The sequence below is a fragment of the Phyllostomus hastatus genome, unplaced genomic scaffold, assembly GCF_019186645.2.
Source record: "Phyllostomus hastatus isolate PE091 unplaced genomic scaffold, TTU_PhHast_1.1 phas_contig_137, whole genome shotgun sequence".
Taxonomy (NCBI): Eukaryota; Metazoa; Chordata; class Mammalia; order Chiroptera; family Phyllostomidae; genus Phyllostomus; species Phyllostomus hastatus.
The window spans coordinates 5,659,956-5,804,134 of record NW_025333583.1 but is presented as its reverse complement, the minus strand read 5'-3'; the positions used below and the strand labels follow the sequence as shown (position 1 = coordinate 5,804,134).

At 44.0% G+C, this 144,179-nt stretch overlaps 1 protein-coding gene and 1 pseudogene across 3 annotated transcripts; both read right to left on the bottom strand.

Moving 5' to 3' along the window:
- Positions 1–32,119: 32,119 nt before the first annotated feature.
- Positions 32,120–32,290, bottom strand: LOC123830035 (annotated as a pseudogene).
- Positions 32,291–40,376: 8,086 nt separating this feature from the next.
- On the bottom strand, positions 40,377–131,477 carry PAX3 (paired box 3). Of its 3 annotated transcripts, XM_045854904.1 has the most exons (10): positions 131,393–131,477; positions 129,897–130,132; positions 128,408–128,537; positions 127,099–127,233; positions 68,405–68,610; positions 59,113–59,278; positions 58,076–58,290; positions 41,111–41,357; positions 40,597–40,627; positions 40,377–40,443 (listed from the first exon to the last, which is right to left on the bottom strand). In XM_045854904.1, the coding sequence occupies exons 1-10, from the start codon at positions 131,475–131,477 to the stop codon at positions 40,377–40,379; spliced, it is 1,518 nt and encodes a 505-aa protein (XP_045710860.1). The 3 variants fall into 3 exon arrangements, with proteins under 3 accessions (XP_045710860.1, XP_045710869.1, XP_045710876.1); XM_045854913.1 differs by lacking the exon at positions 40,377–40,443 and having other exon boundaries at positions 40,593–40,627; positions 68,405–68,604; XM_045854920.1 differs by lacking the exon at positions 40,377–40,443 and having other exon boundaries at positions 40,593–40,627; positions 128,408–128,534.
- Between the last annotated feature and the right edge of the window lie 12,702 nt (positions 131,478–144,179).

Genomic DNA, 144,179 nt, shown 5'->3' with positions numbered 1-144,179 from the left:
GTGCCTTCATGAAGAGACAGAATCGTACGTGGCATGGTGTCTAACGTATACATCACTGTTTGTGCAGTAATAATGATGACTGCAGGAGAACAGAGCAAAGAACAGTCAATACAAGATCATGAAATAGCTTGAGATCATTGAGACAGTGTCAAACTACTAGACATAAGGATTATTGATTGTGCAAAATAAATGACACAGAGAGAGAGACAGATCGATAGATTCAATGAAGACACAGCGCTTCTGGGGCACTTGCCATGTTATTTTCTTGACCTGGATTACAAAAGTACTCATTGTAAATTAATCTCGTTAAGCTATTCCTAATATTTTATGCACTTTTTGTGTGGTTATTATAGTACAAAACAGGAACGTTTTCTTAAGGTTATATGTGAAACCACAAGAGAGCCAGGCTCAGTTGTTAGCGTTGACTGAAAAGCTGAATGATTATATTCTTCAAAAGAAGTTGTAATATCATCACACTGTATTATCTATTTTTAACTTTAAATAAAAATGGAAGAGAGCTCTTTTGATAAGTGGTTTTCATATATATTATCTTCTTATGACTTTGGGGAATAGGCATAATTATTCACCTCCATTTTGCAAATGGAAAAACTGAGGCTTGAAAGGGTCAATGACTTGTCCAAGGTCGTATACTGCAAAGAACTGGTGGCTAAAGCAGAAAGATGAGAAAACCTACATGTCTGATGTCATGGTTGTATCCTATAAGCCAAACTCTAAAATCTCCTACTTCCAAACCTCTTAAGTGGATAACAAATTCCCCTATCATTTGAGACAGTTTGATTTTGATCTTGCTATGAACTGCAGCTGAAAGATTTACTACTAATACACTAAGCAGTGAACTGATCATTTTCTTGCATTATCATGTTTCATTTTCATTAGAAATCCTCTGAGACAGACATTAACTTTTGCTGCTTTTCAGAAGAGAACTTAAAGCTTAATAAAGCATTAGTAATTCATGCCAGTTTATGACGTCATAACTAGGATGCAGACCTATTCAGCCCAACTCCAGACATGTCATGTAATAAACTCTGCAATAGAAGCTTCTTCAAAAGATGGTCACTCTGTCACATGGGATCATGAAAAGTTATTTTGCTGCCATCATTTCAGTTGTGGCTATAGTGAGAATCAATGTCTTTTTCTCTTTTCTCCAATCCTCAGACAGAGCCCTTCAGGGCAAAATTCTTGCCTCCTGCTACTCTGCAAACCATAAAGGTTTCTTAAAAGCAAAGGGAAGACAACTATTCCTCATTCTGAGGAAGTGCTTCCTAACAGTAAGATGATTACCCCAAAATGAATGAACCGTCTCAGGAAGGAGTGAGTTTCCTGTCACAAGGCTTTAAAACAGATGCCGGGTGGCCATCTAGTGAAGATGTGGCAGGTGGCTGGGCAAAATAATCTATTCTTAATCTTCAGTGATAAGGTTTCCTGCAGCTTTTCTATCGAATAACTTATCTGTGCCTATTCTATTTGTCATCTTTCCCTTTTACTTCTTCATTTCTCAAAAGATGGATGGGGTAAAAACCTTAAATAACCTCTAACTTCTCTAGGGAAAGCTATTCTTTACATTGTTGTCCTATTTCAGTGGTCCTCAAAAAATTAAAAATGGGACTACCTTTTGATTCAGTGATTCCACTGCTGGGATTATACCTTAAGAAGCTGAAACACCAATTCAAAAGAATCTATGCACACCTATGTTCACAGCATAGCTTAGTGCTGGAAACAGCCTAAGTGCCCATCAGTACATGAGGGAAAGCTTTTTCAAAGGGTATGTGGTGAATATGGGTATTTTATAGCCTCTCATTCCTTTCAACCTGCAAGTACTATTTCTGCTGTGTGCATAGCTCTTTACTAGACATTTTCTAAATATTAAAAAGAAAGTATGCATAAAAGTACATCCCTTCTCTTGAAGAATCTGCAACAATGTCTTGCTCAGATGTATGCACATAAAAAGTTAAAAAACACAAAGCAAGAGGTGCTATTTGACAGAATAATGGGCAAGGCAAAAGTAGGTTTACAGTTGTTTGTATGGAAAATAATACAGTAATTAATATATAAGAATATAAGGATAAACTTTGTGTTTCTCATATTTACAACTGTAAGCCTACTTTAGCCACAAGCTGTATAATTATAGACAAAATGGGATAAACCTTAGTGATCTGGGTCCTTAAAGGAGAGGTGTCTTTCTTCTTGAACTTTTAAAGAAACAACCTCAAACCAAACAAATAAGCTATTTGCCAATTGTTGGTTTTCTGCTTTTTATATCCTTGAAGTCAATGTCATGTCATAAACACCACTCACCTACCAAGATGGCCAAACTATTAAGCTAAATCTTGACCAAGGTCAAGCCCATTGAACAGTGTACTGGTAGCCATGAGCTTACATTTTAAATTTCGAACAGGGTTCCAAACATGGGTCCGCAATCCTGAAGGGGTTCTTCAATAGATGTCAGGGAGGCCTGTGAAGTTGAATGGGAAGAAAATATATCTTCAGAGGCATTAACCTCAAACTAAAATCTAGCTTTCTTTCCACAAACTGCAGTATTATTAGCAGGTTCTATGACACTGACACCAATAGGAATCACAGATATTTTCTTATCACATTATAACTGCAGATATCTCAATCTATCATTTATGCCCATGCCTAGTTCGGAATGACAGTTGTCATGAGCCCTCTTGCTAACATGATATTCAATGCATTAATAAAAACACAAGTACTACTAGGTCACAAAGTTGCTGTTTTTTAAAGATTTGGATCAATATTTTATCTCAATCTAATTGGTGTTCTTTGCAGTCCTGTGCCTTGTGTTTTATGGCATTTAAAAACAATACTCTGACACAGGGTCCATTTACCTGATTGCTAAAGCATCCGTGGCACAGAAAAAGGGTGAGATCCTCTAGATCAGGTATCTTCACCTTCTTCTGGAATTTCAAGGGCTGTCTTGCTATTGGTCTAGCGGATATTCATCCATGCTCTGTGTTTCTGTGTTTATCCCACATTGTGGTTTTTGGTTTGTAATGTTTAAAGGGTTGAATTAATAAAAGGAGATCGCTAGTGGTAAACAAAACAGAATTTAATTTTTTAAAATTCGTCTCTCACATATACTTTTGACATCCTCTCCAGTAAATGAAAGGAAGCTGGTCCCAAATTTCTCTCCAGCAGGAGTGGAGCGTCCAGACAGGATGCATGAACTTATCAAATCTTGGATCTGGAACATATTTTATGGGTTTCAGGGGTTTCTACCCTGGAAATGAGCTTCTTCCTGCCATAAGGAGAGGTATAATCTCCTTTTTTTCTTTTTTACCTTCAACTCTCTGAACACAATTTAACCTCAATGAACTCAGTTCTTGAGGATCAGAGGCTCGGTCTTTGAGGAGTCTGCATTCCTTCTATATACAAAGCAAGTTAATTCATATCACATAAACACTTTTTAAATGTACATGTTACAACTTCCTTGTCGAGACTTGCAAATTTGCTTTATTTCTTTAGACTACGTTTGCTCTGAAATTCAATTTGAGGTTCATTTATTTCAAAGAGATAAACATAAAAAAATGACTTTTGGCCATTTAAACTCAGATGGCCAAGTTATATTCCTGTTCTTGTGATGTTACCTATTGTGTAAAGACCAGTAAAAATGAAACATAACATAGACTGTTGGAGAAAGTGGCTCTTGCGCTTTCTTATTTTGTGGGAATTTAGGATAAGAATTTTTAAGTGACACACTGAGAAAGGCTTTGGTATGTGTGGGGTGTTTTGAATTTATAAATTTCTTAAAATCCTCCCATTACAAACAGCCTCGGGGCATAAGTACACACTGAGGAAAGAAAAACAAGAAACTGGCCATGAGGAGCAGGCCCATAGGAAGTCATGGTCCAACCATGACATTTCAGGCCAGAGCCGTGGTCCGCAGGCTGCTAATTTCCATGGAATTCCCAATCCAAATGTAACCGTTTCTGCTTGTTGATTTGCCTCTCTCGTCTGAAAACATGTCCTTTCAGAACTACTCGGGGAAGTGGGGGCTCCCCCACAAAACTCATCTCTACCCTTTCGGCTCTTCATGTGATAAGTCACATGAATCTTAAGGCAGGGAAAACAGCGCTTCGCCAAGTACTTAACTCTTTAAAATAAATGAGAGCGGTTTCAGCCTCAAGCAACTTTCACAGAAGACACGCTCTTAAAACAGTTGCTCCAGTGAGACGTATTTCTCACTCAACAGTTGCATACCTATAATTAGATAACTTGCTTTCTTTCTCAAAGAACCATACTTGCCTCCACTAACATGTTTTCTGAGTTTTAGGGACAGGTCCCATGACCTAAGTTTTCAAGATACACTCATGACACTAGTTTGGATATCTCCCTTAGGTTTTCAAACACATGTACACAATAAAAGCGAGTTAATTCCCATTTTAAAACCCTACGGAACCTACTGGGGAGGTTATAAACTTGTTTATAATGGCTTAGAGTTTCATCTAAATACACACACACGCACACAAACGGGTTTGCTTTGACAGTGCCTAGGCCTCCGCAGAGGTGTGTCTCTCCGGATTAAGGAAGATTTGACACCCGATATGCGGATGTTGCACCACACAATGGAAGGTGCCGAATGAGTGGTGCGTCAGGGTGGCAGTTAATTGATATGGAATGTGGCTGCGGTTATTACCATGGAATGCTCCAAGGGCGAGTAATTTCCTCAGCGACTTTCTTAAAGTTTATAGATGACTTCCCACTTTGAGGCGGTGGGGAAGGATGGAGAAGAGGCGTAGGTTCTTTTTTTCAAAATAAGAAGCTATTTCTATTAAGGAAAATGGAGATGAAGGACAGACTTTTGAAAGACAAAAAGACAAATTGTTTCTATGAGACTCTTGTGACACTAGAAATAATCTTATTAATAAAAGCTAGCGCTCAGAAGCTGAGAAATTCTTTACGCTCGGATTTGGAATATCCAACTAAACGTGTTCTGACCTGGAGAAGCCAGGATAAAATGCCGCCCAGTGTCCCAGCTTTGGGATTGCTTCCCTGCAGGTCTGTGGAGTCACCACTTGATTTACATATTACTGTAAGGATGAATTTTTAGTTTTCTCACACCATGATGATCCTTACTATATAACCAAGACCGATTTCGAAACATTTCCTAAGAAAGATTAAATGATGTGTTTTCACAGGGATGTGAGGTTTCCAGTGACGGCGTCAGGCCAGATAGAATGTAGGTAGCTGGCGGAAGCTGCGGCATTGCACCTTGGTCCACACGCAAAGATAATTTTAAAAGATATTTTAAAACAATAAATCCCAAAAAGACTTATGCTGTTAGAAAAACACAGACTTGCAAAACGTTTTTAAAAGTTTTACTAGTTTATCCTCTCCCCAGACTTTTAAGTCATCTCACGGTGAGTCACACTCTAAAAGCACAAGCTGTGAAAAGAGGTAAATCAATATTAAAACCCCAAAGCTGAAACTTCATCAGTGTGACTTTGAGGGAGCTACTTAATTCTTTGAAGCCTCAGTTGTGCTGTACCTAACTTGTGGAGTTGTGTGAGAAATGTGTCTATTAAGTACTTAGCCAAATGCCTAGCACTCAATATCACAGAGAGATACCTGTAATTATAATAATATAAATCACCTTACTACTGTTCAATTTAAATCAGCTTACAAATATACATGAAATACACAAGTAAATCAGTGCAAAGGGAAAACAAAAATAAGAAAATAGTAAGAGGCCAGGAAAGAGGTAAATACTTATCTGCGTATTCTTTCATTCATTCAATCAACAAACATTCACCAAATGCCTACCCTGCACTCATCTCTGTGCAGTGGTACAGTGCAGCAACAAGACACACGACCCTGCATGCAGAGAACATGCAGTCCTGCATATTTGGGAAAGATGAGGGATGTATAATATAAACTACCATCACTATTAAGGCATCAACAGTCATCTCTGAATTTTTGATGTGTTGTCTTCAAATCACAGATAGGTCAATATACATTCTTAGGATGCATTTTCTCACTTGGGCAGATTATCTATGATAATCTGCTGCATTGTAAGAAGTGGAGAATGCAGTGTTCCCTCTGCCCACGTGATTAGGATGAGGGAAGCACACACACGCAGAGCTCATGGGAGTGAGTGCAGCGTGCCCGGTGCTGTGTATCTCAGCGTACACACAGCCCCAGAAATGGGTCTAGAGGGCCAGAGTCAGACACCTGCATCCCAGTCAGACAAGCAGCATCCCAGTGATCCTCTACAGCTGTGCTCTCTAAAGAGTGCAGAGAGGACACACCACAGGGAATGCTCAAAGCAACTACTGGAGTGGAGGAAGACAATTTCAGACACTCTACTTCCATTTTATTTTTTTTAAAGATTTTATTTCTGTATTTTTAGAGAGGGAAGGAAGGGAGATAGAGAGAGAGAGAGAGAGAGAGAAACATCAATGTAGAGTTGCTGGGGGCCGTGGCCTGCAACCCAGGCATGTGCCCTGACTGGGAATTGAATCTGTGACACTTTGGTTCACAGCTCGTGCTCAGTCCACTGAGCTACGCCAGCCAGGGCTACTTCCATTTTATAATAGTAAAAAGATAAATCATGCTTTCTCAATATTTAATGCACAGGTTGGCACTAGTGCCTTCATTTGGCCTCTCTGTCACCTGTTTCTTGGTCCCTGGGGTGACCGGAGTGAGGAGCAGAAGCTTCCTCACACAGTGGGGCTTGACAGAGACGCCTGCTCTCCTGCCTTCACGGACAGCACTCTAGAACATTCTGCAGCTTATAAGTGCCAGGCTAAATGGTTTTAGAAGTGGTATTATCTGCTTGTAACTGAACTAAGTAACAAAATGGACAAATGAAGTAAAACAAGTCTGGAAAAAATGCATTGAAGATAATACGTATAATGAAAGTACAAGCAAACAATTTACAAAAAAAAAAAGGTAGAGTTGAGACTTCACGCCCTAACACAAGCTCTTTGGAGTCATGCAAGTAAAGAAAAATGACAATCTAATCAAATGTGACAAAAGAACGACCAGCAAAATTAGACATTATCAAAACCCCTTGAAGTATGACCTCACCCTAAGTATGTGTATGATGCAACCCGAGATATTATGTAAGGAATGGTTTCAGTCATTGTGATGAGTAAGGCACTTAAATCCTCAGCCTCGCCCTGGCTGGTGTGGCTCAGTGGATTAAGCACCGGTCTGCGAACCTGTCACAGGTTCTGTTCCCAGGGCACATGCCTGGGTTGCGGGCCAAGTCCCCAGTGGGGGGTGCTCAAGAGGCAACCACACATTAATGTTTCTGTCCCTATCTCCCTCCCTTCCTCTCTCTAAAAATAAATAAATAAAATTTTAAAAAAATATATCAGCCTCAAAGACATGAAATCCAAACTGTGATATTTTCAGGAATTTTTAAAGTCATGTAATAGGGCTGGACAAAATTTCTCTGAAAATTGATGAAAGATGTTTTGTAGTCACTTGTGAGGTTTCTTGCATAATAATGAGAGACCAAAACATGTTTGTGTGGCACGAACAAACCATCCCAGGCTGAGATTACAGACATATTATCCCACTTGAAACTCACGCCCTGCCCCACTCAGGGCTGGTGCTACGAAGGGATAGCCAGAAAGGCTCAGAGTTCTGAGGAGGCCCCCGACACGACAACGGAATGTTCACCCAGCTTTGCCGTGAGACGGCGTAATCATGAAAATCCCGGGTACCGCAGCGGTTCCCCGGTTATCTCTCAGCAACGTAGTTGTGTGTTTCCCAAAAAAAAGAGTTACGGATTTTTCTTGGACTGTAACACAAACGTTCCAAATTTGCCAACGTTTCCATGGTGACTGGTCGTTCTCATGATGTTTCAGTCGTTCCCGTGATGACTAGTCTGCTAGCTGACCCATCCATGTCATATACATCAGCATGCTTATCTATGTATTTAAATTTCATCTATTCCTTCCATATAAAGGTGGAAGTTTAATAATAACTGAAAAAATGGTATTGCTTTTAGAGAATTTAAGCTATGAGTTTCAGGCATTTCAAAATGGAAGTTTAGAAACATTTTCACTATTATATGACTCGGGGAAGGAAAAAATGTAGGTCACTATAAAAATTTAGACCTGCACACTCAAACCTGGAAAAGAACTTTCAAACCTGTTTTGAAATTTTCCAAATAAGGAATTTTAGGAGTTCTTTTAATTAATATAAAAATTTAGCATATTCTGATTAATTTGAAAAATAAAAAAAACTAAATGGCATCAGAGAATACAGAAATTTACCAGCCAAATTTCAGTAAATATGTTGCATGATTGATGAATAGAATTTTAAAAGGAGTACCATAGCTTAAAAAGCTCAGCCATAGCCCTGGCTGGCGTAGCTCAGTGGATTCAGCGTGGGATGCAAACCAAAGTGTCGCAGGTTCGATTCCCAGTCAGGGTACATGCCTGGGCTGCAGGCTGTGGCCCCCAGCAACCTCACATTGATGTTTCTCTCTCTCTCTTTCTCCTTCCCTTCCCTCTCTAAAAAAATAAATAAATAAAATCTTTAAAATATATATATATATACTTTTTTAAAAAAGCCCAGCCACGGATGCGGGTCTTTTATATGAATCTATGCATCTTTGAAAGGTATTTTTTTCAGCCATAAAATCTGCTATAACAAAACATCAAAAAATAGACTGAACTTTGAGACAGATCTTTATGTAACTGCTACATAATATATTTAACCCATATTTTCAAAATAATGAGGCATGGTTGTTCACACAGCTGTTATTGCAACATAATTAGTAATAGCAAAGAGTTACATATATTAATACTCTAGTGAGAACAAAAGAATATATGCAATAATGAATAAAACAAAGTTTTAATATTTAAAAACTATTATGTGTTTCTTCTTGAAAGCATTCTAAAATGTTTAGCTTTCATTCTTACATATGTTTTACAATGCACAGAATATGTGTGTGTATATAAAAAAATTAGATTAGCATGCAATTTATAAATAAATAAATGTTAGGGCTGGGTGTGCAAGCATCTCCTGCTAGTGGTTACAGGTGAAAACATATACGTGAAAGGTGGGTAACTCCACTCCAGATGAGTAGTTTTTAAAATGTGGTCCGTGAACTGTGTGCCTCTGGGTCTCCTGGGGTGCTTGTTAAAAAGGAGAATTCACCCAGAACTACTGCTTCAGAATCTCTGGAGGTGTAGCCAAGGGTTTTACATTGTTAGCAAGCTCTTCAGGTGACTCCTCTGCGTGCTGCTGTTTGCCAGCCAGGGCCTCTCACCCAGAAAGTCATGGTTAACTCTGAGTCCTCATATGTGCTCTGTGTTCCCGGAGGCCATAAAACTGAGCACAAAGCATCCACCCCCTCGGCTGACAAGGATAAGTCCACGAGCCCATTCTCAGACTTACTAAGAACAATTGCGGAGGGAAGTAGCAGTTAAATACCCAGAAAAACAACACAGTGCACATTCCTTCCTGTAAGGGGAAAGAATTATATTTATTAAGAATTTTGTGCCCTGGCTGGCATAGCTCAGTGGATTGAGCACGGGCCGAGAACCAAAGTGTCGCAGGTTCGATTCCCAGCGAGGGTACGTGCCTGGGTTGCAGGCCATGACTCCCAGCAACCGCACATTGATGTTTCTCTCTCTCTCTTTCTCTCTCTCTCTCTCCCCCCTCTCTAAAAATAAAAAAATAAAAAGAATTTTGTTAGCTTTTTTAGGACTTTTCATTCCTAGAGGCCATGATAATATGTGGATGTTAACTTCTTAACCAAACAGACCACTATGAGATTGTCAGGAGACCTGACTTTGAAATTGGGAATGTAAAACAAAATATCTAAAAGATAATACAGTGAAGGAATATACACATCTAAATAGGCTTTTTTTAAAAAAAATAAATACTAGTTTATCTCCAAGTAAAATTACATGAACAAAAAGTGTCTTTTATATCAAAATTTCTGAGAACCTATAAATACATGTCCACCCTCCTTCATCTTAAAGATAAATAAAACTTCGCTTCAGTAACTCAGAACCAAGCTTAGCAATTCCAGTACTTCCTGAGGCCCTCCCTGGCCTTACAACCACAAAGTCATATGCTTTTGGGGATCTAACCTTACAATTTAAAGGGACATCTCAGCTTTCCTCGTCAAGTGAAACCTTTCTGCATTTTCTTAGTCCTGCTCTGTGTCATCTGCCTGTCAAGAAAGCAGTTGCTTGTTTGATTGTTAATTGCCCTTGTTTTTTATTATAGAATGCATTCGAATTTTGGTAAGTAACATGTTCTTCTTTGTAATTAGATATAGTAGTTAAAACGTCTTTCAATTCACCATGGCGTTCCCCTTTAATCAGCACGTCAGGCTTTCTGATGATGGAACCATATCTGCATTTGTACCACAGCAGACCTGCTCAAAGAAAATTGTGCAGCCAATACACATTGTAATTGGAATGAGATTCAGAGGTAGGAGTGCTTTTATTTTGCAGGCCTGAAATGCGCAAGCTAGATGAAAGTAAATGTGGATACCTCAATCATTTGTATCGTTCAACGGTTTTCTATGGGCCTCAGACCCTCTGTAGCTGTAGTTACCTATTGACTGTGTATGAAGGGCCTTTAGAAAGTGTATCGATTGGAGGACAGATGGTCAGGCCGGAATCTCAGGCAGGATTCCTATGTTGCAGCCTGGAGGTCCAATTTCTTCTTTGGGGGACCTCAGTTTTTGTTCTCAAGGCCTTCAGCTGATTGGAAGAAGCCCACCCACAGTATCAAGGGTGATCTCCTTGACTTTAAAGTCAACGGGGAACAGATGTGAGCCACGTCTAGGAATCCCTTCACATCTCATGCCAGCATCTGGACTAATGTCTGATTAACTCACGGTGCCATAGCCTAGCCAAGCTAACCCAGAAAACTGAGCATCACAGAGGACAAGAACATTTGAAACACGTTCTCGTTAAGTTTCCTTCCAGGGGAGTTTTAATTAGCTCCATTTTACAGATGAGCACATTGAGGATTAGAGATGTTGTGATTTACCTAACATCAGTGAGGAAATAAGTAGGTCAACCAAACCTCCCTGATTCAAGTTCATTATCCACGGAGCATACCCATCCTGAGTGACTCCCACTCCTCTGTCCATTGGGAAACGGTGTAGAGCAGGGTGCTGTCCTCCCAGGTCCCCGCGTTTATCAGCTGGTGAATGAGCGCCGCTTCCCTCCTTCACCTTGGAACCAACTCACTCGTGAATGAGGACTCCATCCCAATGACAATCCCAAAAGATGGGGACTGTTGGGTACAGGCAGTAAATTAAAAAGGTCCTGGAGTCAGACTCCTGAAGTTCAAATCTGTTTTGCCATCTACTCCCCGTGAGACCTTTCTTGGGCAAGTAACAATGTTTCAAAGATCCAAAAAGCATAATGTTAAGTGCCTGGGTGCTGGAGGGCAGGCTGCTCGGGTGCTGATCCCAGCTCCACCTCTTACCGGACATCTCTTTACCTTGTCATGCCTCAGGGTTCACATCTGTAAAGCGAGGACAAGGGTACCAGCTGAACTAGAGTTGAAGTTAGATGAGACAATTCATGTAAAGCACTCAGAGCCGAGTCTGGCACATAGCAAGTATGTACCCAGTTATCATTGGCTATTACCCTAAATTCTACTTCCCATCTGTAAATGAGGATGCAGACAGGACATCAAGGGGTTGTTGTGTAAGCTAAATACGGTCAGTGCGGAGCGCTTAGCCTGCTCATGGCTCACTGGTAGTGGTAGATGTCTAGCAAATGACAACTGTCCAATGATCCACTCAGAGGCAAGTTCCTAACGGTAGAACCTGTCACTCCTCCTCACCACTGTAAACCCATCACCTGACATGTGCTAGATAATTTTAAACTTTAAGAAATACACAACAGTGCATCTAGCCAAAGGTCATGCCTAGTAGGATGGCGTCTTGGGATTGACCCACTCACTGGAAAAGAAGGGGCTAAAATTGATCACTATGAACATATGCAGAGAGCGCCATAGTTCTGGATTATTTTTTAAAGGTGGACACAAACTACAATTTTTGCTTCATACGGAAGTATTCTTAAACACACACAGTATGCTTCCTCAAGCAGCAGAAATAAACACCAGACACAGCACCCAGAGAGGGGTGCTCGGTATGGGTGCTCTTAGCATGTGGCCAGTGGGCCAAATCCAGAATACCACCTGTTTGCGTGGGGCCCACCAGCTAAGCATGGCTTTTACAGATGAACATATACAATTGGTTTGATGATGGACAACTAACTTTGAATCTCAATTAAGTGAAACATTACGCCCCCCCCAAAAAAAAACATTTTTCTCCTGAGCTCTTCATTGCAAAAATTGCACACAATGATTATCTTTTTATTATATTTTAATCTTTTCAATAAAAATTTGCAGAAAATGTTTTCTCTCTAGTTATATAAGAAATTACCTAATATCTTCAGTTTTGCCTCTTAGCCTGCAAAACTTAAAGTGTTTATCATCTGGCCCTTCACGGAAAATCACTTGCCATTTCCCGTCTTGCAGAATCTAACTCGTGACTTTCCTTGCCGGCAGCTGGCTACTATGAACTACAAGCTCTCCGCTTTGAGAAGGACTATATCGGTGTCTGAGAACACTGCGTCAACCACAGGAGAAAACCAGTTTTATGCCTTGTCAGTTTTAAACTACGAACCTTGTGCCCACCCAGTTCCAGTCCCACACACTTAGCCGTGAAATATATTTATGAAGCCATGTGATCGGAAACATTGGGTAGTGTTTTCTGGTCGTGGGAAACAGGGTCATCTCATTGCCTCAATGGATCCATTCTTTGGGAAGACGTTATCTCATGTCCCATGATCTGAAGTTAATGTCTTGGTTCTGGAAGCTACCATCTTCTAATTCATTTCACTTTGTTTGTTGAAAATGTCACCTTTTCCCAAAGGCCCTTCAAAGTACACATCCTACCTCAGTTTCATGCTGGATTAAGACATTTTGGGCTGATGGCATTTCTTAAATGACGACAGCTTATAATGTCAACTAGCTTCAAACACAAAAAGTCTATTAAACATGAGCTGATCTTTAATTAGGGGATCATAGCTCTTGCCCAATAGCCAGAAAGTGAAAACCCTGGATCCCTAAAGCCTGGAGGGAAAAGAAATTCTAGAGACAATGCCCTTTATGGAGATTTCAAACAGGGGTCTTGCAGGAAATTCAAAAATCAGGATCTGTGTCCAATCGCAAAAAAAAAAAAAGAAAGAAAAAGGAAACCTCCCACACACCAAAATGAACTAGAAATTTTCAGCAGTCTTCAGTGAAGGGATATATATATATATATATATATATATATATATATATATATATACGCATATACAAAATATCCTAAACCATGTGTGAATGTGACACAAACAGGAATGCAGAAGCACAGAAAAAGAACATCACTACCAGATAGACCTCGCCTGTGTCTGGTCCCCAGAAAGCACGCAGGAAAATGAGGCCGGAGGCCAACCCCGACACCTCCTGCTGTCAGATCTGCAGGGAACCAGGGAACGCCACAAACACGGCTCTCTCAAAATAGAAACTCTTCACTTATAGAAGCCAGAGGTCAGTGACCTCCTGGATGCGGCCTCCTTATGGAGCACCCATTTCTAAAATTACCATCACTTCTGCCTTCGGGGTCTGCAATGGGGAAGGAAACAAAGGGGTTTTGACAATTCTTAAAACGTAGAATACCAGAGAAGAAATGCCGTTGCGTGTTCTTCTCTTTTCACCCATTTGGATAGAAAACATGGGATTCCTTCCATACGCTGCAAGTTACAGATAATTAATAAATACACACAAGTATTAAAACAGTTCTGGGGCGTCTTCAGATGTCACGAGGTCCCATACAACATCCCATTAGAAAGACAAATAGCTGTGATCTCTAACCACAAAAATTTGAAATACACATTTGAACCAAATAATGTGAACTGTCAAAAGACCTTCAATGGTACTTTTTATGGACTTGAAGGTCTCATAAAAAGGTCCATATAACTCTCATATTTATAGAACAAGTTTTACTGCAAAAAGAAAAAATCAAAGAGGAATCACAGAACTGCAGATCCTAAAGATGAAGTTGACCTTGAGACATTAATTGCTCCATCACTCAGCTGCTCCTGCCACCTCTACACTTACCCCACACCACAACCCAAGGAGTGGCTCTCATTTTAAGCCTCAAAATATGAGGCACCACAAATTTCCAAAACAAACAATTGCCTTTCAGAGAACGTTTGACTTAGAAGTGACTTATGCGCCTAAAGAGCTACTTCCTGCCCCTTTTGATTCTTCACTTAGGGCCCAGGGCTATCCCTTCATAAGGCACCCCGGCCTCCTTGGCCTTCCTGGGAAGATCCCCACCTTACCATCCATCCCAGCCATAAATATACCCGTTGTCATAGGGGCATCTTCCTAGTAGAAGTCACAGGGGTCCCCAGACACCATATCCAGTAACCAAATCTCCACCTTACCCCTTATTCAAGCTGACTACCTACCTATACCACAGCTTGTCTAAATTGGCCAAAAATGGAATGGAAAAAGGACAAAAATTAAAAGGCATGTATTTATAAGCACACAGATATGCAAATGCATAATATTATACATACACTTTGTAAGTATACATATGTACATAGACGCATAGGTGTACCCCTACACCTGTACACGTGTTATGTCCACATGGAATTTATAGATACTGTAAATGCATGTGCAGGGAAGGAAAACACTTGACACACGAAGCCAGATCGTGAGTGTAGGAGACACAGCTAGTACCCACCCAGACCTCCATGACAGAACTGGCGCTCCCAGCGCCAGGCTGAGATGAGTGCTAATAGTTCACGGCTGCGCCCTTCGCCTGAGAATCATCCTTGACTAGAAGAGATGCCCCGCCCACAGACGCCAGGTTTTGAGAACGCTGCCCCAAAGGCCTGCTCCCTTTCCTCAAGGTGGGATGACTGGGGTCATTCGCGCTGCACACTTCCACGTGCGATCAGACTGAGGCTGGGCTTCAGCTACAGCCACCTTTTGCCTGGCTTCTGTCTCTCTCTGCCACTCTTACTGATGGTGTTTCCGGGAGCGCTGCCTCCTGAATCAGTTGCTCGAGAATCCCTGTCTCAGGCTCTCAGCATCTCGGGAACCCAATCCAAAGCAGGGAGCAGAGGAGGACAACAACAAATACAAAATCAGGAAAATGGGCAGGAGTTCATCTGTTACACTGAGGGTCTGTTAAAGAACGTTTCAACTGGAGAAGAATCACGCACTGAAAGATACTCCACCTGTTGTTCCCAAGAGGGAATTGGGCCTAGGGTGGTTTTGTAGAGGAAACAAGAGGATTTAGCTTGGGGGTGGGATGGTGTCAAAGCTGTGTACTTGTTTCATGTTCTTTTTTTGTATCTGTATTTTACTTTAAAGCTTAAGAAAAAAATTCCAGGTTAGAACTATGATTTCATCCAGCTGAGACAACTGTCCTTGCTAGAGTTTTGGGGATTTTTTTTTCTGCAGGAACAATGACTCAATAAATTTATTGGGAACGCTCCTTCTATTAGTATTTGGCTATTTACCCATCTTTCCCTATCTCAATTGTATCCACCTAACATATTTCCTTTTCTCCTAAATGAGCTCATCACATTTGAAAAATGAATAGTAATATTATGACATGCCAAAGATCCAACCCACTATAGCATATTGCACTCAAAGAATGAAGAACCTTTTCATGACCTAAAATGCTGCTTCTCATTAATGTGGATGATTCCACGTCTTAATTCTGTACAGCTCAAGTGCACACTAAGATTAAGCAACATTGAGTTTGGGATCATGAACAGGAGAATGACAGGGCGGAGCTGTGTTTGGTCATTCTGGCCTGTGCACAACCTACACAGTTATACCAGCGGTCGTGGGTCCCAGACACAATGCTTCTCACCTGGACCATTCCAGTAGCTTCTGCCTGGATCTCCCTGACTCTACTCCTGCCTCCCTACAGTCTGTCCTTCGCACAACAGCCAGAGCAAAACTTGAAAATAAAAAAATCAAAACCTCCCAGTGCCTTCCCTTTCTGTGTAGAACAAAAGCTAGTGATCTGACTGTGACCAGCAAGGTCCTGCATGATCTGGACCCAGCCCACTCTCCCAGACTCGGGTCCCCCAATTCCTCCCCCTCGCTCCTCCCCAGCTGAGTTTACATTCCCACATGCCATGCTCTTTCCTTTGCATTGACCTCAGACTTTCTGATCCCTCTGCCTAGAATCTTCTTGCCCCAGATCATCACATGTGTAACTCTTCCTTGCCATTCAATCCTGCACAAATACCACCTACCCAGACACCCTGGGTCTAACCTTGTTCTTAAAACATTGCTCCTAACCCTAGCCTCTTATCCCGCTTTATGTTTCTTCTTACCATTACAGCTTAACCTGGCACTTAACTCATTGTCCCTGGCTCCTAGAGTTGTATCTGTCACATAGTTGACACTCAATTAATGAATTTATAGCATAGTGACAAAAGTTGGTCACAATGCAATAATTGTGATGCTTTCACAGACAGTGGGAGCCATCCTTATTCATTAATGATGTTTGCAGTGTAACATCTGTTAATATTGATGATGTTGTTATCATCCTTATATATCATCCTTTCAAGAGTGCCACCAAAAATTGCAATATGAAAACAAAGAGCCTCTAAATCAGTTTATAATGTCAAAGAAATCATTGAGTTAGACAACCTGATAATGGTAAATAAATACACATTAAAGTCCTGGCTGGCGTAGCTCAGTGGATTGAGCGCGGGCTGCAAACCAAAGTGTCGCAAGTTCGATTCCCAGTCAGGGTACATGTCTGGGTTGCAGGCCATGACCCCCCCCCCCCCAGCAACCGCACATTGATGTTTCTCTCTCTCTCTTTCTATCTCCCTTTCTTCCTTCTCTAAGAATAAATAAATAAAATCTTAAAAAATAAATAAATAAATACACATTAAATATACGGTGCCTTTGCCTTAACTTAATTAGTATTAAAAATATATCTATTTTTCTTTTACATTCACCAAAGTAACCTGTGGAAATAAATTACTATTAATAGACACCAGTGAAAATCAGAGAAACACTACGGTTATAAAACTTACGAACATTTCCAAGTCGTGGAAAACAAAAATGTCAGCTTTCAACTCCTAGCTTTCCAGTAAAAGGATATAAAACAGCACCATAATTATGTTCTGCAGATGTTGTGCTAATAATTTTCCCATAGCATATGAACTCAATCAGGTTGGGGGGAGCAGGAAAGGAATTGATATACTTCCATATTCAGCGGTATTAGCTCATAAGCAAGGAGAAAACGTGTTCTGCTATGCCACACATACACTTGGAGTTAATGCCCAATGAAAGCAAAAACCCGTGGTCTTTCTCGCCAGATAACATCATGAGTGACAAATTCCTTGGAACTACTTACCATTTGATTCAAATGGTTATTCTTCTTTTTCTGCCCATAATTTAAAAGAACACAATCCAAAAATTCCATTACTCATGCTCCATGATAAATTAATGGCATGTGAATACCAACTTATAAGGAGAAAAAAGTTGTTATAAATTGCATTGCTTCTTGCAAGTCCTTTTGTAAATAAATCAGCATTTTAGGAAGTGGGCTTTTTCTCTTGCTTCAGGCATTATCTGAGCTTAGCAATAATTTTGGCTTATCAGGCTGGAATTAGCCGAAGGAGGTATATCTACAACCCCCGAGAGAGCGGGGCCTCTACAACTATTTAACACAGTACCCTCCTTTCAAAGAATGTGTTTGTCTTCAAAGCCACTCTTCGCCACGGTGGACGGTCACATTCTCGTCGCAGTGCTCACTGTCACTGCGCTGGTACAGATCTTTCTTTGAAAGGGCTTTCTTGGAGCAACTGTACCCCAAGAAGACGGTGAATGCCAGGAAAGAGCAAAACAACATGACAAAGGGAACGAAGAAATAGGCACTGTCATATGGTTTGGATTTGGGATTTTTTCCCTTCTGTCACATTCTTTACTTTGCTTTCCAGTAGTTGAAAAAAACACTGAAGATTTGAGAAGCCAGTTCTCTTGACTTATACTGCAGCCTTTCTCAAGAATTAAAAAGAAGTGTAGGGGGCGGGGAGGGGTAACTTCAGCTTCCGCTCAAGCCGGTGTCCTGTTCATTTCCTTCTTTGCTTCCTCCTTCATAAGAAAGCACCTTCCCTACGTGCTCAGTTCTAGCTACTGGATGGTGTTTTGCCCTAAAACCCTAAGTACCTTGAGAAGAAAACTCATTTCTAAAACAGAAACTAAAATGCACTTGCAGACTCATTATAAATGTAAATGTTCATTGCAACTTTAATTAAAACAAGTTTTAGTGTTGGGGTAAAATGCAGGCTTGACTTCTCTTTCTTAGAGGAAAAATAAAGTTGAAAAGGACACATTGGTTTAATGTGTGTTATTTTTAAATAAAAATCTAAATCATACCTCTCATTTCATTTATTTGCCCTTGAAAAAGTAAGAGATAGGAAAAGCATAATCTTACATCTTCAGAATTGACTCCAAATTTAATATTCTCATTGTAGTTCCCAAGCAAACAAAACCATGTTTTAACTTCACTGCCCGCCAAGAAAAGGAAATGCTTTCCTAAGTTTCTTAGCAAACGAAATCCTGAACGGTCCTGAGCCAGTCAGTGGCACAGGGAAATTTCAGATGTGTTTTCGGTGTAGTTTGTCCTGGCTCGGGTCCCCTTGTTTGAGACGAGTGACCCAGGCTTCTGTGGACTCAAACGTCCTATTGTGTTTTACCAGCACAGCCATCTAAAGTAAATTGTTGTTTTACAAAGTAGTGAAATCCTATCTCAGCTACAAACATGCGCAAACACACACAAACCTTCCATCTCTGGACAAACGACAATCGCAGCTGTTTCTGCCTGGGATCCGGGCTCTCAGGGCCAAGCACGCCCCCTTTGAAGTGCAGGGCACCTCTGCCGACCTGCATTTTGCAAACTTTGCGCTGTTTCTCTAAGCCTGACCCCTGAACTGATTGTCTGATGACTAATTCACATGCTAAGCTCGCGGTATATCGGTATCACGGGCTCGCCTGCGTTTGTCATTAAGGGTTTGTAGTAAAAAGAAAGATGAAAGAGAAAGGTGTAATATTAGACCAGCAGCCAAACATCTTATGAGTGTGTTTTGAAAATGTGACTTATAAGAGAAATAGGCAACTCATTTGAAATAAGTCTTTCAAGTTACATAGAAGGCCTAGAGGGTTTTGGTTTTTAACTTCGCTGATTTTGATTCCTTGCCTTCCAAACTGTCATCGGCTACTGTTTAAAGGGTGCCTTATGCAAAAACAACATCATTGCTTAAGAAAATTAAGCTTGATTCTCCAACACGCCTCTATCTGAAACTTCCCTGTTCCTCTGCCACCATCCCTGTCACCAAAGCAATCTAACAGAATTAAAGAAAAGGGTGTATGTACATGGTGCTTCTGACTGAAGAAGTTAAGTGGCTTTTTAAACCAATTACCAATGTCTCTGAGCTGTTAAGTTAACCTTTTCTCTCACACATATATGCGGAAGATGACAAGTCTGATTTTTCTAAACTTTCCATCACAAAAGCAATTTCACTGAGCATTATTTCTTGTCCCTAAGATTTATGGTCTATTAATACTATGAAAGATAGTCTGTTGGGGCATCTTGGCAAATGCTGCAACAAAACCCTTTAAAGAAGTAGTGGGGCCTCTAAATGTGGATAATGACTCTTTGAACAGACTCCAAAGACCCATTTCCATAGACTGGACCGATTCTTTTAAAGAAATACATAACGAGAAGTCAAATAAAAGGGGTGGGGCAAAATGAGAAGATTAAAAAGAGAGTAAAAGATTAAAAGAGGAAAAGAAATAAGGAAAATTGAAAAGGAAAAAAAGATCAAAAAGAGGATTAACCATGTTACTTGTTGTTCTTCAGAAATTAAAAAAGTATGGAGGATAAGGAATTTGTTTCCTTTTGGCCCAAGAAAAATGCCAATTATAGTAGCTAAACTGCCCGGATCACATATCAGCATGCTTTGGAAATGTGAGAAATGGATGGGAAATATAAACAGGGAGCAATAGCTTACAGTTATGTTATGAATTAAGCCAGAAAAATATCAAGATTTAGTCACTGAATAGGCTGCCAAGGTTAATTTTCTCTGATGAACTTGAGCAAGATCAGAATAGAAGCGATAGCACTGTAGTTGCATGTTTTCTGCAAACACCCCCACCGCGTTCTAGAATCAGATTCTTCCTTTTCTCATGGAAAGAAACCCCAGGCTAAGAGAGCATCGTCAACAATAATGAAGTCAAGAAACTGACTTTCATTTCTTGATTTTTATGTGGTCAGTGCCCTAGGTTCTGAGTGTAGGTCTCCTACAGACATAGGAAAACCATAGGTAGCCGACACTGCCACGTAGAGTCATTGAGTAATGGTCTTTGTGTGCTATTACCTTTTGGGCTTTTTTGTTGTATCACTTTGATATCAGAAATTGATCATTTAAATTTACTTTTCAGATTCTATATACTTGATAAAATTGATCTTACACATCTTAAAAAAGAATATACCGTCTATTATTGAATATGTGTATGTGTGTGTTTCAGACCATTTAGTTTATTTTATTCCTGATGAATTTATAGCGATTTTTTTTTCAATTCTTTTTTCTGGTTCACATATTTCCTTTGGGTTTGGCTTCTTTTGTTGTGGTGGTTGTACTCCAGCTAACCCAAAGCTAAACATGTTTGGGTTTCTTTTAACTATAGATGTTTTTAATTCTCAGATATTAATAGCTTAAAAACAGAAAATCAAATAAGTTAGAAGCTTTACAACACAGAGAAAGAATAAATCATGAATTAGAAGCTAGAATGGAGGGGGGAATTAAAAACTTGTTATATTACACTAGTACCAAATGAATTCTAATAAAATAAAGGTTTAAATTCTAATGCATGAGATAAAATTATATAAAATATTATTTATGGCATTTTGGTGCTCTAATGATGTATTTAATATATTCTTTCTTAAACACTCAGTATATATATATATATATATATATATATATATATATACACATATATACATACATATATATGCAATTTAATGAACCTTTGAATACATTAAGCAGCATCTCATTTTTCTCCCCCTCTTTTATAAACTATGTAAAATTTTTCCTAAATCCTAGGTGCTTTTAATTTTATTCCAATTTTTTAAAAAACAGGTAGCACAGAATACAATCCAGGAAAGTGCAAGCATTTTATATTAATTGACCCATTTGTCAGCTGTCAAGAGGAGTGGAGTGTCACTTCTGAGGAAGGTCACGAGAAACAAACATCTTAGGGCAGGAGCCACAGTGGGCACTTCACTGCCTGCGGTCTCCATCCTGTGTGCACTCTGCTGGGGTGCGTGCCATGCTGAAGCTAAGGCGAGAAGGATGACGGGTCACTGAAGCCAGTGCGAAGCTGGCTGAAATGAGAGTTGCTTACCACAGCAATCTCAATAGAAATCCATCCTATGGAAACCAAAGTGCCAGCAGGGAAAGGTTTATATAGTTTGCCCCAGTATATTTACTAGCAGAAAAAAATCTGACTGTTCATTCTTCCCTCCATCGGGAAGTAGAATCATAAATTAGGACAGATCCACCCTCTGCAATACTATGTAACAGGATGTCCATCATATCAACTATTACATGAAAAAATAAAGTGAAAAATAATGTGCTACAAACAAACCAAAAAGCAACTGCACATGTGCATTGTCCATGAACATTAGGAGTCAGGGAAAGGATACTGCTAAAACTAGGAGATTACCTGGCTGGTGTAGCTCAGTGGATTGAGCATGGGCTGCGAACCAAAGTATCGCAGGTTTGATTTCCCAGCCAGAGTACATGCCTGGGTTGCAGGCCACGGCCCTCAGCAACTGCACATTGATGTTTCTCTCTCTCTCTCTTTCTCCCTCCCTTCCCTCTCTAAAAAAATAAATAAATAAATCTTTAAAAAAAAAGATTGGGAGACTAGAGGGAGATCTGCAGACTTAAACTTTTTATTTGTACGCCTCTTTCTGGTTTGGTTATAAGAAGTATAGGATCAATTATATATAATGTATATTGATTGACTAAATTATTTCTAACATACATTAGACTATATATATATATATATATATATATATATATAGTCTAAGAAGGATTATAAAGACAAAAATATATAAGTGTTATTATAAGTGTTATAAGTGTTATTATTATATAAGTGTTATTCCCTATCCATTTTTAAAAGAAGTCTTTGTTCTGAAATCTAATTTTTTGAACCAACCTTTAGGCCTCTGAAGATGACAAAGAAGAATGAGGGAGAGTCCCCAGGTAGGTAAAGGAAACTGCAGTTGCGGACTAACTGGAGGGTGGGTGTTTCAGGAAGAATAAACACCACGTGCAAGGGCCTGGGGGTGGTAGGTGCTGGAAGTGTTAAGGAACTATGAGGAGGCCAGTGTAGACGTGGCTGTGTAAGCAGAAAGTTTGGAACAAAAGAGGCTGTAAAGGGCTCAAAGGACAGATTATAAAAGACGAGTTTTACAAAAAAATTTACTGCAACTCAAAGTAAGAAAACACTACTGCAAGCCCTGGCTGGCATAGCTCAGTGGATTGAGTGTGGGCTGCGAACCAAAGTTCGATTCCCAGTCAGGGTACGTGCCTTGGTTGCAGGCCATGACCTCCAGCAACCGCACATTGATGTTTTTCTCTCTTTCTCTTTCTCCCTCTCTTCCCTCTCTAAAAATAAATAAATAAAATCTTTTTTAAAAAGAATAAAGTTGTTATTAACCCTTTAAAAAAAGAATAAAGTTGTTGTTAACCCTTTAAAAAAACACTACTGCATTACAAACCATTACATGGGATATACATGTACACGCTCAAGTGACACACACACACACAAACCACAGTTTGAAAACCACATTGACTTTCGTTCTAAGTGTGAGAAACGTCATCAGAAGCAGAGGTGTTACAAGATGTGAACTACATTTTAAAGAATCAGTCTGGCAGCGATGTGGAAAACAGACTTGGGGATGGGTGGAAAGAGGGGGAGCAGAGAGTCCTGTGGGTAGGTGCTGAAGTAGTGGTCTGATTAGGATAGGGTGGTGGCTACACTGGAATGTTAGCAATGGCAGTAATAAGAGGTGATGGGGTTAAGGGGTAAAACATATCCATGCTTTTAATGCAAAGCTCTGTGAATGCTCTGATAATTTGGATGTACAGCATTAGAGAAAGAGAAAAATTAAAAATGACTCTCAATTTGGGGACACCATCCCCTGGGTTACTGGTGATAACATTTATTGATACTTAGTTGAAGAGCAGTAGAATAGAATCAGATGGTGACAAAGGGAATTAAGAATGTTACTTAGGACACATTAAGTTCGAGCTGTCTTTTACACACTCATTTGGAAAAGTTGAGTGGTCCCTTTGAAGTCCGAACAGCTTTGTGGCTTGTGTTGGCTAATGAAATGTAAGAAATGAATGTGTCATTCTGGCAGAGACATAAATTTAAGTGACATCACTGTCTAAACGGTTAGCTAGTACAGCATGGAACAAATAAGAGCTTTGAAGGCAGGGTTTTTCCTGCTGTGAATTTTAGCCATGAAATTAATGTAGGGGCTGTGGCCAGATTTTTTAATGAAATGAAATTAACAGAATAGGGTCGGGTAGGGTGAGATAAAACAGGATGGAATGGAGTGGGATGGGACAGCATGGGATGGGATGGGATGGGATGGGATGGGATGGGATGGGATAGAAAACACCAAAGGACAAGAACTACACATTTGTCATAAAACTACAGCCAATTATGCTGAGCTGTGTGAGACAGTTAGCAAGGAAGATGTGAAGAATGTATGTACTGGCAAACAATATTTGATCTTTGCTAACCTGCATCTCATTTACCTCTGCAGTACGCGATGGCTTAGCATAACAGGAGAGTTAATGTTGTCCTTATGTTTAGTTAGGATACTGGAAGTGAAAATAAATCGATAGAGAACATCCCCAAGTCACACAACCTAGTGCTAGACCTGGCCCTTTTCTGCCTTGTTGTCTTTCTTTATAGCAGTTTATCGCTGAGATGGGACACAAAACATCAATGGGACTGAAAGGCCCAGTCACGACCACTCCTTCCATGGTTATGTTTGCATGTGCTCAATGATCTGGATGATAGTGCCATTTTATGCATCTAGCCCCAAGCCTCTACTCACACAGGAGAATACAAAAAAGAATAAGAGAATCTCCCTGGTGACCATACATTTGAATGGTTACTAACTGATGCCTACTATTATAATAAGATTCAGTGTGAACAAATCCTTAAATTCAAGTTCAATGGCTTGAAACACTGACCCAACAAATATTTATTGAACAGCCAGTAGGCTGCAGAAAAGAACTATCTTGCTTATTTTTCACAACAACCCTGTGGAGGATGAGTGAATATTGCTGTTTTATAGCTAAGAAAACCAAGATTCATGAGGTTGAATGAGTTACCTATTCAGCTAATCAGTGGGACGTGGGATTGCAAACCAGATCTTTCTAAAGCCAAGTCACTCTGCATCTTATTACATTGCATTACAGCAACTTCACCTGAATACACTGTTTGCATTGTTGTCAAACGGATGTATTGGAAGCACCTGCTTCTTAGCCAAAAAGGGAGTGGTGAAGTGGATTGTGGTACATCCGATAATGGTCACTAAGGCATGAGAACTATATGATATATGTAGAAAGGTTTTTAATATGTATTAGGTAGAAATAAAACAATCCAACAACCAAGAAAAAACACAGGATGGTGTTTATTAAATATTCTTATTTGAATACTAAAGAAGAGAGAGACATACATATATCCATATACCTACTACATATGTATTCTGTAGACTACATATGTGTCTATGTATTCTGCGCACAATATAGCAGAGTTCTTTTAACAGTGGCTACCCCTGTAGAGAAGGACTCGGGGTCCATGGTAGAAATTCAATTACTTCTCATGATTTACCAAGTGTGCTATTAAAGCACATGGTCACCATGAGCACTATTCGGTTGGAGTAATTCGAGATCTCTTCCTTGGCACAAGAGTGGGAATGCATCTCCCCAATCCTTTTTCAGATTAGGTCACGTGGCTTCCTTTGGTCAATACAACATGAGCAGATATAAAATGAGTCATGTCTGAGTGGAGGTCTTAAGTGCCCAAAGCCCAACTCCCCTTCTGTCCCAGCCACGCTAAAAGCATGTGCAGAGATAAAACCTCCGTCAGCCAGAGTCCCTGAGTGACCACGATGAACAGGGTTCTCCTGCCAAACCACAGCTCATTCTCTCTCTCACACATGTAGAGAGAATAAGAAATACACTTTTGTTATCTTAAGCCACGAGCAGTGGAGGTTGTGTATTACGGCAGCATGGCACAGCTTATTCTGATGGAGGCAACGTACAGAAGAAATGTCGATGTATAAATGTAAACCTAGCGATTACATTCAAATGTTTTAGTATTTTTAAATACTAAAGGGGAAAAGGCCTTTTAAAATAGTAAATTGGCTCATTCATTCATTAAGCAAATATTTTTAGAGGGACAAATACGTCCCAGGCAATTATAAGCACAAGGGAGGTACCATTAAATAAGACAGACAAGATCCCAACTCTTGCAATTAACACAAATAAATGAGGAAGAAGAGATCAGGTAATGATATGGGCTGTGATGAAAACGAAAGTCACATGGTGTCACAGGAGGGACTGGGTGACAAGCCTGGGAGGACAGAGAGGACTCTGGGAAGAAATCACTTGAGCTGATGGTTGTGATTACAATGCTAGTTCTAAAACCACAAAGAAGTTTCTCTAAACTTCTCCACAGTCTCCAAATATTCTCAAGTAGGCCTGTATTTCGTTGTACACCAGAATAACACCCTGAAATAAATACCTCACAGCAGATAAAGTGATGGGGTAATAGAGTCCTCAGTGGAAAACCCAGGAGGAGGTCCTGCTTTCACCAAGAAAGTGCGGGACCAGATTTAGTTACACCTGCAGATGGAACCGATAGAATCCTAAGTGGAGACAGAAGCAAACGTTGGCACCTCTCTAAGTGGGGAGGCCTCCAGTGGAAAACGTATCCCATAAAACATCAATCAAGATAGCAGTAAAAGGGGTGAAATGCGTACACACGTAAAAACAATTGAAAACATATTTGCCTAATTATACAGACAAAGATATCAAGACCAGTGCTGAAAGGAGATGAAAACCTAGGAGATGGGAAATCTCTGCTCCAATGGAACCCAACACCAGGGCTGGTAACACGGCCTCGGGGACAAATGCCACCAATCACAACGGCATTAAAGATTCAATAAAGCCTGTGAAGTGTTTCCAAAGAGAGGAGGATCTGAAAGAAGGAAGCTACAAGCCTGCTTTTATCAGCAATTAGTCTTTTATATTTTTGTATCAAGCGAACTTTATTAAATCATTCTGCAAAGGTCAAGAGGGATGTGTCTTTCCTGATCTATTTTCATATTTCATGACACAGACTGAGTAACTGGATTATATACACTGTATTTCCAGAGACTGGAAGACATTTATGCTCTAGTGTTCATTTCCTGTGGTGTGATATTAGTCACTTAGACAATGGGGTTTTATATGATGCTTGGTATGTGTAGGAACTTGGCCAATTCCTTCTTTCTTTCTATCTTTCTTTCTTTTTTTTTTCTTTCTTTCTTTTTTTTGTGCCTGAAAAAATCTTCCAGTTACCAGCTGTCAAAAGCACAACTTAACTGGTTATCAATAGAAAAAGCAACTAGTTCCAATTCATCTGTACAGCCATAAGGAATCCTATACTCCAAGTTGCCATAAATGACACTTTATAGGAGGTATAAAATCCATTTAGCTGCCAGATAATAATGTATGAGCTACCAAATTTCTTGTAGTCAAGATATCTTCTCTTTCCAAATATTGGGGTGATGCTTGAGACTCCAAAAGGCTGATTAATCCTAAAGAGAACCCCAATATTTAAACTTTTATTGCATCATTCTGATGATCATTTTGAAAGTGACAGTAAAACCACAGTGCACTCTGTGTATCTTTCATCCAACAATTTTAAATTTTTTTCACAAATTCACAAATATTATCTCATTTTCCTTTCAGCATCTCTAACAAGTAGACACTGCCTGGTGTCATTATCCCCAATGCAAAGAGGCAGAAAAATGATCAGTAGTTGTGTTTGGGTTATGGCTCTTTAAATGAATTATTTTCTTCTCTCAATATTTTTCTGTGTTTTCTAATTTTCTTTAATGGACTATTTTTATTTTTGCCATGAAAACAGAATTTTCAACATTTGAAATAAATACTAACAATCATCATTACTCCCATAGTTGACCCCATAAGGCAAGAATTAAGGTCTTTTCTCTGTCTTATTTTCTCCGTCTTATTCTCTGTAGACCAACCCATTGGCCTCTACACAACACACTCTTCCTCATTAAGAAACAGAGAGATATGTCTTTTATCTCCATACCCAGTAGGGAGGAAAAAAATTAATATTTCTTGAAAGTTCACTATGAGCCAGAGCTGTGCTAAAACACATAAAATTAACCCAGTTAATCTCACCGTGCTATGAGCTAAGTGTTTGTCACTTAATTCTGGAAATGGCAGCTCAGAGAAGCTACCGCTTCAAGGGCATAAGTAAACTAATACCAGGAGACCGAATCAGCATCCAAACCCCACATACGACTGATTCCACAGCTGGTACTCTCTCCAGTACAGTGTACACAGGCCAAGCCTTATCATCTCCCCTCCCAGCATTTCCAGAACTGCCTCCATCCAACACATCCTCCACAGAGCGTGGAAGTGAGAGAGCATTCCTCTTGTGCGTGAAGGTCTTCAGTCACTTCCCACTGCACATAGAACCCAACCTAAGCTCCGTACTGTGGCCTACGGGTGGGCCGGCATGACCCACCCCAGGCCAGGCTCATCTTGGGCCACATTCCCCTTTCACACACCAGATGTAAGGACCTAACTTCAGTAGCTCAAACAAGCAAAGCTCTTTCTCAAATGCAGGCCATCGCATAGCATATGCCGTTCCCTCTACTCAGAAAGCCTCTCTATTCACGTCGCAAGGTTGATTTCTTATTCCCTGGCAGGCCTTCCCTCATGCCCCGTCTACGGAGGTCCCATTATTCTCTCTTTGCGTCTTATTCTTTCCCTTCCCAACACTCAGCACAATTCCCAATTATATGTGTGCTTCTTTACTCATTTATATATACCCTCCCGACCTGAGCTTCAGAAGCCAGGGACCAAGTCTCTTTGATGAGATTAGCATCAAAGATGCTAACACAATTCCTGGCTACAAGAAGGTTCTCAAAACGTGTTTACCAAGTTTACCGTATTTTGCCGTGTATAATGGGCACTTTTTTTGCCCAAATATTTGAAGGAAAAATAAGGGTGCACATTATACATGGGTATACCTTGCATCTTGCCTTTTGTAATTATTTGTTACATAAAATCTCTTGTATCATAACATGTCCAAAAATAAATTGTAAAATCCCTTTATAATACAAAAAACAAGTATCTAAATATAAATAAGTAAATAATTGAATTTAAAAAATTAAAACAAAAGATTTTTTCCCCTAAAAGTTTAGGCCAAACACGTGGGTGCACATTATACACAGCAAAATATGGTAATCATTACACCCATGTATAATGGGCACCCTTATTTTTCCCTCAAAAAATGTGGGCAAAGAAGTGTGCACCATACACAGCAAAATATGTAAATAAATTTAAAAATTAGATCTCAGGCCCCCACTTCACATTCTAATTGTTAACAACATTTTTCACTTTTACCCGAAAGGTTGTTTGGCATGACTGGCTCTGGCTCTGGCTTTGCCATCAGCCAGCATTGGCTCCATTCTCATCTTCAAGAGCGTGTCAGTGGCATCACTGGGAAGCGATTCTTCCTTCCCTCCCCACCTTTGCCCTGGGTTCCACGGGATCCATCTGACCCAATACATGGCTACCGCACAACTGACCAAAGTTGGGACTCTTTCAGCAAAGACAACGAAGGGAAATGACCCTTTGGGTAGTCAAACAATAGATCACTTCCTGCCCTGGACCATGTGATTAAAAGCCCACAGACCTGTGCCTGCAACAAGATCTGCTCACAATGTCTCCCCAAGAAAAACTAGACATGCTTCTCTCCAAGAGATGCCTGACATCCCCAGTGCCATCGTGCAGCTGTTAGGAATCAGTCCTGCAGGCAAACCTCTCCCCGTGAGTGAGCACAGGGGGTGGGGGGCTCGGGGGGGCAGGGGCCAGTGCCTCAGACTGACCCTTACTGTGCTTCCTTCGGGCCTTAGAAACAGACCTGTTTTCATGACGACAGCTGCAGTGATAAATAAGGTGCTGTCGGTGAAGATTCTTTGCAGCAGAGGTCAGCCGATTATTTTATTGTTTGTAACTTCCAGTCCCATTAGTTTTGGAACTCTTGGTGGTAAGAGGGAGTCCGTTTTAAAACTATGACCCTATATGGCAAAGGAGAGAAACTGTGAATACATCACAACATACTACGTTCACAGGAAGGAGCTGTTTTGTGACTTCCCCATCTACGGTCCTTAAAAATAATCCTTCTGTGTATGTCAACTATAATTTAAAATAAATTTAAAAACTAAATAATCCCTCCATTATTTTAGCAACAAGTTTAGATTAATGTACAAGTTTAAAAGCCAAGAAACACATTTTATAACCTGTACATTATGATTAATGAGATTAAATAGATAATAATATCAGGTTAATGAGACAATAATATCAATAACTAACATTGATTATTCATCACTTGCATTGATATTGCAAGATACATGCAACCCTCAACAGAGTCAATAAAGGCACCATAACCATATTGCTTTCTTTATAGAATTTAAAATTACTTTAGAGAAATAAGGTAACATCCAAAATCATAGAGCTAGTAAAAAATTTTCACTTGCTGATCCAGAACTTAAAACTGTGGTCTTCAGTCCCCCAACGTCTACAGCATTAGGTTACACAGCCTACCACTTTCAGAATGATGTGTCATTTTTAAGGACTTTGATACTGCAAAGGAGTAGAAGGAAGGTTGTCTCAGAAGAATGTACCCCCCGCTTTGGATTCCCATCAATTCCAGCAGCTTGGGGTTTTTTTAATTATTATTATCTTTTTAAGTTTTATTTATTTATTTTTAGAGAGGGAAGGAAGGGAGAAAGAGAGAGAGAGAGAAACAGCAATTAGCAGTTTCTGGGGGCCGTGGCCTGCAACCCAGGCATGTGCCCTGACTGGGAATCAAACCTGCGATGCTTTGGTTCGCAGCCTGTGCTCAATCCACTGAGCTACGCCAGCCAGGGCCTGCAGCTTGGGGGTTTTTGGGGGGTTTTTTTGTGTTATTTTGTTTGTTTGTTTTTTCAGCATATCCGTGGAATCCCTGGGTGGAGATGCAGTGCTCCCCATCTCGGGTACTGTCCCAGGCTCCAAAAGCAGCTCTCCAAAATGATCTTTCCAACAATGTATTGTAGGTCGTGTCCCTCCCTGCTTTGAAACCCTGGTCTAGCAGCTTCACATGCAGGTAGGAGGAAACCCTTATGATGTCCCTCGAGACAGAGGGACCTTGTCCCTCTTGTCCCTGCAAGAGCCAGCCTCTGCCATCCTTGCCAGTGGCATTTCCCCCACTCCCTCCTAGCTGGAGTTGCTACAAATCTTTCCCAAAAAGTCAGTCTAGTCTGCAGTCCACTCAGTCCCTGCTCCTGAGCTCCAAGTGGGGCTAAAGAAAATCACTCCACCCACCCTTGGGCGTTCCCAGCTGCATCACAACCTCTCTGTGTACCAAGACAGAGAGCTTACTGCTCCTCTGCAGCCATTTAAATGCCCGCCTCCTCCCAGCCACAACTGTGTGGCTCTTCTACCTGCTAACGTGTCCATGTTCTTTCCTACTGCTGTTATTTAAGTAGAAAAGGTTTAAAAGTATATTCTCTGTCCTGGATAAAGCCAGTTCCTCTAAATCCCTCTCACCACCCCCCCCCATACTCCACAAGGACTTGCTACTTTCATCAGTGACCTCTTTTCTTCTGCATCTTCAACTTCTCTACACACGTTTCCTAGGGCTGCTGTAACAACCTACTGCAAACTTGGTGGCTCATAACAGTAGAAATGTATTGTCTCACAGTTCTGGAAGCTAGAAGTTCACGGGGTCATCAGGGTTGGCTCCTCCTAAGGGCATGGAGAGCGAAGCTGTCCCTTGCCTCTCTCCCAGCTTCTGGCGGTGGCTGGCTACCCTTGTCATTCCTTGGTGTTTCTTAATGTGTAGCTGCAGCGTTTCAATCTCTGCCTGTCATCACGTGTGTCTATCTGAGGCTCTTGTCTTTTCATAAGGACTCCAGGCATATTGGACTAAAGGTCCACCCTCCTCCTCTAGGACCTCATCTTAGCTTACATAGTAATGACATCTACGAGGACTCTGTTTCCAAATGAAACCACATTCACAGGTATGAAGAGTCAAGACTTGAACGTGCATTTTGGGGAGACACAATGAAGCCCACAAGAATCTCCCATGCCATCAGCCTATTCTTCTCAGCCTATGAACGTGGTTGAATCTCTCATCCTACGAATCCCTCTCTTATTCTCAAACAATAATCTTCAGCAGATACCACTCCCTAATGGCAGGTTTATGTGTCAGTCACCTATTAGACAGCCCTCCTTGGATGCCCCTGAGACACTTCCCCATCAGTAGATTATACCCAAAAGGGAATACATGAGCTTCTCCACACCCACTCCTCTTCCTCCTGCTTTTATTATCTTGGTGCAAAGAACCACCATCAAGCCTGTCACCCAAGCAAGAATCCTGGAAATTACCCCAGATTCTCGTCTCCCCTCACCCTCCTCAATCAATCAGTCCATAAAGCTTTACATTATCAGCAAAGTATAAAGACAAAAGCACACAAGAATAGAATTTAGTATTTAAATCAATCACACAAGTGAATGTGCTGTGTTTAAGGTATAAAGAGCTAACACGTGGTGCATAATAACCAAGTGTAAATGGTAAAAAAACCATTTGATTCTATTCAATAAACATGTCAAGCAAGTTCACAATGAATAAAATAAAGTTGGAAATATAAAAATAACCAAGATGCTCTCCTTATCTTCATAAATTTAAACTATGGAGGAGACAGAAAAGTTGCAAATAGTTATGAAATTGTTTACATGGGCAAGTCTGATGTTCCAGATCTCCCGGAACTATGTTAAACTGATAAGAAGAGACACTACACTTGATCTTAGCCAAAAGGCTGAGAAGCAATTCCTCCTGGAACTATAGTAAAACACTCTGTAACTATCAAAGAGCATTCTCACTCTTAGAATGCAAACACCCACACTACTTAACCCCAAGAAGTCCAGCCCTCGGCCAGATCCCTCTCACCTGAACAGCTCTGGGAATGCTTGGTAAATGACTACATCTTGCATATAAATCTCACTTAACCGTCTCAGCCAACCAGCTGGCTTTGGAGTGGCAGGACCTGACGCCTTTTAACCTCCCCGTGTCCACCTCTCCCCAGCTGAGGCTCGGACCCTCCCTTCCTCGCTTAGGGCAATAGCTAAGGCTGACTTTCTCTGAAAAGTCAGGAATAACAGAAAGGGACTGTGAAACAGAAAGCTTAAACCTCATTACAGTCCGTGGGCCCTCTCAGACCCCTCTTGGCCCTTCCCCGCCCTGCTCTCTGCAGGAGCTACTGCACAGACCCACATGTTTGGCTCCTGTGCCTTCTGGCTTCTAACTGGGCTCAGCCCATAGGAGCCCCAGCAGGAGTTCGGAGAGTGTTCCCTTGCCTCACTCCTCTTGCAGCTGCCCCGATGACTGCGCCCCTTCAGCAGAGGTCACTGTCAGAGCCAACCGCTCTCCAGGACTCTCCCACCCACCCCATAGCCGCCCTCCTTCTCTCCTGCTCGTATAATCCCTTGCAATTCCCCTGCACCCCTCCAACGTTGTAAACACTCTCTTTCTTAAAAGACCTTCCCTGAATTTCCACATTCAAGAGTGACATCTGTTTCCTGTTGACTCTGACTGATGTAACCCATGATTGCCTGAGACCCAGACCCAAACACTCCCACCAGCCTCTTCCCCTGTGCTCCTGGGAACAGTTGACTTCCCCTAAGCAGGTCTCCACTCTTCCAAGCCCAGAAAGAAGGAACTGATTTCCTCCAGGTAAATATAATATGTAAACACAAAACACCTAGGAAGAGAGCTTTTTACATTTGTCTGCAAAGCTGCTTCATTTCTCAACATTTGTGCATACGTGTATATGTTCTTGACTCTCCCTCCTACAGTAGGATACTTGCTTTCCCTTTATATAACCAGGAACACACTAGAGTGTGTTTGGGAGGGGTGGGGTAGAGTTTGCCCCTCAGAATAATTTAAACTTGGAGCTTAAAAACAAAAAATAAGAAAGACAGTTCTTCCTATTTTTGTCCATCCAGGCTAAGCAAAGAGATCATGGGGCTAGTAACACATCTTTGGATAATTAGTAAGAATGGGTCATCCCAGTCAACCTGGAACAAAGGGCACTGCAGCATCCAGAGCTTCCCAATGATGGAAACACAGCTGGGCTACTAAGAACTGGCATGACACCCCTACCAAGCTTTTGAGGGGACAACTTAGAAAGATGACAATCATGGCAGATACGTGTTCCTTCTCCCGTGTGTTTCTTATTGGGCCCCTGAGGTGGAAAGTCTCTCAATCCACTTCTAAGGAATAAAGAAATGTCCCATTTTTTCTTAACCTCAGACCTTCTGAACCCCATAAACTGGAGATCATCGGGGTGAGGACCAAGAGACAACTTCTTCCCAGACAAAACTCCAAAGGCCAGGCAGTGGTACTGTCCCCTCTCTGAGCCCTCCCCGACACACAGCCACAGAGCTGTCACAGGTGTTGCCTCACCCTGGTGATTACCTAAGTTTCCACCCCATCCAACTTACAGGTATGATTTTTGTACAACAGGCCATGCTACTAAGACAGGGAGTTAAAGCAGCTCTACCTAATACACACAAACACACACAGGGAGGCTGCCAAAATGAGAAGACAAAGAAATATGGCCCAAATGAAAGAACAAAACAAAACAAAACTCCAGAAGAACTAAACAAAATAGAGATAAGCAATCTATTAGATGCAGAGTTCAAATCACTGGTTATTAGGGTGCTCAAGGAACTCCTTGGGTACCTCCACAGCATAAAAGAGACCCAGGAAGCAATGAAGTATACACTAAGTGAAATAAAGAAAAGTTTACAGGGAACAGTGGAGGAGATGAGGCCAAGAATCAAATCAATGATTTGGAACATAAGGAAGAAAAAAACATTCAATCAGAACAACAAAAAGAAAAAAGAGTCTGAAAAAGTGAAAATAGGCAAAGGAACCTCTGGGACATCTTCAACCATACCAATATCCAAATCATAGGGGTTCCAAAAGAGAAGAGAAAGAGCATGAAATTGAAAACTTATTTGAAAAAAAAATCCCTAATTTGGTGAAAGAAATAGACACACAAGCCCAGGAAGCACAGAGAGTCCCAAACAAGATGGACCCAAAGAGGATCACACCAAGACACATCATGATTAAAATGCCAAAAATTAAAGATAAAGAGATAATCTTAAAAGCAGCAAGAGAAAACCAGATAGTTACCTCCAAAGGAGTTCCCATAAGACCATCAGCTGATTTCTCAAAAGAGACTTTGCAGGCTAGAAGGGGCTGGCAAGAAATATTCAAAGTGATGAAAAGCAAGGACCTACAACCTAGATTACTCTATCCAGCAAAGCTATCATTTAAATGGAGGGATCGACAAAGTGCTTCCCAAATAAGGTCAAGTTAAAGGAGTTCATCAGCACCAAGCCTTATTATGTGAAATGTTAGAGACTTATTTAAGATAAAGAAGATCAAAACTATGAACAATAAAATGGCAATAAATTCACAACTATCAACAATTGAATCTAAAAAAACCCTAAGCAAACAAGCAGAACAAAAACAGAAACAGAAATATGGAGATCATGTTGAGGAAGGGGAATGGGGAGAATAAGGGAAAAGTGCAGGGATTAAGAAGTACAAATTGGCTCTGACTAGTGTAGCTCAGTAGATTTCGTGCGGGCTGTGAATTGAAGGGTCGTGGTTCGATTCCCAGTCAGGGCACATGCCTGGGTTTTGGGCCAGGTCCCCAGTGGGGGATGCTTGAGAGGCAGCCACACACTGATATTTTTCTCCCTCTCTATCTCCTTCCCTTCCCCTCTCTCTAGGGATAAATAAATAAAATCTTTAAAAAAAAGGAAGTACAAATTGGTAGGTACAAAATAGACAGGGAGAGGTTAAGAACAGTATAGAAAATGGAAAAACCAAAGAACTTACACATACGACCCACCAACATGAACTAAGGGGGGATTGCTGAAGGCAATGGGGTATTCAGGTAGAAGGGGCAAAGGGGGGAAAATTAGGACAATTGTAATAGCATAATCAACAAAATAGATCTTAAAAATGAATGAAAGTGAAAAAGAAAGAAAAAAATGAATTTTGGGGGCAACCTGATATTTACCCCTAGAAAGGGTTATTGTTTCTAAAAAGTGTTCCAATGCTCTCCTCTTCGGGGTTCCCACACTAACTTTTCCTTATATGTTACTTTGTGTTCCAACTGTTTGTTTACGGATCAAGCTCATTAAGAGCTGTGGTCTTTTGACAGCAGGAGGACCGTGATAAATATCAAGCACAGTAATGAATCAGGAAATAAAAACCACTGCCTATTTCTCTCACTCCGCAAGTAATGAAAAGAGCTGGCTGGGGGCCTCGTTTTCAAGGCTCAGGAGCTGAATTAATGTTCGTCTTCAAGGATTAGGGGAGCCAGATGAGAGCCTGAGGACCAAGATGTCAACACGCTTTTGCGGGGAAAGCCCCAGCACTACGGGTTTTGGCGGGGAATGGGACTTTGCAGACCTCCTGCTAGGGACCCACTAGGACATGTCAACCAAACACCAGTTCCACGACTTACCTTCCCCCAACGTCACTGCTGCTTTTTATATCTCTCCCTTTAGGTCGAGAGCTGGCAGTAGGGTTTGGGGACATGTGGGGCTGAAGTGTCTCCATTCTCCAAAGTGACTTCTCTCTCTCAGCTCTGCTCTGCTAAGTGACCCTAATCACTATTCCGAGTCCCAGAACGCTCATCAGTCAGTTTTCTGGTTAAGTGTGGCCAAGACTTCAGTGCAGCCAAAAACTACTCCCTGAGTTCTTGCTTTGTCAACCCTCCCTGACTCCATCTGCACGCATTCTGACTCTAGCAGTCCAGGTGCACCCAAGCATTAGTCTGCTTGTTGTTGTTGTCATCTTAATAATTCCTCAGAATCCTATACAGCCAGGGGTGAAACCAGGGCTCTAAGCAATAAACTAACTAGCTATTTCCCTTTTCTATTCTCATCTTCCCAATGGTGAATCCAGAGAAATCAACTCTGTGTCATCTGCATCAGTCAGAAACACAGAAATATGGCTTTTATTGAACAAGCATGTATTGAGTACCCATCATGGCTCAGGCATGATGGGATACAATGGTCAGCAACACCTAAGAGTTCTATCTCTAAAAAAGATAGAACTAGCTTACATCACTGGTATTTGGCAAGAAGGCTGAGCCTAGCTCTGTTCCTCCCTTTTCATTCACCTAACACTGCAATTCCAGACCCATGAGCGCACGTCTAGCACTGAGAAGGGCTCTGTGGATCTCTTCGCATAAATACGGCCACTTGTCACTTATCCTGCTCCTCAACGTTTGACACCAGCTCTCCTTATCCATACATGATTAAACACCCAAAATTACTCAGAACGGTTGAGGCCCAAGTCTTTGTCCCCCAAACAGATTGTGTTCCTATAGAGATGTTGGTTCTTGTTCCATGTGGTAGTTATATAGTTTGATGTCCACGCCATGAGTATTAATCTGTCCCCTCCTCATTTGAGACTCTTTCTAAACTCCTAAGTCAGTGACTTTGTCTATTCCATTGCTTCTATATGCTAGCACTAATAAGCTCCCTTCAAACACAGAATGTTCCCCAAATATGCAAATGTATGTGAAAATACACTTCCAAAGTGGGCTAAAAGCCTAAAACAATGTGTTTCCATCACAGATGTGAAAAACGGTACCTATCACTGCCAAGGAATGACTCAGCAGCTGACATTAATACAGACATCATTTAATAATTTCAAGTTCGGTTTTCAGCTTTTAGTTTTAACTTTACAAATGAAATGGTATAGCTAAGGGAACAAAGGGGAACCTCTCCAGACACAATCAGGTTGAAGCCCAGTTGAATGCCAAGGTCCCAAAGTCCTTAAGGCTGCTTGTCCCAGGGAATGAAGTGAGGACCCCAACTAGGATTAGGACCGGGGAGGTCAGATCCCCATTCCCTTGGAGATAGATTTGACACCAAAAAATAGGGAACAAATGCTCTATGGGGACGTTCAGCAGGAGAAATATGAGCCAAGCAACATGTCTCCGAGGTATGCAGAAATAAAAGGACATGAAGAAGTATATCGAAAAGAAATATGAGCCACACACAGCAAGTTCTGAGATCAGGAGGGAAAGGAAAGTGATATGTAAGATCAGTTGCTGTTGTGTAATCCCACATCCTGGTAGTGTCTCTTGTGAATTGGGAGTGCGTTTTTTTAATGCTTGTTTTCAACTTGAGTTTGGCTGTTTTCAACTTGAGTCTGGCACGGAGGATAGGTTGACACAGTGACGTGAATGTTGCAGGCAGCATTTGAAAAGGCGATAGGAAAACAGGTTCTGCCACTAGCCTGGGTAGAAGCCAAAGCCAGTTTCTGCTGTGTCTGGCTGTGTGTGCCCCTGGCCAAACTGATCAACAACTCTACACCTCAGTCCGCTGATCTGTAAATTGGGGCTAAAAATGCCTGCCTCATGGGATTTTGTAAGGATTAAAGAAGATAACAAATATAACTAGAATTGCCTTCCTTTTCTCTTCTCATAATAGTTTTGGAAAAATGATTCTCAGAAAAGAAGCCAACATAGTTGGCTGAAAGGACAAGTGGGTAAGATAAAAAGACCAAAGGCATTTAAAGAATTTGGAAATTTTTACCTACTGCATTTCAAGTCCTTTGGGGTTTTTAAGAGATGAACTCACATGCTCTAGGTCAGCGCTGACCGACAGAACTTTCTCCAATGACGGGGATGTTCTGTATCTTTCTTGCCCAATGCTGTAGCTTTTGACTAGTGCGCACTTAGGACATGGCTCGTGCAACTGAGGAACTCACTTGTTCATGTCATTTACTTTTAATTACTTTAAATAGCCACACATGGCCAGTTGCTACCAAATTGAACAAGGTTCCTTGGTATCTTTCTGACTCTAAAGTTCCCCCACACCAGACTGGACTCGGGGAAGCAGAAGAATATGCGTTTAAGCACATGGGCTCTGGAATCCGCCTCCCTGCATTCGAATCCCAGCTCTGGCACTGGGTGATGTCGTGGAAGCTCCACATGGCTCAGTTTCCTCATCTATAAAAGAGGAATGCCAATGCCATCATCTGTTACCTGTTAGATGGCACGTTTAGACTCTCATTAAATAAACATTCAAATAAGTGTTGAAAGGAGGGAGGAAAGGAGGGAGGGATGAAAAAATGAATGAAAGAGACAGTAACGTTTTTCATGAAGAGTGAAGAAAGCATCTAAAAAAAAACAAAATATGAGAGCTTTTGATAAAAATTTCAGCGAACATGGCCATTGGAGATGAGGATGAAGTTAGGTGCTCTGGGGGGTGGGGGGAGGACACCCTTCCAAGTTCAGTGATGGGAACCACAGTTCTAAGAGAACCGAGGACAGAGGAATCTGACCTTAAGGATTGATTTTCCTAAATTCTACCTCTACAAAAATACAAACTTCAATTCTTAACAGTGTGTCCAACCAAGGTTCTTTAAGAATATACTCCTCTGGGTTGCGTGACTTTATTTGTCCATGTTACAACCGAGTCTGAAAGGCACCATTAGAAGCGAAGTCCGTGTATTGCTGGCTCCCCATTTCCAAGTTTTTATTAATACTACATCCACCCATTCCCACAAAAAAAGGCAGTGTGGGGACAAGTTTTCATAGCTGTTTATTCATTATAAATAGTAAATATTTACTGCACTTTTTACATGAAAGACATTTTTACAACACATTGTTGTTGGTGGAGGCCGCAACACAAAGATAGAACTTCTCTCCATCCATCACCCTCTAAGACCAATGTATGAACTAAACTCGGTACTATGTCTAGTCTCACTAACCCACTATGTCCTAGTTCTTAGCTCTAAAGGGAATGTATTTGTGCCTACCTCATTCATGGTTCCAAGAATAGAAAGAAATAAATAACGCTGCCTTCCCCCTTCTTGCTCCTCTTAACATCTCAAAAAACAAATTTATTGACATTCTAAAATGTCACCACGCAAATGCATGTAAACCTCAGTCCTATAATCTTTTCATATTGGATATCATTGTATAATTTAAAAGCACACGAGAGCCACGTGGGCATGTCTGTTCTCGCCCTGCCTTTCATAGAAAAGACAATGTAAACGTAAGTCATTTTAAAAGCGTTATTCTCAAACACGTTCTCTAGTCAAAAGGAACAAGCCGGGTGTTGGTTGTCCAGCAAACAGCAAACATCACTGCACTCGACCACAGTGACGCGTGAGCTGCGAAAAGAAAAGCACCTGCCAAAAAATATAGTTCTGATTCTGTGTATACGACCCTGGCCGTCGCCAAAGCTCCCGTGAGGTACAGAGTATTGCACACTGGTAAGCAGCTGTGGGGACGCACGTCACTGCTCCGCCCGTCCTCCCCACCCAGTCGGCTTCTACAGGAAAATGCGTGGGGAACCGGCACACCCCTCTCCCACGATGGGAAAGAAAACACGCTTTCTTCCTGTCACCCCACATCCTACGAGCAAGACGTATCCTTCCGGGACATGTAGTAACAACTGAAGTACAACTGAGGATAAGATAACAAATAATTTATTGGGGAGGTCCTTTACTACTAGTCTAACTTCCTAAAAGTGGTGGCATTTATTTTTATATCCGTTTCCAGTGTGTAAAATGAAGGATTCCTCCATTCTTGCTTCATTAAGTGAGCAGTGTGAAAGTTGTACAAGTGTCAGCATTGGGTATCGATCACGTGATGCTTTAGAGAATCTCTGACGATATTCTAGAACATTCGGTTTGCCCAGACCAGTCCAGATAAATCTCACACTCGCATGTGCACGCACACCCATGCATGCACACCCATGCACACACACAAATGGAATGTTTTAGCTCCTTGATCATCAGCACTAAAGAATTGGGATATTTGATAAGTAGCCATGTTAAATCATTGCCTTAAAATGTTGCATTCATCTTTATTGTTCCGGGTCTTCCCTTTCTCCACTGCTTTTGTCCAGCGTGTTCAAAAGAATTTGAAACCAACTACTGGAGAAAGAAAATCAATCATTCTCCTTTTTCTCCTGTTAAGACTGCCCCCCAGAAGGGTGATATATTTTTCTGAGAAGATTCTTCATGTTTCAGCTGTGGAGACCAGAACCAGGGCCAGTTTCAGCTCCAAGCGGACAGTCCATTTACGCGATATCTGGCTTCAGATAATGAAAGGCACCTGCAAGAAAACACACACAGCTTTTTAGGTCGTGCTGGGACAATTCACAGCAAGGGGCAAAATCAGATACAGGCTGACAATGTCATATTTAATACCGTGGTATCAAAGGATCGAGACTAATATTTTTATTCCTGAGACAAGTTTGACACAACTCTGTGTCTTTCGGATTACACTCCACGTGATCCTTGAGCTGACCTCATTAAGAACATATGTTTCCAATGCCAGGGGTTATTTTATTCCGGCCAACCCTCGTGTTTCACCTAGTGGCAATCAGGTTTCACATCTCAGCAATTAATAACCGCAAGATGTTGTTGACATCGGTTAAGAAAATAATTGTACAAGCGAGTCCTTGCTGGAACAATCAGCTGGCTTTGCCACAATGTCAATCCTGGGCTGTGAGGCTGAATCAGACCGCCACCTCCCCTTGCTTGACATTTTTTACCCTCCCAGAAGCAAAGACGCCCTAGAAAACGCAAGACGTACTTTGTCCGTACTGCCCATATTGGTAGCCTGCGACAGCATCCATACTGTAGCCGGTGGTGCTGTAGGTGGGTGGACAGTAGGACTGAGATGTTGGCAGACTGTCCAAGCTCTTCATGTGCTCTAGTCTCTGACTGCAGCTGGCCGACACCGTGGTGGTGGGTTCCAGGCCCCCGGTGAGAGGGGAGAGAGCGTAATCGGTCTGGGGCTGATGGGGTACCCCACCGTGGTTGGTCAGGAGTCCCATTACCTAAAATAAACCGGCAGATTTAGGAAGGCGCGAGAACTCGAGGGAGACCAGATCATAGGGTATCGCTGACAAAACGACTGGAAAAGTCCCATTTTCATTCCTCTAGAAATCTACTCTTAAAGGGCTGTCCAGAAGACAGCAACCTCAATTCAAAGTGGCAGGGATATTACATCATGCCCAACAATTACGTCTGACTGCAGTTTCAGCAAAGGGAAAGGGGAGGGCATGTGAGGAGAAAGGGAAAAGAAAAAGAAGGAAGGAAAAGAAAGAAAAGAGAAAGAGAGTGATAAAATCGAACCAGGATTTCAAAGGAGAAGGGAAGGAGGGACACAGGGACAGAGCTAAGGAGAAATTATATCTGCTCATGTAGAATAATATCGAACCATATATTACATCTATTTTGCATGTCATTTTAAACAGGCATTTGCTTATATGATTTTCAAGTTAAATGAATTCAAATCAAATTCTCTTTCATTATTTTGGGATCTCTGTATCTTTTTTGAAAGTGTTCCCTCTCAAAGTTCCTCCCTATCTGGGGCATCCATCAGTAATTAGAAATAATTACTCCATCCCTGATGCTTTCTTGTACTTCCCTCACCCCTCCCCCCGCGTGATTGTTACTTCAGTCACCTACATTGGGTTGCAAGAGATTTGAGGGGAGTAACCTACTCAGCTTTATGTGCCCAGTGCCTAACACAGTGCTCAGCACTTATTAGGGAATGAATAAATGAATGGATGCACGGATGAATGAATGAATGAATGAATGAATGGTAAATGATTCTCCAAGTAACTACTTCCATTGCTTATTCTTCCATTTCTTCTCTAAGCTAAAATTTCACATACAATAAGTGTTAAATGAACAGAAACACCCAAAATGCAAACATGTTATAAAAAGTCCACTCTGTTTTGTCAATAACCCTAAAGAGCAAGCAAACTTAAAAAAACAACAAAACTGTGATAACAGAACCACTTTCAGATTAGCACAGTGACATGCTTCACAAACTCAGGCTCGCTGACCCTTACAGCACCTTGTTTCAGAAGTAAGTGGATAATTAATTTTGCAGCTGGAAACCTGTCACATGAGAGAGGAAGTGATTGAGAGAGGAAGTTGATTTTTCTCAAGTTCATACAATTCAGTGGCAGGGCTGATGGAGCAATTGCAGAAAAAATCAACTGCTGGGTAAAGAGCCCCGGGTGCTCACAAAACATCACCTGCTCACAGAGTGCGGAGAGGCAGGGGCCCAAACTGGTACAGCACTGCTGTAACAGTCCTGTTGTGTTTTATGATGTTTGAAGGCTATGAAGCTTCAAGTGTACACAGAAGAGCAGGAGGCGGGGGCAGCGATGACACCCCATGCCTGACTCTGAGCCTCGAGCTGCCCTCCACGGATATTCAGGCTCTAGCAGCCCGGAGAGAGCCTCCAGCAAGGCAAGAGGGAGAGGCTAGTCTCACATCCCAGAAAGCATCCGAAATTAGATTCCAGAAAACAATGAGGCCACAATCCCCTTCGGGAAGGGTTTGCATAATCCTCACAGCTAAACACAATCTTCTTGAAAGAAAGCTTTAAACTGATCCATCTTCAATTAGCCCCAAGAGATGAGGGAGACAGAGAGAGACCCACCACCACCTTTTGTAGATTACCCCTGTCCCCACTTCTTTGTCAAGACGTCCAACTTTTTAAGGCCATTTCCAGATTGTCTTCAGCTGTGTGGTGAAATATCTTTTTTAAATTCTCTAAAAGTTGCATATATTCTAAAAAATCACCATATGCAACAGAGCATAGTTTTGTTTTCTTGGTGGTTTGGGGGAAATGAAAATCACAAACTAAAGTAAGAGTCAATGGGATTCCCAGCCCCAGAAGAGCAGAAAAGCCACAGAAGCTGGGGGGGTTGGGGGACCCACTCCACAGTTTACAGCGAGTTACTTCATTCATTTTCTCATTTATGCTAAAAAGCTGCACATAAGTTAGGAAGCACTAAAGTTATTTCCTGAATATTCTTCCAACTATGTGGGGTTTTTTTCCTGCCTTTCCTTCAGTTGCATAGATGATTTTATAGTGCATACTTGGTAAATGTATAGACTTCAATTTACATAATACTTTATTAAATATTTCATTTCAAGCCAAAATTACATTTCTATTAGAAGGAAAGAATCTTCTAAATAAAGGTCGTTTGGTGCAAAATGCACTTTTAATTAAGTCAGAGATACCTCTTTGTGTACTGGCATAACGGGCAAAAATGGATGGGGAAAATCAAAATACCAAAAAAGTGATTTCTTAATGAAAAGGAGAGAATGATATAGGGTACAAATATTTTACTGTAAATAAGCTGTGCTCAATTTTTAAGAAACACATAGAAAAGGCAATTCTGTAAGTATATCAATCCAGAGAAGAAAATTATCCAGTGGTACTAGGTAAAAAGGAAGATATTTTACACTAATAGCATCCTTCATGAAGACAGATACTTGAAACTCAATTAATGGTATGTCACTTTAAGGAAGAAATGGAATACTCTACATACAATTATAGTTGGAGAGTAAGAGCAGAATTTTATTCAAAACATGCACACTCTGCCATGAGCTATATGTACATTTTTTGTGATAAAGTTTTTTTTTCATCCTCTGCCATACATTTCTTGTTTGCATAACTTTGAAGGCAGCAATAACTTTTACCATGAAGGAAAACCATGCAGATTCTAAAAGAGAAGAAATGAGTCCTGCCTATCAGCAAAATTCTGCTTCTGATGCTCATGGAGCAACTTTCTGCAGTTGCTGAATTAGAAAAAAGGTAGGACAGGATTTAAATCTAACACCTTGAAATATAACTATTGGCGGGTGAAGATCTCAGGCAGAGCTATATGCTAGGGCAATAGAGAGACAGTTCCTCAAAGATTCCAGGGTACAGTGTTCTTAAGACAGTGGGAGCGTAAGCCAATCAGAAAGGATGGCCGCTAGGTGAAAGAAACAGAAGAGATGCTTGTTGGGTCTTCCTACCGGTGTTGTCACTTGTCACACACAGGAAGCTAGTGACAAGTGGCTCCTGCGTTTTAGCAAGAGCTCTTAGCTCAGCAGCCCAACACTTGCAGTGGCTCATGTGAAGAAATTAAGAGGACCAGAGACCAATTACCTTTGGTCCTTTTGATTTCCCTGATAGAGCCCAAGAAATAAGACATTCTCCTACAAACTCATATTTCCATTGGGATCGTCACAAATTGTAATTGTGATTTGTTTCCCAAGCATTGTAGGAGGATGAGGAAAGGCATGCTAGGATTTTCCTACATTTGGTTGCAAAGTGAAATTAATAAATAATTATAACTAATGGGATTTATTTCAATAGTTCACATTGATAAGACTTGAGAGATGTACATTTTAATAACTTATCACTTAAAATGTAAAAATGAAATCTGTTGGAAAAAATAATGAATACACAAATATAAAATATATTACTTTCCCCTGACATAGTTTAAAACCTCAAACCTCTGTGGAAGGGTCCCATTACATTCTTATATATGTTTCTTTAAAAGCTATTTTCTATTTCATGTGGTTTAAGGAAAGCTATGAAAATTTCTTTTCGCTGCACAAAGAAGTTGGTAAACGAACTTCTTGGAACCATCCCCCCACCCCGCGAGGATGGTTATGGAATGTCTTCCAGTCCTTTTCTCTTTTAGAATATTAACAGGATTTCTTATGTACATGCTTTTCCTACAGCAATTGTAATTCAAAACATAAAATAAAATCTTAATTTCTTGCAAAGTGTGTTTTTTTCCTCTCATAAACCATTAGTTAGTAAGTTATCCCTACTAGAGGGATGGCCACTTTTGCCTGACTTTTTTTTTTACTTTGGAGAAGGAGGAGCACAACTGCCTGCCTTTCACAAACTATTTCAAAGGAAAAGAAATAAACTTAATTCTGTCTCTGGAATACTGGCCACGTTAATAAATGCCATAGAAATATAAAGGGTATTTTTTAAAAAACTTCCTCTCATCCCTCCAAAGTTGACTGACTACAGTAACTATATTTATTTGCTTAATCTGGATATCACTTATTTCCAGAACCAAACCAATATTCAAACCTCTGCCCAAATGATTTTTGCAGGACGGGTGCCCCTGAAGGCACCCAATGGTTAAATCTCAGTGACCGCATCTCCAAGGCTGAAAAGCCTACGCTGGAACAGCAGAGACTTTCCACAAAACGTTGTCCTCAGATTCAAATGCCTTAGGAATTATCCTGCAGTTGATTAGCATCTAAATAATTAGATTTTGGGCCCTGTCTGTTTGAAAGCTATATGAGGGGAGTTGCCTGAAGGCAGAAGTTTCTCTGAAGGTAAGCAGGGTGACCTTCTCACCCAGACCAGAGTTATGGAAAGGGCATGGCTGGCCTCCACCAAACCTGACAGAAACCCAGCGCCTGGAACATGCCCCGCTAAATACAGCATTATTTTTTATTTTAATCATTAGCTCCTTTTACAAGTAGCTACGTTTAATGCGTGATGAAAAAGTGTGAGTACCGGACAAGGGGGGTTCAGATGCTGCACGTATTTGCACGTTTTGTTTGTGAAAGAATACAGTAAGTACTGTCTCCATTAAGCTCTGAGTAACACTCTATGCTTTAATCTCCAGTCCTGTGACCAATTACAGAATCGGTTCCACTTTATCAATTCTTTAGAACACCTATTTCTTAATAGAGCTAGGCTGTTAAATTGGTAGGAATATTCTTTAGGGACTGGTGCCTAAAATATAAATGTAGGCAAAGAATTAGCATAGAAAAGGCTTGCAAAATGCATGTATATGTATATGTGCATACAGACATACATCCATAATCTGTATAGTTTACATCTAGCTAGTAATGAACAATCATATTATGTCCATCTATTATCAATAAAGTAAAGCCCATTAAAAAAAACCTTATTCTATCTAAATGAAAAAGTATGCCAGTTAATACATTTGGTATTTGACTATGTTAGACCTACCATGGGCCGTAATAAAGTTCTCATATGTTTTAATTCATTTACGCATGCCTGCATTTAATATGCTTTCTGACCATGTCTACAATTAATATGATTTATGAGAAAAGAACATGTGCAATATTGGGGAGGGGAAGTACAACATACATGTTTTTTTTTCCTTCTATGAATGAAAAATATAACAAAACAGCTCAAGGAAAATTGTCGGCGGACAGCATACTGAGACGGACTGACAGAGCCCTGAGTGAACTTGGGGGAGTTAATGATATCCTCTTATCTGACCCTGACACATTTGCAGCATGTAATTTACAGAAGCTCTGTCCAGGGAATCTTGACAAATGCTCCTAACGATGTCAGGGCAATGTTCCATTCTAATGCAAAACAGATGCGGGTCAGATACCCTCATTCATCACTTCACACGAGAGTCTCAAACTCTTTCGGGAAGGAATGACATTACCTGCTGTTAACTCTTCTCGGTTCAGGGAATTCCTCACAACCGCAGTAGCCCTCTTAAAGGGTAAGCACTCAAACCTATCATCGTTTCAAAAACCTGTCTGAGCCCACGGCTGTGGAAAATCAAACATATATCTCGGTTTAATTTCATGACGACTGCCGGACACGTTTGGTAAATATCAATTGACCTGTTGGGACCTAAAATTCCAAATATAGAAAGGGAAGAAACTCTGTGCTGGGGCATCCCACGATACTTCAGTGAGATCGCATTTTAAAACTTTATTCCAATTGTCCATGAACCAAACCTCCATTCAAGGCCATGCAGTGCTCATTCCCCCTAATAACCATTCATAAATCTGAACGTCGAAAACCTTAAGTGCCCAGCTCTGGGTGTCACCAAGAAAAAAATCTTATAATAAGCCAGAACTACACGTTGCCGTTTAGCAAAAAAAGACTCAATTTTGCCTCTCCTAGCCAGAGGGATATTAGGCTCCACTACTTCCATCCCACTAAAATTTCCCTTCCAAAACCCTAACACATAGAGAGCAGACATTCCAGCCTCCTAAGGGAGGAAAACAGTTGCCCAGCTCATCAAGAAAATTTCTTCTTTCTTCCAGATCATTTGTGAAGGAGGCAAATATGTCTGTGGCTGCCCAAAGTCAAAGTCCTAAGATTCCACCTACTAAATGCCTGAAGATTATAGAAGAGAAGCATCCCTTCCCTTCTTTCCATGTGAAGGAAGATAGGACAGAGAAAAGAGCCAAATGAACAGACCAAGTGATACTGATTTAATGAATAGATGTCGAGAATGAGCATATCCTTTAGGAAATGTTTTCTGGTCAGTTTCACAGGCTTTGTGGTAAGGAAGAATAAGCATTCATTTCAGATGCGTGCAAACGAGCAGCAACTCGACAGATTTGGGTCATCTGCACGTAGATTCTTCCCAGAACCAGAAGCTACAACTCCACTAGGCTAAAATCCTATACACCTTAATTCCCTCCCTTTCCTGATTCTAGGGGCACTGGACCAATAGAGATGCTGCACCGCTTTTCCACTAGAAAATGTACCTGTGTCCTTGATCATAAATTGGGTGGTAGCTATGTCTCCTGTTGCACAGGCAACTTTGTATGGGCTGGCAACAGATAAGGAAGCCACATACATAGGTCTCTGAGCTACAGAAATTGTCTGCTCCTACAGATTAGACAGAATAGAGTCTTCATGATTGAATGATTGAAAGAATGCTTTCTAATCAATTAACTCAAAATTACTTAGATGGCCTCTTACTGTCTAAAACCTTTCTAGTGTCCCTGCTGTTTTCACTGCTTTTATCCTTTAGAGTGAGGAAACCATCAGATTCTTCTGCCTTTGAGGTAAGTGTCATACTTCCCATTTCTCCAGTATCTGGAGTCATAGAAACTGGACTGTATCATTTTTAAATGAGTTCATATTATCATACTCCAATAAATCAAAACAAGAAAAGGAAAACAATAAGATAATCTTCTCTCCTCCCCATACTTAGCCACATGGGATGAAGGATTGTTGGCTTCCATTTTCATTGTAGCAGGTTCTCACATTCTTGTGATCCTACTTACTCAGACAAAATCAATATATTTTACGTTGCATTTCTGGGGACTATCATATCCCAGGCATGCTACAATGACTGCATTCTGAGTAGATACCAACATGAACCCTTAGTTGTTTAGAATGTCTAAGTGTAATAGGACCTGAAAAGACTTCAGCCCACCAGGAAACTGCCTTTCTTTGATGTTACTCAGTTTCCACATTTGCTCTTTGTCAGGGACAAACAAAAGTATATATATGTGTTTTTTTTTTGGCCAGAGGTTCACATGATAGTTTTAAGTAAACAAAAGTGAAACAGTATTATTAGTTTATCATAAAGCATTTAAACTCCCTAGGTGCCATGTTTCTCAGCAGAGCTCTATAAGACTATCCTTCTTAAATATCCTCCAAGGTTAACAAGAAGATGAAACTGAGCTGAGATGGTTAAAGCAGCCTGTCTGGAGGAGACACACAGCTAGTGAGGGGCTGATCAGTACTAGAATCTGGTGCTTGGGACCCTGGGGCTCCTTGTTCAGGGGAATGAGTGTTACCTACACTGCAATCAACTCACTAAACAGGAATCCTCTTTCTGTCCTTTCCTCCCTTAACTGCCTTATCTAAGTGAACATTATGAAGCAGCGTACAGGTTCTTCTTTAAAATTACTCTTTCCTGCTAAGTTGTTATCCAGAGGGGCGACAGTGTGTTGGAGCAGACCACAAAATCGGATGTTTCATAGAAACATTCCTTTGTAAGAAGAATCAAGGGAAGCACTTTCGAAATGGATGAATCATGACTTGGGTCTCCACCTGTGTTTTCTTCCTCTCAGCATTTCCTAGGAGATGTTCTTGAACTTGGTAGTTTGATACTCAACAAAAGCACTGCTTAGTTAAACAGAAAACGCTGAGTTACGCGGACATGTTCCCATATTGCCAGCCTTGTCAGAGACTTCAGTGGGCTAATGCACACTGAGACTCTGAAAGACAAAGGGATGTAATTCATAACATCTGCCACATTGTTGATTCAGAAGTCGCTTTCCCCCGACTGTCATTCCAAGGAGCCCACTTTGGGGAACAAGCCTTGATTATGAGACACCATTTGGTTTCTGGGTGTTCAAAGATGATTATGACTAAGGACCATTTCTCTAGAACAGCAGTTTTCAACAGGTGTGCTACAGGAATTTTTAAAACATTCAATACCTGACTACTTACTTAGTCAGAGGCACTGACCTCTTTTCCCTTAGATTGTCAGATTTACAAAAGTGACAACAGCCAGCATAACAACAGCCATTCGGTATGCATAAACAAAATCATAACCATTTTTTGTCAAATCAACAAAAAGTACATATTTTGTGGTGTGCTGCAGAATTTTAGTAATTAGTTTACATGTGCCATGAGATGAAAACGGTTGAAAATCACTGCTGTAGTAGCCCAGAGTCAAAAAGGAAATGGTTACTTTATAATACAGTGCAGTATGTGTTTTAGCAAGGTATGAACACAGTAATGCAACGTCAACAGAGGCTAAAACAAATTCTGCCCAGAAGAGTTATGGAAGGGTTGACATTGAACTAGAAATTTTTCCATGGAGTCATATAAGTAAGAGGATCAGCTCTATAAAAGGCTTTTTTTTAAAGATTTTATTTATTTATTTTTAGAGAGGGAAGGGAGGGAGAAAGAGAGAGAGAGAGAAACATCAATGTGCAGTTGCTGGGGGCCATGGCCTGCAACCCAGGCAGGTACCCTGACTGGGAATCAAACCCGCAATGCTTTGGTTCACAGCCCGTGCTCAATCCACTGAGCTACGCCATCCAGGTATAAAAGGCTTTTAAATCTCAAAACAGATGCAAAGTTTTAATTCAGTTTTTTAATGCAAATTGCACCAAGTGAGACACTGTTGTGTGAGGGAAAAAAAACTAATGATTTCTTTCAATAATACCTCCCTCCTTCACTAGTTCAGCACTGAGGGCCAGCTGCCCCGCCAGCTCCCACATAAGAAATATTTATTCCCTTTGAGGTAGAAATGCTACCCTGTGGTTCCACAAAGTGCGCTGTCTCCAGGGCGTCCCAATTTGCCATCTTTCGCAGGGATCAGCAGGGATAATGCCATCCCTAATCTCCCAAATGCTCGTTTACTAAACTCTAGCGAAATGTCAAGAGCAATTTTTAAATATTGTGCTGTACATTGAAAAATATACACCTCTGATGGAACCCAGACTGTTTTGCAGAGACAGATTCTTGAGGGGGGAAAAAAACAAAAAAACAGTACACAACTAATGACTGAATCCAGCCTTCTACGTCTGTAGTACAAAGCACACATTCAGCCCCTAATTGAATAAATATGCAAGTATTCAGATTTCTGAAGATATTGCCATTTTGCAAATGCAGTAATAAATTAAAAGCTTTACATTGCATTCCAACTCCGTATAAAGGGTTGATTCAGACCACTGGCCTCACACTAGAATCCAACACAGCTTTACCGTGTATTATTGAATACAAAGAAAAACTTTTATTCTAGTAGCTTAGTTATGGACCAAGCAATCACACTCAATTTTTTCTCCTCAATGGCTGAAGGAATTCAAATGGGCCTAAAAATGATGGGGTTGTTGCATTTGATTTGTGTAACTTTTAGGAGAAAGTTGCTGATGGAGTTTCTATTTAAATCAGTTCAGCAGACACCAGAAAGTTTTAATTCAGCAAGAAAGGTTTTCTTGTGGCTTATTTCAGTGACATGATGTAAGATTCAATCACTGGCTGCTCCTCCCTCCTTTTCTCCAAAAAAGAGACTTTGGCCACATAGTTGTTTCTCTCACAATGCTCCAAATCTGTAACTAACTCAAGAGACTGTGGCTAGAGCTGACATAAACCAGGGCTCTCCTCGTACTCTTTAGGGGTAGTGACCACAGCCTTCAGGGAAAAACCAATGGCACCAAGTCAATTATAGTCTGCATCAATTCAACAAATGGATTAGCAGCACTCTTTTCGCCGCCGAGAGAACATCTCGAAAACCTAATATTGGCAGAATGGAAACACGGAAATGGCCAATGGTTATTCCAGTGTAGCTGGAATGGGCTCACTTATGGTCATAAACTTGAGCCTTCGTAAACATGACAGGCTTCTTGCAGTCCTGGTTCGAGCCCATGAACAGCTTTAGAAATGAAACAGAAAGAGCCTCAAGCTGCCCCTGTTGTCGGGAACATTTCTCTGTCCAAGTTCTGTTGGACACCCCATGGATCTCTTTAATCAAAATCATTTCTTTTTCTTCCACAGATGAAGTTCTGGAAAGTGTGATGGTAAGGAAGCAGCTCTGCTGGGCGATGTTTGGTGGCGGGCCACCTGCGTGCGAGGTTCTGCACGATGATAAATGTAGGCCAAGGGCACAGAACCTGCAACCTGTGTGTGAAATGGATGAGATGACTGGCCTGGCATTGGGTAGCTTCTGGAGACATGCTCAGAACTGTCCAGGAGCTGGCCCTCCCACCAGGAAAAATCTTACTGCTTTTTGTATGTTTCAGCAGCACAAGAGAAGGTCAAGGAATGACCGTGCCACAGTGAAAAAGATTGCCTCCCGATGTAAAACCAAAACGTACCCTTCACAAGCATTCTTAATGATTGCACCCCATCCACATATCAAGCTGATGCATAGTAGGCCCTTACTGCCCCCAAGGACAAAGAACCACCATCTTGCAGGCAGCTAAAGAATTTGGGATAACTGTGAACAGTGTGGTCCCAAAAATGACAAGCAAAATCAAAAGCAGCCTTGAGTTTTGTGTACACATATTAACACTTAAATGCTTCTCCCTAATAAGTTTCAGGATTAACAAATGTTTGTCAAAAGGAACTGTGCTGAGCAATTGAAATCTAATTTGAAATGGAACCACAACAGTCTAATACATATATGCATGAAATGGAGAAGCAGCTTAATAAGCGTAGCTGACACCAAATATGCAATTTACATACATTACACACTAATAATCTCGATTTTAATATTATTCTTTAAAAGCAGCTAGGGGGGTGGTTGAGTTAAAGGTTTTCTTTTGTGAAATGGGAACAAGAACAAAAGACGATCCTGGTGTCTTCTGCCATTAACCACCATCTCGCTAACATAAAGATCTCTCCGCTCTTCCTTGAGTTCATTTCTGAGGCTGTGCCGCATCCCCACAAAGCTGTGATGACTCGACCAGACTTAGCAGATGAATGGCCGATGAACTTGATGAGATCTGCAGACCTACTCTTTGTTCTTGAGTTGCTGAGGGCTGAGCAAACATTCAAGCGTTTTCAAGCCTGGGACAAAAATCTTTATGAGGTTCTTTTTTTTTTCTTTCCTCAGTAGATTATCCATGAAATAGGACAGGTGTACTGGTTATTCAATTACATCTTACCCAAGACCTGGACTAACTTTGAAATGAGGCCTCTGAGCTTAGTTCTTACCATGGGGATTTATTAATAACAGTTAAACATTCTCTCAAACAAAACTTTTTTTTTGTAATTTAAGCCTATTTTCTTATTTTGTCATTTGTTTCACTCATAAACCAGAAAGGAAAAACTGCCCATCTGCTCTAAACATAAAATGTGTTCATAATAATCCAGATTTATACCAAATGTATTTTTAAGTGTTGCTGAATTGAGAGAGTACTCAAAATTTATGGCCTCTGAGGTTGCAAAGAGGACTTCCTCTTTTTAAGGAGGGAAATGCTGAAAATGAACGTAAGAAAGGCTTAGAAAGCTTCTTGGATATCAAATGGCTCCATAAGAAAAAAAAATGTCAATGATATGAGTAAATGAATCAAAACCATATGGATCAAATTTTCCCTAAAATACACAGTTTGAAAAATTAAGGAGGAAAAGTGCTTGGCAAAATGTGTTTTACGTTTTACCAAACCCAAAACATTTGAAGAATCATTTGCAATGGTTGATGAACCTTAAATGCAGCCAAGTTGGCCCACGATTGTATACCACATAGCAATAAAAAACAAAAGCTTCCTTGAAATCACGTAACCCACTGATACTGTATGTCACTCGAGAAATTATTAGCGACCGTCACCAAGAACTGTGGAGTCTGCAGACGTAGAGAGGGGGCAGAGCGTGAAATGATGAAAGGTTGTTCAGGTCAAAGGCCTTGTTTTTCTGGCTTGGCTGTATGTGTTTTGGAGGTGGGGGGAGCAGTGAGGGTAGTGTTTCTCACAAAGTTAATTAGAAGAACATGTTAATTAGCCTCATGCCTTGAGCGCGCGGTAGTATTTCCTTGGCGCTCCCTATTCCAAGTCAACGTTCCGTTCTCTGTCCCGCACGTGCAGGAAGGTGCTGGCAACAGGCATGGTCCCTGTTTCCCTGTGTTCTCTCTCCGCCATCTCACCCCAAGAGAACACAACCTTCCACAAGAAGGCAGCTACTGCCAGGGGGATGGATCCCTCTGCAGAGTGAGTTGAATGGTTTTCTGCTCAGAGGGTGTTTCGTCATTCATTACATAAGCCCTGTCTCCCACAAGGGTTATGTAGCTCGGAGGAAATGCAACTGAGAAACTGCAGAAAATTTTGAAGTCATTAGCCTCCCCTCTCCCTCACCCGTTACGAAGAATCCCGCCTCAAGTCCCCTGACAGATCCAGTCTTTGAGGCGAGGGGAGACCAAACACTCCCACTCGGAAGCCCTCCAGCCTGGCCTGCAGGAAGATCAGGTTGAACGTCAGTGCTGGAGCCCCTGGAGAACTTTCTAGGACACTATGCTTCCTCAGCAAGTAAAGTGTGTAATTTCTATTTATAGAAGAATTAGTAACAACTGCAAGACAGATGGATAAGACTCAACTCCGGCTATTACTCCCCTGTCATTGCTATACCTGGGTGCCCTGGCCTCAGTTTTCCCCTAAGTTAAGTGAGGCTGTCTCCTAGATCTAGTTACTGATTTCCTCAGAACAAGGGAAACTTGCTAACAGCTAAGCAGCACACACACCCTTTCAGAACTCGAGGAAAGATATGAACAATGTTCCTAAAAATTGTTGCCAGTGTTCTGAGATTTATAATGTCACACGTGTATGTCAGCCCATTGTTGCTCCAATCTCAGCAGCTGGACAGCTGTGACCTTCCCTAGTCCCTGCTTTGCAAGCTGAGTCCTGGCTTCTCCCGAAGCTGAGACCTTCTCTGAGACAAGGGCTGAGGGCATCTAACAAACTCCACTCAGCTAATAACTCCGATTCCAAGGTTTAAAAAGATGTTTTGCTTGACGGGGCAGATAGATGAGAAACCCCCAAAGAAAAGCAACTAGTCTACACATAGAGAAACGATAAGCCCGTCCTGGCTTCTATTAATACCTTCACAAGGAACTTAGAAAGCCCTTTCTACAAAAGTTCACACACATTCTAACTCAGGATTCTCAAGCGGGGATGGCAAATAATACACCAACTTGAATGACACTAGGGAAAAAGTCAAATGAAATGTGCAAATATTTTTAACATATCAAATAGCCTCCACTGAAGAGATCTACAATGGACTGGTCATAATGACTCAAACAACTTTAGCTACGATTCCATTGAAACTAGTGGGTGGAGAAGGGTCTGTGATGAAATAGGAAGGCTGAGAACAGACAGGATGCAAAGTCACACACACTGCTACCTCAGGTGTGTTTTGAAAAAGGTGTAAGACCCTAAAGGAAGAACTAGAAGGCAACAAGTGAAAGTATTAACAGTGGTTGCCCAAGGTAATTTTTTTTCTCCTCTAAAAAACACTTTTAAAAAATATTTCCCTTTTTTACAATAAACATGCAGATTATTAGTACAGGTTAGAAGATTAATAGACAAAGTATGCAAAGCAAACATATATGGATAGAAAGAGTGTATTGCCCTGGCTGGTGTAGCTCAGTGGATTGAGTGCAGGCTGCGAACCAAAGCATCGCAGGTTTGATTCCCAGTCAGGGCACATGCTGGGTTGCAGACCACGGCCCCCAGCAACTGCACACTGATGTTTCTCTCTCTCTCTCTCTCTTTCTCCCTCCCTTCCCTCTCTAAAAATAAATAAATAAAATCTAAAAAAAAAGAATTCATTAACACCAAGAGTATAATTTAACCTGAACCCCAAAAGTTTAGAAAACTAGTTTCTACTAAATGATTTTAAAATAACACCGAAGCCTAGAAACTGAGAATCCTAGGTTCTAACCCCAACTGTCTCACTGTCTGGCCTGTGGCTTCTGCAGGCCACCAGCTCTCTGAGCTTCAGCCGACGTGTCTGCATTGTAGGTGTCCAGAGAGAGGCAGAGAAGTGAAAAAGTGAAAAGAAGAGAAGAAATGGTAACCCTAGGATTAGTTTCATTTTAATATTATATACTCTAATACATTAATAAGCTCTTCTATGAAATAAGCAGTAAGACTAAAGGGTCACCTCCACCCTTTCTCTACTTTAGTTTACAGGTACACGGGCTTTTATTCTTCAAATTTTCTTCATAATATTTCTAATAAAGCCAGACAATCAAATGTGGGGCATGCCCCACCCCCCTTGCTCAGACAGAGGCATTCCTGAGGAGCGATCAATCCCGAAAGCCATAGAAACCTCAGTTCTAATTCCCGAAGGCTCTACTCCCACCTTTGGTAAAGATCTTGGACGGGATACTGATTCGCTCACTGTCTTTCATTCTTCAGTTTTGTGTGAGAAAATAAGAAGCTTCATATTATTTTTCTCTTTGCTAACTCTTTGGGGGAGCTACCAGAACTGAGACCACATGGATTCCTACTGGTGGTTTGAGGCAGAAACGTATGGTAGAAATGCAAAATATCCTGGATAGTTGCAATGCTTTCAGGAAGGAATTAACATAATATGTAAGAGCGTAGTAAAGAAATACAGAAAAAAATTGCTTGCAGAATTTTCCATTGCTTGATATTGGAATGATTCCCACCCTCCCGCCAGCCCTGGAATCATAGCCAAGCTTCTGGAAAATCAAGGATTAACAGTTTCAAGATCAAGTGCTAGTAATTCCACTTTTGTAATGCTTGCATAATGAAATAAAACACACTTATTAGAGCACTAATAAGTGTGTACAAGGTGATACACTTATAGAAAAACTAGCCATTTCACTTACAGAACACAGATTGTCTCATTATGTTGACTACGACTGAACACTACGAAATGCTGACAGATCCCTGAGTCTTACCTTACAGAAGTGGTTAGGCTTAAAGTTTACTTTTATGAAAACTTTCAACCAAATCATGTTTATAAAAAGCTTTTTTCATGGCCTCAAACCACTTCTGAGAAAAACTGCAGCGATAACTACGTCTGATGTGACTTCTAAGCTGTGGAAGATGCTTATATGCTACAAATCTGGGCATTTTCAAGACACGTCTATCAGTATAAGTTCACGGTTTTCATGCAAAATCGCATTCATAAATGCCAGCACTTGCAAATTAAATGCACGAAAGTCCCGTCGGAAGCACGTTCATTGTTTTCATGTTGTTATTTTCAGCTGAGGTTTAAAGCCGCCCCTTAATTTTTTTTTATCCCAGAATGTGCTATAGGAATCTATGAAACTTAATTACATTTACGGCTACAAAAAAAATAAAAAAAGGATTTATGAACTTTTGCCTTTAGGCAGAAATGTTTATTTCATTGCCTTTACTATTCATTCTTTTCAACTGCAACAGCTTTGAACTTTGTAGCTGCTCAGAGTTATCACCGTGGTGCAGAGCCCAGGAACCCCACTCCCAAGACGCAAACCACAAGTGGAAGAAAACGAAGAAGGCAAAGATATATGAGTCGTTATTTTGGCCACCCTTTGTGCCATTAAAATCTCATTTTCTGCCTATTAGAATGCCCTCTTGGTGCTCAGGCAGCGGTGATAGTCAGTGATTAGTGTGTAATTGACTATAATTGTCTTTTCACTTTTCATTTGTGTCATTCGGAGCTTCCCTCTGTTTTTCTAACCACCAAGAGGAAAAAGGGGGTTAAGAAAAGATAAAGCTGTTAAAAGTCTCACTCTCAGCCCCCGAAGAGATTCTCGATTGCAATTATAGATTGCCACCCCTTCGTGACATTTCTCCAAATTTAGCAGGCGGCTATCCTCGCCACCTGGACCAAGAGCTCTCTAATAAAATCAAGGGATCTGTATTTAAACAATTGCTAATAATGTCAACCTCAGACAGATGCCACATGTAGGAAATTTAACCAACCCTCTGACATGCAATTATCAAGGCAATTTATTAATATGATCTCTCAAGAAAAGCTCATAGTGCAATGCAAATTAGAAAAACAATTACAACATTTAAATATCTCTATATTCCCCAAGAGCAGTAATTCTCCTAATTCGTGCATTTATGACTCATTTATCCCAGAGTTCTGTAGCCATTAGCCCTCCCGCTACATAACTGGTTTGCTTCCTCTCAATTGTTTTTATAAAATCTGGTGTTTTATTAGTTGCTTTTGCTCACAACCCTCTCAGCTGACCAAATACCATTTTTTTAAAAATGTAGGTGAGTTTCTTACCCAAAGACCAGAACTAGGAGCAGAGATGGCAAACACCTTGACAACTATGTATAAACATAAAATCTTCATGATTACATTATAAGTCACTTGGATTTTAAGTCTAAGCTCCAACTTTTGATACAGCCCGTAGGAAGGCTGGGGAGAAAGGAAACTGGGAAACTGAAATCATGTGGCTCGTATAAAGAATACATTATGGTTTAAATTTGGCAATCCATTATACCACTGCCTCAGGGAATTGACTATTCGGTTCTGGTACACAGCAAATCGTCTGTCTGGAAACACGGGACTGACCTGAGGTGAAAGGCCATTGCCAATGGCGGGGTTCATGGGGTTGGAGGGCCCAGACGGAGGCACAAAGCTGTCTGTATAGCTGGAAAATCCATGCCTGGTGCTGGGGAGGCAGTAGGCAGAGCTGCTGTCCGGGTTCGAAGGAAGAGTGCTTTGGTGTACAGTGCTCGGGGGAAGCGGCTGAGGTCTGTGAACCGTGCTGCTGGGGTCCGACACGGCTGCAATGAAGAAGACAGTCAGCCATCAAGCGCCTTTGTCGGCACAGAGAGTTGGCGCCCAAGTTCACAGTCACCACTCCATCGGGGGCATTGATTGGTCAGACCCCATGTTCACTTTCAACTGCATTTTTGACATGCGCATATCCCCACACATGTACATAACTTATTTATATACTTTCATGGCAAACTCAACCAGAATAGGAATTCAGAAATCACATTAACAACGCTCACAAACGTATTTGGGTAGTGAATGTTATTAATCAACATAAGAATTAACCAGTGTAAGAGTTGCAAGTCTCAAATTTCTTTAGCAAATATACTTTCAAAGCACCTAAGTTTTAATACAATAGTATAGCTCTGAATGCCTGGAATTTTGTCTCATTTACCCCATTCACCGCTCTGTGCCAGCAAACAGTAACTTTGTCAAAATGTATCTTCCCTCAATAACTATTACACTTAGTACCCATCATAGAACTTCAGTTAATTGCACACTGGAGCACCAATGAAGCAAATTTTTAACAAAAGAAAAGCAAATGGCATACTTTTTAGAAAGGTTGTTTGGTTTCATTGTTTTTGTTTTTGTTTTTGTTTTTCCAAATACTGACATAGGATTATATTACAACACAATTTATTTAGAGAGATTCGGATTTGCTCCAGAACAAACTATCTTTCTGAAATGTGACTATGGTATGTTCAGGACAATCTGATATAATGTCATTAACATACCAACAGCAACAACATCATCCTCCTCCTTAAAACTGGCAGCAGGGAAAGCTCTCCGGAGTTGCATTTTAACTTGGCCTTGACTCCTGTCCTCCATACCTTGTGGAATAGCAGTGGGCTGGTACGAGGGCTCCGACAGCTGGTATGTTGGCAAGGTGGGCATGGCGGTGGGAGGGAAGCCCCCGGGAATGAGATGGTTGAAAGCCATCAGTTGATTGGCCCCAGCTTGCTTCCTCCATCTTGCACGGCGATTGCTAAACCAGACCTATGGATTCAATTTAAAATGTGAAGATTTCACTGATGAAATAATAGTACATTCTTAATGAATTTTTCATGCTAAACCAGATTAAAGGCCCTTTACTGACGGGGCAAATAGAAGGAAGAGCTCTCCGCCCTCTGTGTTGTCCTGTCAGGGGAGAAAGGCAGGTTAAATGTCAAGGGTCACAGAGGGGCTTCAGGGGGCCTTCCGGGGACTTGCAGAGCCCCCACAAGTCCAGTGGTCACCAGGGGCAGGGATGGTTGGGCAGGAGTGGGAACAACTGAAACACCCCATTATCACCACCAACACCCTCCCACCTTTGTGTGTTCTGGGGCGGATCCATGAGCCCCTGGCCCCCACACATCGTATGTCCTAATCTGCACTTGCCACTGACACTCACTCTTTTTAAACAGCTTCTTTTAAAGATTTTATTTATTCATTTTTAGAGGGGGAAGGGAGAGAGAAAGAGAGAGAAACATCAATGTGCAGTTACTGGGGGCCATGGCCTGCAACCCAGGCATGTGCCCTGACTGGGAATCAAACCTGCGATGCCTGGTTCACAGCCCGAGCTCAATCCACTGAGCTACGCCAGCCAGGGCGACACTCACTCTTGTGTCTTCTATTCTTTATCAGTCTGTCTCCACATTTCTGTGGTCATTATGGGCATAGCTCCTGGATGGCCACATAAATTGACCAAGAGGCTAAATGAAGCCACCCTCCCATCACTTTCAAAGTGGGAGGCATTGTACTGATCTTAGTGGAAATAAATGTCACAGAAGTAAATATTTCAAGAAACGAGAGCATGTTCTCTAGGGAGACCCCTTAAATAATTAGCCTACCATTTCTTTCAACAACAACTTTAAAGCATCTATAGTACTCTGTGCCAGGCGCCATGCTAACCAGGTACATTCATAAAAATTTGATGTAATCTAATAAAATGCCTTCAAGGAATTAAATGCCCAAGTGCTCTGTATGGGCAGCTAGAGGAAAATGGCAATAATAGGAGCAAGAAAGTAACTGAACAGCTAAAATATTGAGAAACTGTACAGTGTCTAATGGGCCCCACGATCTTGCCCAATCTTACACCCTCAGAGTTTCGATGTAGAACGTGGAATGATTATTCTAGAGTGTACATGTGTTTTGCCCTCAAAAGGAGAGAGGATTTCTACCAACTAAAACTCTACTAATTCCTCTATCAAAAGTCCATAGAAAACATAGTATGGAGAAAGCCCTGTGCCCGGGGGGTCAGAGGGGCAAAGACGTGAATGAGATGAGAGGAAAAGAAAGGACCCCTACCCCCCACTGGCTTATAGCCCTGTCCTCATGCAGTTCAGAGTCATCAAGGAAGCCAAGATAACTGCTCGCTAGAGTTAGACGCTCCACACGTGGGAAGGCTGAGAATCAAGAAAAGTTTAGAGTGGAGACAGAGTTTCAACTCATTTCACAGCGTGGGCGTGATTTCAACAGGAGGGGACTCTGAATGGCGGTGATAATGCAGGTGAGAGTGTTCTAAGAAAAGAGAAGACCAGCTCTGAGAAAACAAAGTTAACAATTACACAACTATTCAGTAATTTTATAAGTTGTACAACCATAAAAAGACTGGAGGGGGAATTTCTCCTTTCTGGGGCAAGAAAGCCTGATTTCACAAATCTTTTGCCAAGGCATCTGCTTCAACGTTTGCTCTTCGCCCAAGCTCTGAAAGAGGTCGGTCTCTGCTGGGCACGTTGCAAGATACTGTTAAGGTGAGCTGTTTAAACATCCTCAAAGCACTAACATTTAACACTCCTTACGTTTCCCCCCAGGAAAGATGGTAAGTCAATATTTTCCCATGTGGGTATATAATTGAATTAGAGTTTTACTTAACGTAATAAATTGCCACCTGGGATAATAGAACGTGAACAGCACGCAGCTGAAAGCGCGCATCAATGGTGTTTTCTCGCTGCAAATCTAAGCATCTGCTGCTGTGACTCCCCGAGGCATCAGGGTAAGAAAACTGCTTTCAGAGAAGTGTTTGGAACAAGCTGTGTTCATCTGAGGAGGCTGAAGGTGAGACATTAGGGGCATATTCACGCCTGAGTACACTGTATACACTGTACCATACCACACACTGTGATATTATTTTACATTGTGAAACATTGAGATTAACAAGGCTACCTGGCTCAGGTGACATGACCTCCCACACCTATCTAGACCAACCTACCTACCGTGGATCCCCAGCTTTATGGACTAGGCTGGGAGAAGAGTTGAATTTCCGAAAGTGCCAATGTGACTTCATTCATTCACACATACTATTCTCAGCTGTACTGCTGAGATACTTTATGAAGAACCCAGAAGCCTGCACTTCTGACTATCAGGGCCTGTTGCCAATCTCCCTCTGTCGACTTCCCTCTGTGCCCCTTAGCTGCGTAAACCACGCGTGATCCGTCCAGTGGGTGGCCATGCCTGGTCACCCCATCAATTCACCCTCCTTTTAATTTAATTTTATTCTAACTCCTCCATAGCCTGACTTTTAAATCAATAATGCCTTCCCTCAAATAATAAATTAAAAACATCATAATTTGCCATAAATACCTTCAAATGGTCAAATCCAAAAGACGAGAGGTGTACGGTTTGGGGGGTTTTGTTTTCACTTCTCCAAAAGGATGCAAAAAATGTTGAAGACATTGAGTGAACCCGCCAAGAGTTGGATTTAAAAGTTCTTACGTCAACAGTGCAATTAAAGATGAAGAGAAATCGTGGGGAAGCACATCTTTACTGAAATAAAGAACCTTCAATGGGAGGTTCAAGAGTTTGCTAAAGGAAGGAATTTAAATGTTCTTCAAATTTGGGCTAAATAAATCCAGAGGGCTATTCCTGAGAGAACCAGGGCATACTGAGGACTGGCCCATCTCAGGTCATTTCACCTAATTCATTATCACCTTGCATTGGCCAGCCTTCTGCCTCTCCCAGCACCAGCCAGGTCTGCCAAAAAAAGCATCAAATGAAAAATGCACTGAAGTTGCCATTGGAAAGCAGTCTTTGTCTTCCTTATGCTTTGAAACTCATCAAAGATATGTCTTCTATTCTTAACAGAAATAAAAAGTTGCCCTTAGAATAACCCTCATGTTAAATCCCAAACTAGCCAAGTACAGTCATCTGGGGGACCGTTATCCCTATCTTTAACTCAAAGACGTTATTCCCTTGAAATTTTTACGTCACTTGCTGATCTGCAGCCTGGTTCATTTTAAGCCGCCTCCCGGATCTCTCCCTACTTGTCTGTCTCTTTACAGAGTCCTTCCACAGAGCCATATTCATGCCTTTTGGAAATAATTTTTATATGCACTTCTGAGGTAATACAAGGTCCAGTGATTTTCTGAAGCAGACTTTCAATGGACTGACAGGTCCCCATAACACCATGGTGATTGGGTTGGGGTGGGGGGAGGCGGGACAAGATAATGAATCACAGAAGAATAAAAAGATTTTCATAAATTTTTCTCTTCATGAGTAAAATAAGTAACTGATTTGTTTGGGCCCTCAACAATGTACGTTGGGAAAAACTTAGGCCTTGAAAAGATACAGTAATATTTTTCCCATGTGTGCCACACAAACCAGGGAAAAGTTGACGTGCAGCTCCCCCGGGACTACCTCTGTGACCTTGAACAATTTGCCTACTGTCTGTGGGACTGTTTTTAACCTGCTAAATGGGGGAAATAAGGAGACCATTTTACAAGACTGTGGTGACAATTAGATAGGACAGTGTAAAAAAAAAGCCCTTAAAAGAATACCTAAGAGATATTAAGTGTTCAATAAATGTTTGCTATTAAGCAAAATGTCTCATTGCCACCTCTAAGAAACCCAAGAACTAAAGCCTTGCCTTGTTTCCTTAACTCTGTGGTCTACAGCCAAAGTCGTTTACGCCCATGAGCAAACAGACAAGTGCCTAAGTAACACCTCAAATCATTGAAAGCCAGTTTGGCTGGAGTGGAGACGTAGGTCAAATTTGCTTCCAAGTTTCATGGATTAGTGCTAATTGCCCCATGGTGCAAGCCTAATTTTGCCCAGGCGTAAATTACTGATTCACATTTTTGGTGTGGTCCTCGAAGGCAATCTAACTTACACTATTCCAGATGGGTTACTTCACATGCAATTTGAAAAATGGGAAAAGAATGCAATACGTAATCCTTAGACAGGGAATGCATTACAAGATTATAAAATGCTTGATTAAACTCCAGATTCAGTGATGTCTAATGCTGCAATGCCAAATACAGAACTTTCCTAGTAGGTAAACCTCCCGGGACCTCCTCATTCACTCCACCCGCTCTCCCTTTCCAGGCCACACCCACCCAGGACCCTATCATTGTGGCCACCCCAGTTTGACCACTGTGTGCCCAGCAGGGTGGGGAGAGGATGAGCAAGAGGTGGAGGGAGAAACACCATGCTCCATGAGTGTCAGAGGACCATGGACACACATGAAAGCACGCTCAGGTGCATCTCACCCGTTCCAGCACTGAGCACATGAAGCAAGTGGCAGGGTGACCATATTTTTCCTTCATTGTGAAGTTTAATGACAACTATTCCATACCTACCCTAACTCCTGAACTATACAGATCTGTCAGATGGCTTTCAACATCAATGGGCTTCCCCGAGAACCCCAGATTACTGATGCTAGCAGGGTCCTTAGAGATCAGGCATCCCAGTAGTTGTTTGTTGTGGTTGTTATTGTTTTGATTTTACTTTAGTCTTACAGAGAGAGGAGGGAGAAAGAAAGGGAGAGAAACATCGATGTGGAAGAGAATATCAATCCATTGCCTCTTGCACACACCCTGACTAGGGACCGACTCTTAATCCAGGTGTGTGCCCTGACCAGAAATCCAAGCGGGGGTCTTCCACTTTGCAAGACCACGCCCGACCAACTGAGCCACAGGGGTCACGACCATCCTAGTATTTTTCAACTGGGGAATACAACAGTGGAAGATGGCATTTGAGAATATGATAAAAGCTGGAGGCCCGCTCCCTAGTTAATGCCCTGTGTACACACACACACACACACACACACACACACACACACACGGGGAGAGACAGAAGGAGGAGGTGGAGAAGCAAAGGCACACAATTTTGTGCTCCAGTCTCAAATCTCCTGAAGTCATCCTCAGACCCAGACAGAGATCACTTCCTCTAACCTACCTCAAATTGCAAAATCAGAAAAAAAACCCTGAAGCACACCCGGATTATAACAGAATTCAGTGACTTGCTCAACAAAATGCTTTGACAAGCTGATGCCAAAACCCACATCTTCTGACTTCTAGTTAAATGCTGTTTCTACAAGCAACTTCCTTTCCTGTCTTCTATTATCTTGGTAGCAATAGAGAATGATTCTTTCCTGCTTCACAGAGTTCTTAGATGAAATATTTACTGAAACTTTTGCACATCATAAATATTTGTAAGTCATCCTTCCCCACAAAGCTTTAATGCTTGCCATCATTTACAAAATAACAGCTACCCAGGAAGTATATTAGGCAAATTAGTCTTTGGTGAACAACAATTCTTAGATTGCGCACTCAGATTTGGCTATGATAAACAACACAGCTACTCTCCAAACAAATTTTTTATGAAATGCTGACAAAGGTTTACATTATTATAGCTTTAGTGTCATCTCTATCTAGAAGAGTTTAGAAATATTTTTCCTCAGGGGGGAAAAAAAAGGAAAGTGTTTGGGTTTGGGGTGTTTTTTTTTTTAGTTTGGTGTTTGGTTTTCCCAGGTGCCCCAAATTAAACTAACTCACACTTTCTGGCTATCACTCAAACTGAGTTGACTTCGCTACTGCTTTCCCAGCTCCTTCTAAAAACTAAAGGGTTTTGTTCTGGCATTTTAATCAGTGATTAACTACTCCCTTCTTTTTCCTGCTGGGTTAAGTAAAAGATCCATATGCTGGGTGTTGTAGAGAATTTGTTAGGCTGTAGATCATAGCCGTGGCTCAGGACGTGATGTGTCTCAAGGGAACTAATGAAGCCATAAGGAATGTAAAGAGTCACCGGGTTAAAGCCACATTAGGACAGCTGTTAAGTTAATGAGGGCCCTGCTCTGGAGAGGAGGTCACTGTAGAGAAAAATATGAACCACTCTCTATTGGTTTGATCCCATGTCCTCTGGAAGTTAATGGGCCATTCTTACTCTCTGACAGTCGCGGAGCCGGGCGCAAATGCCAGGCACTGTCCGAGCCACACGGGCTTGTGACTTAGCCTGTCCCTCGTCCTCGTCTTTGGCAAAGGCAAGAATGAAGTAGAGCCAACACCGAACACCCTTTTCCATTTTCCATCACTCACTTTGTTTGATTTCCTTAAAAAGCAACGTTTCTTTATTTGACTCTGAATTCGGAGCTGATATCTGACCTATCTCAAGGCCAGCCACGGAGTCTAGGGACCAAATCCTGGAATACAGTGCGCGCTCAGTAAAGGTTTGCGGAAAGAATGGAGGGATTTAAACCAGGTAATCGTGCAACTATAATAAAAGCAAAATAGATTTGATGCATATAATAATTATAGCACTGTCATATACAATATCATAATATGTATACCATATATCAGTATGTAATAATACAATGCTTATATATGCATATTATTATGGTGTGTGGTTAGAGGAGATCATTTCTGGGAAGAAATGCCCCCATGTAACAGGAAGAGGGGCTGAAGAGCGCCGAGTGGAACCTGGTGTATCTGCGATCCTCACGTTCACTCACCCTTCCCCCCACCCCCCGCTGTCACAATCAGTTGCCTGCAGTCCACCTCTGAATGCCTTTCTCGGCCCCCTGTCCTCTCCCATCACATTGCCATCACTGACCTATTTCGCACCCACAGCCTCCCCTGCCTATCACACTGAGTGTGAGCATCCTAGCCTGACACCCAGGGCTTCCACAGGATGGCCTCAGCCTAGATTTCCAGCCGTATTCCTTCCTGCCACCCTCCACTCCTACCCTCCAGCCACACTGAACTATTCACTGCTCCCTCAGTGTGAGTGAATGTGCAAAGTCACCTGATGTGTAACTCACGTGCTTCCAACTCTCTGTGCTATTGCTCACATCATTCCCCCACCTGCCCAGTCCAATGAATAGCTATTTCACCTCGAAAGTCCATCTTAAACCTTCCTTCTTTATGAGCCTCTCTTGTTTACTCCAGCAAGAGCTCATCCTTTCCTCTTCTCAGCTCCAACTACATTTTGTCTCTTTCTTGTGGTACGTATCTGCTTTGTTTTGAAAATTACTTGAGTATTTACTTTATTACCCATATTAATTATAGCTCCTTAAAAGACTTATCTTAATTCACCTTCACATTCCTTGACTTCCCTAGCACCGTGATGATCATTTGGAAAGTTACATTGAAAAAGACGATTCCTCTAACGAGACTCTGCAGCCTGGAAGAGGTCACTGCTGCAAAATTCCATGATGGCAGAGGTAATTACCTGCATCTGAGGAAGTGTTGATCACTTTAGAGGCCATATCAACTGACTCGTTCACTGCTGAGTTCCCAAACTCAACTTTGACCATAAAAGTTCGCTGTCTGGGAATAACACAACATTTCCAAATAAGGTGACTTAATTTCTGGGATAGTAAGGATTTCCAGGATACTGTAACAGAGGTGTCCAAACTTTTGGCATCTCTGGGCCACACTGGAGGAAAAGGAGTTGTCTTGAGCCTCACATTAAAGACATTGTGACATGTAACCACACACACAAAAAAGTCTCCTAATGTTTTAAGTAAATTTATGATTTTGTGTTGGGCCACATTCCCAGCCATCCTCAGCTGTACTGAACCCGCGGGCTGCAAGTTGGACACCCCTGCAAGACATTCATAATCTTTCAAACGATGCTTTATGTCCTCGAGGGGAAAGTTCATCATTAACGATGAAAACATTACTCTGTCACTCAACAGAGACATATTATCCCCAAGAAGCCCTCTCCAGAGTGTAGTTGACTCTTGAACCACACAGGTTTGAACTGCGTGGATCCACTTACATGCTGGTTTTCTTCAGCAACTACCTTCAGTGTTCTCAGTCCGCAGCTGGCAGTTTGTGGGTGCAGAGGACTTGAGCGCACTGGGATTTTGGTATCTGCGGGGCGCTCTGGAACCAATCCCCCAGGGATCCCGAGGAACAACTGAATTTTCCAGGAGTCAAGAGTTATATACAGATTTTCAACTATTCATGACTCAGCACCCCTAACTTCCATGCTGTTCCAGGGTCAAGCATACATCTCACAGTTCCAAAGATAACTCAAACTATTCTCAAAATAATATAGTTACTTGAAAAGCTTCTAGACCATAAACCCCTTAAAGGAGGGGATTTTTACCTTACACACCTTCACACATTTTCATAACTGAAAGGCTGTGGAGAGGAAATGCACGGAGTTCCATTACCGCTGTCATTTACGGGCAGAGTAACTTTGGGGAACTACTTAAATAATCTTATAAGTAAATTGGGGATAATAATAGTACCAACCTAGGGTTTTAATGACGAGTAAATGGGTTCATTCATGTAAAGCACTTAGAACAACCCCTGGCACAGAAAAACCGCTCCCAATTGGTTTGCTAATGTCTGTGTAGCACCCCCAAAGTCCATATGATGCCTGGTACATAATTAGGGTTCCTGAAATGATGAGTGAAAACAGGGATTGACACATTTCTGTGCGTTATAGCTAACGCAATCAAATTCTCCTACTAATAGACAAATTCTAAAATAAGAATGCACACCTTCATAAATACCAAAAAATGCCAAGAAGTATGCATCATATCCATCATAAATGTAATTGGACTTACCAACCTATTAAGGGGGGAAAAAAAACAATTTTCTGACTGACTAGCAAAGTAAGATATTGCTAAGTGGTTATACCTAAAATGAAAGAGATGGGGGAGGGGAGGCTGAATCAGGCAAATGCAAATAAAAAGATAAAAGAGGTCGTGACATTTTCATCCTGACAAGGCAAAATATAAAGAAAAGGCATTAGAGAGAAAAGAGGGGGCTGTATCATGCCAGAGGCTACAATTCACCAAGTGCCATCGCTAAGATAGCCACTGTCTTGGTTTCGAACCTGCTGTAAAGGAGAAGGCCCTTTTCTGTTTCCACCCCGGACTGAGAGGCAGGACCAGCGCGCGGCCGCCAGTACCTGCACTCGGGCCTCCGTGAGCTTCGCCCGCTGCGCCAGCTCCTCCCTGGTGTAGATATCAGGGTAGTGGGTTCTCTCAAAAGCGCGCTCCAGTTCTTCGAGCTGTTCTGCTGTGAAGGTGGTTCGGCTCCTGCGCTGTTTCCTCTTCAGTGGCAAATCAGGTTCAGAGTCAATGTCGGAGCCTTCGTCCGACTGGGGTGCTGAGGCTAAGAGAACGGGAGGAAAAAAAGTGGTAAAATGTGAATCCTAAAACAGGTCTGAACAGCCGCCATGATTCCAAGCCCAGTCTAAGGTATATTGTCTTTCCTGGAGTCCAAGCCCCTCCTTGCGATATCACGTTATGAAACGGGATTTAATCTGCTCCCCTGCGCGGTCTGCTGGTGCCCCAAGCAGAAGTAATGGTGCTCTGCACTTGTCCTTCTAGGTCTGTTATGAGCTGTTAAGAAAACAGGGACAGCACTTACTCCATTTTTATGATACTCATCCTTAGCATTTACTGGATAATGTACTGAATGTCTAATGAATGAATCACATTTAATTTGCTTCCGGATAAACTTGCACCAACTTTTACACCAGAAAAAATCTGTTAACACAAGTGATGTGACGTCTTAAATGAATAATCAAAAATCAACTTAGTACCAAAAGAGGCAACAATAATACGCTGTTGCAGGATTCCTATGAAGTTATATATTCTACCTCTCCTCTAAGAAAAATCATATCTAACTATCTCATTACCAAACATCGGGAAATGCTTTGAGGAGAACTTAGAAACTGTCCATGTGAATCTAAAGGACAAATTCAGGAAGAAATAGACATCGACCGATAACCTATCCCTAAACTGAAGTTCAGAGACTGGGTCCCTGCTGAATGGGGGGCAGCTGCCCGGACTGGCACCTCATTGAAGAGCTCTGTGCGAAATGAAATTTCAGGACCCTGTGTTCCAAAATTTCAAAGTAACGACAACGGAGTGTGAAACCACACACAGGGCCCTTCTGAGTGTGGGACCTGGGGCAACTGCCTAGGTCAGTCCCTGAAGCCAGCCCTGCTGTGGCCCCCTCCCCACCAAAGCTTGAATTTGCCTGCATTAATGTGCATCTGGGAAGGAGACTTCCAAACTGGTACCTAGGAAAGAGGAGAAGGTGCTGGGAAATCAGATAGGAATTTGAGGTCATGAAACAAGATGGCGTCTGTGTACTGTGATAGTAGCAGAGCACTTGTTGGCCTGCAGAGGACTCTGAGTTTTGAGGGTGCACCCGACACAGGGCTCTGGGCAGGAGAGCAGCCCCCGGCCAGAGCCCTGGACACGGGGGCGATGGCAGAGGGCCATCAGAAGTCAATCGGGCCGTAGACTCCAAGTATAGTGCAGGAATGCGAGCTGCCTGGCTCCAGAACACGTCCAAATGCGCTCTGAAAAATCCCCAATAACGGGGGGTTCCTCTGGGCAAGGGGCTGCAGTGTGCTCTCAGCAAACGAAGAAGGAAAGCCAGAAAATTGTAGATGATTAATGTCAATGTCAAGGTCACTCATTTGCACCTTCAGACTGGTAGAACCTGGGGAAATGCAGGGGAGGCTAGAAGCAATGTGAAAATGCAATGTCTCCTCTGCTACTAATTCTTTGATCTTCAGCTCAAACTTGGCTCTGCCTTACGGAAATCTAAACTTTCATTCTCCATCAGTGTAAAGTATATGCTGCCCCAAAGGGTACATGTCCAAAATACACCATATATTTAATTTTGTTTTTTAATATTTTAACACGTCTATACTTTATTTATATTCAAACCCTGAAATTGACAGAGTGAGTTAATACATACAGGACAAATTTCAAAAAGTAAATAACTTGTGCATAAAAGCAAAAAAGAGCTAAAATATACACGGCATCTATGGTGTGTTAGACATTGTGCTAAGTTTTCAATTATGTTATCTAATGTAATATAAAAATGGTCTACTTTAATATAAATTGTTTCAGAATGCTTTAGGATTAACTTTAAAAAAGAAAATAAATTTCCCTTAAGGATGGTGGTATTTTAAAGGAGGATTAACATGCAAAGAAGTATGTAGTGCGTTGCATCATACACTTCAAAAGCTCCCAAGACAACTTGCATGCGTAAATGTTTGATAAATATGAGCCAAATTTTAAAAGCGATAATTTGTGTCTAGTGGTGGAGCAGTGGCTCTCACTGCAGTGCACGAGCCAGAGTACTTTTGGAGCACCACGGTCCCCCGGAACACTGGTTAACACTCAGATTGCCGTCTCCACGTCCACGGCTTCTGTCTGCTCTGTACGTCTGGGCCAGCTCGGAGAGTTTGCATTTTTATCACATTCCCAGGGGGTTGATGCTAATTTTACTGGTCCTGGACCACACTTTGAGAACCACCTCCACAGACCATTCTAGATTAATGATTCCCTTCCTTCTCAGAATTCCCACATACAGAAAATATTACCTGCCACAATTTATCAAAAACACTGCTTCCACATACGTATATATTTTTGTTATGAATAATATGTGCCCCCAAGAAACAAACTACTTATTTCCCTCGGAGGACAATAAATTCCCATAAAATGTTTTCCTTTCATGCGTCTGGCTCAGGATGCCTGACTTTTCTGTCCCATGTGAAATCAGGTGACAGGACCGACCGAAGGCTTCCTCTGCCTGTGAGAACTTTAAATCTTTGCTGCTACTTTCTCCTACCATGACCCCATTAGGAGAATAGTATGTGGAAATTTTCATGTTTCCTTTGGGAGTCTCAGGGGTTATTAAATGCTCCCAAGTAAATATGATGTGTCATGCACTGTCAGGTCAATTAATCAAAATCATCTCTGGTTCCTGAAGAAAGGGGGACGCTTAGTACCAGCAAGAGCCAATTCTGAGGGTCAAGACCCCTGTGTTTCACCTTCCAGATGAACATCTCCCAGAATATAAACTCTGGGAGCACGAGGCCTCTCTCTGGCTTGTACACTGCAGGAAGTCTGGGAACATAGTAGGTGCTCGATACATACATAGTGACTAAATGAGTGTGCCAGGTAAAATTTAAGTTTTGAACTAACACTGATTTCTCTATCATCCTTATATTCTTAGATGGCTGTTCTGCTTATATGAGTCTCCCAACATCTTTTCACATGAATGTTGGAGGTCTGTGACTCCTCTAAAGTTATTTGGAAATTCTGACAAGTATTTGCAATACTTGCATTTTTCTGGGGGATATTTATCTTTTTTTTTTTTCCAAAAAGGATTAAGATTTTATTCTATGTTTTTAAATATTGTATTTATTTATTTTTTAGAGAAAGAGGAATGGAGGGAGAAAGAGAGGAGAGAAACATCAATATGTGGTTGCCTTTCACGAATCCCCACTGGGGACCTGACCCACAACCCAGGCATGTGCCCTGACTGGGAATCGAACCAGTGACCCTTTGTGTCGCAGTCCAGTGCCCAATCCACTGCGCCACACCAGCCAGGGCAGGATTATGATTTTTAAAAAGATAAACACCAGCAGCTGGTGATCAAAAAGATTGAGACTAAGCGTTCAATAGGACAGCCTTTACCACCAAAAATTAAATTTTCTTTAAGGAGCTAAATAATCACCACTTTTATTTCTAGGCTGTTTATTCAAAAGCAATCCAAAAGGTTACATCTAACTAGTAGAGCCTCCTGAAATGAATGACATCATTTCAACAGTCACGGAGGAAATAATTTTCCTGATTTTTTCTGGGGGAAATTATCTGAACCAACTGATCGTTTTTGGCAATGTGAAGCCACAATTTTGCAACTTAATTCTAACTTTTCCCCATCTATAAACCCCAAAAGGATGTGGGCTTTAAAAATATGTTAAGTCAGCAACCCAAGATTAATCTACCAACTAGGAAATACTAGCTATTTCTAAAGATGGAAATACTACTTTCTTTTATCACTCAAGAAAAATAAAATTCCTTGTCTACACAGAACAAAGTCCACAATGTCTCGAATTTGAATCATTCAGTTTTTACCAAAAAATAAATCTAAAATTTAAATCTTATGTTAACAGCACAAAAGGAATTATTTTGTGGAAGTTCATCTATTTTATATATTCAACTTCATTCGAGATATTAGAACAAATTAGATACTAGAACAAAATAGATACTGGATACAAAGTAACATATCTTGCTAAATATTAACCAAAGATAGCTGGACAGAAAGAAACTATATATTGTTTTTTCTGTACAGAATATCTAAGGCTATGACTTGGAAGTTGCAAGCAGCATTATCAAGACAGTTATCTAAAGTAGTAATAAATTGATAGGATCTGATGACTAGATTTAAATATAATCTCTTCAATAATATGATCTCTTTGGACAATTTCTACTGCCCACCCTTAATATTAAGGGAAATTTTTCAATTACTTTTAAGTTTCTTGATCATATTCTACACATGCCTTCCCAAACTCTACTTTATTATTCATTGACCAGAAATAGTAATCCCCCAACTTCAAATTCCAGAATAGTTTTCATTAGAAAATCCATATCAATATATAACACATGGCCTTTTAAGTGGGATTTTTATTGCTTTAAATTGCATATTCCAACCCATATTCTCATTGAAAGTTTTCACCCTGTTACCCAAATGCCCTCACAATCCATTCTCTAACATATACATGAATTTAACTCAATGCCACAATGAACGTGAAGCAAACCTGACCAAGAGGGTGAGGATGTCTCTCTGTTTCCCAGGTAACTAAACGACAACCCTGTGAAGTAAAGACTCACCCCCATTGTACAGAAAAAGGAAGCCGACTCAGAGAAGTTACTCTGGGAAGCTAGGATTTAAGCCAGGTCTATGGGACTTCAGAGAACAGACTCTCTTCCAACCTACTGTGTCCTAAATAGGTGCTGATTTGCTTATCACACCCACTCACACACACACACACACACACACACACACACACACATGCACACACAGTCATTTTGAGGAGAAACACCAGAAACCAACCAAAACAGGAAAAGTAATGTAAATCATTTAGCTGAATGACACTATTACTCTAATTTGTCCCAAACTTTCAAAACTTCCTAGAATCAAATGAAACATACAGAAATACAACAGTTTGATCAGTATGATACACCAAATCAAACAATTTTTCTAATTGAATTCAACTCAACGACCATATACAGAACTCTACATATTCAAGACAAACTGTACTTACTAAAACAACAGTAAAGTGCTAGGAGATTAATTCATTCACCAAGATCATGAATGAATTTAAGAAACCAAAATAGTCTGACTGCTCGTGGTCTCAGTGAGAATGATCACAGACCCACAGATCACAAGACCGAAGGTTTTAAGGTCCAGGGTCAATCTAGAACAAACTGTTGTTCACAAAGAGTCGAACTGATCACTCCTTTTATTATACTTTCATAAAGCCTTCTCTTTTGGGGCCAGAGGTATTAAAGACATCTTAATGAAAGGAACATCAAGAGTTGTGAAGAACCTCACGCTTTTTAAAAATAACACTTTTGCAGCAGTTTGAGGTTTAAAAAAATTGAGCACAGGGCACCAAGTTGGCATACACCTGTTCTCCCCGTCTCCATCCTTTCCCTCGTTACCAACATCGTGCATGAACGCAGTGCTTTCGTTACCCGTGACGCACCAATATTTATATATCATTATTCACTAAAGCCCATGGTAGGCTCCTTCTATTCACTCCTGTCTCCCTCGCCACCACGATGTCCGTCTGAAACTTTGTAGCACACAGTCAATATTTATTTAGAGTATCTACACCCATCTTTCAAATTCATTTTCGATAACAGTGCAGGAATAAGTCACTTGAAATCTGTTGACTCTTCACAGGTTATTCAGCAGAGACCCTGGAGCCACCACGGGAAGTGTCAGCTCCCACCGGGGCGCCTGAGTGCTTCTACTCTGCGCTTCATTAGCAAGTTCATTTCTTCTTCCTGCTCGGGCTGACGTCAGATCTTAGGAGCCACATCCTCAGTTAGCCCCACGACGCACGTTAGCTCCCAAGAATAACCTCGGGAGAATGAACATCGTCAGTTAGAAAGGAAAAGGAACACGCATAGGCAACCACCACCGATTCTCCCCCCACAGAATCTCAGTTGCTTCCTGCAGAAGCAAATCCAACTGGGAGGAGAAGGCAGAAGTAGTACCACCAGCGGACCAACCACGAAGTTTAATTAAAGCAGGAATTACAGAATTAGAGTGTATGTCTTTGTCCATTAACCCTTTTTGACCTGTTCTGTAACCTCAGGAAATAGTCATCCTAGTTACCGCTATTATAGATGAGATCTTACCTCAATTTTATAGGGATTTAGTCACGTGAGATGCTATAATCATTGGTTTCCAGACCAATATAATTCAGAGATGAGAGACAGGCAAAAAAAAAATAGGCGGAGGGACAAAATAATTCACAAGCATGAATCTGGCACATTGTCTTTCTTCTCAGCAAGACCTTCCATTTGAATAATTAAAGGATCAAAACATGACAACCATTTAAACTCTGTGTTTGCCCCAGATATAATACAATGCGACTTACAGACGTGGAGGAGGTGGGCGGGGGGTGGGGGGCCCTCTCTGCAGGCGCAGAGGCTGAACTTCCTTAGTCATCATCGGTCACTTACTCTAAGGTGGCCTCGGACCAAACCAGAGGGTCTTTGCGTGTGTGCTGACCTTTCCAAGCTAGACCTGTCGGCATTTGCACTCAAAGCTGTGTTCCACTGATTTAAAAAAAAAATACAAAAGACAAAAGTAAAAATCGTTTCTGAGAGGCCCGTGAGGGTTGTTTTACCCTGTGTCTGAGTTTCAGAGTACTTCGCAGAAATGTTCCATGAGGTCTCTGACAGGGCACCCAGAAGTCTGACGCCCCTACTTGGCTAACTGAGGAAGGTCGCCTGTGTTTGCAGGTTCCACGATTCCACGCGAAGGGGAGAGTGGGACGACTCTCTGATTTCTGGTGTGAAGTAGCCCCTTCACCCCGAGAGAGGTGTGAATGACCCCTCTCGTGTTTCCTCGGGTGAAAGCCAGGAGGAGTGAAGCAAGACTGATATTCCCTCCCAGACCCAGAGTAAATGACAAATGACATTTTCCCTTTGTGATCTTTGGGATTTTTGTTGACTTATTTGGAGGCTTTTGTTGGATCCCAAGAAATGGCCTGTGGCTGAAGCCTATTCTCCCGATTTCCACGCTCCATCTGTGGAATCCATCAACGGGGCATTTACCCTCATTCAGAGCTCTGACACCTGCCTGGCAGGGAGCAGCAGACACAAAGAAAGCGGGAGTGGATGAGAAAAGGGAGGTTGGGTTTTTGTTTTTTTTTTTCCAGAGGAGGGAGGTGGGGGAGGTTGAAATGGATGCACAGTAGGGGTTAATCCAATCCAGTGGAGAGACTTGAGCACCTGGGAGCTTCTCTTCCGCATTAATTCACAAGCTGAGAAGTGATCGGTGACATTGTTTTTCTGTGGTTTAAAACTGTGTATACGTCGAGAAAAGAAGAGAGAGGCCCGCTGAAAGGAACAAGCACAAGGTTTCCACAAAAATCCTCAAGTAGATCTAGAAAGTCTGGGAGCCTAACAATCTCTCCAGCAACAAGCCGAGCGACCCCGAATCCCTAACCCAGAGCTAGGACTTGAGTAATTGTTATTTTGTTAGTTGATAAATTAGGAAACATGAATTACAGCCACAGCAGTGGTCTATTTGGGGGCGGAGGGTCTTGTTTTGTTCTCATTGCCTCTACACTTTTTTATGAAAATGTGCCTGCACAGCGATCTTCAACCAATGCCAGAGAGAGAGGGAGGGAGGGAAAGAGAGAGAGAACGTATGGCAAGGATATTCTGGACTTTCTTGCAGGAAGGTGCTTTTAAGAACACCCAATCGAATGAAGACCCTTCAGTCATTTACCGACCCTGGCGCCCCCCCGCCCCGCCGAGCCCAGCCAGTCCCCGTTGGGGAGCTGGAGACTTGTAACGCTATTCCCCTCCCCTCTCACCCAGGTCCTTCCCTCAGAAACCGCCCTCTCCCAGCACGGGGTCATTAGAAGGAAAATAAGCTCCTGCCAGGTTGGTGCTAATCAAAATAGCGCAAATAAACCCTGACACTCAACAACTCCCCGAGTGCCTGCTGCCCTGGGAGGTGAGTACAGATTGGTTATGAATATGAGCGGCTGCGGGCACAGCCCACGAGGGCCCACCCCGCGCCCCGTCGCCCCGCAGTTACTTTCAACGCACAGCGTGGGCGTTGGTGTTTATTTAAGATAAGGGCTGAGGAGCGGAGGCTGGGAGAACCTCCAAGCGGCCCCCGAGGCGCGGAGTTGCGCTGCCCCCAAACAACCCCGTATCCCAGGGTTCCAGCCACTGAATTTCGGCTGCAAGCCGGGCTGCTGTCCACCTAATATCGAGAAGCCTTTCTGTGGATGGCCGCCACCTCACCATCAGCCTCTTAAAAGATTGTAACAGCGAAGCTACAAAACGAAACAAAAGCCACGTTTATTGTTTGTAGTAGCAATATTCGCTGGTGTGTTTAAGTAGAAGCATGCCCGTAGCCTTTCTCTTTCCCGTGACGCATGCAACATTTTGCTTGCGGGAGTCACAGAATCCCAAACAAACTACCTGTTCCAGCACCTCCTTCCAAAGGCTCCACGGGAAGCAGGAATGTGACACCCGCCCGAATTCACCGAGTGGCCTCTTAAAGCCTTTATTTGGAGACTTGCCGTGTGCAACAGCAATTCCTTTCCCAGCATGGATCTCCCTGGTCAAGTAAAGCTCGAGTCACACCTCCCTACGCCACCCCTGCAAATAATTTCCCGTTGCAATTTTTTTACACGGCTTTTTTAAACTCCATGGTAACCGCCACCAGAGCATTTCAAAGAGAAAAAGAGCTGAGAGCCCCGAGAAAATGTGTTGCTATTCAATTAGGAAAACTGATTAGTTAACTAATTAATCAGCTAACAGCTTTCTAAGAATAGTCTCCCATGATAAGAACTTTCCCCTCTCGAGAGCTTAAAAGTCAGTCATAATTAAAGGGAGGAGGCAGAGCTCTGGCCGCGGGATGGCCAGTCTCCGGGTCTCGGAGCTGGAAGCCAGGTTCTGGGTTAGCGCGCCTGTGCGACTGGGTTGCACGGGGCCAAGAAAGGTAATTTGCACTGTGAAGGGGAACAGGAAAACGGTAGTTCTCCTGAAAGGGAAAGGGCCAAGTGACTTTTATTTACAATTGCCAAGAGAGAGGCTATTATTGGCCATATGTGGCACAATTGCCCCTCTTATCTCGGCTGGCCGTCGTGTCCTCTGGGAGCTGTTAATGAACTGGGTAATGGAGCTGCTGACATGTGTTACCAAAACAAAACAATAGGAAGAAGAGACAAATGAACATTTTATTTGCCAATCAGAGTAGGTTGGGCTTTTCACAGAGCTGCGGCTAAGTAACTGACTGAATACATAAAACAGTGCATTGAGAGCAGGCAGATGCAGACACAATAATAGTTAACTGACAGCTTATGGCCCATCTGTGCTTAACATTTTGTTAAAGAAATTACTTGACTTGCTAAAGAGACGAACCATACAGCTGCCCCAAGTGCGGCGTTATAAGACATAAATCGTTAGCCAAACTGTTTCATTCTTAAAATGACAATGCTTATTAACAGTTATGTTGGGACATTTTGTCAGCACAGCTTGACACAGTTATTACTTACAAAAAAATGTGACAACTCATAGATTTTCAATGGAATTGAGTTGGGGGGAAAATCAAAACAGGGCAAACAATTTGAAAGGACAATAAGCATTTCTAACGGCTCATGATTAAATGTGCATTTCTAAGATGCTATGAATGAAAAAAAAAATCCCAATGAAATAGAACAGAAGATCATGTTCCATGTAGTGATTATGTACCTTCTTCCATTTATAGCATATTTATTCGGTACTGTGCAATATTGGAAATGCTCTCATTCTGGGTTGATTGCATTAATTTCCTCAAGGCTATCAGAACCTTAAAACAAGTAGCTTAAGAAATAATTGTATCTGGCCCCTTCATTTTCCCAAACAAACTCATCTTCCTTCTTTGGACAAACAGTTCTTTAATAGGGAAAGAAAACCCATGTTACAAAAGACTAACTTTAAGAAGAGATTTAGCTTATGTTTTCGTGACTGAATCGGAATTGAATGCACAGTTTTTGATACATGTGTGGTTTGCCCACTGCCATGTAGAATAACTTACCTCTGAAAAACGTTTTTCTGTACACTGGTTAACCAGAGGCAGAGCATGGCTCTCTCAAAGCCCATCTCATGATGGTTCCTTCAATATTCTGGGCAAAATTGCGTCAATAATGGCGATGGTGATACAAGAAAAGCTGCTGTTCAATGGCTCACTGACTGCTCGCACTAGCCAGCCCCTACCTCCTGAGTGCCTTACCTTTTCTTCCATTTTTACCTCAAACCCTGTTTAGAGGGGTGTTGTCACCCCCACCTTATAGATGAGAAGAAAGGAGTCCAGAGAGTACGTCACAGGTCCGTCCCACGAGGACACAGAGAGCTACCCAAAGATAAGATCGTATGTATCGAATATGCACTCTCCTAGGCATTGTCTTTTGAGGAACAGGATTGACGTGGGCAGGAAGAAAATCTGTGGCCAATATTGTCCCGTTTTTTCCTTCCTGGTCTACAGTGCCAGGACTCATGTCACAACCTTACAACCCTGCAAATCGGTTATAAAAACACGACCATAAAAGAGGAGTGACACTTTCAGTGGTGGTTGGTGGATGTGAAAACCATGTTATGTGTAGTTACTAAGAAAGAATTCTTGCTATGAAACCTAAACCTCAGCTGTATTTACCGAGCTTTAAATGCGACACGGTTAGACTCATGACACTATTGCCAAAGACAAAGAACCACCCTGCCTTCAACTTTACTTTCCACCATGGACTGTTTTTGCTATTGTTGGCATCAGCCATTTTTAAAGCCAACAAATAAACGAAGGCTCCATACACAAAAGAGGTAACAAGTCACACAGACAGCCTTTCGGGGGCAGAAAACAAAAGACTGCTTTGGCCACCCTTGTTAAGACAAGACTACTCCAAAACACACACGACCCGTAGAGCTTTGCCCACCCCACTACCCTTTGCCAGGACTAGCATGATGGGAGATGTCTGGACAACGGAAGAAAAACAGGTTGAAGAAGAAAGTTAAAAACTACACGTAGGGGGCCAGAAACCTATGTAAAGAGCTAAGAAGATAAATGACTCAGAGACCTGAAGTACTCGAGCAAAGCATTTACAAAACGGCAAATCAGTGGACGAAGCCCTTCCTGCTACCGCTGAAACCCGAAGAAGGCGGGTGGTGTTGTCCCAAAGCTTTCATCTTTCCATAAACAATTTTTGAGTCCCAAGGATGTGGCCGATATTGTCCCTGATGCCGTGGATGCAAATATAAGTATTATATGGAGCTCCAACCTGGGAAATAAGACTCCAATCACCCAACTTCCACTCCAGTGCTTTGTCCATCGAAGCAAAGCCCAGCATCAGTGTATACAAAAGATAATCCAGCCATGGCCTGCAGCAACAGAAAGATTAAGTAGCCTCTCCAGGCTGAAAAACCTAGATACATTATTTACTAAATAATAGAGCCACAGAGCCTGGGAGGCTGCAATCTTAGATATAGAGATCAAATTAATATCATACATAACTGCTTTCACCGACACCTCCGCCATGGCATTCCCGGACTGTTTCTTTGCTTTTCGTTTTCTGCTGGGTTCTGTAAGGAAGAGCAGGGGCAGAGCAGGGAGGTTGTTGTGAAAATCCAAATCTTAGCAGGCTCCATGATTGCTTGCTGGGAGACAGAGAGAGGTAATCACGGAACACAAATGAAAGGGGAAACTTTCTGGAGCCTACAGGGAAGGCGCGCCGAATTCTCTCACTGGCAAAGAAATTAGTAGCAGCATGGAGGTCGTCATCAGAAATCACTCGTGGGACACGGACTGTGCGAGAAGTCCTTCCCTGGAGGCTGGGAGGAAAGAGCTAATAAAGAAGAGAGTGTGGATTTCCCCTTCCCCACTGGTCCTGCAGAGGTGTGAGGCTCAGGGCCAGGAGGCTGGCTCTCAGAGCAGTGTCCCATCCCACCAGAGGCCTCGGGGAGACAGGACAAACCAGTCAAGATGACTAAGCAGATGATGGGAATGATTTGTCCTCGCCCTCGGATAAGCGCAGCTGCTTTTTAAATTTTTGTTTTCTTCTCTTCGTACCTAAGCAACTGTCCCCAGCTGAATGTCACGGTGGAAGACCTCCAGCTGGGGAGGCAGGCCGCCCCACCCCAAATACCCACTTGTCCACTTCCTTTCGGATTTGGGGCAAAATGCCTAACCCTCTGAACCAGTTTTTCATTAGTAAAATTTTCTTGAAAACATCTGCTTCAAAGGCTGGTTTGAACCCTGCAGAGGTCACGGTTGATCTGAGAGATACAAACAAACTCTTTCCTTAAATATTGTTACATATATGGGGTGCATAGGTTCAAGGTCTTGGCTAGCTTGAATGTGACGTCTTAACATTAGTCACATACAAATGCATATGCACCCAATAAATGCATTCATGCATATATAAATATTATATTTATATATATAAATATGTATATAAAGAATATCTTTAGTAGCAGGCTTCTACATGAACTATCAGACAATTGCCTTGCCTCTCCACATTGCCTTTTCAGGAACAAACCGGCAGACCTGGAGGGAAATGGATAAGGAAGTGCTTGGTGGGAGACAGTAAGGGAGAAGAGGAAAGAAGAGAAGGGAAGAGAGGAGGCTCAACTTTCCATGCCAGCGAAGAGTAACAACGCAGTTACGCGGTTTCAGAGTCAGGGGGTTAACTCCAGGCACTCCTTTCTCCAAAGGACTCTGACTCTGAAGACAACTCCTTTTAAGTCAGGAAAAGCTGATCTGAGGGGGGAAGGGGGTCTAAAAACATGTCCTAATCCTTAGGAACTTTGAATAAATTAGGGACCCTCCTGGATGCAGTCAGAAAACAGTCTTACTCATCCTTCCTACCCACACCAGCCAGTAATTTTAGCTGGAAATCCCTCGATCCACAGGTCGTGACAATGCTAATGTTTAAAGAATGGGCTGCGGACTCGGTTTGAACTCAAGCCCTAATCTTCACCGCTCGATCATACTTTATTCCTAAGAGGAGTTTATTGGACAAAAGATACTATATGTCTTATCTGAATGTGTTTTTGTTTTTACATTATAAAAGTACATTACATTATAAAATAAAATTTGGGCGGTGTCTAAAAACAATGATCGTCCCAGAATCCAAACACCATTAATTTTATTGTTTTAAAGATTTTATTCATTTTATTTTTAGACAGAGGGGAAGGGAGGGAGAAAGAGAGGGAGAGAAACATCAGTGTGTGGTTGCCTCTTGTGCGCCCCTCACTGGGGACCCAGCCCTCAGCCTAGCCATGTGCCCTGACTGGGAATCAAACTGGCAACCCTTTGGTGTGAAGGCCAGCACTCAATCCCCTGAGCCATACAAGCCAGGGCAAACAAACAGTATTAATTTTAAATTAGAGAGATTATGTAAATGATGGGTAGGTGGATAGATGGATAAGGATTGACCAAACTCTTACTGTGGTTCTTCCTATTCTTTTGTTCCAGTAAGCCATTAACAAAATATAAGTTTTTTTTTAAAACTGTCTCTAGCAAGTGTTCAAATGAACTTATCTTTGTTGTTTTAGTTATAACAACAACATTGTTTGGTTGGTAGTATTGTCAATAGGTGAAAATTTAACTTGAGTTCCAAAACGAGGTAGCATTACTTCTTCCAATTTGATAAAATACACCTGTAGACACATTTGAGTGTGTGAATATAAGCATTTGCCCATCTCTATATCTGGGGATCAAGATAACTGGCATGCGTTCTCACTGCAGTCCTATAACACAGACATGCAATTCATTCAAACAAGCCTTGCAGCCGCTCCCTGCTCTCACAATAAATACGCCATTGTTTTAAGAAAGCTTGTCAAAAAGGCTGATGGTTGTCCGTCCTGACCGTTTCTCCCAAATCCTCATCCCCATTTCTAAGTAGGCTGCCATTAAGAGAGGGGAGATCTTTAAAATGCTTTCTTCTTCCTGATAGAAGACGCCAGAGGAAGATCAATGTGTGCACGTCTGAGCCTAAGACTGTGACAGAGAGAAGGTGACTAGAGAAGAAAACAACAGAAGAAAACCAAGTGAAGCGTAGGAAGACAGCCTCCCCCATCACTAACAGTGTAAACTGCAGAAGGAAAAACTAGGAATATATCACTGTTTAAAATATTTTTTCTAGCCCTGGCTGGTGTAGCTCAGTGGATTGAGCATGGGCTGCGAACCAAAGCATCGCAGGTTCGATTCCCAGTCAGGGCACATGCCTGCGTTGTAGGCCATGGCCCCCAGCAACTGCACATTGATGTTTTTTTTTTCTCTCTCTCTCTCTTTCTCCCTCCCTTCCCTCTCTAAAAATCAATAAATAAAATATTTTAAAAAAGAAAGATCACTTTATTAAAGAAAATATTTTTCTGCCCTGGTGTTGTAGCTCAGTGGATTGAGCACAGCACGGGCCTGTGACCCAAAGGGTCACAGGTTTGGTTCCCAGTCACAGCACATGCCTGGGTTGCCGGCCACGTCCCCAGCAGGGGGCTTGTGAGAGGCAATTGCCCAGTGATGTTTCTCTCCCATTCTCTGTCCCTTCTCCTCTGCCTAAAAAATAAATAAGTAAAACCTTTAAAAAATATTTTCTTCTACTACCTGCTACCGATGTTCATGTTTTATGTAGATGTGCTGCTTAGCATAGAATTTTAAAAGCTGGAAATTACATCAAAGATCATCATACCACACTTTACCTTACGGATTAAAAATAATAATAACTGAGTTTCAAATGGAGGAAATGACAACTCTGACATACCCTGGTTTGCTGGCGACAGAGCTAAATCTCCCACCTAGATCTTCAAATTCTAAATTCTGGATCTTTCCTCTTTACCACACCATCAACTCACTTGACGTTTGAATTTTCTATCTGTCTGCGTGTGGACTGACTTCTATTTCCCAATCATCTGGTAGCTAGAATCCTTCTACCACTGATAAACCCACTGAATCCAAAACTCAATGAAACAAGATGAAACTATCTGGACTCAAGATGGGGACCAGAGGAAAACAATAAATAAAGGTCCAACATCTCAACCATTCTCTGTGCATCCATGACGTGATACTGTTTTGGGTTTTGACTTTTAAAATTCTTTACCTCATGATAACTTCCAAACAACTTTCTTTAAAATGAAGTTGACACTCGAGTATGCCAAAGGACGTGCCCACAGTCTCCGCAACCAATTAGGTGTCGGGGTTGAACAGGTAACCACCAGTCCTCACTCCAAACAGGCATGAAAGTGTTTTCTAGATCATCTATGTATTGATATCATTCACGAATGTCTTCGCTCAAGTAACACAAATATGCAAGAGTTGATCATAGCAAGCAACATTTACAAGAAATAACTGATATATTCCTGAGTAAATCAGCATTAAGATGTAAGAAACCATTAATTAATGTGCAGTTGACCATGTAAACAAAAACCTGCTAAGCCTTCGCCATGTGGACATTTAAGTTTTTGTTTTTGTGTTTTTTTAATATTTTATTTATTTATTTTTAGAGAGGGAAGAGAGGGAGAAAGAGAGAGAGAGAGAAACATCAATGTGTGGTTGCTGGGGGCCGTGGCCTGCAACCCAGGCATGTGCCCTGACTGGGAATCAAACCTGCAGTGCCTGGTTCCCAGCCTGTGCTCAATCCACTGAGCTAAGCCAACCAGGGCTGGACTTTTAAGTTTTTATTGTCATGGAAGAAATTCACTTCTCAGAATCCCACGTGCTTGCCGAAGCAGACACAGGGTTGGTCATACCATACGTAACTCACTATCTGTTTTCCTTAGCATGCTCTGTGCACCCACCCGCACACAATGCCACGCACAGGTCTCAAGACCCAGTTTCACAAAACCTCCCCTGAGCCTCCCTGGCATCAACAGTCTTTCTCTGCACTTCAAGAGCATTCCATATTTCTCATACGTTCAGCACTTTTCCCTCTTAATTGAACTATTGACTAAACTTTCCGGTCAACTCTTTTGCAACCACATTGACTCCTCGGATTGACCACTTCCTCGGATTTATATAACTTCCGTTGTGTGTCCCAGTGGTACGTTTTCATCCACGGGGTCGAACAGTCAGAGGTCAGCGAGCCCACTGGTAAGTTCATAAGGACAACTCTAACGAATGCAAACACCACCTGACGAAGAGCAGGTTTTGAGGGGACTTGGTTCTTTGCCAGTTGAATAGTTTTGCAAGCAAAAAATTGGAGGCCATTCTAAAAGAAATGGCTTGGTGTGTCAAAGTTCAATGGTTATTTTGACTCCTGTGAGGTTGAAGAATTCACAAAAGGAGAGAAATGGACTGATGTGGTCATGGCTTTACCACCAAATAAGAAAAGAATAATTGAGAGGAGCCCACAGAGACCATTTTACCTCAATTTTTCATAGGATTCCAGTTTGGGAGGCATCCACAGGCAGTAGATAAGGAGACCCTTTCTGGGCTTTAATAGTCACCAATGGGAGAAAATGTATGAAATGGTGTAGTGAGCTGTGACATTCACATAACGTACATCTTTTTGTCGTCATCATCACAATATTGTAGTTGTTATAGTAGATCATTGAACACCGATTAAGTAAAATTTATTGAACAACATTAAATTAAAGAGGAATCATATTACGACTTACACTCTACAGAAAATAAAAATATAAGTATATGAGATTCTTCTCTGATCAACTAAAGACACTAGCCCCTCTTTATCTCAAACTCCCTGATTTTCTGGAAATACAGGAAGACACCAGCAGTGCCGTTCCTCTCTCAGCTTCACACCTCTCTCCCTGAGAAAATCTGTCCTTTGTATAGTTTTTTTCTTCAGCCTTACGTCTGCAGGAAGATTTACTCTCAAATTCCAGAATGGTACACATTTATCAATAAAGATGTGTTTCTTCTCCACTTCCAAAAAGGTCCAAGGAAGTCCCAACTTGAAAATACAGATCCAGAAACAAATCCATGTTTTCTTGGGCCTGAAGCTTTTATAGTTTGGGGGGAGGAAGTGTTTAAAAAACAGAAAGCTAGCCCTGGCTGGTGTGGCTCAGTGGATTGAGTGCAGGATGCAAACCAAAAAGTCGCCGGTTCAATTCCCAGTCAGGGCACATGCCTGGGTTGCAGACCAAGTCCCCAGGAGTGGGCACATGAGAAGCAACCACAGATTGATGTTTCTTTCTCTCTTTTTCTCCCTCCCTTTCCCTCCCTCTAAAAATAAATAAATAAAATCTTTTTAAACAATTAAAAATAAAGAACAGAAAACTAGCTTACTTTTGCATTCTGTCCCAAAAAAGACACGACCCCGTGTCACACTGTTGGGGCCCTTTGTAGGAATGAGGAGGGAGAACTTCCCGATGAGAACTCTGAAGTTAGCTTCCCTGTGGATCCTCTTTCTGCTCATGAGCCTCTGGTAAAACCAGGGTCCCCAAGTGCAGTGCACAAGAGAAGACAGACGCTCTTTCTGTATTCACCTTTCCTGCCATGAACACAGTGTAAACAGCCCCACGCAACAGCAATGACGTCCCATTCTACCCCTCAAATAGCAGGGACAGACAGGTCAACTGATACTCACGATGATCAGCGCCCTAGAGTCTTTCATGGGGCCTTTAGGTGTCTTCCCCAATTCCACTAAAATCAACCCGCAAAGGTGGCCACTTCCTCAGCCCGTGAGTAAAGCCCATCCTATTGTCCTATCAAGGGTCATAATGGAGACATGCAAGTTGTGGGTAGTTCAGAGAACCTCAGGATAAACATGGGAAGCCACTTTTCTTTGTTTTCTAACCTTCAAGAAATACCTTGGGGACCTGGGACATATCCTAGGTGGGGATCTCGAGAGTGTGCTGATACTCTCATGAACTCACCACCACGAGGGTCATCCCTCTGCCCATATATCCCTTGCATTCACTAGGCTTCAAAAGGAATGTAATTGAAACACTTATGAAATCCTATTTTCAATGATCGTTTGCTGCAATAGTTATGTATTACTTTTGTAGTAATTGAGAAGTACCCCCGCAAAAACCTTGGCTACTTTTATGGGAAATTTGCAAACAATCTTGAGTCAACTCAACATTTTAATCAGCATGTGAAATCCTTTTGTACCTAAAAGATGTACCCTCCTAAACTTGAAAAAAATCAGAGTAATAATCATGAACACCACTAAAAGTTCATGCGTGTTAATTAACTTCATACCATCCTGCGCAGAAAATACTTGCACCATAGAAACTTGGGAAAAAAATATGATAAAAAGAGGGAACTGCACTGGACTTAGGCCTGATATAATACTCTAACGACTGAAGTGGAAGAAATGGGGCAATCGCTGAGTTATAAAAAATAACTATAATAATACTGCTTTTGCTTAAATTCAGGCCCAAGGATATTAAAGTGTCATTTACCAAAATAATTCCTTGCATTTCTTCTTTACTTACATCTGAAAATGGGGCTTTATTCTCATCTGATATCTCTTAAATTCTGAATATGATACAGGACCTCACACAGTTTTACCCCAAATGACTCATATGGGACTAAATTTATTTACATTTCTTTACATTTTTAATAGATTAAACACTAACTTTCACTTATCTCAGCAGTTCTAACACATCATCATTTGAGAAATATTTATTACACATGAAATTGTGAGCTGATTTTGCCAAGACTCCGCAAAATAGAAAATACCCATTTGCTGTTAAAGGCCCGCCTATCCTACTACTGTTTGTCTTCTAGGCACTGGTTCACAAAACCACACAGGTCTGTCCTAACTGGTGTGGCTCAGTGGGTTGGGCATCATCCCACAAACTGGAAGGTCACCAGTTTGATTCCAGGTCTGGGCATATGCCTTGGTTGAGGGTTCGATTCCCAGATGGGGCACTCATGCGAGAAGCAACCAATCAATGTTTCTCTCGTACGTCAACGTTTCCATACTTCTCTTTCTCCCTCCCTCCCCCTCTCTCTAAATATAAAAATAAATAAAATCCTTTTTTAAAAGCTATACAGGTTTCAAGTGCACAGCTCAACGAAACATCATCTGCACACTGCACTGTGCGCTCGTTGCCCCAAGCAAAGTCTCTCTCTGTCCCCCTTTTCCCTTCCCACTGTCGTCCATGTCTATGTGTTACATGTGTGTTTTTGTTTAATAAATGGATCACATAAGATTGTGTTCTTATGTTTGGTTCCACCATTAAATATTATTTAAGGGAAACATTTGTCTTCTCTAAGTGTTCCAAAGTGTGGGTCTAGGCCATCTCGGGTGCACGCAGAAGACAATCAACACACCTTCACATAAGTTGCTGCATAACCAGAAACTGCCAACAGAACTCTAATAATAGAATCACCCCAAACATAGATGTAGTGCTAGCAAATAAAATAATGCTCCCAAGTTAAAGACAGGAAGGTCTGTACCGGAGTCAGCCAAACACAACTCACTGCCTGTCTTTGCCTTTCCTGTCATCTGAGAATGGTTTCTACATATTTAAGTGGTTGAAAATAAATAAATAACATCAACACATGAAAACTAAATGAGCCCTGGCCAGGCAGCTAAGTTGGTTACAGTGGCATCAGACACACCAAGGTTGTGGCTTCAGTCCCCAGTCAGAGCACATGCAAAAAATAAGTGGAACAACAAATTCTTTCTCTCTCTCTCTCTCTCTCTCTCTCTCTCTCTCTCTCTCTCTCTCTCTCTCTCTCTCTCTCTCTCTCTCTCTCTCTCTCTCTCTCTCTCTCTCTCTCTCTCTCTCTCTCTCTCTCTCTCTCTCTCTCTCTCGCCCCCCCCAACCCCCTTCATTTTTTTCTCTAAAAAAATTACTAAAAAGAAATGTAAGGAAATTAAATGAAATTTTAGTGTCCATTAATAAAGTTTATTGGAACATATCCATGCCCATCCATTTATGTATTGTTTATGTCTACACACTGCAAAGGCAAGCTGAGTAGTTTTAACAGAGACCAATGGTCTGCAAAACCAAAAATGTTCACTACATGTAAAGAGCCCTTTATAGAAAAAAATCACTGTGGTCTACATAACAGCCAACATTTTATGGGCACTAACTATGCACCAGGAACCTCATCAAGTGTCTTTATGGGCTTTCGTTCATCTAATCTTCAGACTGACACTATTTTATTATCCCCCATTTCACAGATGAAAAAACTGAGGCACAGAGAGAGTCACATAGCTAGCAGGGAGTACAGGTGGGGTTGGCAGAACATCTCTCATGTAGATGTTTGTGTTTATGAGTTCCATGCCTAACTTTATCCCCACGTTCCCTGTCACCACCAAAGCCCATCACCACTATCATCATCCAAGAGGAGGCAAAACACAGAGCCCACAACGCTCCGTTTTCCGCAGCACGATGCCAGTCCCACTCCCTGCGCAGTGGGGACAGAGGGCCACCTCATCCTGTCTGCTGCACTCACTCACCCATGTCCAGGCATGAACAAGCCGGACTTGTGGGGGATTTTATCCCATGAGAGTCACATCTCTGTGATGTTACTCAACTTCATGAAGCAGGTGCCAAATGTAATCTGAGGATTGATTATGCCCAAGTATCAACCAACTGCTCGGTTCACAAGGAGACAGAAAACCAGGGCATTCTTTTAATCAGACAACAGTGTTCCAGGTGGCCTGGAACCTTGCTGCTATTGTTATGTTAGTTCAATATGGACCATTGCTTTGACTTCAGACTCTTGGGTTGCCTTGGATTTCTATGCCATGAACCACTGGCCACACCGCAGAAATGCTAGCACCACGGCGTCACGTAACTCCCAGTCCCAGGCCCCGATGCCCCCAACAACACTGCAATCCGTTTCATCCGAACGGCCAGCACCAGGGCAGCAAACTGACCTTTTCAGAAACAAGGAAGCTAGAAGCAGGACAAAAGAAAGAACTGGTATTTTGTTCCCGGGATTCTATTCTCAGCCCAGACATTCAGTTAGGCAAGCTACCTAAACTGTATGGCTTCTGGATTCCCCGTCGATAAAGGGGTAATAACAATCCACAGGTGACTGTGAGGAAAGCAGTTCCAGGGGTATGAACAGACTCTAGCAAATGTGGCATAGAAATATAATAGGAAAGTAAATTACAGCGTCGAAGTGTAAAATGCACATCCTGGTTGACATTAGTATGGCAACTTTCTCAAATGCTAAGGGCATTTTGGGGTGTGAATCAGGACCCAAAACTTCATGCCAAGCAAGGCAATGTCTATGTGAATAAACCCCAGATGGTGAACCACCAGGAACAGCAATAAAACAAGTTGTCAAAGACTTCACTAGAGTCCAGGTGCCAGGACATAACCTACACCACACATATGTTTAGGCATATGTTTTCTTTCCTGGGAGCAGGGATCAAAGTTTTTAATCACCTCATCACAAAATTTGTCTCTCACTTCCCATTCATGTATTCACCAAATGCTTGTTGAGTGCCCACACTGTGCCCCATGCTGTGCAAAGCAGGACATTCACACAGGTGAACCGAACAAAGCTCAGTCTCGCAAATACCCAGTTTTCAAAAGGAAACTCCGACATGCAGTCTCCAGGAAATGCCAATTGCAAATGTTATTTTAAGCGGAGAGTTTCGCTTTAAGTTTTCAGTCAGACATGTTAGATGGTCAACCCGATAAGAGTTGGACTTCTAATCTCATTTTGCATTCAGGGGCTGTGTTATTTGCCGGTGGGGGAGGGGGAGCAGTGGTCACAGCCTTTTTTTTTTTTTCACCTTACGTTTTGTCAGTGTTTTCCTGCCTTACCTTTAGGATGGTTTTGTCACACTGAAGTGTGCTTGTCTGTTCTGACGTGATCCCGCCCACAGTACCATCTAATGCCTCTGAAACTCAAGGTCTCATAGGTGTCCAGAAAGACCTTTGGAAATGTGGGCTTCCCAGAGTCTCTGAGTATTATCTTTATCACAAAGGCATCGCTGAGAGCCATCTCTGGGTCTATCCCTAAACTGACATTTCCGTCGACACTACGGTTACTTAGGATGCAAGAGAGCTTTGTGGCTGGCTGAGACCCTTCAAAGATCTCTTAGAGACCTTATTTTCAGATCACTCCACAGTATAAATATGTCAAACATCTCAGTTAATATCATATATTTCATGTTTATTTTATCATAGAATCTCATATACTTCAAGTTCACTATTAAGCTTTCTATTCTCAATGCAGTCAGCTGGGCAAGTTGCAACATTGATAGAAATACAGATTTTGTTTTGTTCAAAAGCCAAATCCATTTATGTATTTCACTGGGAAAAGAGAGACTGTGTAGTTTCCAAACCATGAGTCATGGGATCTCATTTTAATACTGAGAATGAATGAAGTAGCCCCCCTTCAGGGGTATGTGGTAGAAAACCTCTGCCCCACCTACATACGGTCAAGGTATCAACAACATGGGGAGAGGGTATCAAGACTTCCTAAATGGGGGGTCCCCATTAGGGGGTAAGGTCTCAGCATTACTATTCCGTGGGGATACCACCTACCAACACCTGCATCACGATCACCTGATGTGTTTGTTTAAAATGATGACTTCTGCACTCCAATCCCAGATCTGCAAAATCAAAATTACTTGATGTTGATCCCAGAGATATCCTTTTAAGCAAGGGACCTAGAAATTCATTGTAATAATACTAATAATTACGCAGCATGTACCACGCCAGTCAATGTTCTGAGCATTTCACATGCACACACTCAGGTTCTCTTACATGAGACTCTGGCTCTGTGAAGTTGGTGAATCACTGAGCTAAGATTTTGGACTGAAATGCACACAGTCCAATCCTGCATCTGTCATTCTTCTAGCAGCATGGCCATCAACAGATTATCCAACCTCCCCAGCCCCAGGGAACTCCTGTGCAAAACAGGGTGACAGTGCCTACTTTGCATGGTGTTGTGATGGTGGAATTTCTGAAACACAGACAGCACCAGGTAGGTGAGCCCTAGACCTCCTCCCTGAACTGACAGGGTGCACACCCTCTCACGCCGGGCACTGACATGCATTTGAGAAAATGTCCACATCGGAGCTGCCGTGACACGCCCAGTCATACTCTTTACTTGCCCACGTGGAAGCCCACCTTGAGAACGAGCAATCCATTCCCTAACGGCGTGTGCCAGACCCTGCTCTTACAAGCCTCCGAGGCCATGGGCCCCGTTCTTCCTTCTGGGATTGGAAGTGTGCCAGAATCAATCACATTCCAAGGGGGTAAACTGGCTGGCGGGCACATCCTCTTAACTGTTCTCAGAGTTTCCGTGAAGGGCTCTCTCTGCTCACAGAAAACCATTCTGTCTTCCAACCAGCCCCTGGAAGATCCCTTGATCCCAGCTGGACCTCCTCCCATTTGGATAATGCCATCCCTGCCTCCCAGAGCCCCCTGCGGCCCTCCCTTGATCCCTCCCTGAGCTTTCCCTCTCCCGCTCCACTCCCACCGAGACAATCCCCCAGACACAAAGACCCCTAACCTCCTCCAGGCCCTCAGCCCCGGAGGCTTGGAAATTACTCTCTGATTTCCCTACTGCAAAGAATTCACTTTCTTTACTCGTAGCCTGGAAGCTCATTTTCTCATGGACACAAAATTAAATACTGTCCATAACAGAGACATTTCAACTAACAATCTTTTAAGCTTGCTTTTCCGAAAAGTAAGAAAGTGATCGTGAAGATGATATTTCTAAAATTATGCTTCCCCACACAACTTGCTTTCAGGAGCATAACCTGATGCCATCTCAGAAAGCAGGCTTTGCATTTGAGGACCTGACTCTCTGTTTTGAAATGGTGCGCTGTCCCAGACCCAGTGTCCCTCCTGAGGGACAGAGGTGGCCGCCCAACCCTGCACTCTGGTTCCATGCGCATCAGTGAAGTGGACTCTGTAGGTGTGAGATCATTTTGTTTGTTAGGCAAACTGGAGATAGTAAATGCAACCAGTAACAGTGATGTGCCGTTATCACGTGCTGGTAACATCTAGGAAACATTCACAGAACAGGCACACACAGGCACACGCAGGCCCTCCATGCCACGGGCTTCTGTCCGTGTGTGTAAATTACCAAACAGGGCAGTGGGGTGGGAAGCTTCCCCACAGATAAACATTTTAAAGCGTCTACACTTCACCTACATGTCTTCAGCTGCCTTTTCTTAAGAGGGGCATAATAAATATTTGTGGAATAAAAGCTCAGCATTGTCTGGCCTTCAGGTCACACTTTTTGCCTGACTCTCAAAATGTTCATGTCACAGTAATTCAGGATGTGTTTTGTTTTCCTTTCCTTTTAGTTCATATGGTCAAACATAATACGTTTAACAGTACATTTTTATATTTTAATAATTACACTGTTATGTTTTAATAACACACTTATGTTGTCATGATGCACTTTTATGTTCAAAGCATTAGTACTATGCTAAAACAGGTTTTATTTTGCCCCCAGAGCTACCAAATTAAAACCTCCATAGCTTGTAAATGTTCTAAAATAATTTTTTTGCAGTTTTTATCTCTCTAATTATGGAGGCTCTTGTTCTCAATGATTTCCGCTGAGACACTGCCTATTTTCCAGACCATGTTTCAAAACATCCTTTATTTTGTATAGAAAAAGTAATCGAATTAACTACCTGTCTCGGTTCATCTTTTTGAATGCCAATAAGAAGGCATGCAATGATCACTGACTGAAATGTCCTCCAGGGATATTGTCCTAAAAAAAAACAATGAAAAGTCATAAAGACTGGAGGGCCCTTTGCATGAGATGAGTGCCCAGGCTGGGCCTCTTGAGGCGCAAGGCTCCTGGCTGGGCAGGAAATGGGCCATTTTGTGACTCCTAGCCACCCAGCCTGGGCTGGGAGTCCCTGCGTCCTGCTAGAAGCCTTTCCACCCATCTGAGGCATGTCCAGGCCAGGACAGAAGGAGCTTTGTAACAAGATAGATGGCAAAGCCTTCTTGGGAAGAGGAAAGAAGAGAAGGAGCCCTTCAAGGATGAGGAATGTTCCAGAGCCACCCTTCCATCCTAAAACTAACTTGATTTTTCCAGCTGGCACTCGGGCACATTTTATTTGATGTTAAATCAAATGAGGACTAATTAATATCACACCACCCACATTTTGGGAGGAAACTTTAGTGATAGAAATAATAACATATTTGTCTGCCCCTTCCTATGACCTCTGAAGAGGTGCTCCTGTGTCTCAGCCTCCTTTAATTTAACTGCAAAGTGTGAATAAGATTTGCCTCATAGCACTGTTGTGAAGATTGAATGTATAAAGTGTGTGAAACTTTACTATTATTATTATTTCTCTATAGTAATTATGTGAGAAAATGTTCCTGATGCTATGGTTAGATCATATTTCATAAACCTAACAGGACAATTTTCTACAAAATTCATATCTTGTCCCAAATGTACGTAAAGACAAAGCTTATATTCAGAATCCGAACGACCACCACTCCCCCCCCAACTTGCACTGACCTAGAGATACACTCTGACCTGTGGTTTGATGATCGCACGTTTTCTGAAGGCGCCTTGTTTCTCTTAGGGTGACAGCCTGACCCCAGAATCTGGAAATCAACACGGACCAGTACACCTCTCTCCTCCCTCTTTGACTCACCAGCAAGAACCTTTAACCTTTAGACCTGAGTCCTAAACCATGCATATTGTTTACAATTAGAGTATATTTGGGGCAGGTGGAGGATTTTCATTTTTAATCTGAGTTTCCTTGTGTGCTGACAAAAGCCTGGGTCAGAAATTTGGTTCTTTAAAAAGGGGACAGTGGGAATTCTCTTATTGGTAACACTGAACGGTTGAGTTTTACTTTTTTCCCCCTGAGTGTTATTCTCTTGGGTCAAATCTGGAATGGACTGCATGAAACTGGTATAAGACACGCTATAAAAATCTCAGACCCCCCGGCACAGCGTGCAGTGAGCCGCTAATCTGGCCTCAGTAAAACAACAGGAATAAGAAAGTTAATCCCACAGATTTGCACCTCTATGGCTTCCCTTAAAAAAAATCCTAACATTTTGATTTACTAAACTAAATTTATTCTATATTTTACCTCACCTACACCAGCCAGGATCTACCTTCCCAGGGTGGTTTGTTGGGAGAGAAAAAAAACCTACTCTGACTCCTTCTAAATAAACACTCACAAACACACATGCACACACACACACCTTTGGGATCAACCAACACAACTTATGCAACAGAGCACCGTTGTGGGCTAAACCCACTCTTCACTTCCTGATGCATTCTGAGACGAAAATTCCCTGATTCCTGGAATTGCGTTACATTAATACTACATTTATATCTAAAATTTTATATCTACAATTTATATCTAAAATTTTACATTTATATCTAAATGAAAAGGGAAGACGAAAAGGTTGTGCAAAACCAATAAGCCTTTTGCAGGAAATGTACGATTTATCAAATACAAAGGCTAGGCATAGTGTTATGCACATCAACATCTACTCAGGACATCAGAATGAAAGGGGTTTGTAACTACCAGTCCAAACAGAAAAATTACACTGGGAGATAACACAGATTCCTTCAGTAAAAGAAACATGCAAGTGACCGTGTCTTTTCCAAGTTTTCAGAGACAGGGATAATGCTATAGAAGTAAGCGTTTTTGTCTGTGTTCTTTTTGTTTTAACGAAAAATACAAAAAATATCTAACAAGTTTTTCCTTAGACTCAGAATACTTTGGGGTATCCCGTACATGGAGTCACCCTTTCCCTTTTCTCACAGATACAGGGAAGGAAGTCATTTTATCTGAAAGTTAAGTACCACGCCCGATCGGCCTCAGGAGAAGGCGCCCCCTTCCCGACCCTGCCACCTACTACCAGCTCGGCAGCCTCGTGCCAGTCCGTTCACCTCCCTGAGCTGCTTTCTTCACCCCTGGGTGGGCGAAGCACCGGCCTCTGCAGCTCGTCACAGCCTTGAAGGGCAGATAAAAGCTACATGTAAAAGAAAAATGTAACACTGCACTCATTGCTGGATTGGGATAGTTTTACTAAACTATCTATTTATTCCTCAGTGAAGAACTCAAATAACTACCTTTCACTTACATATATGTGGCCGTATCTCAACACCATAAGGTCTTGGGTGAGGAACAAAAAAATATTTCTGGCAACAAAACACTTGAAAATAATACCTTCCTCGGAACCATTGGAGCATTACCTAGGGCCACCTAGACTTTATATAAATAATTAAAATGCACTTAAGCAGCCGTGAACATTAAGCACCACATCTTTCTTTTTTTTCTTTCTTTCTTAATTTTCTTTGTTGTTCTATTACAGTTGTCCCAATTTTCCCCCATTGCTCTCCCCTGTCCTGCTCCCACAGTCAGTCCCCATCCTGTGTAATCTCAACGCAAAATTCTCCAAATTATTTAACTGATAAACTTGAAACTTAGATATTCACTTCAATATACAGCTTTGAAGGAGTAACCTGCAATAAACGGACTTTATCTAACTCAAAGTTTCCAAAATTAGAACAACAAACTGAAGTATTCTGGCAGACCTGGTATGCATATACTGAGTAGCCAAGATATTCAAGATTATAGACTTTAACGGCCTCCCTTTAAAAAAAAAAAAAAAGAGTTTCACAGGCAATCACTGCCAAATTTGAGATTCACTCACTGAATCCTTGATTACACTTCAAGCTCATTTTCATCATGCTCACATTGACTGTGTAAGTGTTAAGTGTTAATTCTATTCTAAATATTAGAAAATGGGTAGGAAAAAAGCATGCTAAATACCAGGCGTGCATGTCAATTTGTATAAAACATTAGGACTCGGCATCCAAAGTTCACTGGAACTTCGCAATGAAATTCTAGGCCAGGAGGAAAAGATACCAAGAAGATTGTAATATCTTTCTAATTATCTGCTTCTGAGGCAAAGCATGGGGTAGATTTCCTTCTTCACTCAAAGCAGAAAAGGGAAAACAAACTTCCTACCTTCTAACTTTCCTCCCTGAGTTCCTAATATTCTAGTCTTTTCAAAATATTTTGTTTATTTTTAGAGAGGGAAGGGAGGGAGAAAGAGAGAGAGAAACATCAATGTGCGGTTGCTGGGGGCCCTGGCCTGCAACCCAGGCATGTGCCCTGACTGGGAATGGAACCTGTGATGCTTTGGTTCGCAGCCTGCGCTCAATCCACTGAGCTGCACCAGCCAGGACCTAATATTCGAGTTTTTCATTCACGGGCCAGAACATTGGCCTGGAAACCCTATAATATTGCACATTTGCAAATGTTTTTGAAAGGACCCAGAGGCTTAAAACTATATAAATTAAGTAAATGATACAAAAGCGAAGGGTGGGTTGACCTGTTCTTCGTGAACATAAATTAAACATTTCATGTATGCCTTCCTTGTGCTCTGAGACCGGTTTTGGCTGTGGCCTGACAAATGCGGAGAGCAGGTTAAACACGTGCGGCCCCTCCGAGCTTATCTCTGGTGTCGACGTGACTTCGCTCAGCCTCTCTGACCCACTGCCAACCCTCTCACTAACAGGGAGCTTTAATACAGAGGAGGTGTTTGTCACCGAGTGACCTCCCCAATTGGGTAGATGATTTTATTAACTTTGCATGTAATAAAAATAGATTCATCTTCTTTCTTTCTGATTTCCAAAACTCTTCCAAATAAAAAAAAAAAACACCACTTTTCAAAAAATAAACAGTTCCCAACAGGAGTTTTTGCACATATAGACAAACAGATTCTAAAATGTACATAAAAAAGCACTAGAATAGCTAAAAACAATTTTGAAAAAGTTGGAGGAATGACATCACTGGATTTCAAGAATGACTGCAAAACTGAAGGAATCAACACACTGTGATATTGGCAAATGGCAAGGTATATAAACGAAGAGAGCTGAATTAGAGTTCAGAAATACACTCACAAATACGGCCAGTTGATTTCAACAAAGGTACAAATGCAATTCAATGGAGAAAGAAAAGTCCATTTTAACAAATGGTGTTGGAACAGTTGGACACTCATACACACACAAAACAAATAAATAAACAAACTGACAATGCCTTAAACATAAAACCACATGTAGAAATTAACTGCAAATGCATCGCAGGCCTAAATGCACAATCTATTTTTTATGGGAGAAAAATCTTCACGAGCAGAGCTAGATGGAAGTTCTCGGTCATGATACTTAAATGCACAAGTATAAAATTTAAAAATGACAAGTTGGGCTTCATTGGTATCAAAACCTTTTGTTCTGTAAAAGTCACTGTTACAAAAATAAGAAGACAAGCTAAAGGCTAAGAGAAAATATTTGCAAATCACATATCCAACACAGGGGATGTATCTAAAAGATATAATGAACTCTCAAAATTCAACACCAAGAAAACAAAACAATTAAAAATGAGCAAAACAACAGATACTTTACCCAAAAGGATATTTGTGTAGTACATAAACACATAAAAATATGTTCGATATCACCAGCCATTAGGGAAATGTGAACTAAGCCTTGGTTAGATGCCACCACGCATCTGCTCAGAACCTCGAACACTCGAACACAAAAAAAGCCGACGAGACCAAGCGCTGGCACCAGCGCAGAGCCACTGGAACTCTCATGCACAGCTGCTGGGATGCAGACTAGCATAGCCATCGTGGAGAACAGTTGAACGGTTCCTTATAAAACTAAACATATACTTAACACATGGCTAGCAATCCCACCCCCAGACACTCACTCTAGAGAAATAAAAATCTGTGTTCGCACAGTCCCTTTTCACAAATGTCTACACCAACTCTAGACCAAATTCACAAATGTCTATACCAAAATCCGGAATCCGCCTACATGTTCTTCAGCAGGTGAATGGATAAACAAACTAGCACATCCATTCAATAGAATACTATTCAGCAATAAAAAGGAATGAAATATTGATGGACTTCATTACTTGGATGAATCTCAAAATAAATATACTGAGTGAAAAAGCCAATCTCAAAAGTGATACACTATATCATTCAATTCATACGATATTCTTAAAGGAACAAAACTACATTGGTGGAGAGCAGATCAGTGGCTGTCAGGGATCTAGGGATAAGAGGAGAGTATGATTTCAAAGGGGTAGCACAAGGTAATTTGGGAAGGGTGATAGAACTATACAGTAACCTGGCTATAATAGTTACATGAATCTATACGTGTGTTATTCCAAAGAAAGAGCAATTGCATGTACATGTATATTCATAGCAGCACTAGTCATAATAGCCAAATGTGGAAACAGCCCAACTCTTCAACAATTGATGAATGAATAAACACATAGTGTATGCCTAGAATGAAACAATATTATGCTTATAATTTATTCAGCCATAAAAAGAATGAAGTAGCGATATATACTACGATGTGGATGAACTTCTAAAACATGCTAAGTGAAAGAAGCCAGACATACAAGGTCACATATTGTACAATTCCCTTTACAGGACACAAGCAGAATAGGTAAACCACGGAGACAGAGCACAATTGGGGGTTGCTAGGTGACGGAGGAACGATGCTTAATGGGCACAGGGTGTCCTGTGGGCTTGATGAAAATGCTCTAGAACTAGACAGAGCTGGTGGCTGCACTATTGTGAACATACTAAACGCTACTGAATGTTTCACTTTAAAATGGTTCATTTTATGCTCTATGAACTTCCCCTCAATACAAACATTCCAAAGAGGTCTATATGACCATAGGATAACTTCAAAAAATAAATGTAGAGTCACAAACCTAAGGAAACTAAAAAAAAAAAATGAATGCGTTTGTAACTGCATGCTCAGATTAGCTCCTTGCAAAAAGCAGGAAGAGTCAGGCTGCCGCATTCCAAAGGACGATCCCTTTCCATGCATCCAGCTCTGCTCCTCCCCAAAAATGTTCCTGCGAAAGGGTCCCTCATCGTGCAAGAACTTTTTGTCCCATTATTTTTAAAAGCCCAAGGGTATGAAATTCATTTTCTTTTCAAACAACACTTAGTAACAAATGTTAAAGTGACCTACCTACTGCGACAACATGGATGAACCTTGAGAGTATTATGCTAAGTGAAATAAGGCAGGCAGAGAAAGACAAATATTGTATGTTCTCACTCATATATGGAATCTGAAAAAGCCAAACTCATCGAAATGGAGACAGAATGGTGGCTATCCAGGCCTGGGGAAGGGGCGGGGGCGGATGTGGGCAAAGGGTGCAAACTTCCAGCTATATGATGAGAAAGTTCTGGGGATCTAATGTACGTCCAAGTAACTGTAGTTAATAATATTGTATTGTATACTTGAAAGTTGCTAAGTAGATCATCAATGTTCACACCACAAAAAAGGAATATTATGTGATGTGATACAGGTGTTAGCTAACATTATGTAATCATTTTGCAACATATCAATACACCAAATCAGCACTTTACATCATATAAAGTGTGTCAAATGAATACATTGCACACCTTAAACTTACACAATTATATGTGAACTATAACTCAGTAAAGCTGAGCTGGAAAGTGACCAATCCAGCCTTTGAAAACATGGTTGTGTTTTATAGTATATCGCTTGCTCATTTTTAACAGAAAATAAAGGAGGGAGAAAGAAGGTTTATTTGTGCCTTTAAAGACTGAGCAATGCTAGTAATAAGAAATCTCATTGTCTTTAGCTCTTTGCCAATTCCCACAAACACTGCATGTTCAACTGCTCCACGCCTTTGCCCATGCTGTTCCCTCTGCTTGCAACGCCTTTCTTCTTTAGTCCTCTTCATGCTGATCAAATCCCAGTCACCCTCTGACGTTCACCTCTGAGATCGTCTCCTCCCGGAAGCATCTCTAACCCGGGGAAGACCAGACGACCTTCCCCGGCCTTCCCACAGTGCCGTGGACTTTTAAAGCACTTCAACCTATTAGACCAGCACGATCTGCTCATGAGACCATCTTTCCCCCAGACAATAGGCTGCTGGAGAGGAGGGGGCGTATCTTATTAATCATCATTCTCTCCAGTAACTGGCAAAGAGTCGGCCTTCGATTCAAGTGGCATTGACTTGTGCAGACTGTTAGATGTTTCCCATAACACAGTCCGAATCGATTTCTGAACAGGTCCTGGTTTCTCTTGACTCATACAGGTCTGTTGCCCTTGCTTCAGAATGAATTCCTGTTCCCCAGGTTCTAGGCTTTCCCGGTGGTTCTAAGTGCCGGCAGCTACAAGTAGCTGACCTAGGTTTGGGGGCACCCTCTCCTTTGAAAAGAATACAGACAACACAACATCCAGGTACAAAGTAAATAGTTGTTTGGAATGAGGGAAAAAATCACGCTAAGTCGCTGGCACTCCCTTTTGCGTGCATCTCCGGAAGCGATTTACAGGAGCACACCCTGATTGCACCCTGGTTTCCTCTCCTTACCTAGAACCTTCTTCGGCACTCGGCAAACTCCAGGCACTCTCTGGGTTTTGTGCACGTAAAAAGCCCTAAAAGTTTAAGCTTTACTAGCTTCCTGGGAAACCCACCTGAGAGCCACACTGCACAAGTAAGATTCACGAGGGCAATACCTGCTGCTTGTTGAGGGGAACTTGTGCCCCTGTGGATTCTCTCAGGTAACTGTCATCGCCATTTTGTAAGGGTATTATTGGTCCCATCTCCCAGGCCTGCCAGCTGCAGAGGCGCTGGGCACCCTCCCTGCAACCAGGCTCCCTCCTCAACACTTTCCAAATGCACTCGTCTTCGTCTTCCCGGGAGCTGCGAGACCGTTGCACCGTGGGGCAGTTAAGAGTTCAAGTTCTGCAGTCAGGTAAACCTGGAATCCCAGCCCTGCTCTGCCTTTTACAAGCTTGCTACTCAGCCTTTCTAAATTTCTACGTCCTTAGCTAAAAAATAGGAAGTACATTTTGATTGTTGCTTTGTTGTCATCTGCCTGGCCCTTTGAAGGGCTGATTGTGAACCCTAATTTGGGGGGAACCACTAACACCCTGAGATCCCAAAGATCAGACACATTCCAGGAATTCCTTGTACACCCCTAGGAAGCAGCTTACAGATTGACAGAAGTGGGTTCACTGCTCTGTAAACCTATGGAAACATATGGCATTGAACCTGTGTGTAGGAGTATAACAACTATCACTCTGCCCTGAAAGCTCGATTCAGCCATTTCAATCCAAACTGACCAAGGTACAAGCAGAGCAAATGATGACATTGATCTTGACTTCAGAACCACAGCCTCAGCTGGAGAGGGCACACCGTTCTGATGGTTCAGGAAGGTGGGCGGAAGTTAAAATGGGAAACAGAAAGGAAAACGAATAGTTCTTGTCTCCACTGTTCCCAGCCCGCACTTCTTGCAACAATCAAATGGAGTTTGTGTGGGAAAGAGAGTAAAAAAGAGAGAGAGAGAGATTGGATGGGTAAAAACTGGTGGAAATTTGCAAATTGCCCAGAAGGAGGGGGAAGAACACAATGAAAAGCAAAAGCCCACCCCCCAGCCCCCTTCTTCCGTCCCACTTCCAGCTGACTTTGATCTGAAGTCACAGCAACATTTCAGTATTCTAAGTTCATGGACATTCCCTAAGATTTGCAGATCTATGATTTTTTTTAATTTTTAAAGATTTTATTTATTTATTTTTAGAGAGGGAAGGGAGGGAGAAAGAGAGAGAGAAACATCAATGTGCAGTTGCTGGGGGCCGTGGCCTGCAACCCAGGCATGTGCCCTGACTGGGAATCGAACCTGTGACACTTTGGTTCGCAGCCCTCACTCAATCCACTGAGAAGTATGTATTTTTAAAACTAAAGAGAAACTGTTTTTCAAAATCACTGAGACAAAAGAAATGTCCTCTTTCTAAACTTTCATGATTACAATTGGTGAAAATATCCTAGCTTGTTCTATTCCTATTGCCTGTTTCCCCTTTTTGGGGACAATTATTATTTAATTACATTTCATTACTATTTGGGGTGTTCTGTGGCATTTTTCTCCCAAGACACCTAAGGAAATTTACAAATTCATAGTCAATTCTTGTTAGTTAAGCAACTAGTGTCCTGTGGACTGTTTCCAAGGCAGAGATGCCTCATAGCCCCGCAAACATCTTTCTGTTAATTTTCCTTCTGAGAATTTATGGATTGACTCTACTAAATAAGAGGAGTTGTCAGTACATTTAAAAATTAACCACATGACTTGTTTTCCCACTTTCGTATACAACTCACCCTAGGTGACCATCCCCCCTCAGATCAGGACCAATCTCTAAAAAGAGAGAATTTTAAAGCACCCGCATCTGGTTGGTGTGTTAAAAGGCAGAGCTACTGAGGGCTGGTTCAATAGGGACTTTTGACAAAGGCGGAGACTTTTATATTAATAACTCCGTTCTGGAATAGTTTATCAAAAAGCTGCATAACAGAACCTTCGAGTTTATTACTGTTCCTCCCAACAGAACCCATCACGCACAAGAGTAACATCAAACAAAAACGTCTACAACAGCCCGTGTTGCAAACAATCTGATCAGAGTCCTCCAGAGCCTCTCTAAATCTGGCCACGCTCAGCGACCCACAGACACGGTCGGTCGACCTGTCTGCAGACATTTACATGGGTGCTTGGGGGTCTCCCCTCTCTTACCAGTTCCCCTGGGAGAGTCAAGAAAAAAATTTTTTTTATCTGCTCACACTTTCAAAAGAAGTACTTGGTTAATATTAACCTTTGGGTTTTGGTTTTCTTTTTTTATATAATGACCAACAAAAGTGCAATCCACAACTATGCCTTTTCACACACTAACAAAAACCCAGCCAGCCTCCAACCAGCCTCCCAGGCCCACCTCCACCCCATGCCCTTCTAGGTAGCATCTGCAACTCCCAGTCCTGTTACAGAGGGTTCCCTCCTGCAAGGCCACCTTCCACCCGCCCCGCCCCACCCACCCCCGTATGTCAACAGCCAGGCACCACGGGGACAGCGAGGAGCTGAGTGGCCAACTTCACTCTGCATCTCCTCCTTTCCACGGGTGCACAGGGGACCGCTAGCCAAATCCCCCGCATGATTCAAGCACGGCTTTTGCAGCCTAATTTTTTTTCCCTTCAAAAAAGAACTTTCCTAGATGGCTAAACGTGTTTGTCTTTAAGGGCTGTTGAGAAAAATCATGCATATTTCAGCCAGCTCCAGATGAAACGAGTTAAGAGATCCTGCAGAATGCTAATGCTTGAAAATGCCATATTTGTGGCATATTTGGTTGGCCCTTTTACTAGGAACGCAGCTTCAGTGCAGCCCCCATCCCCCTCCAGCCCCCCCCACCCTCCCCCTGCTCCTTTATGTATATATATTGCATAATTATGGAGCAGTGAGTATTTATCACCTTTTCTGGGCAGTAAGCAGAAAGAAATACAATACCATTACTTCCAGTTACTGCCTTTCCCAAGATAATTAGGTAACACAGTGGAGGGAGCCTCGTCGGCCTGATGCTGTTCAAGTTAAGTGATTGACATGGCTCTGTCTGGCTGCTCTATTAACTGTTTCATTTTGTTGCTATTTGCAGTTTGCTTGGCTAATACTCCGAACAAATACAGACTGTTTCTTTAGCCCCTTTTTTCTCTTTGACCTTCTCCTGCCCATTTTCTTTGACTCACTTCAAACTGCCTTGAAAAGGCCTGTTGAATACACACAGTCCATCAGAGGCCCAGGTTCATCCTTACCCTTGCCCTGAATGCCTCACTTCAAAGATGGGCCGCATTCTTTAATTGCCCTTTGAATTAATATCAAAGGGTCACAATGCGAGTGCCAAAAGAGAAAGGGGCTTTAATGAAGCAAAGAGCTGCCATTCATTTGCAGATAAGCACGTTTTTATGCCTGAATGGTCACCACAGCTAAAGGCTTCGGAAGGGGAGACAGTCCCCCAGAGGACTGTTCCCTAAGCAGTGATTAGTTCAAACAAACAAGAGTAAACAAATTCAAAAAAAAAAGAGTCTACAAACAGCGACGACATAAAATAAATAATAAGACGAAATCCATGAGTCGCACGCACGTTCTCCTCCTACACCTCCCTTTAAAAAAAAAAAGCTACACTTAATTAGCAAACCCATTCACCATTTTTAATCCCATATTTCAACACTGAAATTCTGAGGACCGAGGTCAGCAACACGCCTGAGATAAAGTATGTTCCATCTAAAATTTAACACAGAGGGGAAATGGCATGATCTTAAAATGCAGAGACAAAATATAACTTTCCCCAAAAATGTCCCAGGGCTCAAAACATAATTCCTGTTGATATAAATATTTCTGCTTAAATTATTGATCTTTCGCTAACTCTTTTCAGTACGGAGAGTTTCGTTTGAGCCTAAAACAAGAAAACACGTCTAGCTATCTCTCTAGTTCTCTATCTACCGTGGGCCACATTTTCAGTCTCTCCCAGGGGTCTCGCTACTTAGTGGCCCCACCGTCATCATCTGTCCCCTTGTGATGCTGTAGCTGCAACTGCAGGGTGAGCACACCCCGGCACCAGAGGTCAGCACAAGGTAAAACACAGCTCCAATCACAAATGATTACAGAGTGAAATAGTAAGCTGCCATTCCCCTGTTCCTCATTCTGCTTTTGGAGAGGTTGGTGATTAAGAAAGAATTTCAGTCCTGGTGCGTTTTCATCTTAGCCGGAGCTCAGATAGCATCCTTGGTGCCCAGCTACAAAGTGGATGGTTGGCCTCTGGTAGACACAACATTCGGACCATCGCCCGGACCTCTCTTTGGTGCGTGCCTCGGTAAACAGAGCTTATGTTACCCTCAGTGACGTCACAAGGAAGGGCCTTGTTCAGGCGCTCCCATCGGTCTCCAAAAGTGAGCTGCCGGTTTTGAGCCCATGCACACAGAATTGCCACTACTGTTTTAAAAGAGAGAAAAAGCGCTCCCTCATCTTTGAAGAAATCAAAAGCATGTTCTCTTCACTGGCCTTATTTTCCACGAGCCTGTCCATCTGGTTCATAGTTGCCAAAACAGAGTGAAAAAAAAAGGGCAGCAAATAAATGTCAGAGAGTCAGCCAGTCTGCATAAATCTCCAGCTCCTTCCAGAGAACCTCCTTCCTGGCCCGCTGGGCCTTCCAATCTGGTGACATGAGCCAACAGGCATCGGAACAATGTGGAAATCAAAAGACTTATTTTGCCCAAATCCAAACCCATACAAGCAGTTTCTCCCACACCGCTTTTCTCCTAGCTATGCCCCAGTGTGCTGCTTTTCTTTAAAGCAATGCTACCCCAGCAAGGAGGACCCTGATGTCCTGGGTACAGGATTATTTCAGTGTATTTTGGTCTGACCACAGGAACATCCACTTCATTTTTATTAATCCGAGAAAGCATTAAGACAAATCAATTGGCTACCAGATCTTGTTTCAGCGACTACGAAGGCAATGAGATGATCGTAAGTAAACAACACTTTTTCTATTTGTTGAGAACTTCGAATGTGTTCATTGCAATTCTCTGAGGGCGTGGAGCCAGTGTGGCCACGCCCCCTTCAGAGGGGTCCAGATCAGCACGGCGAGTGAGTGTCCTTTGGTCACACAGCTAATCAGAGATGGCCTGGGACAGAAAGCAGAGTCTTCCAGCTGCCACTCCTTTCGCAAACCACAGTTCTGTCTGCTGCAGGACTAGGTTTGGCAGTCCACTGTGCTGCAGTCTCTTCCCCAAAACCCACACGTGGGATAAACTTCAAGGCACTGCAAATACGGCTTAACAAGCCACACACACACACACACACACACACACACACAGTGTTTAGCCACGTGTTCCAACGATTCCCCAGAAGCAACAATCATGTAAATACAGCCATTGATAAACTCCGTTCGAACCCAGCGAACAATCTGATGCTGATGACAGGGCTTATATCTTGCATTTGTCTAGAATGTTACGCCTCTGGACGTGTTTTTCACACCTACTATCTGGTGAATAATATGATTCTTCGAGATGAGAAATTTCTTTCCGCTTTGATTTCCAGTACCAAGGAATACGGTAAATGCAGAGCTCTAAGGTGCCTTGACGTCAGACAAAGTAAAGCAATGGGAAGCTTTTAAATCTAAACAGCCTAGCCACTGAATCTACCCAAGTAATAGGTTTCTTATTTCCTGTGTAATTCTCAATAGAACTAAGGGGCATTTGATACCCAAATAAAATGTCCATTCCCAAGGAAAAAATACTTCACAGCAGCGTTGGTGTCTCTAGCCAGCGTCCATTTTTGCAACTCAAAAAAAAAACAACACGCTCTGAAATTCAGGTGCCTGGGAAAGACCCTCCGTGAAGTTAAACCTGCAAGCTGCAATGCAAAAAGGCAACAGCAAAGGTGTCCCAGCCCCACAAAGAGCTGTTTCATTAAGGGGCTACCCTCAACTTCAGTGAGAGCCTGTCCAGATGCCAGCTGGGTCTCTGCAAAGTGAAGGTTTCCGCTTTCTCTACGTCACCGTGTCATAACCACTACACTGCCAACATTCCCTGCCACCCTCCTACCCGACAACATGGACCTGGGACCTGGGGACCGTTGAGTTCAGGAAATAAGGCACAGCAGCCTCCATCGTTCACCCCAGTTAGGAATCGGAAGCACACGAGAAGACACTCTCACCTTCAATGAAGAAAAAGCAAAGCAGGCTGTCCTGAAATGTGTAGACTTACAGAAGTTGTGCTGGCTTGACTTTGCAAAAAATACAAGGCAGCCACCTCGGAGCTCACCACCACCTCTCTGGAAAACCAGCCCAGAGTAAGCGTTATGTCAACCAAAGAGGCTTAAAGGGGAAGAAAATGTGATCTAAACAAACCTCTCGGAGCAGACATCCTGCTGTAGGCTTCAATGGGAAACATTCGTTATGAAGTAATAAGAATTTGCATAATTTGGGGGAAGACTTTGTTTTCAAAGTAATTCTCTTTTTCACCTGCTTGGGTCTTTGCCGTGTATGGCTTTGGTTAAGTTTTGTTGATGGAGGCTCATGTTTAACCAACTGTTTTTAATTTACAAATTAAACTTGTCAGAAGTAGAAATCCTTCCCTTGGAACTCTTCCAATATGTCAAGAATTAATTCTAATGGAAACGGCATTGCCTAAATGCAGGCTGGCCAGTCACTTATTTTATTTACACAAAGTCCTTCTCAGTTTCTTTGATAAAAGCAGCTAAATCTTTTTCCTCTTTCATGTTTTGTCAGCACTTGATTCCTTTTGTCCCTTGGCTATTTGCCTAGCTGTGGACAATAAGGCAGGAAGAATAGAAGCAGATTGTTGGAATGGCCCTCAATAAACCTAATTATGACATGTTGACTGCCCTCACCATGACACAGTCAAGGGACCCAGGCTTATTCAATTACCCTTGCCAGGTTTCTCTTTCAGACCTAAAGTTATCCTTTGACTGTTTGTATTTCTGAACAGTATTCATGTTCATTGTGAAAGAAAATCCCCTGGACTTTGAGGGGTTTTTAAGTTGATGCTGTTATTGTAGCTAATTTTTATTAACTGAATGATAACATGATAAAGAAATAGACTTTTGTTATGTAATAAGAACAAATCAGTGTGTGCTTAAAGTTACACCTCTCTTGCCTTTCCCTCTCAGCCGGTCTGGCCGGATGTGTAACCTGAATTCATAAACAAAATAATTTCTTCAACCTGCGTGTCCCTTATACCACAATACTGAGTCCAGCTCCCCGGACAGGACTGTCACTTCACTGTGATTGTTCTTCACTCTAAAAATTATAATAATTACATGACTGGGGGGGGCATGTGTGTGTGTGTTCACCACCGGGAAGATTCTTTACCCTATTAATGCCAGTGAGTGTAAGCTCATTGGTACCCTCACACCAGCAGCTACTTCTCCAGTTGCCTGAGAGCGACAGGATGAACCGTATTTAATTAAAACTCTGGCTACTGGTCAGAGGAGACCTTTCCTCCTCAAACAGATTGTTCACAGATCATGCCAGTGGTAGCCGCAAAGCCCGTGTATAAAAGCTGTGTGTCAAGTGAACAAAAGAGTGGAAAAATGAAGGAATGCAAAAAAATCAGCTCCTGATCCATCCTAGCTTTTAAGTCAACTAGATCTGATAGAATTAATATTCAGTTGCATTTGAAGCTGCACAAAGCTTAGCAGGGACAATTGTTTCGTAAGTTGCAGCATCTCTGAGTATTTTTTTTTCTTTTCCGTGTGTGTGTGTGTGTGTGTGTGTGTGTGTGTGTGTGTAGAAACTCATTGTTTCCTTTGGGTAATTTGACAGCTCTCTGGACTATAATAGAATAAAAATCCAACTGCCATGCAACAAAGTAGGTGCTATAATTTCTTAACTTGGTTCCTCAATACATTTCCTTCATTAGAAAGTCCCCACTCTTTGAATGAAAGCAAGTCTAAATTATAAGCTGTCCTGCAAGTGAATTTGGAGTTTGGGATTTACTTGGTTCCTAGAGAAGTTACCTTTTTTTTTACCCTACTATGAGAAATCTACTTCACCAAGGGCTGGTGAAATCAAATATACAAAATGCTCGGCATCTGAAGAATGTTTGGAGTAAGGGCAGACTGTGCTCTGCTCCGCTGGTCCCTCTCTCCCCTCCGAGTCACAACAGTTTCATTCTCTCCAAATTCTGAAGGTACATTTTTAATCTCAGATATCCAAAGTGAATTGTACAACAGAGTCTTCAAACATTATTAGTACAAATAATTTCAGCGGAATGTATGACATTACCTTAGAGAATGTCATTCTGAAGTTTAGTGTTTAGCATTTGTTGATTGCATTTTCTTCTATGCATGCAAACTTGTATTCACATTGACATTTAAAATCCCTCGGAATGACTGTATATAATCATAATAGTATTCTACTTATAATTTTTTTTAAAAAACCTCCTTCACTAGCAGGATAAAAAACAGTGGGAGTGCCCTTCCAAAGGCTTCAAATTACTTTAATCAGCAAGTGTAACTTCTATACAAAGGTAGTTGAAAAATAAGTCTGCTTTTGCTACATTAGAATGGAAATGTTATTAAAATATCCAGAGTCTCTCAATATTGGAAACTGAAGCATATGTATCTTTGCATTCCCTAAAATGTTTTCATGTTTTTATATAGTTAAACAGAATAACAACTCTTCTTCGAATCTCAAGTAGCACTTCCTTAAAAATAAAACATGAAAAAAATTGGAGAAAATCAAATACTCAGATCCAGTACTGCTCACCACCCCAAACTTGGCAAAGCATTTTAAATGCCTACTATTTTAAAAGTCATACAGTAATCTTGCTACTCAAACTATGTTAAATGAATATTGTCATAATGCTCACAAGTTCAACTTCTTCCAAGTTGAACCCAGTTTACGTGGCAGTATAAATCAAAGGTTTGCTTATGGATATTGGAAGGGCAATCAATGATTTGATTTGTTTTGATTTGCATGGAGTTACTCAACAAAAATTCTCATGTTAACTAATAGAGCTAAGATCAGATTTCTTCTTTAATCTATAAGTAAAGTAGTAACTTTCTCTTGTATCAAATAAAAATTTTAATTTGCCATTCAAGGTTCAAAACTGCAATGCATTTTATCTGAAAACAGGATAATCACTAAGAAAAACAGAAAGTCCTTCATACAGTAAACAGTAGTACTTAGTATTCAGAATGTATAAAACTATATAGTTCTTCTTCCTGCTATTTTCATTGTATAATGTTCAGCTTCTATTTTATTTTAAAAGAGTGCTAAGTATTAGTGTGGATATTTTCTATGCTCTAAAATTTCCTCAAACAAAAAAAAACAACAAATTTTCACAATGCATTTTACACTGTTAATTTTATCATTTGGTCTTTGCAATTAAGGATTGCAGCATTTGAATGAATCATTGCCTATTTCCAGAATATACACCATAAAAATCAATATGTAGATGTTGACTTCTGAAAGAATTTTCCTCCACAAAAATAAAGGCATAAAAATGTGAGGGGAAAAAATATAAAAATCTTCTCTTGATAGTCTATAACAGCTTGACTTGAATTGTTTTAATGCAACAAAAAAATATTTCTTACATTCTTTCCAAGTTTCTAAAATGCTTCGTAGCAAAGTCCTGGCAAAAAAAAAATTGGATTTGAAACAATCTCCTGATTAATTTTTAAACTCTATTTTGCAAAAAAAAATTTTAATTGATTCAAATACTATATTTTATTTGTAAGTATATGTGTGTATGTGTTTTAACTCAGAAGCAAAAGAAAAACAATCTTGTGCATCCAGTTGAGCTTCTGACAACCACTAGAGAGAGCGCCAGCCGATTTAATTTAAAGATATGTCTGTACAATCAGATGGAGCGAAGGGTGAAGTCACCGTTGTCTGATTTCTCCTCGGGCCCAGCTTCTAGCTTCGACTTCATCAGATACCAGAAATCTCCTGCGTCCCTCTCTGGGCACAGAGGAAAATGGCTAGGCACAGATGATTTACGGTCTTGCTTCAGCGACTCTAACTTAAGGGAAATCTCTCTAACCAGGACCCCCAGGCCTTCCCAGTCTCATCTGGAAGCCACAGCTATGACAGGAGGTCCAAGAAATCATGTCTTTCCCTACCTGGATGCTTTTCCCCACCTGCATGCGTTTCCCCACCTGGAAGGGGAAGAAGAGCCAGAGTGCCCACCTGTTCAATGGCTCGACAAGCGTCTGTTCCACCCTCTCTGTTCCAGCACTAGGGCATCCTTCCTCCCAGAGATACGACTGGAGTTTCTCACCTTCCAAGACATCAAGGGGCCACGGGACCTTTCCATCCTTGCCCTGATTCCCTGGCTGCCTGGAGGTCCCACTCTTCCCTCAAACGGTTCGCGGCCCCGGCTGCCACAGCTGCCCAAGCTGAGAGACACTGCGGCCTTCTCCTCACCAAAGGTTCCATGTCTCAGAGGAAGGGGGAACGAGGTCCAGAGAGGGACGGCAGCCAAGTCACAGTCACAGTTTCAGACACCTACAAGAAACATCTCAAGATTGCCTGGTGCACCCTTTACAGCTGGGGGAGCCGAGGCCCCAGAAATGTAAGGGTCTTGCCCACCGGCCCATATCCAGGGTGTGGGTGGATGGCCCTCATCTTCTTGGGAGGAGTCGGTCCAGGATCCCTCTCTGGAGCTCCCTGCAAAGACTGGAGCTGCTGTGTGGCACTGGGGTCACAGGGGTAAATTCTCAGCAGCCCTGGGGTGCCAGACCCAGACTTGGGCCTCATAGTAAACCAGACAAGCCATAAGAAATGAGGAAGCATCCTGGAAACTCTGAAGTCCAAGATGAGAGTGGAGGCTAACTGAGCATGATGATTATTACTATTATCGTCATTGTCTGTCGCACATGGCTGTGCCAGGCACACACGCCCGGCACAGGGAGCCCTTCTCTCCTCACTTCCACCTTTTCGCCCTCAGTGAACAAGGAAATGGGTCCAAGGCTTTCATAATTTAGGGAGCCCCTCTTGAGAAATAAAGACCAACATATCTTAATTTTGCAACATTTGCAAAAACCTGATGACATGAAGACATTGCTAGCGCCCCTCCCACGACCTGCACGGGCTCACAGGCGAGGGGCCCTGACACTGACGGCTCGTTAGCTCCCTGGTAAACCCACCTCTGACGATGACTCCCCCGTCATCCCCCACCTGAGCGGCCCGGGGGAGAAGTGTGCTGTTTCTATAGGCGTCCACCACCATTACCTAATACTTACAAAACACCGGCAAGTCTAAGTGCCAACTTCGGGGGCTGAGCAGGAATCTGAGCTCATTGAATTGCCTGCAGACACAGCAAGCCGTTTCTGACCCCCGCAGAGTGCGAGGGGAACCAATCCCAGCTGTGCCTCTGGGCCCCCGTGGCTCGCGTCCTCCAGAGCAATGCATTTCTGAGGCTCTCCAGGACCCAGCCCTGAGCATCTGGGAGTCTGACCTTTCAGAAGCTCCCCCAGCCAGCAGATCCACTATGGATGCTCCCTGCCCCTCGGCTTCTTGAGGAGGGCAGCCTCCCTCCCCTGACCGCTGACAGCTGTCCAGGAGCCACAGAGGTGTGACAGCTCAGATCAGATGTCTGCCCCTGGCGGAGGGTGTTGAGCTCCGAGGCAAGATGGGCCCCACAGTGCTCTCCCTGTCTCTGTTCGTGGGCCACACCAGACCCTTCATGTCTCTCTCCTGCTCCCGCTCTTGGCCAGGAAGCCCAAAGGTCACAAGCCGAGGCCTTCCCCTGACTCCCAGGAAGCGTGGAAATTCTACCTGTGGTGGAGGAGGCCCAGGGTCCCAACTGTCCTTGCCTCCTTTTGCTAGCTCAAGGGGGTACCATGCCCCGGCAGACACAAGGGGCGTCCCCGTCGCAGAAGCTAATCCAGCCTGTTCACAGCGAAGACGGCACCTTCTGGGGGTACGGTCTGAGGGCAGCAGGCGCTATCCCTTCCCTTCACCAAAAACCTTCCCGACACGGACACAGGAATCGTGCCATCAGGGATTCACTCTCCTTGCTAGGCGATCAGCTCCCAGGAGCCTTTGGGGAGGGTTAGCCGGTTGAGCCACGAGGTGAATGAGATGGAGTTTGGTGTGTGTGTGTGTGTGTGTGTGTGTGTGTGTGTGTGTGTGTGGAGCTGGGGTGCACGAGAGGAGGGTGAGCCAGATGGAAGCGGGATGCAGGAGGCAGGAGAGGACAGGGGACAACGTTTGTGACTGACCTTCCTCTTTTTCTTGCAGGCCAACTCATAGAGGCCTTTGTGAAAGAAAAGGGCGTTTTCAAAGGATCTGGGGGACGAGGGCTGGAGATAGGGAGATGCTCAGACATCCCTACGAAAAGCCCAACCTTGTTCTGGGAATACCATTTCCTGTAAACTACCATGTGAGTGGCCGCTTTCCTATTTTTCCTACACTTTTTCCAAAAGGATTTTCCGAGTACCAGACATTTAAATGTGAAAGATAGTCATTGTCTTTCCTAACGAATTTAATTTGTGTTTTCCATTAAAAAAAATAATGTAAAAAAGGATTCCTGTCAGGGGAAAATCGTTCATTGAAGCTAGTCACATTAAATTACAGTAATTCAATAAAATGATGAGAGCCAGCAAACAAAGAGTCAGACCAAACTCCGCTCGCTCTGTTGGTTGGTATTTCGTAATAAGGAAATTGCTCCTCTCCTATCTTCCCAAGTGCGCGTGAGTGCTCCGTTAAGAATAAAAGGCTGCGAAGCGACTTAGCTCCCATTTACCTACAAAGGGCAGACCACGTGACCCAAGCAAGGGTGTGCCCGGTAAATCAGCACTTTGCCTTGACCTTCAGGAGACCTATATGTCCCCACACCCTACTGACCACTTAGTGAGCTGCTGATGAACGCCAAGATGAAGTGGCCTTTCCAGCAACCAAGTGGTTTTATGTTCAGGAGCGCCCTGAGAGTGCCAGCTGACACGGGCCCCGGGCAGAAAGAAGATAGACAGACATCAAGGCCCCAGAAGGTCACTGGGAAAAGCCTGGAAGCAGAATGCAACCCAGGCCAGGCCTCAAGGGTCCACCCTGGTCTTCCACCTGGATGTCAGGGGGCTTTGAGACACCCCTGCCTCCCGCCCCCACGTCGCCCCGCTCCGTGCTCCTTGTGCCTGGCTCTGCAGGTTCTCACCTGATGCTCAGTCCCGGCTCTCCATCTGCCGCCTTCTTTCAGATAAAAACTCAGCAAGTATTCGGAGCTTGGCAAGGCCAGTGACCGCAAGCAGACACTGGCTTCTAGTAAGAAACTGTAGAAGCTGACATCCCACTGCCCTCCGAGAAATGTGTGTCGCGCCCACACAAGCCCCGGATGTGCCCTGTCGGCATGAGAGCCAAGCGAATCTACCCCCTGGCAAGATTCCACACTGCATAGCTTCCCAAACGGTGCTCTGTCTGCTCGGGCGGACCGTGGGTCCGCCGAAGGCACCGTGAGGAGACCCCGTCGGTCTGGACGACTTTTCTGAAGCGGATGGGCCCCCAGCCCCCTTTGGAAATGGTTAGAAAGGATGCTAGAAGTTACAAATTTTTCCAAAATGTAACCAACAAATCCAGACCCTGAGACCCCATTCACTCGGGAATCATGAAATGAAACATTAAAGCATTTTGCCCATGGGTCCCTTTTTCTTTTATGAAGTTGCAAACCTAAAAAAATATGGAAGAAAAAGAGCAGACTCCCCACCGAATTCCCTGCTCCCCGACACACGGCCCTGGAGAAGGCCTCTGCTTGCTGCTTCCCTTTACCTGCGTGGGTGACAGCCAGGTGACCATGTGTCAGGGGATCTGAGTGCGCTTATTATGCTTCTGATGCGAGCCTGCAAACCCCTTCTTATCTGTGGTCTGAATTTCCGTTGAGAACATCACAGCCATCTGACAATCAAAATTTTTCTCATTGGGATTAACTCTCTCCCTACATCCTCCTTCCTATGTGGACAGCCGCATACTTCTGCAGGTAGTAATCAGATGTCACAAATTATAGGCCTGATTCAATCCAAATTATGCAGAGAGCTAGGAGTGGGGAGGGCCAAGAGCGGGGAGGGGGAAGCTGCTTTTAATTCCTCTCAGCTCTTTGCAGCTGGTCTTTTTTTTTTTTTTTGTCTTTTAACATTTTATTTATTTAATTTTAGAGAGAGGGGAAGGGAGGGAGAAAGAGGGAGAGAAACTTCGATGTGCCAGAGATACGTCCATCCGTTGCCTCTCACACACCTGCAAACAGGGACCTGGCCTGCAACCCAGTCTTGTGCCCTGAGTGGGAATCGAACTGGTTCCCTTTTGGTTCCCAGGCCAGCACCCAATCCACTGAGCCACACCAGCCGGGGTGTGCAGCTGGCCTTAACACCAGGTCTGTCATTCCCATTCAGGAATGTCATGGACTCCTTCAGATTCCCCTAAGCAAGTCAGAGGGGAAGCAGGAGGAGAAACCACAATTCCCAGCTCGCTGCCTTCCATCTAAGTGCAAAAGAACATTCTAACATTAGAGTTATCTTCCTGCCTTCCTCCTGATAGAACTAGGCTCCCTTCTCTGGGACCCAGCAGCCAGAAAAAAAAAAAACAATCAGGAAAGAAGACCTGTATTTGTTTTTCTGTTATTTTTCTTTTAAATTGAACCAAGGTTTTGATTTTCAACTATAAATCCATATCACCTAACTCATTCTCCTATTTCTGAAAGGCCTGTTCCTAAAAAGGAATGGCTTGAGACAGTCACGCTAGAATTATTGGTTGGTGTTCACACCTCTAGTTTTCTCAGGAGGGGTTCAAGAAGCTTCTTCTTCTCTGTAGTTGGGGCACAGTTCTTTCCAGCTCATTTCACAGACTCGAACTTCCTGCTTAGTAAGCCAGGTACTCAGCAGCGACAACAGCTGAATTCCTGAGCATTGGATGTGAGAAAAAACAGGCTGAAATGATCTGAGGAAGGTGAGGTATGTGCAAAAACATAAAAAGTCTTTTGTGCGCACAAGGGAATGGATACATATCCCTAAAAAGTTCGTAAAATTCAAAATCAGCCTTCACCAAACTCAAGAGCATCAGGTCAGCAGTTTTCAAAAACTAGAATTGCGAGGTCATGTCTTAGTACCAGCATCTGCCCTCTCACTGGGTCAAGCCTCATCTTGTGACCCTGAAAGACAATTTCGCTTTTGTAACCAAACAGTCAAAACATGCTGCCTCTAAGTATTGTTATAAAACTATACTTTTTCCAGCACAGGAAAAAAAAAGTAAGAATGCTTAACATATACAATTAGATGTAAAGTGATGGAAGCAATAGGCTAGAAAAAAAAAATAAAAAGAGGAACAAATAAGTAAAAAAAAAGTTTTCTTTGGATTTACAGAATGTTGCCTTTGGAGAAATAACTGAATATGAGAGGAATCTCCAGAAGGTGGCCAGTATTAGCAGAACATCTGCCTAAGCGGGAATCCCAAAGCCTGTGCTTTCTACATACATGCAGTGGTCGAGTGTCTCCGTCCTTGTGACGTGGCCACAGGCGAACACTCCCACTCCAAGCTCACCGAGCATTCCTCCTCCATTTGTCCTCAACACTGAGCCCAAATTTCACCAAAGCTATCAAAACTACAAGTGCCATCCCCTTTGTGCCTGCCAAGGAGGAATTATTTTACAAATAAACTCACACATGCACCAAATGGTGCTGTTGGTTTGGAAGTGATCTGGTGCGGCATCATCACTTGCCATCACAGCGGAATACTATGCAGCTATACAAATAGGAACTTCTGAGAACTTCTGACCCTGATGTGGAGTAACTGCTGAGATATATTCAAAAGTGGAAGAAAAAAGGTGCAGAACAGTTTCCACAGTAGACAACCATTTGTGCAAACAGGTGGGAGAGAGCATTTCTTAAAGGGAGAGAGAGAGATGTAATTGCTTGTTTATGCACAGACACTCTAGGGACACAGGTAGAAGAAAACTTGTCACTGTATCTTTTTTTAATTGGTTGACTTTTCTTTTAGAAAGAGAGACATCAATTTGTTGTTCCACTTATTGATGCATTCATTGGTTAATTCTTCTGGTGCCCTGACTGGGGCTTGAACCCTCAACCTTGGTGTATGGAGACAATGCTCTCACCAACTGAGTGATCCAGCCAGGGCCGCTGTACATCTTCTTATATCTTTTGAATTATGTACACAGTGAGTGTTTTACCCAGTCAAAAATAAATAGGATTTAAAATAAAATCTGACAAAGTATGTATTTCACTTGAGTGTTTGGATCCACACACGAGCGTGATCCTCAGATAAAGAGTGCTTCCCTTTTGAGGCTGAGAGTTGGCCAGCATAATCCAGGAGTCCCCTTGCCTCTTAAGAGCCTTCAGGGGGCCAGCTCAGTCCAGAAGGAAGGCCCCATGGCTGTCCCACACCAGCGAATTTTTATCAGTTCACTGGGGGCCGGCTGGCTGCGGAGCCCTGGCTGCCTGCTGTGACGCCTAAGCCACAACAGCTGCATAAACTGGCTGTGCCCCAGCCTGACCTATTCCGGAGACAGGTCAGACCAGTGCACGCAGGGATAAGAAAACAACCTTCCTTCTCCCCAGTGGCAGCACTGGCAAGCTGCTCCAGCGGTAAAACCAGGGTGAGGGGGCTCTCCAGTCCCCCAAATCTTTACAAGCCAGTCTGCTTTCTTTCATCCCTCACACTGCACCCCAATTACACGGAAGTCCCAAGTGTTTGAAACTGAATAGAGGGACACTGAATAGAAAGGTCACTGAAATAGATCCTCCAGCTTAACAAATTGGGGAGTTTCCTTAATATTTCTGAACTCAAATTTTAAAGGAGAGGGATTAAGAAGAATCATGAACAGAGAAAAAATATACAATGTCATGTGCGGAGCTGGAAGGACATTTAAGAACAGTGGAGTAGACGGAAGAAGGGATGTAATGAGAAATCATACCAAAAAACTCCACGAAGCAAAGGATTGCAGGAGCATTTCAGGAGAAAGAATGTATGTATGAAACTTATTTTCAAAAGGCAACTTGTTTGTCAATCCCTGTTTAAGGGACTGAGGGAGAAAAAAAAACTTGTGCAAAAAAAAAAGTTTGATTTGGAGGAGTTTTTAAAAGCCAAGTTAACATAAGGGCGAAAAGTAATCATTATAGAACCAGGAGAAAAAGTAATTTAAAGATACCTTTTGACATCTCAGTGAATGGTTTTAGAACTTTATTATTTTTCACGTCTATTAAAGTAATAAGATCTATTACATTAAATAGTTGTTTATAAACTCCTTTTGTGACTCAGTAGAAGTGAATTTCGTGACGTGTGTGCATGTAAAAGCGGGTCTGTGTGTTGGCCTTTATTGTTGCTCCTAAACCCCCGAATTAAGCTTTTTATCTGCCCTTGGGCAGAGCCCATCTGCCAGCAGGCTGGTCACTTTCTGCACATCAGGGGTTATTCTTCCCCAGGATTTTGAGTTTTCCCACAATAAGTGTAGTTTGCACATAACTTGCACTAATTGTGTTATTCTCATATCACCCTGGAGTGCTGGTATGACGTGGCCCATCGCACAGATGTCGAAACTGAAGTTCAAGGGGTCACACCTGAAGTGTGCTTGGTCTTGATTTTAAAGCAAAATCAGTACTACAAGAGCATACCACTTTTACCTCGAGGACTGAGATCTTACAAAGCAAACAAAGACATGGAAAAGGATTTCAGAGTGTATTTAGTCAGAGCAGACCAGCAATACTCACTTGCTTTAGTGAACCTCTAACCAGGAAACTGGCCAAGTGGGGATTCAGAAAGAAGAAACCTGTTGCTTTTCTTATGATAAAATGAATTGGACCAATTAATTTTCTTTAGTTCAGGTTAATCCCAGTCATGGTAATTGAGAGATACATATAGTCATGCACACACCCTTTGGCCAAGATTTTCTTAACCATGATAATATACTGAAAAACTAGGAGAATTTTTAAATATATGTTTGAAGATACACTGTATGAGTCTTCAATTATTTAAAAAATAAAATGTTTCTAAAGATAGAGTTTATAAAGGAAAAAGGAAATACTAATACTCCCATGCAATGCCCAGGTGCCAGTTGACTGGTTATGTCTTATACTAGGGTTTGCCAATAATAATAATAATAATAATAATAATAATAATAATAATAATAATAAGATAAGAGGGATAGGTGGCTGTATTTTTAACATATCTGTGTACCTATAAAAATTACAAGCTTACAAATATAGGCTTTTTGTTAAATGCAAATTTGTATGTGAGCATGCAAGCCTTTACTATGAAAGTATACAAAAACTAAACCAATTCCATGTTGCAATATAAATTGCACGGCAATTAACTGTCCTTTCTTAACAAGCCTACCCCAACTCACTTATTGTTTCCATGCAATGATATAAGACATTTAATTCTGCAGTTGTTCCTAGAAACATGACTACTATCCACTTATAAAAATTTTGAAAATTTACATGTAAGCCTCCATAAAACTACACTATTTGAAGTTTCAGTGTGATCCTGGAAATTTTTAAACACTGAAAATCAGTGCTACTTCCTCTCCCTTAATCCTAGACTGGTCAACCAAGAAGAGTCTCTCATCCTTGTCACAAAGCATTTTGATCAGCTTTTTAAACATGGAATTCACTGGAATTAGATCCAGGATGAGGCCCAGAATTGGCTCCTTGAACTGGGAGTTGATATTAATATGCATTGTAGATGGACAAAACATGGCCAAACAAAAATGCGTAAGATTCAAGAGATCACAGAATGGGTCTAAGGAGACCCGTGCACAGCTGACTTCTCACTGCCTATCGTGAGCTGTAATTCGCTGTATTGGGGGAGCTTCCTTTCCCAACCACTGCACGAAGTAAAACATAAAAATTCAGAGTACTTTGACCAAGTTGCTTCATCCCAAAACGAAGGGGCTTTTTTTGTGTGATTGTTGTCATTTGCTTAAACTCCTGCGGCAAAGAAGTTAGAACTTCTGCTGCAAACTTTGCTATAAGTAAGGTGCCAGGTAAAGCTCTTTCTCAGGATTTTCCTTTGGTTGGTACATCCAACCAGATTCTAAATGTTATACCATTGCCCTTCATTAAGATACAATCTTGTTTTTAAAGAGAAATGGTCACTTCCACAGCAGAAATTATTAGTTAGTTTTTTTTCTTAGTTTTTATTAGGAAGGAAAATGCACATTGAAGGTAAGAATTCATGAAACTTAGTATTCCTCAAGTGTTTTCAGCAAACAGTTTCCACGGTTTTCACACCTGCCATTGACAATGGTGACGTGTCTAACTCATCTCTCTTAAATACATGTTTTACAACGTTAGTGGGCATTTTGATAACTGGGCATGTTCCAATGACACAGTGGAAATGATGTTTTTTTTGTTGTTGTTGTTCATTTGGGAGCATAATCCCAACAGAGACAATGTGAGTGGAAGGTTTCTCAGAGGAGAAATGTCCAGACTCTAGCAAAAGCGCAACACTGCCGGAGCTCGGGGTCCGGCCCCACACTGCAAGGCAGAGCTGAAAGCCCAGTGGTGCCACTCCCCACCAGAGACCGGCGTGAGCGGGGTAAGGATGTCTTTGCTGTGCACCTTCCAAGACAACAGCAGCTCTGAAATTCCCTTTCACTTTCTCTGATCACACTTCCTCAGCTAAAGGCAGCCAGTCCTTTTATATATTTTTTAAAACAATGTTATCAAAGTCTTATTTTCCCCCATCTTTACTGAGATATAGTTGATAAAACCTGGTTCTTACATCAGTAATTCTGCTTTGGCACTGAGACCAGGCCCAACTTAGAGCTCAATTCTGCTGTTCCCCTGGCAGTCCATGAGCATACACCCTGACACCCTGTCAGGGGAGAGTCACTTGAACTGTGTATGTATATGAGATATACATGTGTGTATGGAACATGCAACAAGGAGCTTTCTAATGCTGCAATCTGGACCCAGGAGGAGGTAACCAAAACAGACCTGAGCGGACTCACGTCCAGCTCAACCTGTGTCATGCAGCCACCTTACGCTGCAATGACAGGGACCGTATCAAAGGACGTCTGAGCATGGGTAGATGTCCCATTGCTTGGAAGACAGTAACAGAAAAAATGAGAAAACATCCTCTAATGATTCTGACTCTGTATGTCAAGATATGTCTTGTGCAAGGCTGAACAGAAAGGGTAAACAAACAAAGTGAAATAAAAAGAAAGCCTTAGGCACAATGACTTGGTATTGAAATGAGCATAATCAGAGAAGGGGATCCTGGCAGTCCCACACACAGGCAGGTCTCTGATGCACAGTTGAACACCCAAAGCCTAACTCTGGCATACATTTCATAAACTCACTTAGAGTGATTCCCTGGAATTTGCAAATTAAGCACAGAGATGGCATTTCCAAAAAAAAAAAAACAACAAAAAACAACAACAAAAAAACAACTCTTGCAGGAGTTTTAGCTCTCATAAGAAAAGAAAAGCCTACTCAAAGATATTGAATTCTAAACAAGAGAAAAGAATCTAATCACTCATCTAATAATCAGCAAAAACAAAGAGTTCATAAAATCATTCGGGGAAATATTTTTCCTAGCAGTGCTGAGCATCAATTAAGAAGCTGTGCTGTTCCCTTAAATTCTGATGACTCTAGAATGAGCAATCTGTAGGACCAATAAGCTTTTGTTTTCTGCAACTGGATATAGTTTACTGCCAGCATAATTCATAGTGACCAACTTATAAATAAACTCTAACGATGCACAAATTATACACACAAACACATCTACCTCTTCATTATAGGGGGTTTTAAAATATACCTGAGTCTCATCTAACCATCTATAAACACAAAAATAATGGAAACACATGTAGAGAAATGTAGTCAATATAACTCTCAGTTTCCTGTGTATTTAATTATTCCCTACCTAGTTTTTCATAAAAATCGGATGCCTTTCCTTTTACATCCACCAAGCTGGGAAGGCAACTTCAGTGAAACTTCCATATTTAGAAATATATCGACACGCATATAGTAGTTTCCATGCCTCCCACCAACTCCCCAAAATGAAAATTTATTTGAGGATAAATTCGCCATCTTAACCTAAGTTGTAAACAACAACAAAAAAAAATCACCATAGGATAATTAAAAACACCCCATGAATCTCTTCTCTATAAACCCTCAACATGTAACTGGTTTCGGTTCCTATTTCTTAAAGAGAATCGGTCAATCCTCCTTAGAGGTTTCAGAGGAAAAGGAGGATTTTCCAAGACAGATAAGTTGAAGTGATCCCGCTTTGATCTCAGCGGCTGAGAATCTCGCACAATAGAAGACGGCCCGTGAGGGGCCGCGATCCCGGCCTTTTAAGGCCTGACAATGGCATCAACAAACAGCTACTTAATCAATATTTGGCCAGAGCTGCTGAAAACTTCCTTTTCAGATTTTAATTCCTGGTTGTAAAACAACCCCAGAGCAACCAGCGAGATAAGGCATTAAACTGACTGCTTAATTGCCTCTTAGTGTCTTGTTAGTTCTATATCTGCATTCCTAATGGTTCCTGAAGCTTTGTGTACCCGCAGAAAGACGTTTTCTCAGGTGGTAGACCTCACCCAACAGAAGAACCTTCTGGGGCCCAGCCCTGGCCAACCTCGCTCTCGCATCCCTGGTGTGTTTGCTGATGCTGTGGCTTTTTCTTTCCACGGGTTGTTTACTTTTGGACAACGGAAGCATCTAACCGCATGGCTAGCGTGCGCGCGCGTGTGTGTGTGTGTGTGTGTGTCCTCAAGTCTATGCATTCGCGGAGGGCGACACCAGGTTCGGTGGCAAGCCCGCCAGCCACCTGATTGATTCCGCGCACTGAACACCGCTGAACCCAGGCGCGCTTGCTGGTTCCGCCTCACCGCCCCGGTGCGTCTCATTGCGCAGCCCTGGGGACCCTTAAATCACCCCTCGGTCATTACTGCGCACGCGGAACCCCTCCGTCCCCGTTCCGGCGCTATCGACGATCAAATCAAGCCCCCCAATAAGCATACGATTTCAAGCACTAATGAGAAAATCTGCATGTGTCCCAGAGAGCTGGAACGTAAACGTACAGCAGTCAACCCCTACAAGACAAACGAGAAACACCGACTTCCAAACGCCGCTGCTTCCTCTCCCACCGTTCCGCCGGGGACCTCGCGTCCGCTACGCCCTAGAAAAGCGTGTGGGGTTCCAACTTAATTCAAGTTCTAGCACTACCGACGTGTCTTTAGGTGTATTGTGCAGCGTCGCAAAGGACTTCGGAAAACAAGTCATTTACTCTAAAGAGTTGATGTTGGGGTTAAAGTCGTGCTTCTGACCAGTGAACTTGGAGAGTGGGCGGTCCACTGTGATAAACCTCAGGTTTATGACAACCTGAGGTTCCGAGGCCACAAACCGAAGGCCTTACACCCCACGATTCCAGTCTGGGGGAGAGTCCGTCCGCCAGCCCCTCGCCTCGCGCCAAAATGTCCTCCCCTGCCCACTCGGTGGGCGGGAGGGGGGGTCGGGGGAAGAAACGGCCTTCAGCTCCTCTCGATGTGAGTGGCACTGCCGTCTATACTCAAGTGCTCGGGTCCTGATTCCGCTGGAAATGAAATGCTACTTCAGGATCCTTCAAAACTTTTCTGCGTGTTTAATGGCGTTATCTTACCCCCCTTCTTGTAGAAGCAGCTCAGGTTTACAAACAGAACTGGAGGGGGCTTGAGCGAAACTTTTGTCACTTTAACTTTGTCAAATCAAAAAACAACAACAACAACAACAACAAAAAAACAGCGCTGTTTTTCATAAATGTCCAAAAGGAAGGGGGAGCTATGAAAGAAGTATAAGCCCCAACCGACCTCTGCTTGGGGGTCTCTTAGATCAACCTTTGAAATTGTTGCAAAAACTCCCACGCTCACTGGTGATTGTAAAACGGGGGAAAGTCCTGTGAAAGTGTATCTCCAGCCCCAATCAAAACATCAATTTGCCGATCTGGCCTCTCTCCCCCTGCACCCTCGAGCGCCACTTCAAAGCCGCTGCAACAAGTCAGTGATTGTAACGTTGCATCTAAATATTTAAGCGACGGTCTTGCAGTCGCGTGTCCATTTACAGTCCTCATCTGTCCTCTAATTCCATTACGGCACAGGGTAAAAATGTTTCCCAAAACTCACAAACAGGAAAAGCGTCACTCTGATGGAGGAGGAGTAAGAAGAGGAGCAGGAGGAGGAGGAGAAGGAGGGGGAGATGAAGGAGCAGTTTCTATTGATTAGTCACTGCTTTGTGTTCAGGGCTTTCTTTAAAATAAGAAAAAAAAAAGTGGGGAGAGGTTGCAGAAATTTCACTAATGTGAGCCTCAGGCAAGGGAGAAAAAAAAAAGAGGAGGGGGCGGGCTGTGTCTAGATGAAAGTGAGAAGGACATAAAGGAGGCAATTGAGTCGGCTGCAGCCCGGCGAGCTAAGCTGCAAGCCGGCTGAAGCGTAAGGGAGGGGGCGGCGCGGCGCTTTGGCGCAGAGCGCAGGAGTGGGGGCCGGCCCATTGTGGCGGCGCCCGCGGGCCGGGGAGAAACAGAGGCGCCCATTGAGGGGCCGCAGAGCGGGCCGTACCCGCAGCCCCCGATGCTGCGACCGGGACTTGGCTCCTCCGACTGCTGCTGCTTGGGCCTCCTTGCCAGCTAAGGGCTGGGCGGTGGGGAGTTGGGTGTTCCCTGGCTGCGCAACCCTTCCACCCGAAAAGGAATTGGAAGAATGGACCCAGCAGGGGCGCACAGGCCTGAGGGTACCCGGTCCGCCCGCTGAGCTGCTCTTGGATTGGGCGAGGGAGGAGGGAAAGTTGGGGAAGTGAAAGGGGCCATCTTGGGAAAGAGCAAGACCCTGGAAAGAAGAACGAGGTCGATCCCGCCCTCTTGCAGAGGGCCTCTCCCGTGTCCCAGCGACAGACAAGCGGAAAGACGTGCCCTGGAAAGTCAGCTGCAGCAGCACCCTCCGGGCCCACAAGGAAGCTGGAACCTCTAGAGAGAGCGCACCACCCTGCTCAGGGCACCTAAAGGCCCCTCTTCTGCTCCTCGGCCAGGGCGCTCAGAGGTCTTGATCCACATTCATTCTGTTTTACAAACGGGGTGACCTGGGACGTTTGATGCTCAAACAACAGAGGGAGTTTTTTGAGGTTTCTAAACTTCCCTTCAAACTACGCTTCCCTCTCCTTTCTTTGGGCCCCTCTTGCCCTCCAGGGTTCACCTGGAAAAAGAGCTAGAGGCGCTGGAGAGACTGACGCTGCATCATCCTTGACAACCCCAAATTAAATGAGGCTTCGGCTTCCGAGGTGTGTGCGTGTGTATGTGTTTTCAACGGTACAGCTCCCGCTGGGAAGAATACTCAGATTTTTAAAATGGTAGCAATTGCCCTTGAATGGCAGCCGTTCCAGCTAGACGGCCCAAAAGACTAGAAACATTTTGTAGGTGAAATGGCCACTTTTTCCACGCTGGAGAGTCCATAAAACTTCCTGGCGCAGCACTATTGGGGCTCATTGAATAATTCATCCCTCATTGCAAGCCCATAATGTCTATTCGTGGCCCTTTGTGGGGCTGTTTTCTCTTCTTTTCTCCTTGAATTATAAAAAGGTTGCCTTCCTTTGTTCACATCAAGCTGCTGCGAGCCAGAGCTTTGTCTGGGCCGAGCTAAAGTGTGAGTTTCAATGGACTCTCCAGGCTTTGTCTCCCAAGTTCATCTCCAAGTGTAGATTGTGTAGAGAAGGCCTTCTTTGTAAAAGCTGGAAAAGTTGTACAAATGTTTGACCAGCTCATTTGGGGCGTTTTGTCTCCTGGGCCTTGGTTGCCTGTGCTGCGAAGGAGCCCCGGGCCTGCCGCGCCCGGCACCTCCAGTAACGAGTAGCAAAGCTGTGCCTCCCCCGCATTCTTCTCAAGCCTCTGGGACTCTCTGGGCTCCTGGCCCCACTGCCCGAAATGGCTCATTGGTTTTGGGGTTGGCTGATTTCTCGCTTGTCTCCCTCCCCAGAACCTCCATGCTGTATCTGGGCCTGGAATGAAATGGGTGTCTTCTCAGAGACTGGGAAAGGAACGCACTGCTCTAAAAGGAGGGGCTTGGACTGAGACCATGTGAGACCCAGGCTCTAAAGGGAGGGAAGCAATCTGCCATGATTTTTGGTGGGTTTTTCTGATTGCCTGTGTGTGCCAGAGCATCTAGGCTTCTTGTCTACCCCTGAAACCAGCCATTTGGATTTGTAGCATCTAACACTAAGCATCCTTTTGAGGCCATGTACTGATTTCGCATTGGTTTCTAAAGCCCACGGGTCTGCCCAGGGGTTGGGCAAGGAAGGTAAACAAAAGGACCATCCACAGTGTTGCAGGGATAAGGGCCACAGACCCCGCTAGTCACAGTGTGTGACGCTCCAAGCCCACCTGAAGAGTCGCCTGCTAGGGCACCTCACAACCCAGCCCTACAAAATCCAGGCCCCAGGTAAGGGCGACCCAGGGACTCTGGATTCTTTGCAAATCTGAAGAGGTGTAGCCATCCCCAAGGCCAAAACTGCTGAGGAGCAAATCTGCTGAGGTTCCTCCTTGGTACAGTCACCCATTCCTGCTCCAACACGAAGAGGTCGACTTTCCTTGGGGTGGGGGGAGGTATTTTTAGAGTCTGGAGATGACCCACAGCGTGGGAGAGGGAGGCAGGCTGAACTCCAGGTTCTGAGGGGGAGATTTTCTCCTGCTGCTGACAGGTCGAAGCCAATGAAAAGTGGGTGGCCCACACCCTTGGGCAGAGAGGTGCCAGCACTGCCGGTTCCAAACCGAGATTCCTCAGGTGCAACCCAGAGCTTAGGCGGTTTTTACTTCCAGACATACGCAAATCAAACCCCATCGCATTTGAAAACCAATTTAAAACAAAGAACATTTGTAGGGTCGTCCATGTGAGGCAACTTTGAGGGCCCAGCGCCTATCAACATCTCTCTCTCTCTCCCTCCCCTTCTTTCCACCCCCACTCCTGCCTCCCCCGACGTGCAAAACCCTGGTGATCTGGGTTTTTCCCGAGGGTGCAACTGTTCCCTCAACCGAGCGAGCATCACACACTGTCTCTCCCCAACCGCTCGGAGCCGCCCGATCCCGTGCTCCCGAAGGCAAGGCCCCGCATTTAAAACACAATTCAAAGTTCTAGACTCCCGAGGCTGGAAGGGATGCGGAGGAAAGATGTATGAAATCGAGAGAGTAAACAGGACAGAGATTTTTGTCTTGATTGCAAGAGCGTCTCTCACTTCAAGGCTCTTACCCGGGTGCAGAGGGTAGGCGCGAGGAGACCTCGGGCGGAACCGGGGCAGGGCCGACCTCCGGCTCCCCACGCCGCCGCGCGCCTGCCCGTTCGCCCAGGCGCCGGCCCTCCGCGCGCGCGCCGCCGCTTACCTCTCTCGCTCAGGATGCCGTCGATGCTGTGTTTCGCCTTCTTCTCGCTCTCTTCTGCCTCCTTCCTCTCCAGGTCGACCTCCTCCTCCTCGCCTTTCCCGAATTTACTCCTCAAGATTCGGCTGATGGAACTCACTGGGGGTGGAAGGAGGCAGGGAGCGCCAAGGACTGAGAAGTGCAGGGCGACGCCGGGGAGCGCCCCCACCTCCATTCCGCGCCCCGGAGTCAGGGCCCCGCAGAGCTCACTTCTGTCTCCTCCTGCCTCCTGAGGCCTCCACGTCTGTCCATCACCCCCTCGGCCTCTCTTCGAACCCACCCCACCCCCATAATCAACATCTAGGAAAAGTGAGACTGGAGCTTGGGGAGCTCGCCCTTCTACGTGCGGGCCAGGAACCGCCGTGGCTGCCCCTCTCTCCCAGCAGGAAGCGTTTTCTTCTCGACTCTATAGACAGGGCTCGAGGTCTCCAATCGAAGAGAATACTCCCGCCTGCCCACCCTCCACCCCCCCCTCTACCGCCACCACCTGAAGGCGCGGGGCGGGCCCAGCGTTCCCGTTGGGGAGGAAGGCCCGCAGCGGACCCTTCCCCTACAATTCAACTCTTTTTTTGTTTTGTTTTGTTTGAGGCTATAAAGGGTTTCAATTTCAACTGCAGAACCGTTTCCTATTGTGAAAATCAAAAGAAAATGCACTCCCCCCCCCACCCATTTATTTTTTCCAGATTCCAGTGCGGTAAACAAATCCATGCCCTGAAATATCTCCTTCTCTCGGTGGGGGGAAAGGGAGTTTCCTTGTAATTAAAAACAAACTCCCCTGCGCGCCCTCGCTCTCGGCATGCGCTCGCCCCTCTCCCCCCTGCGCCACCCACGGCTGCCGAGGGGCGCCGGATGGTCCCTGGGACCCTCGGGGGCACTGCAGGCCCGTGTGGAGCCTTCTTTCCTCCTCGGCGGGCTCCGCAAAGCCTCTGCGGCCCAGTCGCATCTCCTTGCAGCGGAGGTTACCAAAACATTTGTTTCTCTTTAAAAGGGAACATCGGTATTAATAAAGGCTTGGCCCGCGCCTCTCGTTTCCTGCGCTGTTTCCTGCACAGAAATCCTCTTCGGGGAACCCTCCGCGGTGGTCTCAACACCCCAGGACCAGCAGCTCCACGCTCTCGCCAGAAAACCCTGGTTCGTGAATATTTCAGGGCCCTCCGAGGAGCCGGCTCCCGATGGCCCAGATCGATCATTGGGGTGATTATAGCTTAAATGACCCGCCCGAGAAATAGCGATTTATGGCCTCGCCTCGGGAAGACGTTGATGGGCCTGATACCTGAGGGCACCGTGTTTCGATCGCAGACCGCATCTTTGAGTAATTTGTCTCGAATTTCCCAGCTGAACATGCCCGGGTTCTCTCTTTTGTACTCCTCAATTTTCTTCTCCACGTCGGGCGTTGTCACCTGCTTTAAGAGAACAAGCGGGCAGGCGTTGGTACCCAGTCCTCTGGGCCAGGTGTGGCGGCCCCACCGCCTCGGAGCCTAGCGGAATGCGCCTTCCCGCACCCCCTGCCTGGGAAGGTTCTCCTGGTTGGCGAAAAGATCCCAACTCTCTACGGCAGTTTATTTTTAGTTAAGGCCAGACATAAAGTCATCATACCCTGAAGCAACCTAGGGACCCTCCCCTCCCCTGATACACTCGTACAATCTGGGTACATGAAAAAGTGGGGTGCACTTTCTGATCCCCGGAAATAGGGCAAGGCAATTCCTTACACAAAATCAACACGAAAACGAAACTAAAAAAAAAAAAAGGCTTGAGAGAGAAGCAGAGAAATCAAGTTAGATCTGCAACTTTTGCCTCTCAAAAGGAGCACACGGTTTTAGCTGAAGTGAAGAGCCAAATGAAATGCAGGAGGCGAATATCTAAGTTTTCAAAAATTAGATTGGAAAACAAATGGGGATAATTCGAGAAACTGGCTCTTAATTCTTCTCCAATTAAAAGAGTTTCCAGAGGTTCTGAGAGAGGTTACAAAGGGCACTGAGGAGGGAGGGGTGTGCAGGGCGTTCAGAAGTCTTGAGTGCACCAGAACTCTCCTTCTGGTTTTGCCCTGAGGCACCTAGAAAGTTATATTGCATTTTGCCCACATCCAGGAGAAAAGGCAGCCCTGAGGTAACCCCCTCCCTCTCAGCCCTAGACAGTGGGACTCCCTCTTTTCTTTTTTAAAATGGAACCAAAATAATTTGAGTATAGCACCAAACTGCTTTTTAAAAACCAAGTCATTGGCTCATTTCAAAGAAAACAAATGATCCAGCTTTTGACTTTTTGAAGACTGGGAGAGACCATTTGGACTGGGAGAGATTGGGGACAGGAGTTGGGAGAGAAACCATTTTTTTAAAAAGCAGAAATGACTCCTTCAGTTAGTTTTGTAAACGGAGGTGCAGTCGGTGGGAGCTAGGGAGCTACTTGGGGAAGGAACCAGCAACAGGTGGGCACACACCGTTTGTTGTTTGCCTATTAAAATAATGTGCTGAGGAATTGCAGGGTTCAGGGCAATAAAAACACACTGTATCTTCTTTACACAAGGGCTGGAGTCTTCCCTTGGAGTTTATCAAGGAACCTCAGCTTAGGCAGCACCTAAGTAAGTATCCCCCACACTGGCCACACACACACACACACACACACACACACACACACACACACACCTCCCTAGACTTGAAAACCATTCCTTGAAAACTCCCAGATGGCAGTCCTTTCCCCCAGCCTGCTCTTCCCGAACCCCCGAGACAGCAGGCTCAGAAGCCTCCAGAGTCAGCGGGCTTGCTCACCTTGGGTTTGCTGCCGCCAATGGCACCGGGGCGGATGGAGCCGGTCTCCTGGTACCTGCACAGGATCTTAGAGACGCAGCCGTGGGACACGCGCAGCTGGCGGGAGATAACGCAGGGCCGGATGCCGTGGTGGGCCATCTCCACGATCTTGTGGCGGATATGGTTGGGCAGCGGCCTGCCGTTGATAAAAACACCGCCGAGCTGGTTGACTCGGCCCTGGCCGAGCGGGGTGGACACTGGGGGCAGAAGGTGAAAAGACAGTCAAAGGCAAAGTCATTGCAGAGGAATGGAGGGAAGCAACCGGAAAGATGAGCCCGCCTAACCTCGCACTGCACTGATCCATCCAACTGTTATAGCCTGGGCACCTCCACTGCCCACATTCATCCCCCAGCCCCAGGCCCCTTCTCAATCGCATTTATGCAAAGTATAAAGCCATTCGGGGCCACATAATACTGTGTGAAGGGAACAACCAGAGCAAAATAACTTGTCCCAGAGAAACTATCTTCCCTTTCCGCCCAGGTGAGGTGGCAACTCTGGGGAACCCCGGCGACCCTGCGGCTGGCACAAAGTGCATCTTGCTCAGGAAACAGCCTCCTAGGAGTCGGAAGTTCGCCCAGGCTCCGGCCTTCTGGAGCTCTGCTCGCACCAAACTCTGTCCAACGAGGGCTGCTTCCTTTCTAAGGGCCCTGGAGGAGCTGACAGCCTGGGGGATTTTCGGCTAAGAGTGCAGCAGCCGAGGATCAAAAAGAGTCCCGGAGGGAGGCCGCAGGTGGCAGTGCATGTCACCTGTTACGTCTGGGGACAGGGAGACGGCTGGATTTGTTCTCAGGCCCCCTTGCCTCCAGCCACGCTCTGGGTGTTATTACATTCCACTCCGGACCCAGGGCGAAAGGCAGGAACCACCGGCCCTGCATTCCCCCTGGGGCGCCTCAGCCTCTCAAACTGTCAGAAAGGTTTGGGCTTGCAAAACGTCCTGCCTCCCCGGGGATGACCTGAAAGGCCGTTTCCCAAATGGGTTATGGAAATTTCAAGATGCCACTTAAGAAGAATGAAACTCTAAATCACGGAATACTGAAAATCCCGAGCACGAGATCGCAGGCCTCGCTTTCGCAACTTGAAAGCGAGGCAAGAACCTTCTTCCACAACTTAACAAGAGTTTGGCAAATATGGGGAAAGCCGAGACCATGTTCGGCGCACAAAATGCGGAGAAGTGGCTTTCTGGTGCTCGGAGGCTCATTTATCCCTTCCCCACCACGCTTTGTGGACCCGCCTGGAGCAGGCCTGGCCGCCAAACTGCATGGGCGTTTTCGAGAGAACCGCGCAGAGTTTGCAGAGAGAAAATCGGCTGTGGATGTCGCTCTGACTTCCCTTCCGGGGTAAGGGTGCCCAGGCAGGGGTGTCCCTGGCAGCGCCGAAGGAACCTTCGGAGACTACGGTTGGGTGGAGGAGCCCCGGCCCAGTCCGGGGCTCCCGGCGCCGCTGAGGCCCTCGCTTACCTTCCAGCGGGAACCCGCTGCGCGGGTAGTTCTGCCCCGGGCCGGGTCGCATCATCCTGGGTACAGCTCCAGCCAGCGTGGTCATCCTGGGAGCAGCTTCGCTTGGAAGTGATATTCAGGAGAAGGCGATTTAGAAAGGCAAGAGCGGCGCTGCTGACTCTGGGGAACTCCCCGGAGCGTGGGGAGCCCCTCCCCAAAAAGGCTGGAGCGAGGGAGGACCGCGGGGAGGAGGACTGTTCGCTTCTAGTCCAGGGAGAAACTTGAGGTGGGACCAGGCTGGGAGGCCCCTGAGTCCAGGATCGCGAGCCCAGGGCGGAAAAGTTTGGTAGGAGTCGAGGCGAGTGGCCCCGTGGCTTGGGGCGCTGGGGAAGGGTCTCAGCGCGCCACAGCGAGCCAGGGAGGGGGCGTGGGGCCGGGAGCGTGGCCGGCCGGAGTCTCCTCCCGTCGTGACAGCGAGTGCGGGGATCCGGGCTCTGGAGCATTTATTAGTTCTTTCACCCAAAGCTTGGTCAGGAGCCCTGAGCTGCGATTGGCCGACGGGGAGACCGTCCCGGGTGGCGGAGACACGCGCTGATTGGGCGACAGCGGCCACTTTCTCTTCCCATCCCCGGCGGTGCCTGGGCCTCCGCCGGCCCCAGAGGGACCTGCGCTGCTCCTTTTCCCCAGGAGACAAGGAAAGACTCATAGAAACTGGGAAGGAGAGCCCGAAGGAGGTGACAGCTGCTTAGAGTAGAGAGGGGTCCCTGTCTCTCTGCCTCTGTTTGTCACTCTATGCACTTCGTGTTTCTCTCCTTGCCTGAGTATTTCTTGTTCTCTTGGTCTCTTTCTGTATCTCTGTGTGTCCCTTTCTGTCTCTGATTCTGTAGCTCTCTGGGCATGTGTCTACATTTCTCTTTCTCCCTCTCTCCCTCTCCCTCTCTCTCTCTCTCTCTCTCTCTCTCTCTCTGTCTGTCTGTCTCTCTGACTTTTCTTGGCTTACTGCCACTGGAGGGGGCGCAATTCCATGAGAAGGCACTGAGAACCTAGAGACATGTGTAGCCCTCCTTCCTCTGGTCAATGCCCCTTTGGCCTGGGCTTGTTAAGGGGACCCTCCCCAGGGTTCCTCCCAGGAGGAGTCCAGGCCGACCGGATCAGTTCTTTTGTCTTCTCCGTGGCCAGGCAGGGGTACTGTGAAGCCCTAGCAGACATGGAGAGGCCCAGGGCCTGCTAGTTGAAGGCTGAGGAGGGGAGGGGAAGAAAAAAAGTCTCCTCTTCTTGATTGAAAAACCCACTCCGGGAAGCCCCAGGTCTAAATCTCGATCGATGTATGTAGATCCCGACGCTCCGGCAGAGACGTGTCTATATGTTAAAGTTTTGCCCGGCCGCGGCGTTTGTTCTCAGGAATTTATTATGGCATTCAGACTAAACTGCTGGAAAAATAAAGGGAGTGAAGGCTTGGCTAGGAGCTGAAGTGTCCCCAGCAGGATATGACGCCAGGAGTGTTGTAAAGACTGTCTGTCCTTGGAGAAGGTACCATTGTGCATAGCCCTTTATTTATAACTTGGTAAGTGCCAGCGAACTCGCCTCCTTCACACCCCCGTGCCAGGCCCGCGCTCGCGCCAGGCTTTATTCGCGCGGGTCTATTCAGGGACTGTCACTCCGGGGCCGAGAGGTATTCAGGGCCTTAATCAATCAAAAGGATGAGAAACAGGCAGGTTTTTCCCTTTGAAATAAAGGAAACAATGATTTCTGGGCTTCCAATTCCCCCTTTTACTTTTACAATTTTTGAATTTTTCCTGCTCTGGAGGTCTCCACCCCTCTCTTTTTTGGCCCTCCCTCCCCCCCACACACCCCGAGTCCTTTGACAGTTTTTAAGTGAACTCAGGCTCCCAACCCCTGCTAATAATTAAGGCAAACTCAGAAGGCAAGATGGAGGGGTTTGGGGGCGGGGGTTGAAGTGTGGTTGTTCAATGGTCTTCCAGTTGGCCCTTTAAAAATACACTCACTAATGGGAAAACCAGGAAGCTTCGGTCTGGGCTCAATGTCAAAAGGCTTGCTTTACCTAAGAGTAGCCAAGACAGGCCTCTGGAGGCACGTGAAAGATTGCGGACATCCCCTCACTGTGCCCCGTGTGAAGCCTGGTACAAAGGAGGTGCTGCTTAGCATGGAGCTCTGCTCAACCTGGCCTTATAGGAAATGATTCAACTTGTCAAGGGGAAAACCATCTCATTGCCTTTTTGCACTCACGGGGCCACCGAAGTCTGTGTCCTTGTTTCTTAAGCCCCTTCTCAGGGGTTGCATCTTGGGAGATGGACTTTTTCCAAGTTTTCTGTCTCCAAAAGGTGTGAGTGAGGCAGATACAGCCCTTTCTAGGGTCAGCAGTAATTGTTTGCGGGGGAAGTACTAAAAGTGTATTTCAAGGAGGTCAAAGGAACTTCAAGTTGTGGCTGAAAGGAAGCTAGGAGGGCGGTGAGCGGTTAAAGAATGTCAAGGGTTGGGTCTCATCTTTCTTTTCTCTTTTCTTTTCTTTTCTTTTCTTTTCTTTTCTTTTCTTTTCTTTTCTTTTCTTTTCTTTTCTCTTCTCTTCTCTTCTTTTCTTTCCTCTTTCTTTCTTTTCTTTTTTTTCCCTATGGCTTCTTGTTTTCGGGCCCTCCCCGCGCTCTCCCCAAAGCATTCCCTCTGCGGAGAGCCGGCCGGTCCGGGGAGGGGAGCGCCCGCCGCAGACTCCTTCTCCCGGGTTGCGCGTCGTTGCCGATGCGGTAGAGCCGGGAGGACCTTTGAATGGAGGCTCTAACGGTAGGACCGGATCTTGAGTACGTGCATCCACACACCGACCACCACTTGCTATAAAACTGTGCAGATGGGGGCCTCGAGGCTGTGTGGGGGTTGGGGGCCTGCAGCTCCGGGGTTCTCTGCTTCCCAGCCTCTCCCCAGCCGGAGCGCTCTGAGGTTCATACTAACCACAGGGTTAGCTCGGCCCCTTTTCCACCCGGCCCTGGTACCGGTCAGACGGCCCCAAGACCCAGCAGCTGGGCCGCGACGGCCGCCTGTCCACTTCCAAAGGCCTCGGGAGTTCAAATTCCCTGAGGCTGGCGCCCCTGAGGTTTGACCAGAGGAGGCCTGGGCAGCGATGTTGGCTGAGGCTCCCCTGCCGGCCAGTGGTGCCTTTCGAAGCCACGCCAGACCAGGCCCAGGGCCAGCCCAGGCACCGCCACGCGCTACAGGTCTCGGGAGGGCAGGGCAGTCCCAGATTTCCCAGGTTTGTTTCGAAGAACGCACCCCGGATTGTACACCCAAGTCATGCCTTCCCTGTCTCCGAAGCTTGGACCTCCCCTACTACTTCTTCCCCAAGTCTCTCCGCAAGCCAAAGGCACCCCCTGCCCACAACTCCCTGGAGCAGGAAGGGACTCTCCACCCAGCGCCCTTTCCCCTGCCCGGCACCTGGGAGCCACAAAGTCCCCCGTGCCCGATCTGGCCACGATACAGGCGCTAAGTGGCGAAAGAGTGACCCGGAGAGGGCTTGGAAGGCGAGAGCGCCTGCGCCTGCAGCCCCGAACCTAGGATTGGTAGGCGGCCTTTCTCCGTGGGGACCAGTTACCCAGAAAGCAGCACAGGGGTTCTGAGACAGTCCTGCGGATGCACTGCGCTTTCCGCCCCGCTCTCTGTGCACGTGCAAAATGAAACTGGAGTTTTGAGGACAAAAGTAGAGCCGTTTCATTTTGAAAAGGGAACTCAACTTGCCACCGCCGCCTCCGCCCCCAGTTTCGGAGGCGCCGCAGGTGAAATAAACAGCGGCCGCGTGTGCGAGCTTGGGGTGGGGGCGGTCATGCCTCCTTGACTTGAAGGTCCTCCTTCTCTGCGGGTTTGGACTCAGTCCAGCCGCGGGGGGGGGAGGGGGGAGGGGTGTCAGCTTGGGCCGCGTGACGCCCTCCAGCGCACAGCCCCGTGATGGTGGGAGCCGGGGAACAAGTGTTTCGTGCGGTATGGACTTCCCTGGCCTCTAAGAAATGACATCATGTGTAGCTGGACACAGGCCTTCAGAGGAAATTATGTTCTATGTAAAATAACGTCCCTGACCCAGGAGGGCGCCTGCCCCTGCCACCCAGGCTTCCTCCCCACCCCCATCTGGAGGGCTGGCCCGCCTGGCCGCCTGCCTGGTCCCAGGCCATCACTATCAAGAAGCAGTGTGAAGGCTGAACCAACACCACGAAACCAGGAAACCCTCAGTCCCAGAGAAAGGCTTTGCCATGTTTACCGGGAGGAAATCTAAAGGCCAGGCCCTTGACCACGCGCCTCCCGGATGGCTGCGGCGACAACGGATCGGTGACTGCGCGGGTTAAATCCGCGCTGCGCGTCGCAGCCTGGCGCAGCGACCTTCCTTAGGCACCCGCAGCGATTTGTCAAAAGCTTTGGCGCCGCTGTTCTCCCCCTTGGAAAATCAGCCGGGATGAAGGGATGAGATCGGATTTAGGGACCGGATGAGGATGTGGGCGCTGCACCGAAATGTGGTGTGAGGCCAGCAACGGTGGTTTTGCCCCTGCGGGGCCCCTGCCGCTGGGGGAACAGGGCAGAGCGTGTGAGGGGCTTCTCAATAGAGAACATATGGTTTGTGGGAAGAAAATAAGACAAAGTAAAAGGAGGAAAGGGAAAAGACGGGAGGGGAAGAAGAGAGATGGAATTTTTTTTTTGTTAAAAGGCAGAGAGGGAGGAAGAGAAGGAATATCAGGGCAACTCGTCACCTTACAGATGTTCATTTGGTTGTGCAAAAAATATTTTTATGCAAATAGGGAAGGCAAGACTGCAAAGCCTGAATCTCCAGGGGGAAAATTGGCTCATAAAAAAAATAGAGTAAGTCCTCTCTAATCTTCAAAAAATGTTCTCCCCAACTTGGTAAAACTCCATGAGTGAAATTCGGTAACTGCTCTGCTAGCTTGTGTCTAGGGTGTGCGCCTACCGGGTACTTGAGGGGGGAGTTGAGGATTGGGGGGGGGGTCTAGGAGGGGAGGAACTGGCTGGTATTGGGGGGAGCCTGGGCCTTGGGGGAGAGGGGAATCAGAGTGGAGGCAGGAGCAAGGTTAAGAGACTTGGACAGGAATGCTGGGGAGAGCGGGAGGGTCTGCGGGGTTTCCCTAATGTCTGGAGCAACAAGGAAGGCCAATGACCACTCCAAGAACTTCTGCCTTAGGATGTTTGGCACTGTCCTTGGACACAAAGAGCCCCGACTATGGGTTCCTCTCTTGAGGCCCTGGGAGTTGGGGGACCGGACCAGAGTGAACGGAGGTGGGAGGAAGCTCACAGGCCTTTTACTTGAATCAGGCCAGGACCCTCTCCAACTCCACGCTTTCTAGTACAGGAACCCCGCGCCTGGAGCCTTCAGCCCTGCGGGGAAATCTCTCTGCGGAGTGTAGTTCACCAGGACGGATGGGAGGCGGGTCCCGAGAGCCTAAGGCGGCAGAGCCCTGCGTGAGCCCAGGACCAATGGTCCGCACGTTTTTACAAGTGCTCCAGAGGCACAGACTGCGCGGCCAAACCAGCCAAGTAAATGCAACAGGTGGGGAAAGGGGAGGTGAGGGAGGCCGGGTCCTCTGGAGCTCAGCCGGCGGGATGCAGCGGGGGCCCAGAGGAGCTCAGGTGAGGGACGCGGGGAGGATGCTGGGAAGAGTGTTGCGCGCTTCCAGACTCGGGCCCACCAAGGACTAGTCGGCCGGGCCCGGGGAGCCCACAGTGCGAAGACAAGGGCAGGGACCCGCGTGCCCCGGGATACATCCTCCCCAGACCCCCACCCCCTGAAAAAGTGGAAGGGAGGTGGCGGTGGGAAGGAGAAGAGAAAAGGAGGAAGGAGAGAGAGGACAACAACAACAAAACCCAGGGGACAACACTTCAGCTCTTCCAACGTCTAGAACTGAATTGCGTTCAGTTCCTTCCTCGATCTGACGCTTTCTCTCCACCTCCTTTTCCCCTGGGAAAACATCAGTTGCCTCTTTTAAACAAAGTCTCTCTTTCTGGAGATTAAACTTTAAACGGGCCTTGGATTTGGAGGCGAGACCTGGAAGAATAGTTTTGATTCAGGCATTGGGAGACGGGAGAACCGGGAGGGGAAAATCTGAACAGAGTTACACCGACCGCCTCCGAAGCCGAAAGCGAGGAGAGGAAGCCGGCCCGCTGAGGTGGCGGAGGCTGGAGGGGGCACGGGACAGACGCGCAGACCCAGCGCGAGCCGGCTGCCCGGTGCGCTCTCGGAAAGCCGTCTGTGGTCCTCTCGGTGGCCTCGCACGCAGGTCACCCTGTCGGCGGTACTTCTATTTCCGCAGAAAACTACTGGAGAGTCCCAGCGCCCAGCCCCGGGCCAAGAGTTAAGACAAGTAGCCCCAAGAGGGAATGAGCTTCAGAGAGTCCTTTCCCCGCCTCCACCCCTCTCTTTCCATTTCTAAACGAAATCGAATCCTATCTGGCTGCAAAAATATATATCACCGGCCCAGAGTCCGAAAGATTAACATTTGGATACGTCGGAAATGTAATCTGCATGGCTAATTGATTCCCAGCGTATCCGTTTAAAGGATAAAGATCGATATCTACATGATGGATACTGTATTAATAGGGGCATAAATAAAGGCCGAGAAGTCGTTACCGAAACCTTTGAAGCTGCTTCCCGACTCTCGGGCCCTCCACGCGGCCGCTCGGCCTCCACCCCCCCCCCCCCCCCCGGCCCCCAGCCCCTGCCGGGCGGGAAGCCCTCGCTTCCCCCGCCGGGAAGGGGGAGAGTCCTCGGCTAAAGCGCGAGTGTTTGCTGTGTCCATGCTCAGCAAAGAGGCCGGCACTTTTTTTTTTCCCCTGGGCCTCAGCAGGTGAGCTGTAAGGCGGGAGGAAGGGTGGTGTTGAAGCCAAACGCACCGCTCACGTGCTTAGACACACACGCAAAGGGCCCGCGCAGGGACGGACACAGTCCTGCGCCTCCACACACGCATTCTCACACGCCGACACCTGGGCCTCCATACACAGACATAGAGAGCCACACAGACGCGCAATTATCCATCCACAGATACATTCCCGCGCAGGGTGTGCGTTTCCCCGTCCCCTAGGGCACGGGCGGGAGCCCTGGTCGAGCCCAGGGAGGGGTGATGCGGCCTCCGCGGGCTCCCTTCTAGGTAAGATAGGTCGGAGGCAGGGGGCCGCAGTGGGAGGGGTGAGGGACGGAGGGAGAGGAGTCCTGCGCGTCGCAGCGTCCTTGGAGGGGAGAGGGAGGCCCACTGGAGACAGGGTAGTTGCAGGCGGAGACAGGGTGGGGGATGAGTCTCAGGGACCTGTCTCAGGTCGCGGAGACAGCCAGGCGAGGGGGACAGAATGGGGGACACTTCCATCTGGAACAAGGACGCCTCAGCCCAGTGGTGGCCAGTTAGTCCTGGGTCCCAGCGGCGGCCTCCACCGCTAAGCCAGCACGGGAGAGAGAATTTTCCAAATGCAAATGAACCACCCCTCGCGCCCTTCTCTCCATTAGTTACGAGGGGCGTTTCGACAAAACGGGAGTAACCTTCATTAATTAGCAGCCCTGAGTGCGCTGTTCTCATTTTGGGCGCTAATGGCACCCAAAGCGAAAGTACTGGAGCCTAATCCCTTCCCCGGACGCCGGTGGAGAGGAGTCGGGAAGCCGCGGGTTCCCCGGACGTGCCCCTTCCTGGAATGCGGTTACCGTCGCCGCTGGAGGAGACTGCATCTCTGGGCCCCGCCAGGAGGCAGTGCCGCAGCCCCGAACCTGCTGCGCGCCGACCCGACGGCTCCCGGAGCCCCGACCCGCCAGGAAAGATGCCCCACTGACATGCATCCCCCTTTGGGGCGCTCGGCACCTGTATACGCGCGGAATTTCACTCTCAGACTCGCACGTACACACCCCGAGGAGGTCCTTTTCCTCCGCCAGCCCTACTCCGACCCCCGCCGCCCCTCGCCGCGCCTGCTTGCAACCCCAGCCGCCTCCTCCCTCCGCAGGTGCGAGGGGGAGCCGGACAAAAATCGATTCTTCGGGGCCTAAATCCGTCCTGAGCGGTCAGACTGCAGGGAAGGGCTCGGTTTACCCCTGGGGCCCGGCGACGGGGGTGGGGGTGGGGAAACCTTAGGAGCAAACCAGCGGCCCGACTCCTCCCGGGCGCCCAGGGAGGCAGAGGACGCGTGCACGGTGCAGGTGGGGCTCGAGTGGGAGGTCGGGGGGCTCCAGTCCTTGGCAGAGAAACCCAGGAAATCTCGAAGCCCCCAGGCCTCGCGTGGAAAGCTGGCTGCAGACGGGAGTCGCCACATTCAGGTTCCTTCAGGGCAGGCCTCCCGAGGATCGGTGTCTTCCGCGGCCACTCCTCCCAGTTCGGCCGGGTTTGCCTCCGGGCCCCTGCCCCTCTGGCTCCCACCCCTCCAATTCCATCACAGCGGGCCCTGTCTCCTTCGCACCTTCCACCTGGACCGTCGTCGGGGCTGAGATTCTTCCGCTCGAGCCCCCTGCAAAGGTTCTGACCAATGAAGAGAGGGAGGAGGCGTGAGTCCGGACACCAACGTTAGCGGGCAATTATTTCCAATCCGTCCGTGGGCGTGGGCTCTCCGCGCGGGACGGCAAGACTCGGAACCCGAGTGGCTCCTCATGGCTTTGCAGCCCAGTTATAAACGCCGTGTGAAGCCTGGCCTCGGAAGTGCGCCTCCTTGCATGCTTGTACCCTTGCGCGCCAGTGGCTTGCGGGCCTTTCCGAGTGTCCCCTTCTCCCCCAGCCGGCCCTAGGCTGCAAGTCCCAACGCTCAACTTGAGGTTTCTCTTTAGCGCGGTGCCTGAAGCTGCAACCCCCTGGCGTGCAGCCCCGGCTGGCTTTGGCGGCCCTGGGAGCATCGCCCTCTGCTCTACTGCTCCCTTCGTGCCCGCGCTGGGCACACTCCAAGCCAGAGATTTTCCTGTTCAGTCATTCATTACCACCTCCGAAAATTCTCATTAAATCCTCAGGATCCTTGCGGACTGGTTACCTCCAGGGCTTGAAACACCTGCAAACCTGGCCCTCAAAGCCTTTCCCAGAGACAGTTTTCTTTATTTTATTCTACCCTCTCCTCCTCCGATGAATGGTCCTCTGAGCATGTCTTCAGGCTGTACTCCAGAGCAAATCACGTGTCCGCTCATTCATTCCATGCAGTGGAATGAGCTTCTGCGATGTCCCAAGTGCTGGGGCTGCACCAGTGACCGAGACTCGCCCAAGTTTTCCTCCTGGCAGAGCCGATGTCCCAGAAAATAACCTAACGGAATATAAGTGCAGCCAGCATTGGTTGTGGGATGAGGCTGACCTCTGAAAAGGCTAGAAGTATGAATCCTCGGTGGCAGGAAAAATAGGGAGAGAGCAACTATGGAATGCTGGGGTGAAAATAGTAATGGAATGCATTACTATTTCAGCCAGGGAAGTCTGGACACACTCAGCCAGGTGGCTTGCAGAAGAGAAGAGAGGGCAGGCAGGAGTGTTTTGTGAAGGAAAGCGAAGGATGAGGAGAGAGAGTGAAGGAACTATAGTAGTCAACAACACTTTAGTGAGAAATTAGTGTGAGCTCTGAGTTCTGAAGTCTGGCAAACTGCAACTGAGCCTGGGCAGCAAAACTTGCAGATGAACTATGCCTGGAAAGAGAGGAGTCTCAGGGCTGGGCGCCCTTTGGACCTTTCCTACTGTCCTCTTTCTGAAGACTCTTCCTGGGGGCTATGGAAGGGCTCATGGGGGGGCGGCGCTGAATCTTCCCCCGACAGGCAGAGAGGCTTCCCGGAGGCCATCCCTCTCCCCATCTCTGGGAGTAAGGCAGATGTCCCTGTTGGGGGTCAGGGCCCTGAGACTCCCCCTTCTCCTCCGTTCCTGTGGTTGTGGCTCAAAAATCCAGTGTGGGATCAGCACCTCCCTCTTGGTTCACATTGCCTGCAAATTGCATTTTTATTTGAAATAGAATGAAGAAGGCCCAGCCTCTTAGTGTCTAGCCACCCCCCCCCCCAACACACACACACCTGGACCTGTCACTCCATTCCCGAGAAAGGAGGGAATTCCTTTCAGGCTGGTTGAGGTAGGTACTTCCTGCTGCACACTGTGGGGGCGGGGGCTCCTGTCTCTCCTGAGTGGTTCTGGGCAGCTGCCGCTACCTCAAGGGAAAGGGGAAAGGAAGGAATTTTTCAGAGCAGCCCAAGATTCTAGAGCAGCAGTCATCATTCCTCAGCTGGCGGTTTCCTGAGATAAATGGAAAAGAAATGAGCAGGGCCAATCAGGAGGGAACAGTGTACAAAGGAGGACACAAAACCCCCGAACTTATTTATGAAAAATTGTGTATTTATTCCTACATGTTTAAACTTCTTTCACCTTCAAACCACTCTCCATATGATGCAATACACCTGTCGAGACCTTTTTTTTTATACTGCTCAAAACAGTTTTTGAACTTGTTGGGTTTGATGTCTTTTAGTGCTTCTGCTGTTTGTTTTGTTTGTTTTGCCTCTTCCACATAGGCAAAACATTTCCCCTTGGGAACCTTTTTCATGGAGAAACAAACAGAAAAGTTTCTGGAGATGAGATCTGGTCAACAGGGAGGGTGGAGCACAGGGACCATGTAGTTTTGGGTCCAAAACTGCCCAACGCTCAGCGTGGTGTGGGCAGGTGCGATCATAAATCAGCCATCATGAAATGGGCAAATGGGTTGAAAGAGTCTCCAAAGAAAACTCACTGAAGCTGAATGAGTGCAGTCCCTCACAACAATGTCCGCAGGTACACTGATACAGATGGGCTCCTACAACACTCACCTAGTGGGGGAAGCCTGTACTACAAGGGACCTGTCCTTCAGAAGATAATTTTGGGTTTTGCAGGGGTCTCTCTTGTATATAGACCTGCAGTGGGGGCTTGAATAAAGGTCATGGCTTTCTTAGAACAGTAAACAGGAATATCGCTCAGCCAATGAGAGCAGTTCTTTCTTGTCATAAAAATGACTGCCAAAGCAAAATTTTACAAGACTTGGGAGCTACTTAGCAGAGGAGAAAAACAGAAACTGTGGCTGCAGCAGAGGTGAGAAGACTCAAGTGGAAAGAGAATCCCCATGGCACCTCCAGACCTAAGTTCTCTGTCTCCAAAGCAGGGTGAGGAGGTTCTCAGAAAGGTCTGTCACAAGGAATCAAAAAAGGCATCGCTGTGACAGAAAAGATCATCTCTGGTCCCTCAGAACAAGGTCACACTTCCAACAGGGGGAGAGGGGCTTGTACTCTACTGCTCTGACTGGTGAGGAAGCCAGACTTCAGAAGAGCAAACAGTGCGGTTTCACTGGGGGAGGATGACCCAGGAGGGCAGAAGCCAGACCCCGGGGCACTCAGGAAGAAAGTGGAAGGGCACCCTGGGAGAGCGAAATCAAAGACGCTTTCTGAGCTCACAAAGAAGAGCGTATTAGCAGGACAGAAGGTTTCAGAAACAGAAAGAAAAGAAAATCTCCTGGAAAGAGAGAGGACTGCTCCAAAACCGAAAAGAAAGAAAAACAAAAAAGGAGGAGGAGGAGAAAGAAAGAGAATGGCCAGTTACTGGAGAAACACCATGATTAAGATATTTCAGATTAAATGAATCCTAATGGATGCTAGTCCAGGTGGGTTCATGTTAGACGATGATGAACGACTGTTTCGGATCTGAAAGCTACGTTTGTATGCAGAGAAGTGACTGGAATCCCCACCTCACTGTTCCAGAATACATGGCCGTGGAGAAGACGCTTGGGGGATAGTGGGATCCAGGTGGCTGAGAGGAGGAAAAAGACATTAGGAAGGCAAATACAATAGTATGTGCCAGTTATGTCACAGTGTTTGTTATTAATTTAAGAACATTTCTATTTGGTAGCCCTGGCTGGCGTAGCTCAGTGGATTGAGCATGGGCTGCGAATCAAAGCATCGCAGGTTTGATTCCCAGTCAGGGCACATGCCTGGGCTGCAGGCCATGGCCCCCAGCAACCGCACATTGATGTTTCTCTCTCTCTCTCTTTCTCCTTCCCTTCCCTCTCTAAAAATAAATAAATAAATAAATCTTTAAAAAAATTTTAAAAAGAATATTTCTATTTGGTTTGCTCCCAAGTTTTTCAAACTCATTGATGTTAAATAAAGTAAAAGAGAGTTTGGACTTGTACATTGCAGAAGTGCAGGGCGGTGGGAAGAAAAGATGGGTGTCAATACACTCAACACTTGGACCAAACCCTGTGGAAGTACCAGCGGTGGAAGAGCCAGGGTGGGCGGGGACCAGGAAAGGGATGCCCCTCATCCACCCACCACCTCAGACTGCCATGCCACCTCTCCCACCCCCTGTCCTGCCCCCCTCCCCGGAAGCAGGCCACACTGTCGAGCCCTCTGTGAGGACGTGTCCAGAGCCCTGGGGCTCGCAGCAGGAGACCCCAGAGGCCTGGTGCTCCCAAGACCAGCAACTTGGGCCCCCCATCTTGAATAAACTGTCTGGGCAGAAGAACTGGGGGAATCAGTCATATGGTGACAACAGTACTTAACGACACCAGCACATTACCATCCTTTAATTAGATAAGAGCAATATCACGTATAATTCCATGACCTTACTCTCACTGTACTTTATGGTTACTATGTCACTATGATATCATATTACCATTACATAATGAGCTGTGTCATATACTATACACTACTCAGTACTTGCACATACTGTATTTATTGAGCTCTTTGTAGGTGCTGGCATTATTCTTAGCCCTTTGCAAAGATCCATTTACTTCTCAAAATAGCCAGATCACATCTAGCTAATATGGGATAAGGGGACACAGGGAGGTTAATTAACTTGCCCTCCTCGCA

Excerpts from the sequence above, each read along its gene's own strand:
- PAX3 (XM_045854904.1), bottom strand. The coding sequence starts at position 131,477 with ATGACCACGCTGGCTGGAGCTGTACCCAGGATGATGCGACCCGGCCCG. Across the intron at positions 128,538-129,896 it reads TTGGCGGCAGCAAACCCAAG|CAGGTGACAACGCCCGACGT; the intron begins GTGAGCAAGCCC and ends GTTCTCTTAAAG. Across the intron at positions 59,279-68,404 it reads TCACGGAGGCCCGAGTGCAG|GTCTGGTTTAGCAATCGCCG; the intron begins GTACTGGCGGCC and ends TTGAATCCATAG.